Here is a 144,179-nt window from a genome sequence, read left to right as displayed (position 1 = left end):
TCTGATCGGGGGTTGACCCCCGTGATCTCCCGTAGCACCCGACATTCTAAACAAATGGCGGGTTCCTGTGGCAGTGGTTGTAACATCTCGCCCCCTTGTGACGTCACGCCACGCCCCCTTCATTCATGTCTATGGGAGGGGCATGTCGGCTGACACTCCCCCTCCCATAGACATGAATGGAGGGAGCGTGACTTGATGTCACAAGGGGGAATGGTCGTGACTTCACCATGACGGCCTCTGGCTCCGAGCATTCTGAACAAAATGTTCAAAACCCTGGAGCACCAGAGTACCCCTTTAAAGAGTACCTGTCATCAAACCATATTTTCTACACTAACTCAGATTACATTCCCTAACTACTCCTAACATCCCTCATGCCATTAAAAAATAATTTCTGAGCTTTAAAAAGCTGTGAGTTTCTGACAGGAGAAAGTGGGCGTTCCCCAGCAGGTGTGAAGTCACTGAATCCTGTGAGAGCTTTGCGTCCCCATGCCCCACACACACTTCCTGAGTTTGGTCTCCTGCCAGGCCCAGAGGAGACCACACTAACTATTTGCTCTGTGGCAGGGAACAGAACAGAGCCACCTAGTGGCCATTTTTTTTAATCACATTAAAAACATATAAAGGTTGAGGATTTTAACAGCAAGTAAATAGCAAAGTGTCTTATAATTACATAAGGGACAATATATTCAAAGTTTAGCTTGGTGACAGGTACTCTTTAACTCGTTTATAGAAAACCAATAAATTGACTAGTGTGTTTTTGAATTGTAGAAGAAGCACCTGAGGAAAACCCATCCAATCATGGAGAGACTATACAGCAGGGCTTTCCAAACTGCGTGCCACCACACATTAGTGTATCGTTGGCAGTCCCGTCCCACAGCAGTAGGCGGCGCTGGTCCACCGTTTGGAGACCTCTGTTCTAGAAGATGTCTATCTATGGTTGGATGGTGATACATCTTCCTGTCTTTAGGCCAGTGGCTGTCCAGACATGCTGGTAATTGTAGTAATGCAACATCTGGATGTCCACAGTTTGGAGACCACTGTTCTAGAGTAGGGCCATCCTTACTGTACTGTCAGATACTGGAACCTTAGTTTGACTCTAGGGGTAATAGGACCATTTGGACATTATGGTAGTGTCCAAGAGCTGAAGATCCCCTAGTAAGCTGTAATACTCCTTAAAGGGGTTATCCCACAGGATAGGGCATAACTAACTGATTGTGGGAGTCTAACCTTTGCGGCCTCCACCCATCCCAAAAACTGAGGTCAAATTTCCCCTAGAGTCAATAGAGCAGTAGTGTGCATGCTTGGCCACCGCTCCAGGCATCCTCAATGTTCAACAATGTTCGGGAGTCCCATATACGGTGCTGAGTGGTGGGTAAGCATGTGTGCTGCCTCTCAATTCAGTCCATTCTCACGATCAGGTGGGGATCCGATGGTTCGGGGAAAACTTTTAATCTTGGGGTAACCCGACTTTATACATCTTATCCCCTATCCAAGCTGCCTCCGAGACGGGGACGTGGCATCACAGCCATGCCCCCTAGTAATGTCACGTCACGCCCCCTTCCATAGACATGAATGGAGGGGGTGCGGCCGTGAGGCCACGTCCCCGTCTCTGAGGCAGTGCCTGGCACAGTACCTACCGTTATCGGCTCTGCGGGCAGATACCTTGGCTAACGCCAAGGGGGATGCCGGGAGCATTTGTGGTCCCCTGGTAGCTTCGGCGAAAAGGGACATCGAACCTGGAACCTCGCAGGTACCTTTTGGTCCGGAGGCGAAGGGTAAGGTTTGTTGGGGGGCCTCTCTCCTATCGGAGAAGGGCTTGCGATAGACCGCATCCTTTGTGCACGTTTTTTTAGTGTAACACGTTTGCACTTTTTCTTGCACTTTGGGTGATTCGAGAGCACGTTCCCCGGCTTTAAAAAAAAAAACTAGTCGTCACACCCCTCCCATAGACATGAATGGAGGGGGCTTGGCAAAACGTCCAGGCTTCTGTGTCCCCGCAGTCGCCGCCACCACGGAGATCGCGGGGGTCCCCCACGATCAGGGATCATATCCCCTATCCTTTGGATAGGGGATAAGATGTATAAAGCCGGAATACCCCTTTAATATTTAGTGTTGAACAAAAATTTGATGCTTCTAAAATGTTCTTTCCTAACGAAAGGATACTGAACCGGCCAATAATGATGAAATATTTGGTGGGAAAATGTGCTTAGTGGATGTAAAGATCTGGGTAAAGGTTATTTAATACTATGAAAGGTGCTGAGGGACAAACTCAACAAAGATGGCAATCTCTTCAAGTCACAAGAAGTCCCCGTATATCCCTGGTGTCATCTTCATTTCGTACCATGAATATTAGAAACTGCAACGTTGTCTGATCTGACCTTAGATAGTGAATGTGCTAAGGACGGCGACGTGGAAAAAAATTTCCAAGTCTATCTGAAAACTGGCACCAAACTTGTTAAGTAAAAACGCTCGTAAAGTAGATTTAATATACTATTCGCTAACTTGAAAATGTATCTGTGCTCCAGGGCCGAATGTTCACTATTGTGTCCGTTTACAGACTTCTTCACTATCTGATGCCTGAAGAACCCATTTCCTGTCAGCCATATTACCTCTCATGGGGCTTATATTCTTGTCACCCGGTCATCGTACAACAGCTCGGACCCATTGAGGCTTGGACTCCACAAGACCTCAGAATCATTCCTGTGGGATCGGGCAGCAAGTTGTGAGGTGCGGTCTCCATGAATCGGACTTGGGTTTTTTCAGCACTTTTGACAGATGATCGATCGGATTGAGATCTGGAGAATTTGGAGGACAAGTCACTGCCCTGATCTCTGTCATGTCCTTCATTCCTGAACTTGTTTTGCAGTGTGGTCAGGGGCATTATGCTGCTAAGAGGGTCCACTGCTATTAAAGCGGTGTTTCGGGTTTATACATCTTATCCCCTATCCAAAGGATGGGAGATAAGATGTATGATCGCTGGGGTCCTGCCGCTGGGGACCCCCCCCCCCCCGATTTCTGTGCAGCCCTCGGCATTCTGTGCAGGGCACTGCTTCCGAGATGGGGACGTCACGGTCACGCCCCCTAGTGATGTCATGACACGCCCCCTCCATTCATGTCTATGTAGGACAAGTCACTGCCCTGATCTCTTTGTCATGTCTTTCATTCCTGAACTTGTTTTGCAGTGTGGTCAAAGGGGGGATTATGCTGCTAAGAGAGTCCACTGCCATTAAAGGGGTATTCCGGGTTTATACATCTTATCCCCTATCCAAAGGAAGGGGGATAAGATGTATGATCACAGGGGTCCCGCAGCTGGGGACCTCCGTGATCTCGGTGCAACCCCCGGCATTCTGTGCGGGGACGTGACATCACGGTCACGCCCCCTAGTGACGGCAACCCCCCTCCATTCATGTCTATGGGAAGGGGCGTGACGTCCGTCACTCCCCCTCCCATAGACATGAATGGAGGGAGCATGACGTGATGTCACTAAGGGGCGTGACTGTGATGTCATGTCTCCGTCTCTGAAGCAGCACCCGGAAGAGAATGCTGAGGGCTACACCGAGATCACGGGGGTCCCCAGCTGCGGGACCCCTGCGATCATACATCTCATCCCCTATCCTTTGGATAGGGGATAAGATGTATAAAACTGGAATACCCCTTTAAGGGAACCTACTGACTTTGTCTATACAATGTTTAGGTAGGTGGTACCTCTTACAGTAACAGCCACATGATGCCAGGACCCATCAGAACACTGCCCCCACTGGCTTGTCTTCTCTTACCCAGGTAGGTGATGCATATGTACCCAGATGTTCACATAATGTAAAAGAAAATGTGATTGTCCAGACCAGGCCGCCTTTTTCCATTGCTCCATGGTCCAGTTCTGATGCTAAATTTCCCATTCTAATCAAAGTGCGGTGATGGCCAGGTGTCAGACTAAATATAGTATTTGGTTTGTGGCTACAAAAGAAGTTGCAAAGCCATTTGTGGTCCGACACCTTTCTGTCCTAGTTAGCAGGAACTTCCGAGTAGGTCTTCTGAAGGACATGACTGGACAGGCGAGCCGTCAGTCCCCACATACATCAGTGAGCCTAGGGGGCCCAAGACCCTGTCCCGGTTTTTCCTTCCTTGGACCACCTCTGGTATAGATATATGTTTTATCTAAGCATGCTCTACTGTTTACCATGTTAATAAGAACAGGATGGAATGCAGAACGTGGGACAGGCTTTGATAGTGCTATGTGCAGGATTGAGAAGGATCATCGGTCGTGTACCTGTAATCTGTGAGTGTGTCATCTGCTTACAGAGGATCCACGCTGTTCCTGAAAGATGTTCCTGTAAAAATGCAAGTGGTCCTTTTACTGTACGTACAAAGTGCTGCCTCCTGAATGTAATCTCTCCCTCTACCCTCTCTTTAGTTTGCAGGCTGGTCATCATCACCATGACCAGCAGCAGTTCACTGCTAAATGTAACCCCTCCTTTGCTGTTGTTTAGCATTTTTCCCCTTTCTGCTCACATAGCACCTTGCAACCATAGTGCATCAGTAACACCCTTCTTACCCCCGCATTCCATCTATAGTTGTGTGCGGTAAATCACCCCCCGGCACACTGCTAGCCTGTTTGGTGCACTTCAGCAGCACAATGTCATTGTAAAGCAATGTCCTCTTATTGGCCAGACAAGAAAGGGAGAGGAAGTCCATTTGTGAATACTGCTAGAAAACAATCAGCTCTGGTGCTGGAGAGAATGAGAAATAGCTGTGGACTAAAACCTCCTTGTCAGCAACAAAACTATGCAGATTAAAAAAATATATATTTTTTCTAAAAAAAAAATTATATAAAAAAAAGAATAAATAATTGAAAAAGCATATAAATAAAATGATGAAAAAAATCAGTAGAAAAATAAATGAATTGCATGAAACATTATGTAAACATGTAACCTGGTGTAATTGTTGGCTAAATCGTTGTTCAGCTGACATTCATCTGATCTGTGGACAACATAGAAAGCCTTGTCCTTTTCCAGTGTCCAGGGTGTCTGCCCATAGCTTTGCCTACGTGAGTCCTTGAACACATCAGTGCCTTGGATGGATTTCCCTCTCTGCACATCGGCCCTATCCTTTGTTGACCTGCTCAGAAAACCAATATTTACTTTCCAGGCTGCGGCTAAAATAAACTTCCTGGGCTGATATCCCCTTTCAAGTAAAGTATATTGTAGAGATTAACAGCCACGTATAGGGCAGATCAGCATATATCTTTTAAAGGGGTACTCCGCCCCTAGACATCTTATCCCCTAGGGGATAAGATGTCTGAACACAGGGATCCCGCCGATGGGGACCCCCACTCTCCTTAAAGGGGTACTCCGCTGCTTACCGCTTGGAACAAACTGTTCCCAACGCTGGAGTCGGTGTAGGGAGCTCGTGACGTCATAGCCCCGCCCCATCATGGTGACACGCCCCACCCCCTTAATGCAAGTCTATGGGAGGGGACGTGACCCCTTCTGATTGGTCAGTTCTTCCAGCCATTGACACGTTTTGCAGATCTGGACTGTCTGTAGCATCGTAGGTTGAGTCTGGTTTCAAGTTACAATGGTCCAGAAAAATACATTGTATGTTGAGGCCACTGTATATCATACAAGTAGGTATCCTTCAAAAATGTCCCCAAAAATTTCTATTCACATTTTGAGTTATAAAATTTGAAAATAAGAGAATAGTCAATAACTGTCCTATAAAACGATATGTTGGAGCATCATCCACTTCACATTGACTCTTTCCCCACATGACCTCTAGATAAGACCTGGTGAAGACAAGTGCGGAGATACAGCGGCGTGCGGGCAGCAAAGTGCTGACTGTGTCTTTATCTCCCTACCATCATAGATCACTAGATTCTGACTCCGCAAAAATGATTCCTTAGCTGGAAAAAAATTCACCTGTAGGTTAAAAGCGTAATGACAGAGCAAAAATAAATAAATTACTGAATAGATCCGAAATGAATGGAATAAAATAAATTAATAAATATATTCATCATAGAAATACAAATAAACATATCCTATTGTTTGATTACATTTTTTATTCAACTTTTTATTTTTATATTCAACAAATAAATATATTTGATTGACTTTAGGCTGACATTCTCTACTTTGTGGAGGTCACATTTCAGCTTGTGCTGTGTACACTAGAGCTTGGGTTAAGCAGACATCTCATTTATTTTTAGAGGGTTGTATTACAAAGTATCACAGAGCATGCCCACTATTATAAAAAGGTAGTATTAAAAAGTATCACAGAGCATGCCCACTATTATAAAAGGGTAGTATTACATATTATCACAGAGCATGCCCACTATTATAAAAGGGCAGTATTACAAAGTATCACAGCGCATGCCCACTATTATAAAAGGGTAGTATTACAAAGTATCACAGAGCATGCCCACTATTATAAAAGGGTAGTATTTCCTATTATCACAGAGCATGCCCACTATTATAAAAGGGTAGTATTACAAAGTATCACAGAGCATGCCCACTATTATAAAAGGGTAGTATTACATATTGTCACAGCGCATGCCCACTATTATAAAAGGGTAGTATTACATATTATCACAGAGCATGCCCACTATTATAAAAGGGCAGTATTACAAAGTATCACAGAGCATGCCCACTATTATAAAAAGGTAGTATTAAAAAGTATCACAGAGCATGCCCACTATTATAAAAAGGTAGTATTAAAAAGTATCACAGAGCATGCCCACTATTATAAAAAGGTAGTATTAAAAAGTATCACAGAGCATGGCCACTATTATAAAAAGGTAGTATTAAAAAGTATCACAGAGCATGGCCACTATTATAAAAGGGTAGTATTACATATTATCACAGAGCATGGCCACTATTATAAAAGGGTAGTATTACATATTATCACAGAGCATGCCCACTATTATAAAACGGTAGTATTACATATTATCACAGAGCATGGCCACTATTATAAAAGGGTAGTATTACATATTATCACAGAGCATGGCCACTATTATAAAAGGGTAGTATTACATATTATCACAGAGCATGGTGTCACGATGCCGGCTGGCAGGTAGTGGACCCTCTGTGCCAGAGAGGGATTGGCGTGGACCGTGCTAGTGGACCGGTTCTAAGCCACTACTGGTTTTCACCAGAGCCCGCCGCAAAGCGGGATGGTCTTGCTGCGGCGGTAGTGACCAGGTCGTATCCACTAGCAACGGCTCACCTCTCTGGCTGCTGAAGATAGGCGCGGTACAAGGGAGTAGGCAGAAGCAAGGTCGGACGTAGCAGAAGGTCGGGGCAGGCAGCAAGGATCGTAGTCAGGGGCAACGGCAGAAGGTCTGGAAACACAGGCAAGGAACACACAAGGAACGCTTTCACTGGCACTAAGGCAACAAGATCCGGCAAGGGAGTGCAAGGGAAGTGAGGTAATATAGGGAAGTGCACAGGTGAAAACCCTAATTGGAACCACTGCGCCAATCAGCGGCGCAGTGGCCCTTTAAATCGCAGAGACCCGGCGCGCGCGCGCCCTAGGGAGCGGGGCCGCGCGCGCCGGGACAGAACAGACGGGGAGCGAGTCAGGTAGGGGAGCCGGGGTGCGCATCGCGAGCGGGCGCTACCCGCATCGCGAATCGCATCCCGGCTGGCAGCGGGATCGCAGCGCCCCGGGTCAGAGGACGTGACCGGAGCGCTGCAGCGGAGGGAGTGAAGCGAGCGCTCCGGGGAGGAGCGGGGACCCGGAGCGCTCGGCGTAACAGTACCCCCCCCCTTGGGTCTCCCCCTCTTCTTGGAGCCTGAGAACCTGAGGAGCAGACTTTTGTCAAGGATGTTGTCCTCAGGTTCCCAGGATCTCTCTTCAGGACCACAACCCTCCCAGTCTACTAAAAAAAAATTTTTCCCTCTGACCTTTTTGGCAGCCAAAATTTCCTTGACCGAGAAGACGTCCGAGGAGCCGGAAACAGGAGTGGAAGGAACAGATTTGGGAGAAAAACGGTTGAGGATGAGTGGTTTGAGAAGAGAGACGTGAAAGGCATTAGGGATACGAAGAGAAGGAGGAAGAAGAAGTTTATAAGAGACAGGATTAATTTGACACAAAATTTTGAAAGGACCAAGATAGCGTGGTCCCAACTTGTAGCTAGGGACACGGAAGCGGACATATTTAGCGGAGAGCCATACCTTGTCTCCAGGGGAAAAAACGGGGGGAGCTCTTCTTTTCTTATCCGCGAACCTCTTCATGCGTGAAGAAGCCTGTAAGAGAGAATTTTGGGTCTCTCTCCATATAATGGAAAGGTCACGAGAAATTTCATCCACAGCGGGCAGACCAGAGGGCAAGGGGGTAGGGAGGGGGGGAAGAGGGTGACGGCCGTACACCACGAAAAATGGGGATTTGGAGGAAGATTCAGAGACCCTGAAGTTATACGAGAATTCGGCCCATGGAAGGAGATCTGCCCAGTCATCCTGGCGGGAGGAAACAAAATGTCGCAAATAATCACCCAGGATCTGGTTAATTCTTTCTACTTGTCCATTGGACTGGGGATGATATGCAGAGGAAAAATTTAATTTAATCTTGAGTTGTTTACAGAGAGCCCTCCAGAATTTAGACACGAATTGGACCCCTCTATCCGAGACAATCTGCGTAGGCAACCCGTGAAGACGAAAAATGTGTACAAAAAATTGTTTAGCCAACTGAGGCGCAGAAGGAAGACCAGGAAGAGGGATGAAATGTGCCATTTTGGAGAATCGATCAACGACCACCCAAATAACGGTGTTGCCACGGGAAGGGGGTAAATCAGTAATAAAATCCATACCAATCAGAGACCAAGGCTGTTCGGGGACAGGCAGAGGATGAAGAAAACCAGCGGGCTTCTGGCGAGGAGTCTTATCCCGGGCACAGATAGTGCAGGCTCGCACAAAGTCCCCAACATCCGTCTCCAGAGTCGGCCACCAATAGAAGCGGGAGATGAGTAGCACAGATTTCTTGATGCCCGCATGACCTGCGAGATGGGAGGAGTGACCCCATTTGAGGATTCCGAGGCGTTGGCGTGGAGAAACAAAGGTCTTTCCTGGAGGAGTCTGCCTGATGGAGGCAGGAGAAGTGGAGATCAGGCAGTCAGGTGGAATGATGTGTTGCGGAGGGAGATCAACTTCTGAGGCATCCGCGGAACGAGAGAGAGCATCGGCCCTAATGTTCTTATCGGCAGGACGAAAGTGAATCTCAAAATTAAATCGGGCAAAGAACAGAGACCACCGGGCCTGGCGAGGATTCAGCCGTTGGGCAGACTGGAGGTAGGAGAGGTTCTTGTGGTCGGTGTAGATAATAACAGGAAATCTTGATCCCTCCAGCAGATGCCTCCATTCCTCAAGTGCTAATTTAATGGCTAGAAGCTCTCGATCCCCGATGGAGTAGTTCCTCTCCGCTGGAGAGAAGGTCCTAGAGAAAAAACCACAAGTGACAGCATGCCCGGAAGAATTTTTTTGTAGAAGAACAGCTCCAGCTCCCACTGAGGAGGCATCAACCTCCAATAGGAAGGGTTTGGAAGGGTCAGGTCTGGAGAGCACGGGAGCCGAAGAAAAGGCAGACTTGAGTCGTTTAAAGGAGTCTTCTGCTTGAGGAGGCCAGGACTTGGGATCAGCATTTTTTTTTGGTTAAAGCCACGATAGGAGCCACAATGGTAGAAAAATGTGGAATAAATTGCCTGTAATAATTGGCGAACCCCAAAAAGCGTTGGATAGCACGGAGTCCGGAGGGGCGTGGCCAATCTAAGACGGCAGAGAGTTTGTCTGGATCCATCTGTAGTCCCTGGCCAGAGACCAAATATCCTAGAAAAGGAAGAGATTGGCATTCAAACAGACATTTCTCAATTTTGGCATAGAGTTGGTTGTCACGAAGTCTCTGAAGAACCATACGGACATGCTGGCGGTGTTCTTCTAGATTGGCAGAAAAAATTAGGATATCGTCCAGATATACAACAACACAGGAGTATAACAGATCACGAAAAATTTCATTGACAAAGTCTTGGAAGACGGCAGGGGCATTGCACAGTCCAAAGGGCATGACCAGATACTCAAAGTGTCCATCTCTGGTGTTAAATGCCGTTTTCCACTCGTCCCCCTCTCTGATGCGGATGAGGTTATAGGCGCCTCTTAAGTCCAATTTAGTGAAGATGTGGGCACCTTGGAGGCGATCAAAGAGTTCAGAGATGAGGGGTAAGGGGTAGCGGTTCTTAACCGTGATTTTATTAAGACCGCGGTAGTCAATGCAAGGACGTAGGGAGCCATCTTTTTTGGACACAAAGAAAAATCCGGCTCTGGCAGGAGAGGAGGATTTACGGATAAAGCCCTTTTTTAGATTCTCCTGGACGTATTCGGACATGGCAAGAGTCTCTGGGGCAGAGAGAGGATAAATTCTGCCCCGGGGTGGAGTAGTACCCGGGAGGAGGTCGATAGGGCAATCATAAGGCCTGTGAGGAGGTAGAGTCTCAGCTTGTTTTTTGCAGAAAACATCCGCGAAGTCCATATAGGCCTTAGGGAGACCGGTTACTGGAGGAACCACAGAGTTACGGCAAGGGTTACTGGGAACCGGTTTTAGACAGTTCTTGGAACAAGAGGACCCCCAACTCTTGATCTCCCCAGTGGACCAATCCAGGGTTGGGGAATGAAGTTGAAGCCAGGGAAGTCCAAGGAGAATCTCCGAGGTGCAATTGGGGAGGACCAAAAGTTCAATCCTCTCATGATGAGATCCGATGCTCATAAGAAGGGGCTCCGTGCGGAAACGTATGGTACAGTCCAATCTTTCATTATTTACACAATTGATGTAGAGGGGTCTGGCGAGACTGGTCACCGGGATGTTGAACCTGTTGACGAGAGAGGCCAAAATAAAATTTCCTGCAGATCCAGAGTCCAAGAAGGCCACTGTAGAGAAGGAGAAGGCAGAGGCAGACATCCGCACAGGCACAGTAAGACGTGGAGAAGCAGAGTAGACATCAAGGACTGTCTCACCTTTGTGCGGAGTCAGCGTACGTCTTTCCAGGCGGGGAGGACGGATAGGACAATCCCTCAGGAAGTGTTCGGTACTAGCACAGTACAGGCAGAGGTTCTCCATACGGCGTCGTGTCCTCTCTTGAGGTGTCAGGCGAGACCGGTCGACCTGCATAGCCTCCACGGCGGGAGGCACAGGAACAGATTGCAGGGGACCAGAGGAGAGAGGAGCCGAGGAGACGAAACGCCTCGTGCGAACAGAGTCCATATCTTGGCGGAGTTCCTGACGCCTTTCAGAAAAACGCATGTCAATGCGAGTGGCTAGGTGAATAAGTTCATGTAGATTAGCAGGAATTTCTCGTGCGGCCAGAACATCTTTAATGTTGCTGGATAGGCCTTTTTTGAAGGTCGCGCAGAGGGCCTCATTATTCCAGGACAATTCTGAAGCAAGTGTACGGAATTGTACGGCATACTCGCCAACGGAAGAATTACCCTGGACCAGGTTCAACAGGGCAGTCTCAGCAGAAGAGGCTCGGGCAGGTTCCTCAAAGACACTTCGGATTTCCGAGAAGAAGGAGTGTACAGAGGCAGTGACGGGGTCATTGCGGTCCCAGAGCGGTGTGGCCCATGACAGGGCTTTTCCGGACAGAAGACTGACTACGAAAGCCACCTTAGACCTTTCAGTGGGAAACAGGTCCGACATCATCTCCAGATGCAGGGAAGATTGGGAAAGAAAGCCACGGCAAAACTTAGAGTCCCCATCAAATTTATCCGGCAAGGATAAGCGTATCCCAGGAGCGGCCACTCGCTGCGGAGGAGGTGCAGGAGCTGGCGGAGGAGATGACTGCTGAAGCTGTGGTAGCAACTGTTGTAGCATAACGGTCAGTTGAGACAGCTGTTGGCCTTGTTGCGCTATCTGTTGTGACTGCTGGGCGACCACCGTGGTGAGGTCAGCGACAACTGGCAGAGGAACTTCAGCGGGATCCATGGCCGGATCTACTGTCACGATGCCGGCTGGCAGGTAGTGGACCCTCTGTGCCAGAGAGGGATTGGCGTGGACCGTGCTAGTGGACCGGTTCTAAGCCACTACTGGTTTTCACCAGAGCCCGCCGCAAAGCGGGATGGTCTTGCTGCGGCGGTAGTGACCAGGTCGTATCCACTAGCAACGGCTCACCTCTCTGGCTGCTGAAGATAGGCGCGGTACAAGGGAGTAGGCAGAAGCAAGGTCGGACGTAGCAGAAGGTCGGGGCAGGCAGCAAGGATCGTAGTCAGGGGCAACGGCAGAAGGTCTGGAAACACAGGCAAGGAACACACAAGGAACGCTTTCACTGGCACTAAGGCAACAAGATCCGGCAAGGGAGTGCAAGGGAAGTGAGGTAATATAGGGAAGTGCACAGGTGAAAACCCTAATTGGAACCACTGCGCCAATCAGCGGCGCAGTGGCCCTTTAAATCGCAGAGACCCGGCGCGCGCGCGCCCTAGGGAGCGGGGCCGCGCGCGCCGGGACAGAACAGACGGGGAGCGAGTCAGGTAGGGGAGCCGGGGTGCGCATCGCGAGCGGGCGCTACCCGCATCGCGAATCGCATCCCGGCTGGCAGCGGGATCGCAGCGCCCCGGGTCAGAGGACGTGACCGGAGCGCTGCAGCGGAGGGAGTGAAGCGAGCGCTCCGGGGAGGAGCGGGGACCCGGAGCGCTCGGCGTAACACATGGCCACTATTATAAAAGGGTAGTATTACATATTATCACAGAGCATGCCTACTATTATAAAACGGTAGTATTACATATTATCACAGAGCATGCCCACTATTATAAAAGGGTAGTATTACATATTATCACAGAGCATGCCCACTATTATAAAAGGGCAGTATTACAAAGTATCACAGCACATGCCCACTATTATAAAAGGGTAGTATTACAAAGTATCACAGAGCATGCCCACTATTATAAAAGGGTAGTATTTCATATTATCACAGAGCATGCCCACTATTATAAAAAGGTAGTATTACAAAGTATCACAGAGCATGCCCACTATTATAAAAGGAAAGTATTCAATCTACTCTTTAAAGGGATACTCCATTGCTAGACATGTTATCCCCTATCCAAAGAATAGGGGATAACATGTCTGATCGCAGAGGTCCACCCGCTGGGGACCCCCACGATCTCCGCCGTGGCACCCTAGTCACCAGGTGCACGGAGCGAACTCGGCTTTGTACTGGATGACTGGGGACCACAATCGCCACGCGATGGGAGGAGGCGTGATGCTGTGTACTAGGCATCACAACCACTTCCATAGACATAAATGGAGGGGGCGTGGCATGATGTCACGAAAAAGGAAGCCCCAGGCATCTATGTTCATGAATGTATATAAGAATGTTGTATCTTTGAGAAAGATTAACATGTGATCACCAGTTGTCATGTGAGTTGTCATGTGATTGTTACCCAGGGGGTATCAGTGATCAGGTGACTTGAGGGTGACAAATGGGACCCCACCAGAGTCTCTCCCATAAAAGCCCTGGGAGGAGTCTCTTCTCGCTCTTAGTTCCTGAGTCTTTGCTGAGGTGCAGTTGAGCCTAAGAGTCTGGAGTCATAGGAGCCTCAAGTCAAGTCTACAGCCACAAACTACAAGTCTACAAGTGAGATAAAGTCACAGCTTAGTCTGTCTCCAGTCAAGTCAAGTCCATCACTGTCATCTATTGTCAAGTCAGCGTGGCCTGCACTAAATTGTCAAAAACCACTGCAAGTCCCAGCAAGGCCTTAAGGTCTCTGAAGTCACTGGTCACCTCCATAGGCCTGGCTACACTGTATAGACTTTACCATCTGTCAGTCAGTAAAGCTACCGTTATCCGTAACTTGGCGTCGAAGTCATTATTGCCCCCGTGCCTAGCCCAGGATCCAGCGGTATACCTTTAGGTGGTATAAAGGATTAACCACGCCCTGGCGTCACGAATACAAGGGGTTAATGCCATCTGCCCCTAGGGTAATTCCATCTGCCCTGCATTACACCCTCTACCACAATGTTGTCTCTTATCCTTTGGATAGGGGATAACATATCTAGGGGAGGAGTACCCCTTTAAGGCTCCCAAGGATCTTCTGGTTCCCTGAGGCTTCTTCGAGGGTCTACTGCTTAGATAGAAGTCAATAAGTTGTTTTCAAAGGGGGTAAAGCAAATCTGGGCAATTGCCCATTGGTCAAGCCGTGGGTCATAGGTTAAGCTGGTGCTCTCTGGGAGAACATGTGACAACAAATCATGTGACTGCATAACATAACATGTGACAGACTTACACAAGTCCTTGAGACCTCCCCCAGGTCCTCTATACTACCTATACATAGGAATCCTGTCTAGGCATTAAAGTGATACACACACCTTTATAAAACCAACAGGGGGAGACCTTGCAGGGGAGCCCCCAGGTCACTGAGGGACTCAACCTGACAGGGCCTAAAGGTAGTACAGAACCATGTCCTGTACTGGGACATCACATCTGCATACATCACAGAGCATGCCCACAACATTCTTCCATAGAAGTCAATACGTTCTTTTCAGATGCCTAGGAGCCTGCTGTATAGAAAATCTCTGCACTTATATTTAGCAAAAAAAAAGCTAAAAAATAGAAGTGATGCCATAGTTATATGTGGGCCCCTTGTATACACGCCCAATGTGCATTTGATATAGGGCCATTATAACATGATTGACAAGAATAGAAATTCCATCCTGATATTAAAATAAAAGTTATTTGTGGTGCGCAAACAGTGAATTGTTGATGTTGCTGTGATCCGGCGGGGTCCTAATATAGCATTTTATCACTTTGCCGTTCACAGCCCCTTTAATGGATTGGCAGTGCCCTGCCCAGAATACTCCTAAAATTTGCTTGCACAAAACACATATTGCTGTTGTTGTTGCTAACATACAAAAAGGCCACATTGTGATTGGAAAGAGTCCAAAGGCAAGTAACCAAATTAATCGGTGGTATGTAAGCTCTCATGGGTATGCGGAGAGGAATTGCAACATTCAGAGGCTATTAATATAGCTATAGATCTTATCGCTGATGGGCGGCCTGCTGGGGAATACAGTCTTACAGATGTCCATGGAGATTCCAGAATCATTTTGAATAGTAAAGACTTTAGGAGTAGAATATTATATTGGACTAAATCCGGTAAAAGTAAAACAAAATTTCAAAAAGTTTTCGAAAACTTTTAACACAGAAAATAGGATATAAAATGGATTACATCATGAACAATGTGTATTTTTTTATACAGATTCTTCCGTGTATGTTCGGGCAAAAGGCTAAAAAAAAAAAAAACACCTTAGTTCACCCACCACCCAAAATGTTGAGTTGCACCAACATTTTATTTGCTGTTGTTTCAAATCTGTTATTGAAGAAGAAGAAGAACAACATCATCAAAACTGTGCTGACCGATCCCTTACACACCAGACTCGAGCGGCACCCAACGGATCTTATTAACTTTAAAGGACAACTGCAGCGGTATGACACTTATCCCCTATCCACAAGATAAGTGTTTGATTGCGGGGGGGGGGGGGGGGGGGGTCCAACCGCTGAGACCCCCGCGATCTCCCTAACGGGGCGCCGCCATTAGCGCTTATGGTGAGCGTCGACCTAGAGGTCAACAGTGACGCACCGTCTCCTCCCCGCCCCATAAAGTTCTATGGGGGAGACGGGGAGGCACGAACACTGCCTCCCCGCCTCTCCCATAGAGATGTATGGTAGAGGCGTGCCGGCTGCAACGTCATGCTGCGGCAGGCACGCCCCCTGCACGGGACAGCCGCTGCCCCATACAGGAGATCACAGGGGGTCCCAGCGGTCGGACCCCCCGCGATCAAACACTTATCCCCTATGCTGTGGATAGGGGATAAGTGTTAATCACGCTGCAGATGTCCTTTAACTCCTTAAAGGGGTACTTCGACCCTAGACATTCCGCCGCTGGGGACCCCCGCCATCTCTCTGCTGCACCCGGTGTTCCTTTAGAGCGTCGGGTGCAGCGTCGGAGGCTCATGACGTCATGGCCATCATGCTCCCCGCCATAGACATGCAATGAGGGGGCGAGGCCCTTACTTCACGAGCAAGGGGCGGCCGTGACGTCATCGGCGCAAAATGAAGTTTGCTCCGTGCACCAGATGTCCGGGGTGCCACAGCCGAGATCACTGGGGTCCCCAGCGGTGGGACCCCCACGATCAGACATCTTATCCCCTATCCTTTGAATAGGCGATAAGATATTTAGTGCAGTGTACCCCTTTAAAGGGGTACTCCGCCCCTAGACATCTCATACCCTATCCAAAGAATAGGGGATAAGATGTCTGATCATGGGAAGTCCCCCTGCAATATCCAGGGCCGGCATTACGGCATCGTGAATACAGAAGCTTGAAGCTTTTGTGTTTGTGACGTCACGCCTGTGGTTGCCAGTCATTTGGCATGAAACGGAGTCCGCTCTGTGCCACGGATGACTGGGGTTCTGCGCCAGAGATCGCATGGGGTTCCAGTGGCAGGACCCCTGCGATCAAACATCTTATCCCCTATCCTTTGGATAGAGTATAAGATGTTAAGGGTCAGGGTACCCCTTTAAAGGAGAACTCCAGAGCATAAAAATTGTCCCCCATAGTGCCGGCAGTAAAAAAATTAAGATGTACATACCTTCCTCCGCTCCCCCGGGGCCTCCGGGAACCGGCTCCGGCCTTCGCCGTGATCCTCTTAGTGGTTGCCGGTGGTCGGAGAGTCTAACTGCGCTCAGCCAATCACCGGCTGCAGTGAAGTCCCGACTCGGCCGGCGATAGGCTGAGCGGCGGTGTGATGTTTTCGGCCCCGGCCGCAGGTGCCGGTGTAGAGAAGAATTTTGTGTCCTGAAGCGTTTTCACACTGCCGCTCAGCCTATCGCCGGCCGAGTCGGACTTCGCTGCGGCTGGTGATTGGCTGAGCGCAGTATGATTCATCCGACCACCGGCAACCAGGAAGTGGATCGCAGCGGAGACCGGAGCCGGTTACCGGAGGCCCCGGGGGAGCGGAGGAAGGTATGTACATCTTTATTTTTTTACTGCCGGCAGTATGGGCGACAATTTTTATATTCCGGAGTTCTCCTTTAAGGATGCAGGACAAACATGTTCGTACACTCACGCCATATGAAACGTGCTCAGGAGCTGAGCGCGCCAGGATCCACTGTTAGTGCCATACATCGCTAATTGGGCTGATGTCTGCATTATTCCATTAGACGCCACAATCAAAGTTGATGGCAGTGTCTGTGGGAAACTTCATGTTGGGAGATTTATTTCTTGGACACTTTTCCAGGAGGATCATTTTAACCTCTCCTCTGGAGCTAAATATGTTAGCAGGCTACATAAGGGCCCTGTAAAGATGGCCATACACATAAGTCAGCTGTCAGCCGAATCACATTGTGGTAAGCTTGTGGGGGTGTAGGGTATATGGGGTGTAGCTGTGCAGTGACTAAAGGGTGCTGGTTTAACCCTTAACACTCGTGACGCCAGGGTGAGGACTCCTCTGTGTATACTTGTCCTATCGCCACCCGTCCCAAGAGCTATAGGGAGGGATAATACATGATTGTCCACAACCGGATGTTTCAGAAAAACTGTCAGAACTTTTACTGCAGGTTTTATGCAGAATTAAACAGGAACAGTCTTTGTACAAGAAGAGTCTATTGGGATCCTGACAGTTGGCTGGGACCTTGTGAGTTTTAAGCTCAGGAGATTTATATGCGCTGTTCCGCTGGATTTAGGGGATTGAGTTTAGGTCCAGCAGTCACGCAGACTTTAGCGGGGAGTTGTATTGTAACTCACGATTTGGTAAGTTGCAGTATTTTCAGGCTTCGGCCTGGTCTTGTCTTTGAAAGTTGCGCGGATCTCTCCTCTCTGCTAGTCCGGAACCCAAGAGAGCGAGGATTGGCTGGCAGCTCCCTTATATGGGCAGGGGAAGACCTTGAGCTCATTGGTCCATACCATCTGTCAGTCACTTTACACAAGGGATTATGGTCTAAACAGGTGACCACACACGTGACCTAGGAAGGTCCTTTAACATACCCTAAGAGAATTAACATTAGTCACATGACCAAAGGTCCTGCAACACTATATACACAATTAAATATACACAAACCCCACAAAATTAAAGAAGAAAGAGGTGACTAGGGGCTATTCCACCAGGAGGACAATACCGGAATGGAGTAACTCTGGCTTTGGGGACCACCATACAAGGTACGGTATAATATACGGTAGCGGGACACCACAACAGCTATCTCTAGTGTTTATGCTCCATTTTACTCAGAAAATCCAGAAAGGGGTGTGGTCAATGAAAAGGGGGCGTGCCCCACACATTTAAAAAAATAAAATAAAATCATAACATATTTACTAAGGTTTCCACAGAAAATGTGGTGGATTTAAGCTCTGGAAAACCCCACAGCTCAAAGCAGTAGTAAAAAAAGCAAAACATAGGGAAACATTAGTAAACACCGTGGAAAAATACTTGTAGGGAACTAAAACCTACAAAAAAACTCCACTCCACTCTTAGTAAAACAGGGCCAATGTTCTGTGTAATACACAATGGCCCTCATTTACTAACAGCATTCCGACTCTTTTTGTCGGTTTGTGCGCCAAAATCCTGTGTGAATTCTGAATGTGCAACAGAAAAAACACGACAGAATCAGAAACACTCAAGAGTGAAAAAAAAAAATATACAAAATGGGCCTGGTTTTCGGGAAAAGAGGCTTGTTCCCTAAATTTCATCCAAAATCACTCGTCTTTTCTGAAAACCACTCTAAAAATCATGTGAATTTTCTGTGAAGAAAACCCTACACTTTAAAGGGGTACTCCGACACCTAGACATCTTATCCCCTATCCAAAGAATAGGGGATAAGAAATCAGATCGCCGGGGTCCCGATGCTGGGGACCCTCGCAATATAGCAAGCAGCACCCACCTGTAACTGCTTCCGGAAGCTCTGGAGGTTCTCTGGCTAATTCCTCCCAAACACGGGACGGAAGATCGTGACGTCACGACTCCGCCCTGTGCGACATCACGTCCCGCCCCCTCAATGCAAGTCTGTGGGAGGGGGCGTGATGGCCGTCACGCCCCCACCCATAGACTTGCATTGAGGGGGCGGGGCATGATGTCACACGGGGGCGGAGTCGTGATGTCACGATCTTCCGTCCCCGAGGTCAGGAGTAATTAGCCAGAGAACCTCCAGCGCTTCTGGAAGCCGTTACAGGTGGGTGCCGCATGCTATATTGTGGGGGTCCCCAGCGTCGGGACCCCGGCGATCTGGATAGGAGATAAGATGTCTAGGGGCGGAGTACCCCTTTAAAGCATGTATAAAGTTTCCGAAAGCGGAGAAAATTAGTAAATACTATGGGGAAAAAAAGGTCAGAACAGCAAAAAACACAACAAAACCTACAGTCCACAAATAGAAAATCTGGACCATTGTGGTGCCGATGAATAATACCACATGGAGGATCAAGTGATTCTGAGCCTTTTTACGGACTTTGTATTTCTTCAGTGGTCACAGTTTGTACTTGTGTAACCATCTGCACTAAAGGAGATAAAACTAGGCCTCACTTTCATCGGCCAACGTAGACGCAGAATTTTTGTATTTTTTGGCTGTTTGTGTTGTAGTTCAAAGGACCCACCTGAATAAATAATCCAGTTTATTTTTTGGGATAAATATTTCACGGCAATCATTAATGTCTCTTGCTGCTGGGCCAAACTGACGTTAAACATTGGCCCCGTTATATCGACGACTTAATTTACATTTGCCCCACCTGTCCACTCTCTCTCCAGTACTGAAGTAAATAGAAAACCTGGGGGTCAAGAACAACATGGATTTAAAGGGGTACTCCGGTGGAAAACATTTTTTTTTTCAATGAACTGGTGCCAGAAAATTAAACAGATTTGTAAATGACTTCTATTAAAAAATCTTTACCCTTCCAGTACTTTTTAGCAGCTGTATGCTACAGATGAAATTATTATTTTTTTGAATTTCTTTTTTGTCTTGTCCACAGGGCTCTCTGCTGACACCTCTGTCCATGTCGGGAACTTTCCAGAGCAGCATAGGTTTGCAAAGGGGATTTTCTCCTGCTATGGACAGTTCCTGATATGGGCATCAGGTGTCAGCAGAGAGCACCGTGGACAAGACAAAAAAGAAATTCAAAAACAAAATAATTTCCTCTGTAGCATACAGCTGCTAAAAGGTACTGGAAGGGTGCTGGCCAGGTGGCAACCCTAATCCTATAGCTATTGACAACATATCAACAAGCACTGAAAAACACTTGATCATCCCCAAAGTCAACTTCAGGTGTTATTGTCTTCTGTTGGATCTCATTGAACGTAGTGCGACAGAGCTAAATTATCAGAATCTGCTGCCCCCTGAAGATTTCAGGTACCCTCTTATTAGTCAGTCTAACCATTTATTTATGGGATTCGATTGCCCCCCAGTGGGATCGAGCTCTTACATTATCGGATCCGACTGGCCCCCCCAGTGGGTTCAGGTTCTTACATGGTAATGGGCTTCAATGATAAATGGGCCTCAAGCAGAAGTCATCCTCTTTGGAACTGAAGATCCCAGCACTCACCAAGAAGTGTTAGACTCACGCCAGAAGGCAGGACACACACGGAGGTAGTGGATCCACTGGAGCTGTGTGGCAGATGATGCAGGCCATGCCAGGGAGCAGAGTCTAAGGTGACAGTGGTTTTCACCAGAGCCCGCCGCAACGCGGGATGGTCTTGCTGCAGCAGGCGGCACCCAGGTCGCTACCCCTGGCACGACTCGACCACACAGGCGGCTGAGGTGATGCGAGGCACAGGAGGGATTCGGCAAGATGTGCTCTGGATAGCAGGAGGTCTGGGCTGGCGGCAGAGGTGCGTGGTCAGAAAACGTAGCAGGAGGTGAATAGGCAGGCTGCAATGGAGCAGAGTCAGGACACAGCAGAGAAAACACAAAATAAGCTTTCACTATGGCACAAGGCTAACAAAGTTTTGGCAGGGGTATGGGGGAGGTGCAGGTACTTCTAACAAAAGGTGCAGGTGCAAGACATAATTACTGGGCCTTTAAATCTGAGAGCTCCGGCGCACACGCCCTAGAAAGCGGGGGCCCCCGTGCCGGCGCTGAGGGATGACAGAGAGGGCAGGAGAGAACAGAGGTGAGTGACGGGTGGGGATTCGCATGCGGGCACGTCCCGTGATGCGAATCCCAGCTCCATCAGGGAGGCGAGAGAAGGGGAGCGTTCACGGCCAGCGTGTCTCACCATAGAGCTGGATGTGACAAGAAGGATGCAAGAAGTGGTGTTTTTTCACATCTGGTCACAGAATAGGTGCAGACAGAAATGCGTTTCGGCACGGCAGGGCTTCCTAAACTGTCCGGCTAAAGGTCTGCTGTGCCGAAATGCACTAATTCTGTGACCAGATGTGAATAAACACGTTTTGACTTCTTGGTGAGTGCTGGGATCTTCTGCATACTGCATTTTTGGCTTTGATGCAACCATAGGCACCACCACCGTTGCAATTGTGCTGGAACTTCTTCCATCTCCTATTTGGAACTGACTTTGAAGTAGACCACTTGTCCCTAGGGTTTTTTTCTCTAAGGGATAAAAACCTAATAAATCTCATTTCTGATAGGCCCAGTGAACAATGGGGACAACCTGTTGATGTAGCATGATCCGTATAGATGGAGGAGACCCTCAAGATGATTTCCTATGGTGGAACAAACGAATCCCAGCCCAACACCCATTGTTTACGTCATATCTCATGTCACCTTTTGCTAAAAGTATCATTGCCAAGGACATTCTATGTTTGTTTTTTTAGGAATCGAGATGGTCTGTTAGGCATATCCCCAATAATGTAAGCATTAATGCATTCATTTACCTCACTTTTCTGAGGCTCTGTTCTTGTGGTAAGCTGGAGCTGCTGGTTTTAACCAGGGAGGATCAGCTTCTGGAGAACCCAGGATATCTTCATTTCCAAACGTTCCTCTTTTTTTTTTTTTTTTTTTTTTAAACAAGGTTTAAAAAAAAAATAGAAAAGATTTTACGATATCTCTATTGTGTGAAGGAAGCAATGGATATAGGAAGCAGGATACAGAACCAGCAATTATGGTCACAGACACTTCACCCATGTTGTAGGATGATTGTTCAATCCATGGAAACAATGAGGAGACTATGTAAAGAGGAAATGACATCATGTTGTGGGCAGTGCTTGGGACACGAGGAAGAGGAAGACACAGATATCTATAGCCCCCGTCACTAGCAGAGGTGGGCCTTGTGGTTATGTATGTGGGATAAGAACAACTTGAATGGGTGGATGTATTTTAAGAATAGAACAGGATATATTTTTCGTAATAGATTCCTGATGGACCAACAAGGTTTAGGGTTTTTTATAGGATCAGCTGATCTTGAGTCTTGTCACAGTTTGTACCATTTATCATGCACTGAAGGAGGTAAGGCTAGTTTCACGTTCATTCACTCCACTTGTATATTTGTATATTTTGGCTGTTTGTGTTCTAGTTCAAAGAAGCCACCTGAATAAATGATCAGATAGTTTTGGATAGATACTCCATGGCAATCATTAATATCTCGGTTACGTTTTTGCCAAGTGAAAGTTACATATATGGAGCATTATATTGATGACGTAATTTAAAGGGGTACTTCGGCGCTTAGACATCTTATCCCCTATCCAAAGGATAGGGGATAAGATGCCTGATCGCGGGGGTCCAGTCGCTGGGGACCCCCGTGATCTTGCACGCTGCACCCCGTTAAAATCAGTCCCCGGAGCGTGTTCGCTCCAGGTCTGATAACTGTCGATCACAGGGCCGGAGCGCTGTGACGTCAAGGCTCCACCCCGTGTGACATCACGCTCCGACCCCTCAATGCAAGCCTATGGGAGGGAGCCGGCCCGTCATCGACAGTAATCAGACCCGGAGCGAACACGCTCCGGGGACTGATTTTAACGGGGTGCGGTGGGATCCCCGCGATCAGGCATCTTATCCCCTATCCTTTGGATAGGGGATAAGATGTCTAAGCACCCGAGTACCCCTTTAATATTACATTGTGTTTGAGTTTTATTATTATTAATAATAATAAAAATAATAATTTAATAATAATAATAACAACAATAATATTAATAATAATTATTATTATTGTTATTATCATTATTATTTTTGTTATTATTATTAAAAAAAATACAATGTAATATTAAATTATTTAAATGACAATGTTATATTAAATAATTATTGAGTTTTTTTTTTTTTTTTTAAACAAACATCATGATTAATAATACTAAATAATAATAATGTCAACAGGAGAGGATTGCTCTGTAGCGCTTCCTTGCTTCTCCACTTGTAACGAATGGTCCATCCAAAATAAGACTAAAAACCTTCCATTCTTAAAGTGTATTCAATTTTGATTTCTAAGGATTCCAGGGGCACAGACCGACACGCTGAAATGAACTGGCAGAATGGTGAAAATGCATAGATGTTGGCTGAAGAAGCATTTGGGTGACAACTATCTCATGTTTATGGCCAGAGTTAAGGTGCCAATTTGTTCACTGACAGCAATCTCTGCCAATCCCTTCGTACATATGAAAGTTTGTTTGGCCAAACGTTCATGTTTTCGCATGTTGTGACTGGGGAGAGGGGAGGTAAGCTTCTGCCAGAGTTTATTTACCCAAAAACAAAATGTTCAGGTAGTTGAAATGCAATATCTCCAATCCTTCTTTTTGGGGAAAGTCATGAAGCCTCTATATACATTAGATGGTTGTCAGTCTAACCAAAAATGGTGAGTTTCACCAACTTTTTACTAATGTGTTGGGCACAGGCAACTTTACCTGTTTAAACTGTGGATTTTAGGCTTTTTTTTATTTTATTTTATTTTTTAAAGGAAAACCTTTAAGGCATACCTGTTATTTTATAAACCTTTTTTTTATTATTATTTTTAATCCTGTCTGGTTTGCTTAACTAAAGAAACAAGGTGTTTTAATGCCCTCACTGTTGTTACTGAGCCCCCAGTGTCCTCTACATTGTGTAAAGCTATTTATAATTCTCTCTATTTCATGGTGTGGGACCAGAACTTGGCAGTACTACTCATGCAGGACTTCCTTTTCCTTACTTCTCTGGCCAATCACAGCACAGTGCCCAAGTAGAAGTTTATCTCTAATTACTAATAGAGAGCCCAGGATATTTCATGTGAATCTGAGAAGCTCTCAGACCTTCTTCCATTGTCTTCAAACAAACAATTTCATGTGCACTGCTCTGCAATTCTTTTATATTCAAAAAGTTTCCATAGACAATCAGTTACAGTTTCATACAAAATAATAGTTACAGGACATCTGAGAAAGGTGAGGAATTTCCCTGAAATGGTACGGAGCATTTCTTCAAGTCTTCTATCTGTGAGAATGGACTGGACTTATGGACTCGCTTTACCATGGCATGCCGGGGTATCAGAACCATCAGCAATTGGGGTGAACATTTATATTTTGCATGAAACTGTAAGCTTCTTCCACTTTTTCCATCAAAGCATTGCAAAAGAAGTGAGAAATTGTTTATTGATATCCGTCACAGCACAGCACATACTCCTCTCTGCTGTGCCATGACATAGTGCTGGCAATGGACTAAACAGACTGCCCCTGTTCTGGGATGATAGTTTATACAGTACACTACTTTAGATGGCATGTGGGGGAGAAGGGGTTACTAATGCTTTAGGCTATGTGAGCAGAAATAAAAGAAAAAGTAACTGCACAACAAGGAAGGGGTTACACTGAGCACTGAGCTGTGGCTGAAATAAGCCTGCATACTATGGAGGAGGATTACATATACACAGTATAAATAAAGCTGCAGCACAGCAAGGGCATGGTTAAACTAAGCCCTGAACTGCTGATGCTGATATGAGAGGAAGCTTTGATTTATTTTTCCGGAACATTGCAGATCCTCTGGAAAAGAGACACAGCATGCAGGTACACAGTCTTTCTTCCTTCTCCTCTTTCCTACACATAGCACATATTAAGCCTCACTCCCACTACTTGTGTCCTGTCTTGTTGTGACTGGTACTAGAGACAGAATTGCCCTAACAACAGGCAGTGGACCACAGATTTTAAGGAAAGGACGTACTAGTGGCCAAGACTTTAGAGCTGTTTTAATGGCAAATAAAGTGATTTACAGAAATGTTAGGAATCTCATGAAGGGACGTTGTTTATACATATATAAGAATAAAGAACATAAAAACACCAACAAACACCAAAACGCAGCACAGTACATAAAAAAAGAATTTATTTCAGGATTACATGAAACATTTGTGCACAGCACATTTGTATAAAAAATAGAATCATAACCTTTTAGAAATACATGACTGGATATTTCTGCTTACCTATAAATTTACAATCTTTGTCAGAAGTCAACAATACTCCAGTATGAGGTATATATCATTGGTAAGAACATGATGAGTTTTGTGTGTGCAATAGACCTGGAATCGGAGACCATAAGCTATGAGGTAAACACTGGTGTGTTTAAGGGCCTAATAACAAAATGTACAAAATGTTTGACCCCTTATGCTTTGTTGCCCATGCACGGAGGAAGCCATTTAGTTGGCAGAGTCAGTGTTGATGATAATTCTACCTATAAGTGAGGGGTTAAGGAACCCCATCTGTCTTCTCCCTGTGCTGGGTCATATCTACGTACACGTCTATCCAGGGACAAGTGGATCCAGCATTGGATTACCTTTCTGGACCATCATAAGGGATTACCTGCGGAATTTCTGCACAGGCTTTTTCTACCATTGACTTCAATGGATCAGCAGAAAATGCTCAATAGAGGCAGACTTGCAGATCTTCCTTTGGACCCATTGAAGTCAATTGTAGTAAATCCGCTGTCGATTTTCCCCAGCAAATACGCTGTGGAAATTCCACAGATAATCTGCCCGTGTGAACGTACCCTAAAATTGGAAGGAACCTTGTAAAGTTTGACACCACTCATGCAGAGAGCCTAAGTTTAGGATCCTCTCTTCACAAGCCCCACCATAGACACTGTGGAACCTATACTCTATTACTGTAGAATCTACTTTTCTGATGCATGAGTTAAAGGGGGTTATATTAAAGGGGTACTCCGCTGCTCAGCATTTGACGGCGCCGGGAGCTCGTCATGTCGTAGCCCCGCCCCTCATGGCATCACACCCCGCCCCCTCAATGCAAGTCTGTGGGAGGGGGCGTGACGGATGTCACGCTCCCTCCCATAGACTTGCATTGAGGGGGAGGCCGTGACATCATTAGGGGCGGGGCTATTACATCACAAGCTCCCGTCGCCGGCTCTAACCATACGGCACATTTTGTTCCAAACGCTGAGCAGCGGAGTACCCCTTTAAGATTGATATATGCCCTATCCACAGGTAAAGGTTAACTAGCTGTTTAGTGTGTAACAAACTTAAGGGACCCCCCACAGATCATGAGAAAGGAGGCCAAATGTCCCCCAAATAAAGGGACTGTTAACGTGCATACATAGCCACAGCTCTATTCACTCTCTATGAGACTTCTGAATATTGTCGAGCGCTAGATTTGGAAATGTTCGGTGACTCCACAGAGAATGAATGGAGCACTGGCTGCCCAAGTGTGGTGTGTACCTTTCATTCTAGGGACAATTTTGTCCCATTCTTGGGATTGGTGGGGGTCTCAGTAGGTGGATCGCCACCAATCAATATTGTTATTCCCTATACTATTAATAGGGGATAGCAAGTTGAGATGGGAATGCCCATTTAAGAATGCGTGCACACTCAACAGAACTGAGGATGTATACATAAGGGTTCAGGAAAGATAGACAGCAGCCAAATGAGCACATTAGCTATCCTATGTGCATGGCAGGGTATCCCAACCAGGCTTGTAATATCGTGGACCAAACAATGGGGGATCCAGCTTCTCAGCAGAAAAAAAACTGTTAAAATTCAAGCTTTAATGGAGTCATTTAAAACATGGAGAATCCAAAGGTAAAAACATCCAAGCCGACGCGTTTCGGGCTTAATTCAAGCCCTTAATCATGAAATCATTGTAAAATTGTGGTATTCTTTGGAACCAGGCTGGGAGTCTCTAAAAGACATTATCACAAAGACTTGTTACTTTTACTGTAGATAATAAATCGGGTCTTTTTTAGGAGTTCCCCTATTTCAAAAAGTTTCAGAATTCCTGGTTTATATACTCCTGATTCACCTTCACACATTTTACTTATCGGACTGTTGAATCATCTCACATTAATTATTTACAAAACTAAAGAAAAACAACAATATAAAATGTAATACAATTACCTTTTTTTGTGATTGCATAATGTGAAGATTCCTAAGTCATATCCTTATGCATAGTGATAGTTGTTGCATGCCAACGCATTTCACGGTTAAAGGGGTACTCTGCTGTTCAGCGTTTGGAACAAACTGTTCTGAACGCTGGAGCTGGTGCTGGGAGCTCGTGATGTCATAGCTCTCTCCCCCCATGAAGTCACGCCCCGCCCCCTCAATGCAAGTCTATGGGAGGGGGCGTGACAGCTGTCGCGCTCCCTTCCATAGGCTTGCATCGAGGGGGCAGGGTGCGACATCATGAGGGGCGTGGCGATGATGTCACAAGCTCCCGGCGCCAGCTCCAGCGTTCGGAACAGTTTGTTCCAAATGCTGAACAGCGGAGTACCCTTTTAAGGGGCTGAGCACTGAGCAAAAATAGTGATACAAAGTGTCAGAACACAGGGGGACATTTATTATTGTAGGTATAAGTGAAGCATTTATTATTGTAGGTGTAGGTGAAGCATTTTCTTACACCTTTTTTTGTGTACTGGTAACGTGTAGTAGCACCAAATGTATTAAATGAACGCTGGGAATTTGATAAATTTTGTGCAGATACACATTTCCTGGAATTTATCCGGTTTATTCGTTGTGCAAAAATTTGGGACTTTTTAATCCTGCTGCGCAAAAATTTGCGACTTTCCTACATACACCAAAAAGCTAAGCCAAGTCTGGGCTGGTGTATTTTTGCGACTTTTTGGAAGTGTTTGCGCAAAAAATTTGCGAGTTTTCACATAAGTCGCACTTGATAAATACGTGATCACTGCATAGTGAAAAGGATAAATGGTGAACTGCAAGTCAACATTGTAAAGAATTTGAAAAGTCGCAAAAAAGTAGCAAAAAAAACTCCCACTGTGCCTAAACTGCGCCAACTATAGACAACAAAACAGCTCTAAATGCAATGATAAATGTCCCCCATAGAGTGTATTATGAGCACATGGATCCTTCACACTTTGTAATACACACTTTATTAAAGTTGTAATACAGAGAGTATCTACATGACAGCAACAGGGCAGCCTAGACAGCTCAGATAAAGTCTGTGAGGGCAACTGTATAGAGAATATATAGAAAAACACCAACCAGTAGCCTTGACTCACCTCTAGCCTGTCTGCTTCCCCCCAACACCGTTGCTAAGCATAGTACCCCCAACTCACGTACATCATCAAGCAAGTACCCCATAAAGGGGTACTCTGGTGGAAAACTTTTTTTTTTTTTTAATCAACTGGTGCCAGAAAGTTAAACAGATGTTTACATTACTTCTATTAAAAAATCTTAATCCTTCCAGTACTTATTAGCTGCTGAATACTACAGAGGAAATTATTTTCTTTTTGGAACACAGTGCTCTCTGCTGACATCATGAGCACAGTGCTCTCTGCTGACATCTCTGTCCATTTTAGGAACTGTCCAGAGCAACATATGTTTGCTATGCGGATTTTCTCCTACTCTGGACAGTTCTTAAAATGGACAGAGATGTCAGCAGAGAGCACTGTGCTCGTGATGTCAGCAGAGAGCTCTGCGTTCCAAAAAGAAAAGAATTCCCTCTGCAATATTCAGCATGCTAATAAGTACTGGAAGGATTAAGATTTTTTTTATAGAAGTAATTTACAAATCTGTTTAACTTTCTGGCGCCAGTTGACTTGAAAAAAAATAAATAAAACGTTTTCCACCGGAGTACCCCTTTAAGGCCTTGATTACATTCAAGACCACAGTTACCCACCATCACTCGTGGTGCTGTGCAGCATAGCCCTAGTCTTGGCAAATACATATCACTATACTGCAGTGATCCAAAAATCTATTACAGGAGAACTATCATGCAGAAAACTTATCAACTATCCAAAGGACAGGGGATAAGTTTTAGATTGAGGAGGGTCCCACACTCTTAAATCTCCTGCACGGGAGCCTGGCTCTCCCCAGGAGCGGAGCATGTTGACACCCACACAAAGCGGTGAGCTGGGAGAGCTGTAGATACAGCCTTCCCAGCGGTCGGACCCCTTACAATCTAAAATGTATTCCCTATCCTTTGGATAGGGGATACATTTTTTTCCCTTAAAGGGGTACTCCACCCCCTAGACATCTTATGTCACGCCCCTTCCCATAGACTTGCATTGAGGGGGCGGGTGTGACATCACACGGGGGCGGAGTCATGACGTCACGATCTTACGTCCCTGTGGTCGGGATGGTATTAGCCTGAGGGCCTCCTGTGGTTCCAGAAGCCGTTACAGGTGGGTGCCACATGGTAGAATGCGGGGGTCCCCAGCGGCGGGACCCCCGCGATCAGACATCTTATCCCCTATCCTTTGGATAGGGGATAAGATGTCTAGGGGTGGAGTACCCCTTTAATAATGGATCTTAATGTTTTCACCTTCACTACTAATTTAATCATTACATTTCAAATAAAAAAAATAAAGGGACTTTGCAATTAGCCTTAGTTAAAAATCTTCTTCCTTTTTGGGTCTACAGTTTCTATGCAGATCTATGCATCTCGATGGTTACGGACTACAAACAAACTGTGTATTCTGATCCTGCATACCTTTTACTATCCTACTGAATGTAAGGTAAAAGAGCTAGTGGACATATGGAAGGGTATATAACTGCAGGATCTGACTACACAGGGTTTGTTTGTAGTCTGTAACCATGGAGACAACTATAACCACATAGTTGTTGTCGACATACAATGGTTGGTTATTCTTAAATTGGCTTAATTTTCAATTTAGTCCCTTGTTTCTCCTGGGGTCTATGTTACATTTTGTAAAGAGAGAACCTTGACTGTGATCCCCTCCTTAAAGGGGTACACCGGCCCTAAGACATCTTATCCCCTCTCCAAAAGAGAGGGGATAAGATGTCTGATCGTGGGGGTCCCTCTGCTGGGGACCCCCGCAATCTCTCATGCAGCACCCACCTGTGTGAGCTTTACGCAGCGATGGAGGCTCCGAGTCTGAAGTGTTACGACCACGGGGCCAGAGTATCATGACCTCACGACTCCACCCCTGTGTGACATAACGCCCCACCCCCTCAATGCAAGTCAATGGGAGGGGCGTGGCGGCCATCACACCCCCTCCAATAGACTTGCATTGAGGGTGCGGGGTGTGACATCACGATACTCCGGCCCTGTGGTCTTAACACTTCAAACTCGGAGCCTCCAGCACTGTGTGGAGCTCACACAGGTGGGTGCTGCATGAGAGATTGTGGGGGTCCCCAGCAGTGGCACCCCCACAATCAGACATCTTATCCCCTATCCTTTGGATAAGGATAGGGGATAAGATGTCTTAGGGCCGGAGTACCCCTTTAAAGGGGTTGTGCGCTGCCCTGCCTTTCAGAGCTCCGCTCGCAGCGTCTGGAAATTCATTACTCCAAACGCTGTGTGCGAGCTTCCGTGTTCGCGGCCGCCCCCTCGTTCGCGCCCCCTTCCTATAGACTTTCGTTGAGGGGGCGGGCGTGACATCACGAGGGATCGGGCATGACGTCATGCTCGCCCCCTCAACCAAAGTCTATGGGAAGGGGGCGTGACAGCGGTCGTGCCCCCTTCCCATAGACTTTCGTTGAGGGGGCGGGCATGACGTCACGAGGGGCCAGGCGTGACGTCACGAGGGAGCGGCCGCGAACACGGAAGCCCGCACACAGCGTTCAGAGTAATGAACCTCCGGACGCTGCGAGTGGAGCTCCAAAAGGCAGGGCAGCGCACAACCCCTTTAAGCCATCCTTGGAGAGAACCATCATTTAATAATTTATCACCTCTACAATGAGTACATAGTAAAGGTCATACCTCATGTACCCCATTATGGTCTGGTTTAAAATATGTCTGTTGTCTGGTAAAGTCTGGTAAAAAAAAAATACCTAGAGTAGAAGTAAAGGCTGTTAAAAAGTTTCCTTAGAGGAACATGAAACACAACAGGGTTATTGGCTACGTATGACTTCAATTCCCAGAAGTCTACTTGTTAATGCAAAGCTGACCTTTACAGTGTGCCGTATATTTTTAGGAGGTCTAAAAATGGTGGACATAAATTGGGACAGGGTAGCTAGACGCATCTCTAAGGAGTCAGTTCAAGAATAGGCAGGGTAGTTCCTTTTGCACTCTATGAAGGTTAGTCATATATTGTATATAAGAAGCTATGAGTCAGAGCTGACCTATTCGAGGACAATGGACAGACTTTCAGAAGATGTAGTCACATGCAGTACGAGTGCAGATTTCCAGGGACAGATTTCCAGTTTCATCATATACTTGCATACCGGGCATCTTCTTTGAGAGGTTTAACCCTCTAGAAGACCATTTCAATGAATTTTGGGGAGTTTTTTTTTTGAAGAGGTTCAAGAAATTGTCCCACCCTATCCACATGAGAGGAGATAAGTGTACAATCATGGGGCATACAGCATTCAGCTTCTCTGGCAGTCCAATAGACAATGAATAGAGTAGTAGAAAACACATGTAACCACTACTCCAATCCAATGGCAAATTTGGAACTTCCATTCTTACTGGGAATCCCTTTGACCATAGACTTATCACCTATCCTGTCAATAGGGAACAAGTGGCATTGGTGGGACAACCCCTAAACCATTACTAGCAAGATCAAGTCTCTTACAAGAACCCACCACAAGCCACTTTCTAACCTCTTTAATCATTTAACATAATGATCCAAACCTGAACAATCTAATCTTGGGCCTTGATACAATTCTTCAAAATGGATCCATCTGAGAAATCTATCTGAGAAAGCCCTTTTACAATACCTTATTAAAGGATTAGGGAAAATCTCTATTAAGAAGCCAGAATGGAGAGTGGCCAAGTCTTCCTCTGGGAGACCTGGCTAGGCCATGCTTGACAAAAACTGTTTTATGGTGGTCCATCTACGACTAACAAAAAAAGATTGTTCAAAGTGGACAACCCCTCTAAGAAATCTTTTTTAAGATCAGAAATGATACATATAGTTACTAATAAATTACTATTTCCTTCCATTATCCCACTCTTGTACACGGCCCATGGTTTAGAATCTGCACCTGCTGTGTTGTGAGCATTCCATGGATTCCGTATGAGGAGACCACACGCAGAGACGCTACATTTTATGTCCACTGTGAGTATTTCAGGTTGTTTTCCATTAAGTGAGTGAATGCAATGGCCCAAAATGACCCTGATGTAACGCTATTGTATTGGTATGTCAGCTATTCCAAGACCTCCCTTCAATGTGTCAGTGGAAACAATGAAATAGTTTGGGATTAAGAAGCCTCGGACAAGACTGGATGGCTAATGGTCATTGTCAGAAAATAGGGCACAAAATAGACTATAATTGGTATGGTTATTATTACTCTCTCATAGGACAAAAATATTTCATGGGGAATACTTTAATTTTACATCTGTCACTAATGCACATTGGGTTGACATTATAATGTCCCTTGTGCAGGACCAGCTAAGGTCAATGCTACAAGAAGCAATTTGATCTATGTTTTTGAAGCTCTCTGTAAGTGGCATTAGGTCTGCCATATGTAAGAGCACCCAACAATTCCATAAATATGGCCATCTAGACCATTCATTGTTTAGTCTGTTGAGCTACTCTGGCTTTAATGATGTAGACAATGGAACCTAAGGAGCAAAATTGTTGGCTACCAGTTAAAAATTAGAAGGTGGTGTTAAGTGATAAAGGTTCTCTTTCACACCCCCCCCCACCCCCACCCTAAAGATATCTGCTTTTTCTCCTCATAAGACACATTATTCTGAATTTACTTTATATAGTTAATGTCCACTATTTCATAAATGATAGCTTTTATTTCCAACATTCCGAGAACACAACGTATATATTTTCTTTCCTACAATCTGAGAACAAACCAGGTCATTTAGTGATTCCAAAACCTGCAAATCTCATCTAACTTTGCATTAAGAATTCTTTCAACCTGTTAGACTGAACAGTTCACTCTACTTTTGGTCATACCAAGATCCACCAAGACTATGACTCAAAACATCGAAACACAATCTACGAATGACCTCGGTAACTTTCAAAACATTCCATACCTCCACATTTCATCTGCTATTATAATGTAAATCTCTTTCAACTTTTACGATAGTCTGTAAGCAATCCGAAAGAATAAGTCTCTTACATTGCATTGGAAGAGGTCAAGACCAAAACTGGTCTCCACAACAAACAGATTGCTATATAATGGAAACCATTGGAGGCCTAAATTAAAGGAGTACTCGGGGATGTAAAAACGGATCCCCTATACTAAGAACACGGAATAAGTGTCAGATTGCAAAGGGGTCTGATTGCTTGGAACACCGCCCCCCGCAATCTACCGGGGCCCGGCTCTCCTTTTATATGGAGCGTGCACAAAGCGACAGCTGACATGCCCCCAAAGCATTTCTAGGGGAGAGCCGGAACACTTCACTTGGGAATTTCCAGCTCTCCCATAAAGCTGCATGGAGGGGGCGTGTCGGTTGCCACTTTGTGCGGTGGTCGGCTAGTTCCATTTGGAAGGAGAGCCGAGGCCCATACAGGAGATTGTGGGGGGGTCACAGTGGTCGGACTTCCCACAATCTGACACATAGGATACAGAATAAGTGCTACTTTGATGGACTTTACCAATATAAGCTTCGAACATGTTTCCAAGCCAAATCACTGCATTATTTGGAAACATGCACCAAAAAGAAATAATACATTGTAGTAATGATCTGCCGCTTTCAACATAATATTCCGAATTACATGCTACACAACAATTTTTTGCACCGTATTCTTCCTGTAATCTTTTACCTGCACCTGTCATATAGAACATTTTGCAGCCTTGGCTGCCCATATTCATATACAATTCATCCCCATTTCATGGTAAATAGTTTTATATACTCATTCTATTTCAGTCTGTGAAACTCAATAGGGGACGATTAATGAGGCATCTATCTATGAAATGTACATAGATAGTAGTACCCTTAATATGATAGCTCAATAGTTCTCCAATGATGAGTTTTCATCATATTCTTAAAGGGGTACTCCACTGGAAAACATTTTTTTTAAATCAACTGGTGCCAGAAGGTTAAACAGATTTGTAAATTACTTCTATTAAATAATCTTAATCCTTCCAGTACTTATCAGCTGGTGTATGATCCACAAGAAGTTCTTTTCTTTTTGAATTTCCTTTCTGTCTGACCACAGTGCTCTCTGCTGACACATCTGTCCATGTCAGGAACTGTCCAGAGTAGGAGCAAATCCCCATAGAAAACCTATCCTGCTCTGGACAGTTCCTGACATGGACAGAGGTGTCAGCAGAGAGCATTATGGTCAGGCAGAAAGGAAATTCAAAAAGAAAAGAACTTCCTGTGGATCAGACAGCATCTTATAAGTACTGGAAGGATTAAGATTTTTTTAATAGAAGTAATTTACAAATATGTTTAACTTTCTGGCACCAGTTGATTTATAAAAAAAAAATGTTTTCCAGTGGAGTGCCCATTTAAGCTACACCATCTATATATAACATTGTAGTGATACAGTAGTAGGTCATATATAAAACCTACTGCAGAGATTATATAGGGATAAAGCCTATTATGATCAATCAGACACTATCTTACGTTTTCTAACCTCCATTCAAAATAACATCATGGATTTCTATGAAGAAAGAATATACAAAAGTCAGTTTTTCAACTCCAACTTGGAGTCTTGGAAAATGACTGGGAATGTATGCCAAGCCAGAGAGCTCTCTAGAAGGAAATAATACTCATCTGCAGACAGCTGTTTTGGGGTGATTGTCCCTTACAAGTACAAAGTAGGGTGCTGGCTGGCTAGTTGGAAACTTGTGGAGACTGATTGGCCATTTATGACTTGTTTAGACTTATAGACCAAAGCAACTCTCACACCATACATTCCCAGTCAGTTTCTAAGACTCCTAGTTGGAGTGAAACACTGACTTTTAAAGGAAAACACACTTTGTAAAAGAGCTGCTTTGTATATCCTTTCATTGTGGAAATCCATTACTTTATTTTGAATGGAGGTTAGAAAACATAAGAAAGTGTCTGATTGATCATCATAGGTAGAGATGAGCGAATATACAGTAAATTTGATTCGTCACGAACTTCTCAGCTCGGCAGTTGATGAATTTTCCTGCATAAATTAGTTCAGCTTTCAGGTGCTCCGGTGGGCTGGAAAAGGTGGATACAGTCCTAGGAGACTCTTTCCTAGGAATGTATCCATCTTTTCCAGCCCACCGGAGCACCTGAAGGCTGAACTAATTTACGCAGGAAAAGTCATCAACTGCCGAGCCGAGAAGTTCGTGACGAATCAAATTTACTGTAAGTTCGCTCATCTCTAATCGTAGGCTACACCCCTATATATTCTCTGCACTAGGTTTCACACATGATCTACTACTTGATTTACTAGAATGTTTTCTATTCTTAGCCTAAGAATATGATGAAAACTTGGCCTTGGAGAACTATTGGATTATTATAGAAACCATTCATATTCAGGGCACCACTGTCTAAGAGTAACTCATTAAGGCTTTGCATATCCTTTTCGCCCAAAATTTCCAGTAGAGCCTATATGGTCTTTAAGTCTCCGCACATCTTTATGACACTCTCTTTAAGGACTTCTATGAGTAACTACACATATTAGTACAAATCTCAATACAGAGCTGCCATACATTCCCTACACGCAAATTACAAGCTACCATATTCCTTCTTTAAGGCTCCTATGTAGTCCACAATGGTGAGCTGTGGGGGTTATATTAGTGGTTTCAAAGGCTTATATGCTCAGTTTACAAAATTGCCATAAAATGTAATAATTGTAGTATATAAAATTACAGCTATAAAAAAAAAGAAATACACTAGAAAAGGATTCAATGTTTAATAAACACAAAATTGGTACACTGTGTCATGCTTTGTGCAGGTTCAGTGGGGGCAGTGCCAGACAGAAGGATTCTCTCTTATTATGCATGTGCACCGCCCCCGCAGAGCCTGAAAAAGCTCCACACAGTACATATTAGCATGTTTAACCTCTGCCTGGAGTATTCCTATGGATCAAAAATAATAGGAGTATTCCTATGGATCTGCCTAGTACTGCCCAGGTTTCCTCGACAAATATTTATAGATATACTATATATTTTTTATTATTTATTTTAATTTTTTTCTTCTTTTATTTATTTTTTGATTTAAAATAATAAATATTAAAATTTTAAATATCGATATTTTCTAAATAAATTATTCCAAATCTTCATGACAGTTTTTTTTTTCTTTACTCTCCTATTTCGATTGCGAACAGTGCACAATTCCAAGGCAAAGATTCCAAACAAAAAAAAAAATCTTTCACCCCTTTTGACTATTAAGCATGAAAAAAAAAAAGAGCATTAACGCTATATACCTTAAATAGTCATTATTCTCAAACATTATTTGTACAGACATTGTCAGATTTAAAATTTCATTCTTTAAAAAAAAAAAAAAAAAAAGGTTACAGATAATAATACACATGCAAAAAACAACTGGTGCCAAAAGCTGAGTTTCGAGGTCTGGGAAGTATTTAATATACTTGGTGAAAAGACTGAAAGTATTTTTTTTCCTACCGGAAAATAAAATAGTAAAAAGTCCTTTGGAACACAAAGCTCCCAATAGCATCCTCTATCCGTCAGGGATAAATTAACTTACTGTACTAAATATAGCACATTTATCTTTATTTTATTTTTTCTTTTGTCTTTTACGGTAACTTGTGTGTTTATAGCCCGGTAAGCAGACTACACATTGGTACGGGGTGTGGTGATCCGGTAGAAATATCTCCATCCAAATATACATATATTCTGCTACTGTATAAATATTTTACCTGGGAGATTATTCACATGTGCAAAATTACAAGACACATTTGGCCTGATTCATGTCATATTCGAGGAAGAAAATGTGTGACTGTCATGGCCGGAGAAATTTTGGTTCCTCTTTTGATTCTTCCGTGTTTACTTAATCCGAGATAGGCACCTTGATACATTTTGGACTCGTAGGCATTATAGTTGTTGGATAGCAGAATTTCCTTAAACTTGCAATCGTCCTGAAAGGTTGGCTGTAAAAAAAAACAAAAAAAAGAGAGAAGAGACTTCATTGTGATATGTATAATGGTAACATCAACACCAACCCAAAATATTATTATTAATTTTTTTAAATACATATTGTAGAGTTAAAGCGCACCTGTCGTATCACAGAAAAAAAAGGCTTCTATAGGTTACTCACTAGGTCGTGCAGATTCTTTACGTCTTTTTATGTGTCTAGCTTCTGTATTTCTCTCATAAATCCTTCTTTTTTGCTGCTCACTCATTCTGACATCCATTGCACAGGAAGGGGCATATCCGTGGCAAGTAGAGATGAGCGAACTTACAGTAAATTCGATTTGTCACGAACTTCTCGGCTCGGCGGTTGCTGACTTTTCCTGCATAAATCAGTTCAGCTTTCCGGTGCTCCGGTGGGCTGGAAAAGGTGGATACAGTCCTAGGAAAGAGTCTCCTAGGAATGTATCCACCTTTTCCAGCCCACGGGAGCACCTGAAAGCTGAACTAATTTATGCAGGAAAAGTCATCAACTGCCGAGCCAAGAAGTTCGTGACGAATTGAATTTACTGTAAGTTCGCTCATCTCTAGTGGCAAGCACTGAGCCTGCCCTCATTCACCATGCATTCACTTCCTCCCTGAGTCTGCTGTGCTGTGCTGGGTCTCTTCATCCTATCACTGCAGGCTGCTCTGTAGCCTCCTCCTCTCTGTGTTCATGCTGCAGTCTGATAGGACAGGAGGGAGCACAGAGGAGTGCTAGTCCCGCCCCTTACTTATTGGACTTTGTCCCATCCTGTGCTTCAGCTGGAACAAAGATGATGCTGCAGCAAGACATGATTATGTTCTGGATGGTATGGGGACCCCTAGTGGTCTTTTTTTTTTATAAGCCATGATTTCTATTAAAGGGGTACTTTTTTTTTTTTTAATCAACTGGTGCCAGAAAGTTAAACAGATTTGTAAATGACTTCTATTAAAAAAAATCGTAATCCTTCCTGTACTTATTAGCTGCTGAATACTACAGCGGAAATTATTTTCTTTTTGAAACACAGAGCTGTCTGCTGACATCACGAGCACAGTGCTCTCTGCTGACATCTCTGTCCATTTTAGGAACTGTCCAGAACAGCATATGTTTGCTATGGGGATTTCCTTTTACTCTCGACAGTTCCTAAAATGGACAGAGATGTCAGCAGAGAGCACTGTGCTCGTGATGTCAGCAGAGAGCACTGAGCTCTGTGTTTCAAACGGAAAAAGAATTTCCACTGTAGTATTCAGCAGCTAATAAGTACAGGAAGAATTAAGATTTTTTAATAGAAGTCATTTACAAATCTGTTTAACTTTCTGGCACCAGTTGATTTAAAAAAAATAAAAATAAAAAAGTTTTTCACCGGAGTACCCCTTCAAAGTAACGTAGATACATTTTTTTTATGAAGTATATTAGAAAGGATAATGTTTTGCCAAGATGTACAACATATCAAATATTTTTCAATCGGACAGTGCCCATTAATGTAGTTTTCTTGAACCTAAATGGGTCCTGTCAACCTGAAAATGCTGCTTAATCTATGGGCATCATGGTATAAAGAATCAGGAGCTGAGCAGATTGATATTTTAGAAAATTACCTATTTTTTTTTAATCAAGTTTTTGTGTTAAAGCCCATGTTTAAATTCACTCTAAAATGATTAGAAGTAAAAAAATATATAATATATAAATATATTTTAATCTGTAATTTTAGATTCCATGCCACTTATTTAGACGTTTTAAAATTCTGAACTAGTAAATAGATGCGTGGTCTATTTCCAAATGATATGGCTGATCCGGCCAATGCCACTTAGTCGCACTTTATATAAGCCTTTTAGTCTTCTTGACTAATTGCAGAACAGGAGAAGAAGTACAGGGACAGATAGTACTACTTAGCATTAGACATGCATGTTCTTATGGTAACTTTAAGAGAGATTACCAGGAAGAGCTCTCAGTGACCGAGGCAGATTCCTAAATACATCTTATTCTAGACACTAATATAAGTCACACATCCATAAAATGAATACTACTGCTGGGGGGGTTACAGATATCCTCTTACATTCCGGGCTGAAGAGGAGCATACCCTCTAAAATCTTTTTAAATTGGGAGTTGGTCATCAGGAATATTTGACAATCCTGATCTATCTAGGAATATGGAAATGTTACTGCATAATTCTGATGAAGTTGTTAGGATATTCTAGAAATGTCAGATTCAGGGGGTTGGGGCATTTAGACCCCGACCAATACTGAGGCATCTTAGTATGAGCTCTACAGAGGGTTAGGCCGGTCTATTGTGCGCCTAATTTATCAAAAGTCACACGGCTCTTAATAAATACTGCGCAAGCACTTTGTGATCTACGTTTTAGACTGTATTGAAACCTGCTTCAGCATGGTCTGACATTTCGGCGTACTTTCGGCCGATGCGACTTTTTGCCGAAAAGTCGCTATTGATAAATTCAGCCCCAATGCATTTTTCCATCTAAAACAGACTAGAATGCATCATGTTCTAAAAATCGTCTCTAGAGAAAAAGTCATTTTTAGACTGCGACTTTCTTTGCGACAATTTTAGATGGGAAAAACCAGTCTAAATCCTTTGATAAATCTCCCCCACTGTGCGCATACAGCCAAAGCTCTATTAGGGCTTTTGAACACTGCCAAGTGCTGAGCCCCTTAGAGAAAAGAAATTGTACCCCGGCATGAGTGAGTGCATTGCTGGCTGTGCACCCACAGTCCAGCCACCCAATCCAGGATGCAATGCACTATCTACAGGATAGTGGATAACTATTTGAGATGGAAATGCCCCTTTAAGCTGGCCATAAACATTACCGGACAATTTCGGCGAGATCGAAGGGCCATCTAATGTGAATGGTGGTCTTCTGACTAGTGATGAGTAAACTGATTAGAAATTTATTGTATTGATTCTGAATTTTACAGTACATTTGGAGTTATTTACTAAAGAATTCATATAAAAAGTCTTACCCAAGAAAGTCTTAAAGGGGTATTCCCGGAAAAAACTTTTTTTTTTTTTTTTTAGATCAACTGGCTCCAGAAATTAAACAGATTTGTAAATTTCTTCTATTAAAAAATCTTAATCTTTCCAATAATTATCAGCTGCTGAAGTTGAGTTGTTGTTTTCTGTCTGGCCACAGTGCTCTCTGCTGACATCTCTGCTTGTCTCGGGAAATGCACAGAGTAGAAGAGGTTTGCTATGGGGATTTGCTTCTAAACTGGGTGGTTTCCGAGACACATGTCATCAGAGAGCACTTAGACAGAAAAGAACAACTCAATTTCAGAAGCTCATAAGTACTGAAAGGATGAAGATTTTTTTTAATAGAAGTAATTTACAAATCTGTTTAACTTTCTGGAGCCAGTTGATATATATAAAAAAAACGTTTTTTCCCTGGATAACCCCTTTAAAGGGAACCTGACATCAGATTTTACCATATATAACCTGTTTGAAAGGTGTTCCCCGACAGCCTGTAAGTAGTCCCTTGGGTGGGAGCCACCTTTTCTAGTCCTGTCTTCTGTGGCTGTAATCACGCCCCCTCAGTGTGACTGACAGCCTGTGTCACCACTCTGAGAGATGGTGCAGGCTGTCAATCACGGTGAAGGAGCCATCCCAAGCAGACGGGACTAGAAGAGGATGGATCCCGCCCAGGGGACTAATAACGGACCGGCGGGGACACCTTTCAAACTTCACATGGTTGCCAGCAGAATTTTATCTTATATAACACATGGCAAAATATATGGTAAATTTTGCTGACAGTTTCCCTTTAAACATTTCACACCATATAGAAGGAAGCGGGAAATCAAACATTTATGTGCAAAAACATATTTAGAAAGATCTTTGGATGGATTAAAGGCATATTCCACAGGATAGGGGATAAGATGTCTGATCGTGGGGGGCCCGCTGCTGAGACCCCCCTTGATCTCCCTGCAGCACCCGCATTCAATGCGGGGACTGCGTCTCTAGTTTCGGAAACCTCTGGGTTTCCGGGACTGGGGTCCTGACGTCACGCCACGCCCCCTCCATTCATGTCTATGGGAGGGGGCGTGACGGCCGTCACGCCCCCTCCCATAGACATGAATGGAGGGGGCGTGGTGTGACGTCACGTCCCCAGTCCCGGAAACTTGGAGGTTTCTGAAACTGGAGATTCAGCACCCGCATTGAATTTGGTGCTACAGGGAGATCGCGGGGGTCTCAGCAGCGGGCCCCTCGCGATCAGACACCTTATCCCCTATCCTTTGGATAGGGATACAATATTTTTGCTCGGAATACCCCTTTAAGGAACGCAATACAAATAGCTAATTTTTATTTGTGCCTCTAAACATAAATATTAGTTTATTTTTTATTTATTTTTTATTTTTTTGTGATGTTAAAATTTTTTTTTTACAAATACTCACGGCTGTTCCAGTTCTCCACACTGACAAGTAATAATAATGTCCATCTTTTCTTGTCGCACTGTGCCAAAATTGAGCGGGCACCACAATAAGTGCCAGAATACAGTAAAAACCAGCAAGTCAGGAAGGGAATTCGCCTAAGCGCGCATTTTATTTACTCTTCCTTTCGATATTTTTTAGATACATACTGGCCCTCATTTACTATTCTAAATCCGACTTGTTTTGTCAGGTTTTTTTGGCGCATCTTTGTCTGCGAATCGTGCGCCAGTCTGCGACACGATGCAACATTTTTTCCCGACGGACCCGATGTGGATTCTCCCAAACCCGAAAAAGGGGCGTAACCCGACATTTCTGAGCTTTCCCACGTATTTATAAGGGTTTCCAACCCGAATTTGTTGAATTGTTGTGGATTTTTTCCCGACAACTCAGAGGAGTTGGAAACCAAAACCAACAAAAAGCAGTCGGGTAAGAAAGCAACATAGACTTACAACCCGATTTTCTAAGTAAATGAGGGCCAATGTGCTCCTCATCCTAATACATTTCTTGTTATCCCATAATTGAAATTCCCTCTACTTCCCTTTAAGAACCGGGCACACAATGACCTCCACGGAAAAATCCAACCTGGCATTAGGTTACTGTGAGGATTACCGCAGGTTTGGTGTTTCACAGGATATGAAGTGGTCATCTTATAGTTGACTCCTCGCGGCAAACCTTAGCATAGGCCGGAGCGGCGGATGAATGTGGATAATCCTTAACACTAATAGCTAAAACAGTCTAAAATAGTGCCCTCATATCTGTGTATGAAGTCAGGCAGCACTTATAGTGCCTACCGGGATTACCGTGACGTCAGTGGTCGCGAGCGTGCTGTTGGGTGCCTCTATCCTGGGTGACCTTAGCAGCTAAGTACAGTATCCTGTGATTTGGTGCCTTTACAAGACCCCTTAGAAAGTCATTATTTGTAAAGGATAAGAGCGTGTTATGACAGACGGTGCCTGCGAGTCTACATCTAACAATAAATCTCGCTTCTCCGCTCCCAAGACGCACGGGTCAGATGCCACCTGTTCCCCTTGTGCTCTCCATTCGCTGATATACATTAGCACGTTGCTCTTTTATTCGCCTGTAATATATATTTATAGGGCAACTTATATTCGACCGCAAGCGCAGGATCTGTGACTGGAGACGAAATGCGGATTAGAAAACGTGACATTTAATCTTTTACGCTGTAAGCAAACGATGCATTTGCTGATGGCTATAATCCTGTTTCTCTAATCTTATCCTGCACTATTTAAAAGGAAAGGCTTTTATTACATTGCAGTTTCGGATAATGCTAAGACTATTTTGGGAGGAAAAGTACTTTTACTACTTCAGCTTGATGGCAATGTATTACTTCCAATAAAATGGATTTAAAGGGGTACTCCACTGGAAAACAGTTATTTTAAATCAACTGGTGCCAGAAAGTTAAAGGAGTACTCCGGCGCGCACTTTTTTCATTGTATCCCGTCCGGGCTGCAAAATAAAAGAAAACACATTTTACCTGCCAACGAGCCCCCGGAGCTCCGGTACCGGTGTTCGGTCCCCGGGCTGTATTCTTCTTACTTCCGGTTAGCCCGGAACGTCACACGGAGCTTCAGCCTGTCCCGCCTCGGGCCAGTGATAGGCTGAAGCTCCGTGTGACGTGCCGGGCTAACAGGAAGTAAGAAGAATACAGCCCGGGGACCGAACACCTGTACCGGAGCTTCGGGGGCTCGTTGGCAGGTAAGATAAAGTGTGTTTTCTTTTATTTTGCAGCCCGGACGGGATAAAATGAAAAAAGTGCGCGCCGGAGTACTCCTTTAAAGGAAAACTGTCAGCTCCACCGCCCCCCTTCCCCAGGACTAACTAGCGGTACTGGCTGGTAGTGTGGGGGGCGCAAAACAGTTTGATGCCTACCGTGCCCGGAACCGTCCCACCGTTCAGCCGAAATCTTTGATTTTCTGTATATGCTAATTAGGTGCTAACTGGCACAGGCGGGGTTACTGGCACTCTGACGTCAGCGCCGCTCGTCCGAAGCGCCACCCAGCTCATCAATATTCCTCCCTCCACCTTTCCCTTTTCATTACAGAGTGGGGAGAGGAGGGAGAGGCAGAGTGAAGGGAGGAATATTGATGAGCTGGGCAGCACTGCGGCCAGCGGAGCTGACATCAGAGTGCCAGTAACCCCGGCCTGTGCCAGTTAGCAGCTATTTAGCATATACAAAAAAATGAAGATTTCGGCCAAACGGCGGGATGGATCCGGGCACGGTAGGCATCAAACTGATCAGCATCCCCCGCACTACCAGCCAGTGCCACTGGTCAGTTTTCCTTTAAACTGATTTGTAAACTACTTCTATTAAAAAAAATCGTAATTCTTCCAGTACTGATCAGCTGCTGTATGATCCACAGGAAGTTCTTTTCTTTTTGAATTTCCTATCTGTCGGACCACAGTGCTCTCTCCTGACACCTCTGTTCATGTCAGGAACTGTCCAGAGCAGGAGCAAACCCCCATAGAAAACCTATCCTGCTCTGGACAGTTCCTAAAATGGACAGAGGTGTCAGCAGAGAGCACTGTGGTCAGACAGAAAGGAAATTCAAAAATATAAGAACTTCCTTTGGATCATACAGCAGCTGATAAGTACTGGAAGGATTAAGATTTTTTAATAGAAGTAATTTGCAAATCTGTTTAACTTTCTGGCACCAGATGAATATTTTTTTTTTCCCAGCGGAGTACCCTTTCAATATGAGGCAACGTATACTTCCAATAATATGAAGAGAAGCAGTGCATCCAGCTCACCCCCGTACAAGACGACTAGAGCACGGATCCCAGTGCAGGACAACACTAGCATATCATAGTGAAAAGGAAGAAGTGGATCCAGCTCATCAGATGCTAAATGGTAGGATTTATTCCAGCATACCAACACACATAGGAACAGGTGGACGTCAGTCCACCTATTCCTATGTGTGTTGGTATGCTGGAATAAATCCTACCATTTTAGCATCTGATGAGTTGGATCCACTTCTTCCTTTTTATTATGATATGCTAGTCTACCTGTTCCTATGTGTGTTGGTATGCTGGAATAAATCCTACCATTTTAGCATCTGATGAGCTGGATCCACTTCTTCCTTTTTATTATGATATGCTAGTCTACCTGTTCCTATGTGTGTTGGTATGCTGGAATAAATCCTACCATTTTAGCATCTGATGAGTTGGATCCACTTCTTCCTTTTTATTATGATATGCTAGTCTACCTGTTCCTATGTGTGTTGGTATGCTGGAATAAATCCTACCATTTTAGCATCTGATGAGCTGGATCCACTTCTTCCTTTTTATTATGATATGCTAGTCTACCTGTTCCTATGTGTGTTGGTATGCTGGAATAAATCCTACCATTTTAGCATCTGATGAGTTGGATCCACTTCTTCCTTTTTATTATGATATGCTAGTCTACCTGTTCCTATGTGTGTTGGTATGCTGGAATAAATCCTACCATTTTAGCATCTGATGAGCTGGATCCACTTCTTCCTTTTTATTATGATATGCTAGTCTACCTGTTCCTATGTGTGTTGGTATGCTGGAATAAATCCTACCATTTTAGCATCTGATGAGTTGGATCCACTTCTTCCTTTTTATTATGATATGCTAGTCTACCTGTTCCTATGTGTGTTGGTATGCTGGAATAAATCCTACCATTTTAGCATCTGATGAGTTGGATCCACTTCTTCCTTTTTATTATGATATGCTAGTCTACCTGTTCCTATGTGTGTTGGTATGCTGGAATAAATCCTACCATTTTAGCATCTGATGAGCTGGATCCACTTCTTCCTTTTTATTATGATATGCTAGTCTACCTGTTCCTATGTGTGTTGGTATGCTGGAATAAATCCTACCATTTTAGCATCTGATGAGCTGGATCCACTTCTTCCTTTTCATTATGATATGCTAGTCTACCTGTTCCTATGTGTGTTGGTATGCTGGAATAAATCCTGCCATTTTAGCATCTGATGAGCTGGATCCACTTCTTCCTTTTTATTATGATATGCTAGTCTACCTGTTCCTATGTGTGTTGGTATGCTGGAATAAATCCTACCATTTTAGCATCTGATGAGCTGGATCCACTTCTTCCTTTTTATTGTGATATGCTAGTCTACCTGTTCCTTGTCTGTTTGTATGCTGGAATAAATCCTACCATTTTAGCATCTGATGAGCTGGATCCACTTCTTCCTTTTTATTATGATATGCTTGTCCACCTGTTCCTATGTCTGTTGGTATGCTGGAATAAATCCTACCATTTTAGCATCTGATGAGCTGGATCCACTTCTTCCTTTTTATTATGATATGCTAGTCTACCTGTTCCTATGTCTGTTGGTATGCTGGAAAAAATCCTACCATTTTAGCATCTGATGAGCTGGATCCACTTCTTCCTTTTCATTATGATATGCTAGTCTACCTGTTCCTATGTGTGTTGGTATGCTGGAATAAATCCTGCCATTTTAGCATCTGATGAGCTGGATCCACTTCTTCCTTTTTATTATGATATGCTAGTCTACCTGTTCCTATGTGTGTTGGTATGCTGGAATAAATCCTACCATTTTAGCATCTGATGAGCTGGATCCACTTCTTCCTTTTCATTATGATATACTTGTCTACCTGTTCCTATGTCTGTTGGTATGCTGGAATAAATCCTACCATTTTAGCATCTGATGAGCTGGATCCACTTCTTCCTTTTCATTATGATATGCTTGTCTACCTGTTCCTATGTCTGTTGGTATGCTGGAATAATTCCTACCATTTTAGCATCTGATGAGCTGGATCCACTTCTTCCTTTTCATTATGATATGCTAGTCTACCTGTTCCTATGTGTGTTGGTATGCTGGAATAAATCCTACCATTTTAGCATCTGATGACCTGGATCCACTTCTTCCTTTTTATTATGATATGCTAGTCTACCTGTTCCTATGTCTGTTGGTATGCTGGAATAATTCCTACCATTTTAGCATCTGATGAGCTGGATCCACTTCTTACTGTTCACTTCCAATAATAAGGTTTTAATATGAGTCAATATATGCTTTCTATTATATGATTTTAATATGAGGTGTTAATAATGTAATTTCTTGTATTCGATTTTACATGTTTTTTATCACCAACTGGTGCCAGAAAGTGAAACAGATTTGTAAATTACTTCTATTAAAAAATCTTAATCCTTCCAGTATTTGTTAGCTTCCAGTATTTGTTAGCTTCCTACGGAGGAATTCTTTTCTTTATGGAACACAGAGCTCTCTGCTGACATCATGAGCACAGTGCTCTCTGCTGACATCTCTGATAGCAAAAGAAAGAAAAAAGGAAATCTGCCCCCAAAATTAAAGGGGTTCTCCACTGAAAAATATTTTTCTTTAAATCAACTGATGCCAGAAAGAAACAGATTTGTAAAATAATTCTATTGAAAAATGTTAATTCTTCCAGTACTTATCAGCTGCTGTATGCTCCAGAGGAAGTTCTTTTCTTTTTGAATTTCTTTTCTGTCTGACCACAGGGCTCCTTGCTGACACGTCTGTCCATGTAAGGAACTGTCCAGAGCAGGAGATGTTTGCTATGGGAATTTGCTCCTGCTCTGGACAGTTCTTAAAATGGACAGAGGTCAGCAGAGAGCACTGTGGTCAGACAGAAAGGAAATTCAAAAAGAAAAGAACTTCCTCTGTAGTATACAGCAGCTGATAAGTACTGTAAGGATTAAGATTTTTAAATAGAAGTAATTTACAAATATGTTTAACTTTCTGGCACCAGTTGATTTAAAGAAAAATGTTTTCCAGTGGAGTACCCCTCCAATGGAGCACACTGCGTGGGCATGGCCAGCACTCCATTTACTGTTTATGGGGCTTCCGAACATTGCTGAGATCCGCTCCTGTGGATAGGGGCCAAGTAGTAGTAATACCTCTTCACCATCTAGTTTCCCGTGCCCTGTCAGCTTGATATGAGTTAACGTATATATATTCGATGTGGGATCAGCTTTATCCTTACATTATAGGGGATATTTATCAAAACCTGTACAAAGGAAAAGTTGCTTAGTTGCCCATAGCAACCAATCAGATTGCTTCTTTTATTTTGCAGAGGCCTTGTTAAAAATGAAAGAAGCGATCTGATTGGTTGCTATGTGCAACTGGGCAACTTTTCCTTTGCACAGGTTTTGATAAATCTCCCCCTATATGACTGCTATATGATGTTTCGAGCAGCTAAGTGCTCTTAGTCAGGCTATGACTAAGAGCACTTAACTGCTCGAAACTCGTCGGTCTGATGCGATTTGCGATCATGATGCCATGTACAGTGGTCCCTCAAGTTACAATATTAATTGGTTCCAGGACGACCATTGTATGTTGAAACCATTGTATGTTGAGACCAGAACTCTATGGAAACCTGGTAATTGGTTCTGAAGCCACCGAAATGTCATCCAAAAATAGGAAAAAGTGAGGATTAAAGAAAAATAAGTAGATAACTAATATAGATAAAGCAAGTCCTTACATTTAAAAGTAAGAAAGATCTGCTGGGAGCTGTAATCACTGTCTAGGTCAGTGTTTCCCAACCAGGGTGCCTCAAGCTGTTGCAAAACTACAACTCTCAGCAGGCCCGGACAGCCAACGGCTGTCCGGGCCTGCTGGGAGTTGTAGTTTTGCAACAGCTGGAGGCACCATGGTTGGGAAACAATGGTTTATCTAGAGGACAGGAGCTTCTTCAGGGTCCTATACAGTACACACAGTGTCCCAAATGGAGCCGCCCTTACTTGGTGCCCAAAAGGAGCAGGTAACCCTGGCACAGGTAAGGAGTAGTACAGAACTTGTAGTTCCTCCCTGTACTGTAGGGGGCTCTACCAGACACCAGTCCGTGCATATGCTTCAGTAATAGAGGGGTTTTACCAGTGAATGCCCATTCTCATTGGTCAGTAGATGGTGGTCTGGTATACTATTTGCTTATTTCAATTTTATTCCATAAGACGTTAAGCGGCAGTATCTTTTCACAATTTTTTAACATTTCTTACCACATAAATGGCGGTGAGAAATCAAATATTAACGTGGAAGATTTCTTACCACATAAATGGCGGTGAGAAATCAAATATTATTGTCAAGCAAACCTATTTAGATTTCTCTTGCATTTTGGATGGATTAATAAAGGCAATATAAATAGCTAATTTTTTTTTTTGATTGAAATGAATAGTATTAGTAAAAAATAGTAAGGGCTGCACTGCTTCAGGTGAAACAGACACTGGTGGTCTATAGGGTAACCCTTTGTATTCACAATGGAGATGAGGAGTGATCCTGGAATGGTAATTCCCTTACTGCTCATTTCTATAAACCCTTTTATGCCATAAAATACCATACAAAGCTTTAATATGAAATATGGCGTACTCACCGAAGCGTACACTCTTCCTTTGCTGTTCATTGCTACGAAAAGGTTTGTTTTCACACCAAACAAGCTTATAACCCCTCGTTCTACTGTTGAAATTTCTAAGAGACCTAAAACAAACAAATAAACTGTTAATACATATCACCCCTATATACTGTAATAATACAATACAAGGTTTATTTAGTATTTGACAATCACTGATTCAGGGGGGACAAGGTACGTGTCTCCCCTGCATATGAGCCACTTAGAATTAGTTTATAAAGAGTGCGTACTCTAAATATCATCGTTGCCCCCGTGCTTGGTGTCTACCTGTGTTCAGATACTTACCTCCTCAGCAGAAGGGTCTCCTTTCAAAGGACATTTCTATAAGAAGTGTAGCTTGGAGGAAGAGGCTGCTGGGCACATATATTGGGTGTTATAGGGAGGAGGCCAAGGTGCCAAGGCTACGGAAGCTAACAGAATCTTTGCCTTGGGTAAAGCTTAGCTACTGCTCTACTATAAGTCACCAACCAATGGTCGGCTAGAGCTTTTCAGCACTGGCAGAACAAAGCAATCATGGACTGTCCTACACCAAGTATGGACACTTGACCTCTTCTGGTCAATAAGATGTTCTGCTCATACCAGGGGAATTAGTTTAGTCAGATACGATACCTGTTTATCGATGGTTTCAGGTGTGCATCATTTATAAAGCATTGTATTTGTAAGAGTTCCCAGCTCCAAATTAACTTGTCCCAGGTCTCTGATTGCAGTACCATCACAGATAATGTTCTCCCCCATCACAGATAATGTTCTCCCCCATCACAGATAATGTTCTCTCCCCATCACAGATAATGTTCTCCCCATCACAGATAACGTTCTCTCCCCCATCACAGATAATGTTCTCCCCCATCACAGATAATGTTCTCCCCATCACAGATAATGTTATCCCCACCACAGATAATGTTCTCCCCCATCACAGATAATGTTCTCCTCCATCACAGATAATGTTCTCTCCCCCATCACAGATAATGTTCTCCCCCCCCCATCACACATAATGTTCTCTCCCCCATCACAGATAACATTCTCTCCCCCATCACAGATAATGTTCTTTCCCCATCACAGATAATGTTCTCCTTCATCACAGATAATGTTCGCTCACATCACAGATAATGTTCTCTCCCCATCACAGATAATGTTCTCCCCATCACAGATAATGTTATCCCCACCACAGATAATGTTCTCCCCCATCACAGATAATGTTCTCCCCCATCACAGATAATGTTCTCTCCCCCATCACAGATAATGTTCTCCCCCCCATCACACATAATGTTCTCTCCCCCATCACAGATAACATTCTCTCCCCCATCACAGATAATGTTCTCTCCCCATCACAGATAATGTTCTCCTTCATCACAGATAATGTTCGCTCACATCACAGATAATGTTCTCTCCCCATCACAGATAATCTTCTCCTTCATCACTGATAAAGTTCTCTCCCATCACAGATAATGTTCTCTCCCATCACAGATAACGTTCTCCTTCATCACACATAATGTTCTCTCCCATCACAGATAATGTTCTCCCTCATCACAGATAACGTTCTCTCCCCCATAACAGATAACATTCTCCTTCATCATAGATAATGTACTTCCCCCTCACAGATAATGTTCTTTCCCATCACAGATAACGTTCTCTCCCATCACAGATAACGTTCTCTCCATCATCACAGATAATGTTCTCCCCCATCAAAGATAACGTTCTCTCCCCATCACAGATAATGTTCTTTCTCATCACAGATAATGTTCTCCCCATCACAGATAATGTTCTCCCACATCACAGATAACGCTCTCTCTCCCATCACAGATAATGTTCTCTCCCATCACAGATAACCTTCTCCTTCATCATAGATAATGTACTTCCCCCTAACAGATAATGTTCTCATCCCATCACAGATAATGTTCTCCCCATCACAGATAACGTTCTCTCCCATCACAGATAACGTTCTCTCCCATCACAGATAATGTTTTCTCCCATCACAGATAATGTTCTCCTCCATCACAGATAATGTTCTCTCCCCCATCACAAATAATGTTCTCCCCCCCCATCACACATAATGTTCTCTCCCCCATCACAGATAATGTTCTCTCCCCCATCACAGATAATGTTCTCTCCCCCATCACAGATAATGTTCTCTCCCCCATCACAGATAATGTTCTCCTTCATCACAGATAACGTTCTCTCCCATCACAGATAATGTTTTCTCCCATCACAGATAATGTTCTCTCCCCATCACAGACAATGTTCTCTCCCATCACAGATAATCTTCTCCTTCATCACAGATAACGTTCTCTCCCCCATCACAGATAATCTTCTCCTTCATCACAGATAATGTTCTCTCCCCCATCACAGATAACGTTCTCTCCCCCATCACAGATAATGTCACAGATAATGTTCTCCTTCATCACAGATAATGTTCGCTCACATCACAGATAATGTTCTCTCCCAATCACAGATAATCTTCTCCTTCATCACAGATAATGTTCTCTCCCCATCACAGATAACGTTCTCTACCCCTTCACAGATAATGTTCTCTCCCATCACAGATAATGTTCTCTCCCATCACAGATAACGTTCTCCTTCATCACACATAATGTTCTTTCCCATCACAGATAATGTTCTCCCTCATCACAGATAACTTTCTCTCCCCATCACAGATAATGTTCTCTTCCCATAACAGATAACGTTCTCCTTCATCATAGATAATGTATTTCCCCCTCACAGATAATGTTCTCTCCCCATCACAGATAATGTTCTCTCCCCATCACAGATAACGTTCTCTTCCATCACAGATAACGTTCTCTCCATCATCACAGATAATATTCTCTCCCATCACAGATAATGTTCTCTCCCATCACATATAATGTTCTCCCCATCAAAGATAACATTCTCTCCCCCATCACAGATAATGTTCTCCCCCATCACAGATAACGTTCTCTCCCCATCACAGAAAATGTTCTCTCCCATCACAGATAATGTTCTCCCCATCACAGATAATGTTCTCTCCCATCAAAGATAACGTTCTCTCCCCCATCACAGATAATGTTCTTTCTCATCACGGATAATGTTCTCCCCCCATCACAGATAATGTTCTTTCTCATCACGGATAATGTTCTCCCCCCATCACAGATAATGTTCTCTCCCCCATCACAGATAATGTCACAGATAATGTTCTCTCCCCCATCACAGATAACGTTCTCTCCCCCATCACAGATAATGTCACAGATAATGTTCTCCTTCATCACAGATAATGTTCGCTCACATCACAGATAATGTTCTCTCCCAATCACAGATAATCTTCTCCTTCATCACAGATAATGTTCTCTCCCCATCACAGATAACGTTCTCTACCCCTTCACAGATAATGTTCTCTCCCATCACAGATAATGTTCTCTCCCATCACAGATAACGTTCTCCTTCATCACACATAATGTTCTTTCCCATCACAGATAATGTTCTCCCTCATCACAGATAACTTTCTCTCCCCATCACAGATAATGTTCTCTCCCCATAACAGATAACGTTCTCCTTCATCATAGATAATGTATTTCCCCCTCACAGATAATGTTCTCTCCCCATCACAGATAACGTTCTCTCCCCATCACAGATAACGTTCTCTCCCATCACAGATAACGTTCTCTCCATCATCACAGATAATATTCTCTCCCATCACAGATAATGTTCTCTCCCATCACACATAATGTTCTCCCCATCAAAGATAACATTCTCTCCCCCATCACAGATAATGTTCTCCCCCATCACAGATAACGTTCTCTCCCCATCACAGAAAATGTTCTCTCCCATCACAGATAATGTTCTCCCCATCACAGATAATGTTCTCTCCCATCAAAGATAACGTTCTCTCCCCCATCACAGATAATGTTCTTTCTCATCACGGATAATGTTCTCCCCCCCATCACAGATAATGTTCTTTCTCATCACGGATAATGTTCTCCCCCCATCACAGATAATGTTCTCTGCCATCACAGATAATGTTCTTTCCCATCACAGATAATGTTCTTCCCCATCACAGATAATGTTCTCCCCATCACAGATAATGTTCTCTCCCCATCACAGATTATGTTCTCTCCCATCACAGATAATGTTCTCCCCCATCACAGATAACGCTCTCTCCCCATCACAGATAATGTTCTCTCCCATCACAGATAATGTTCTCCCCCATCACAGATGATGTTCTTTCCCCATCACAGATAACGCTCTCTCCCCATCACAGATAATGTTCTCTCCCCATCACAGATAATGTTCTCCCCCATCACAGATAATGTTCTCTCCCCATCACAGATAACGCTCCCTCCCCCATCACAGATAATGTTCTCCCCCATCACAGATATTGTTCTCTCCCCATCACAGATAACGATCTCTCACCATCACAGATAACGCTCTCTCACCATCACAGATAATGTTCATCTCCCCATCACAGATAATGTTCTCCCCCCATCACAGATAATGTTCTCTCCCCCATCACAGATAATATTCTCCCCCCCATCACAGATAATGTTCTTCCCCATCGCAGATAATGTTCTCCCCCATCACAGATAATGTTCTTCCCCATCGCAGATACTGTTCTCTCCCCCATCGCAGATAATATTCTCCCCCATCACAGATAATATTCTTCCCCATCACAGATAATGTTCTCTCCCCCATCACAGATAATGTTCTCTCCCCCCATCACAGATAACATTCTCCTTCATCACAGATAACGTCCCCCCCATCACAGATAATGTTCTTCCCCATCACAGATAATGTTCTCTCCCCCATCACAGATAATGTTCTCTCCCCCCATCACAGATACCATTCTCCTTCATCACAGATAACGTTCTCCCCCCCCCCCCCCCCCCCCCCCATCACAGATAACTTGTGGCTATTTTTTCAATCTGGCTGACCAATAAATTGGTTTGATTTCCTCCTCTTGGTAAAATGGTAAGACCAACATCCAGCAATAAGATGATTTTAAATGTATAAAACTACTGATAAAAATTATTCTTTTTTCCATGGCTTAAAATTTCTGGAAATATATATATATGTATATATATATATATATATATATATATATATATTTTTTTTTTTTTTTTTATATATATATATATATATTTTCCCTAAAAATTAAATATTTCCTAACTATTTGCATGCTTTTGTGTAGATCTAGAGTGGTCACCACTGTTAAATAGCAATGTACTATACAGGAGAAGGTGGATGCTGTTGGTCCGTGGGCAACAGTGTGTCTATGAAGAGTAGGACATGGGGACATCGGTCGGACATTGGTCAGACATCGGTCGGACACTGTATTAAGAGTGTTCACACCCCGACTGATTAACCAAACGAAACACGAGTTGTGCCAAAGGCTGTCCAGGCATGCTGGGAGTTGTAGTTTTGCAACAGCTGGAGGCACCCTGGTTGGGAAACACTGCTGTAGACTATAACCATATGTTATACGGCACTCTATGAATGAATATATTACCAATATTGCCAACCTATAAACAATTGCTGGTAACTGCCATGTATATCACTATACCCGTACACCCCCTCCTTCCCAAATACACACCCCGTGACCTACATCAACCATCACGTGACAAAAAGCCTTAGGTCATGTTCACACATATGGGGAGATTTATCAAAACCTGTGCAGAGGAAAAGTTGCTGAGTTGCCCATAGCAACCAATCAAATCGTTTCTTTCATTTTTGAAAAGGCATATGATTGGTTGCTATGGGCAACTCAGCAACTTTTCCTCTGGACGGGTTTTGATAAATCTCCCCCATGGTTTTTGGTAGAGGGTCCCATCTTTTCACCCTGGAAAAAAACGTACATCTAAAAACCTTTTTGTGAAGCAGTTGCCCATAGCAACCAATCAGATTCTAGCTTTCAGTTTCCAAAGGCCTTTCTAAAAATGAAAAGAGCAATCTGATGGATTGGTTGCTATAGGCAACTGCTGATAAATCTTGATAAATCTCCCGCAGCGAGTGAACTACCAGCTGTTTTTCTATTCAGTTCCATTGAACTGAAAAAGACGGCCATTTTTTGCCGTCTTTTGTACCGTAAAAATGACTAAATATGTGCCGTCTTTATTGTGACAGAAGAAGGCTGAAAAAATGATGTATGAACATAGCCCTATACTAAAAAAATATATTAAGACACCTCTCTGCTGAAAGTCAGGTCCAGGGTAGAGATCTGCAGAAAACAGCCCATTGGCTGTACCCCATATAGTGCCCACCAGTGCCCTATGTAAAGATAATGCCATGCCAGGTGTACTGTACTTACTCCTGTGTAATACTTGATGATGCCACCATATACTGTCTGATTCGAGTCCATACTGCCCAACAGTGCCCTGTGCATGTATATAATGGCATGTATTGTACTGCGTAGATTGTACTACATGGCTTATCTATAGTACATGGGAGTACATATATGCCATTTAGTAACATAGAAAAGCTAGGTAAACCAGCTTTTTTTTTCAGGCTCCAGAATGGCATATCTGCTAAGTAGAGAAACCACATGGCCACCATGACTTGCCCAGAATGTTTGTGGGATTGGACACACATGTTGCCAGAGCAGACGAGAGTGGAACACGCACGTATCGGGAGCTTGTGGTAATGGCCAGAAATGAATCCAAATAAAATAGAAAGAAATCCAATCTGCAGGTATCATGTTATAGAGCAGGAGGAGCTGAGCAGATTATATATACAATATAGTACAATCTGCAGGTATCATGTTATAGAGCAGGAGGAGCTGAGCAGATGATATATACAATACAGTACAATCTGCAGGTATCATGTTATAGAGCAGGAGGAGCTGAGCAGATTATATATACAATACAGTACAATCTGCAGGTATCATGTTATAGAGCAGGAGGAGCTGAGCAGATTATATATACAATACAGTACAATCTACAGGTATCATGTTATAGAGAAGGAGGAGATGAGCAGATGATATATACAATACAGTACAATCTACAGGTATCATGTTATAGAGCAGGTGGAGCTAGGCAGATGATATATAGAATACAGTACAATCTGCAGATATCCTGTTATAGAGCAGGAGGAGCTGAGCAGATTATATATACAATACAGTACAATCTGCAGGTATCATGTTATAGAGCAGGAGGAGCTGAGCAGATGATAATACAATACAGTACAATATGCATGTATCATGTTATAGAACAGGAGGAGCTGAGTAGATGATATCTACAATACAGTACAATCTGCAGGTATCATGTTATAGAGCAGGAGAAGCTGAGCAGATTATATATACAATACAGAACAATCTGCAGGTATCATGTTATAGAGCAGGAGGAGCTGAGCAGATGATATATACAATACAGAACAATCTGCAGGTATCATGTTAAAGAGGAGGGGGAGCTGAGCAGATGATATATACAGTACAGTACAATCTGCAGGTATCATGTTATAGAGCAGGAGGAGCTGAGCAGATGATGTATACAATATAGTTCAATCTGTAGGTATCATGTTATAGACAGGAGGAGATGAGCAGATGATATATACAATACAGTACAATCTGCAGGTATCATGTTATAGAGCAGGAGGAGCTGAACAGATTATATATACAATACAGTACAATCTGCAGGTATCCTGTTATAGAGCAGGAGGAGCTGAGCAGATTATATATACAATACAGTACAATCTACAGGTATCATGTTATAGAGAAGGAGGAGATGAGCAGATGATATATACAATACAGTACAATCTACAGGTATCATGTTATAGAGCAGGTGGAGCTAGGCAGATGATATATAGAATACAGTACAATCTGCAGATATCCTTTTATAGAGCAGGAGGAGCTGAGCATATGATATATAGAATACAGTACAATCTGCAGGTATCATGTTATAGAACAGGAGGAGCTGAGCAGATGATATCTACAATACAGTACAATCTGCAGGTATCATGTTATAGAGCAGGAGAAGCTGAGCAGATTATATATACAATACAGAACAATCTGCAGGTATCATGTTATAGAGCAGGAGGAGCTGAGCAGATGATATATACAATACAGTACAATCTGCAGGTATCATGTTATAGAGCAGGAGGAGCTGAGCAGATGATATATACAATACAGTACAATCTGCAGGTATCATGTTATAGAGCAGGAGGAGCTGAGCAGATGATATATACAATACAGTACAATCTGCAGGCATCATGTTATAGAGCAGGAGGAGCTGAGCAGATGATATACACAATACAGTACAATCTGCAGGTATCATGTTATAGAGCAGGAGGAAATGAGCATATGACATATATAATACAGTACAATCTGTAGGTGTCATGTTATAGAATAGGAGGAGCTGAGCAGATGATTTATACAATACAATCTGTAGGTGTCATGTTATAGAGCAGGAGGAGCTGAGCAGATAACATGCACAATACAGTACAATCTTCCAGTATTGTGTTATAGAGCAGGAGGAGCTGAGCAGATTGATATATAGAATACAGTGCAACCTGCAGGTAACTTTATAGAGGAGGAGGAGCTGAGCAGATGATATATACAATACAGTACAATCTGCAGGTATCATGTTATAGAGCAGGAGGAGCTGAGCAGAGGATATATACAATACAGTACAATCTGCAGGTATCATGTTATAGAGCAGGAGGAGCTAAGCAGATTGATATATAGAATACAGTGCAACCTGCAGGTAACTTTATAGAGGAGGAGGAGCTGAGCAGATGATATATACAATACAGTACAATCTGCAGGTATCATGTTATAGAGCAGGAGGAGGTGAGCAGAGGATACATACAATACAGTACAATCTGCAGGTATCATGTTATAGAGCAGGAAGAGCTGAGCAGATGATACATACAATATAGTATACCCAATCTGCAGGTATCATTTTATAGAGAAGGAGCTGAGCAGATGATATATACAATACAGTACAATCTGTTATAAAGCAGGAGGAGCTCTAAAACAGCTCCTCCTGCTCTATAACATAATGCCTGCAAATTGTACTGTGTTGTATATATCATCTGCTCATCTCCTCCTGCTCTATAATATGATACCTGCAGATTATACTCTATTGTATATATTATCTGCCCTGCTCCTCCTGCTCTATAACATGAAACCTGCTGATTTTATTCTATTGTAAATATCATCTGCTCAGCTCCTCCTGCTCTTTAACATGATACCTGCAGATTGCACTGTATTGTATATATCATATGCTCAGCTCCTCCTGCTCTATAACATGATACCAGCAGATTGTACTGTATTGTATATATCATCTGCTCAGCTCCTGCTGCTCTATAACATGATACCTGCTAATTTTACTGTATTGTATATATCATCTGCTCAGCTTCTCCTGCTCTATAACATGATACCTGCAGATTGTACTGCATTGTATATATCCTCTTCACAGCTCCTGCTGCTCTATAACATGATACATGCAGATTGTACTGTATTGTATATATCATCTGCTCAGCTCCTCCTGCTCTATAACATGACACCTGCAGATTGTACTGTATTGTATATATCATCTGCTCCGCTCCTCCTGCTCTATAACATGATACCTTCAGATTGTCCTGCATTGCATATATTCTCTTCACAGCTCCTCCTGCTCTATAACATGTTACCTGCAGATTGTACTGCATTGTATATATCATCTGCTCAGCCCTTCCTGCTCTATAACATGATACCTGCAGATTGTACTGTATTGTATATATCATCTGCTCAGCTCCTCCTGCTTTATAACATGATACCTGTAGATTGTACTGTATTGTATATATCATCTGCTCAGCTCCTTCTGCTCTATAACATGATACCTGCAGATTGTACTGTATTGTATATATTATCTGCTCAGCTCCTCCTGCTTTATAACATGATACCTGTAGATTGTACTGTATTGTATATATCATCTGCTCAGCTCCTTCTGCTCTATAACATGATACCTGCAAATTGTACTGTATTGTATATATCATCTGCTCAGCTCCTCCTGCTCTATAACATGATGCCTGCAGATTGTACTGTATTGTATATATCATCTGCTCAGCTCCTCCTGCTCTATAACATGATACCTGCAGATTGTACTATATGGCATATATCCTCTGCTCAGCTCCTCCTACTCTTTAACATGATATCTGCAGATTGTACTGTATTGTATTTATCATCTTCTCAGCTCTTCCTGCCTTATAACATGATACCTGCAGATTGTACTGTATTGTATATATCATCTGCTCAGCTCCTCCTGCTCTATAACATGATGCCTGCAGATTGTACTATATTGCATACATCCTCTGCTCAGCTCCTCCTACTCTATAACATGATGCCTGCAGATTGTACTGTATTGTATATATTATTTGCTCAGCTCCTCCTGCTCTATAACATGATACCTGCAGATTGTACTGTATTGTATATATCATCTGCTCAGCTCCTCCTGCTCTATAACATGATACCTGCAGATTGTACTGTATTGTATATATCATCTGCTCAGCTCCTCCTGCTCTATAACATGATACCTGCAGATTGTACTGTATTGTATATATCATCTGCTCAGCTCTTCCTGCTCTATAACATGATACATGCACATTGTACTGTATTGTATATATATATATATATATATATATATATATATATATATATCATCTGCTTAGCTCCTCCTGCTCTATAACATGTAATCACAGAGTTACTGTTACTTTTATGCTGAATGACTGTGGGGCATTCCTCGAAGTATAGGTACTTAACACTTAGATGCCCCTGTGGGTTCTCCCTATTGAACTATGCTGCTGTAAGTTTGGTTCAGTAGAACCATACATGATCTGGATGTTACAGTAGCATGCCGCCCAACTTTTCGGATGTTTGAAGCAGGACATTTATGGTCCATTGAATGAAAGATCAATTTTTTCAGGTATATCTAGTTTTTAATTTAAATATTTAATAAACATTTTTATAATTCAGATAACCAACAGGTAGAAGAAAGAATGCGGCAGCTCATCAAATTGCTTCGGGCTTCTTTTATTGTGTGCGGGTGAATCAGCAAGTACACATACAGAGCATTTTTATCATTCAAATTGAACCAAATGATGGAAACAATATGATTGGGTATCTAATAAATAGATAGGAATAATAAAGATAACTTCTGGGGCAGTATATTAAATTTATTATTGCATATTTATTGTTCAGATGTAAAAGAGAAACATGGAGCAAAGAGGAAAGGTGGAGACTGTACGTCCAAAAAAGGGCCACATTGGAGGTAGGCTGTATATGATAGGTACTATACACCCATATGAATGCTACCTAAACACCTAGTAAAATGCATAAATTATACCATAAACCATCAAATAAATAAACTAACTCATATAGACCCATAAATAATGTTCCCAAAATATATAAACATATAAAATGTGTGTAAATATATAAATAACAATATATGTATAGAAATATATATTGTATAAACCTATCCCAATTTTTCAACCAAACAAGTAACATATACTACGGTTATTTTATATTGATAGATTTTAGGCTAATGCAAGGTGGCATTAATAATAGCCATATGTAACCCAAATTATGTTCAACAAGTGTTTGTTAATTTTTTTTCAAAATCTTATTTTAAAATTAATTAAATTAATTAATGAATAAAAGCACCATTGTTTGTTTATTAGGATTATTTTAGTGATTATGTAAAGAATTTTGAGCAAGTAAATGAATATATGAAGAAAAAAAGAGATAATCATAATAAATATAAAAAAAAAAAGGAATTCTTAAAAAAAATATTATAATAATAGTAGTAATAATAACATAAATAATTATTAAAAATTAAAAATAATAATAATAGCAGTAATAATAACAGAAATAATTAATAATAATTGAAGTATTACTGATAACAATAATAAAATACAACAATAATAATAAAATTATAGAAGTTATTCAACAATAATCCAGAATATGATGATAATATTATTATTAATAATAATAATAATAAATTAAAAAGTAATACTAAAAATTACGATAATCATTGAAAAATCTAAAATTATGATAAAAAAATTAAATTTTAATAATATATCAGATTATTATTAATATTATTAATAATAATAAATATCTTAGTAATAATAATAATAATTATCATTATTATTAATAATAACAATAATAATAGAAATAATGATAAGAAATATTATTAATATTATTATATATAAAAAAATGTAAGCATGAATAGCAGGTCTGGAATTCCTTAACCATCCATTATATGTCTTACTGATGTAATTATTATTGAACCCACTAAAGAGCTCCATTTTACATGCATGACCTTATTTTCGCATTGAATTTCAGGCTGTAACTCACTATATGGACTTTCACTGTGTACGCCATTTATCCTTCCATCTGGGAGGACCTGCAGGTGAAACCCAATTCCGACGTTGCAGTAAAGCCTCCGTTGCCTCTTAATTCCCTGCAAATAATCGCTCTTCCACTTTGCATCCAATTTGTCGGAAGACATTCCAATTGACCTGGAGAACAACGATTCCCATGTCCTTTCCTGTAATGTTCCATTAGCCCTGTAGGGTATATAGGGTATAGGGTATGACAAAACAAAGTCTCCCACAAAACCCAGCAGAAGGAAAACAGGCAACGTCCAGTGAATTCTGTCTCCGTAGGACATAGTGATGAGTAGTCTTTGTGCAACGGCCATCCGGTTCACCTTCTGGACACGTGGTCAGAATTAATGGCCCTAAAAATACCGCCCTCCTTGTTTTTCTCTCTTCAGCATGGCGGTGGGAGCTTATTTTTGGAAGGCAGATAGGGATTGCTGACATGAAACCGAAGCCTGGGAGAAAATGAGTAGAGAATACGTAGAGGCCAGCAAACAGAAAAGTGGTGGGGACCATGTTTTGTAGCTCTCGAGTACTAGTGGGCAGCCAGATATATTTGCTCGGCCTATCTTTATACTTCAGAGGCCGTCCTATACCCATGTCATCCTGACATCAACAACATGCCAATGACAGACCAGCTCGAGACAAGGACTCTCATCACTAACCTGCGCTGATGAGACCTCGGATGGTCGTCCCATAAGAGATACCAAAGCTGGAATGAATTACATGGGACGACTTTCGGGAAAATGTTATATCTGAAGGGGAGATCCAAGGACCAAATTGGTTGAATGGTCATATGTCTGACAGGCAGTTTCCTTATTTAGAGTGCAAGAAGCTATAACCGTTCTTCACCTCATCCCTTAGCAATGATAATCCTGCGAGCACTTCCTCATCAGTATGTTCACTCAGTTAACATTAGGAAAACCCAATAGCAGAGACAAGGCATGGGAAAGCCAAGGGGGAACTGTACGCCGCCATCCCCAGCACCGGCGCAGCAATAAATTCACACTTATAATTGTTCCGGAATGAGGCGGTCACTGCGAGGGATTATTACATTTAGGCTCTCACAGCGAGCAAACGTTTTCCCGTTTGTATAATACTGACATGAACGTCCAGCAGAAGTTTTACTCCCTGGGGAAAGAAAGAAGCTTCTTGCATGTAAAGGATATTTAGAGGCTGTCACATAATATAGCAACCGAGGATCAGCTGCTTCCTACCACGTGGGGGTTACGAATTCATAATACAGATGTAACGCATGACGCCCGCAGCCGGGACGCTGCTGAAGAGGTTCGATGTTTCAATTCAAAGTTCAGCAACTCAATTCCTAACTGTTCTCAAGATATCTGCTTGCCGTCAGTGAATGGGAACATTTATGCCTTCATGTTGAAAATGCAGTCCGATCTATAGGCAGCATTTTATAGAGCGGAAGGAGCGGAGCAGATCGATATACATGTTTGTGGGAAAACATTCGGGAATAACTAGTAATATAGTCAGCTTGATTTCTGCTCATTCTGGGTTTAAAGGGGTACTCCGATGCCCCAGCATTCGGAAAGTTTAGTTCCGAACGCTGGGTGTGGGCTGCGGGGTCGTGACATCATGGCCATGCCCCCTCAATGCAAGTCTAAGGGAGGGGGCGTACGCCCCCTCCCATAGACTTGCATTGAGGGGGTGTGGCGGGATGACACACGGGGCGTGGCCGTGATGTCGCGACCCCGGAGCCCACTAGATGTTCTGAACGCTGAGGCAGTGGAGTACCCCTTTAAGAGTCCAGTGGGTGATGTTCTGAACGCTGGGGTAGTGGAGTACCCCTTTAAGAGTCCAGTGGGTGGTTCTATGAAGTGATTGACAGATTTCCCCCTATTCGACCATACACAGCCCACTGAATCAAATTAGTCTGCATGGCTGTCGTCCCAGAATGAACCCTCTTCTTAAAGGGGTATTTCAGGAAAAAAGTTTTTTTTTTTTTTTTTTTTTTTTTTAACATCAACTGGCTCCAGAAAGTTAAACAGATTTGTAAATGTAAAATCTTAATCCGTTCAATAATTATCAGCTGCTGAAGTTGAGTTGTTCTTTTCTGCCTGGCAACAGGGCTCTCTGCTGACATCTCTGCTTGTCTCGGGAACTGCACAGAGTAGAAGAGGTTTGCTATGGGGATTTGCTTCTACTCTGGACAGTTCCCGAGACAGGTGTCATCAGAGAGCACTTAGACAGAAAAGAACCATTCAGCATCAGCAGCTCATAAGTACTGAAAGGATTAAGATTTTTTAATAGATGTAATTTACAAATCTGTTTAACTATATATATATATATTTTTTTTTTCCTTCTAGATAACCCCTTTAAGATGATGCACAAGAAAGCATCGGAACAGTTTGCTGTTGACAAGCAGACTAAGGACATGCATTACTGGAACCATGTGGTCCGATGAGACCAAAATAAACGTATTTGATTCAGAAGGTGTCAAGCGTGTGCGGTGCCAACCAGGTGAGGAGTACAAAGACAAGTGTGACTTGTGCGTGGTGGTGGGAGTGTCATGGTCTGGTGCATGAGTGCTGCTGCCATTGAGGGAACCATGAATGCCAACATGTACTGTGATATACTGAGGCAGGACATGATCCCCTCCCTTGGTAGACTGGGCCAAAGGGCAATATTCCTACATTATAATGACCCCAAACACCTCCAAGATGACCACTGCCTTGCTAGAGAAGCTGAGGGTAAAGGTGATGGACTGGCCAAGCATGTCTCCAGACCCAAACCCTATGGAGCATCATCCTCAAAAAGAATGTGGTGGAGCACAAGGTCTCTAACATTCACCAGCTCCATGATGTCGTCATGTCATGGAGGAGTGGGAGAGGACTCCAGTGACAACCTGTGAAGCTCTGGTACCTCCATACCCAAAAGGCTTAAATGGGCACTGTCACCAACTTTATTTTTTGATATGTTGTGGTACTTATGTACTACAACATATCTCTAATATACTTTTATTATTATTTTTTTAATTAAAATAGTTTAATTTACATTTGAAAACCGGCCACTAGGGGGTCTCCCTCCTAGTGGCCGGCTGCAGCCTGGCGTGACGTCACGCCTGAAAAAGGACTGATGCGGCCGGGCGTCGGTCCTTTTTCATTCAGCCTGCGCTCGCTCCCTGCCTGTCAATAAGACAGGCAGGGAGCGAGCGCATTGGCTCCCCGGCCACTCCTCCCGCACATCGCCGCCGCCTCGTCGCCGCCGCTGTCCCTGCACGCCTGCTGCCGGACTCTGCAGTAAGTGTAATGGGGGGGGGGGGGGGTGTTGTGATGGAGGGAACGGGGTATGGCGCAGGGGGGGGGTGAGGGAGACGGGCTAGCGCCGCATGTAACTAATAGTTTCTCTACACAGGGTGCCTCCAGCTGTTTCAATACTACAACTCCCAGCATGCCCTGACAGCCAATAGATGTCAGGGCAAGCTGGGAGTTGTAGTGATGAAACAGCTGGAGGCAGCCTGTGTAGATGAACTAAGGGCGGAAGTGTCGGCCCCAACAGGCATCAGTGACGTGGTGCCTGCTGGGGAAGTCTGCCTGGTAGTGAGCACACTGCCAGGCAGACAAAAGGCATTTTTAATATAGTAAAAATAAAAATTAAAAGCAGGGAGGGGGTTAGGGATAGATTGGCAATAGGCAGGGACAGAAAAAAAAATAGGATGGTGGGAGCTACCCTTTAAAGAGGTACTCCGCTGCTCAGTGTTTGGAGCAAACTGTTCCGAACGCCGGCGCCGGGAGCTCGTGATGTCATAGACCCGCCCCCTCATGATGTATTGCCCTGCCCCCTCAATGCAAGTCTATGGGAGGGGGCGTGACTTGCTGAAAGGTTTCTCAACGGATTTCAACTGATCAGACTTTCTCTGATACAATTTTTTTTTAGGAACTCTTCTCATAAAAGGGTTTCCCAAATAAACCATTTTGAAGGGTCTCTAAGGCTTCTTTCACATTACAAAATTACTCTGTCTTAAAGATCCGTACAAAGTTCCGTCTGAAAATCAGCTGAAAATGGTAGTTACAAAATCCTATACGGCCGCTGGAAAATCCCATTATACTCTATGTGATTTTTCTAATAGCCGTTTTAACCTGTTAAAGTCCGTTATTAATAACGGCCGATAGTAACGGGAGAAATAGTGAATTTTTGGAACACAGTGCTCTCTGCTGACATCATGACGACCACAGTGCTCTCTGCTGACATCTCTGTCCATTTTAGGAACTGTCCAGAGCAGCATATGTTTGCTATGGGGATTTTTGTTTTCTCCTACTCTGGACAATTCCTAAAATGGACAGAGATGTCAGCAGAGAGCACTGTGTTCCAAAAAGAAAATAATTTCCTCTGTAGTACAGTGGTCCCTCAACATACAATGGTAATCCGTTCTAAATGAACCATCGTTTGTTGAAACCATCGTATGTTGAGGGACCTGTGCAAAGTAAAGTATAGGGCAGTGGTCTACAACCTGCGGACCTCCAGATGTTGCAAAACTACAACACCCAGCATGCCCGGACAGCCAACGGCTGTCCGGGCATGCTGGGAGTTGTAGTTTTGCAACATCTGGAGGTCCACAGGTTGAAGACCACTGTTAGAGGAAGTTGTACTCACCTGTCCCCGCCGCTCCGGACCGTCACCGCTCGTCACCGCTGCCCTGGATGTCGCCGTCCATCGCGTCCCCAACGCTCCGGCAAGGCCTCTGCCTCCCCGGCATCCTCGCTCTCCGTCGCCGCCATCACGTCGCTACGCACGCCGCTCCTATTGGATGACGGGACAGCGTGCGCAGCGACGTGATGGAGAGCGCCGACGATGCAGGGGATCCCAAAGAGGACGCGCCGGAGCCCCGAGGACAGGTAAGTGATCGTCAGCGGACCACACGGGGCACCGTAAACGGCTATCCGGTGGCAGCTGAAGCAGTCTACGCTGCCGGATAGCCGTTTATGCGATGGCCCCGACATACAAAAGCATCGTATGTTGATGCTGCCTCTGAGAGGCCATCGTATGTTGAAATGATCGTATGTCGGGGCCATCGTAGGTCGAGGGGTCACTGTATTCAGCAGCTAAGAAGTACTGGAAGGATTAAGATTTTTTTTATAGAAGTCATTTACAAATCTGTTTTACTTTCTGGCACCAGTTGATTAAAAAAAAAAAAAAAAAAAAAAGTTTTCCACGGAATACCCCTTTAAGGTCAAGGAAAGAGCAATCAGCAATAGGAATGCTTCAGATGTCAGGGCTGATGACTTACTTTGGGCTTAGGCCCCTCAATGTTCGGAGATGAGTCGATGATACAGGTGAAACGGGAGCATCTCTTGGCACAACGCCACTTCTTCATGTAGCCAGAACCTTAAATCACATGTATGTAATGAAGTGGCCTGGAAGCATGTGAGCGCCTCCGTCCGGGATGATGGGTTCTGATTGATAGACATGGAAAGTATTCCTTTGATGTTGCGCGGCCTGAGACAAAATCATGTATCTGCCACAGTGTAAATACCTCCCATCACTGCTGTAAAATTAGAACAGAAAGGCCACTTATCCCAAGGACCATCAGAAAAACAGAAGTTACGTGCGCGGCCGGTCCCCATTGATATTCTTTGTGGCCTGAAAAACAGCTGTGCCCCCTACCATTAATTATACACTATACATTACAGGGGTCTCGGGTGTAACCGGATACTCAGCATTGGGACCAGATATTGGAGAATAAGATCAATGGGAATATCCAAGTAACTAATACAAAGGAAAAACCTATAAAAACATAAACATGCATTCATATACACAATCTAAAGAAAAGGTTGAGTATTTTTGTGAATATTTTGCTTTACTTTTTCGTGCACTGATTCCCAGTGATATCTGATTCTTTTTGTCCAGTCTTTCCTGTACTCGTCCAGCGTAGAGCTAGATCTCTAGATTCTCCCAAAATGAGTATTCGTGTATTTTCAATACAGATAGACTCCTCTGGAAGCAGATAAAAAAGGGTACTAAAAAAATTTAAAAAAAAGCAACTGGTGCTAGAAAGTTATACAGATTTGGAAATTACTTCTGTTTAAATATTGTAATCCTTCCAGTACTTATCAGCTGCTGTATGCTCCAGAGGAAGTTGTATAGTTCTTTCTAGTCTGACCACAGTGCCACCTCTGTCCATGTCAGGAACTGTCCTTAGAATGAGCAAATCCCCATAGTAAACCTTTCCGAACAGTTCCTGACACAGACAGAGGTGGCAGCAGAGAGCACTGTGGTCATATTTGAAAGAACTACACAACTTCCTCAGGAGCATACAGCATCTGATAAGGACTAGAAGGATTAAAGGGGTACTCCGCCGCTAGACATCTTATCCCCTATCCAAAGGATAGGGGATAAGATGTCTGATCGCGGGGGGTCCCGCTGCTGCTGCACCCGACATTCATTTAGAGCGTCAGGTGCAGCGCCGAAGCACTAGTCATGACCACGCCCACTCAATGCAAGTCTATGGGAGGGAGTGTGACGGCTGTCATGCCCCCTCCCGTAGACTTGCATTGAGGGGGCATGACCTTGACGTCACGAGCCTCCGCCCTGCATTGCCAGTCATCCAGCACAGAGCAAAGTTCACTCTGTGCACCGGATGTCTGGGGTGCCCGCAGCCGAGATTGCAGGGGTCCCCAGCGGATGGAACCCCTCGATCAGACATCTTATCCCCTATCCTTTGGATAGGGGATAAGATATCAAGGAGTGAAGTACCCCTTTAAGATTTCTAAACAGAAGAAATTTAGAAATCCTTATAACTTTGTGGCACCAGTTGATAAGAATTTTTTTTCCCTCTGGAGTACCCCTTTAATACTTATAGAAACAAAGATTGGAGCTTAATGAAATCTCACACCACCCCCACCCCTACCCCACACACCCCTGACCATATGTATACTGTAGAGAAGCCACCAGCCAGTGTTCAATTTCCCAGCAGCACGTCCAGAGGAGAAATGAGGCTTTAGGCAATTTTCCATCAAATAAATTGTCTGTCATGTGACGTGTAGATCTGCTGGGACCATCATAGAACAATAGGGTTAGCTTAAGTAGGAGGTCATCAATGAGTGTTCAAATTCCTGCAGTGCCTCCAGAGGGGAAATAAGGTATTACACAGTTTTCAATTCATGGGCTGGGATGTGATGTATGGACCTGCTGGCACCATCAGTGTGCAATCTGGAGATGCCTATACACATTCAGATTTGACTGAAACTGGTGGGATCCATTGCCATTAATCTGATGTAGGTATTTAGTTGTCTGACTAGACTCAAAATCTGCATCAGGGCCCTCCACCTTCCATATACCATTTATAACAGTGGTCCTATGGTTCAAGAGATTTTCTTCCATTGGAAATTGGGCTTGTACCTGTTATGACAACATACCACAATCCTTTTACCCACTGGCTCTATGTAGCCATGTACAGTATGCAAATGAGTATTGTTGTGCTGGTGCAAGGACCGCTAGGACCACTTAGTGGACGTCAGTTCTCTCTGCAGAGTTTAGAATCAGAATTTCCACAGCAATTGTGCAACAATGGGAGTCTGCAGCAACGGAGTTTCCAAGCTGAATTTTTCCATCAGATTCCGCTCAAAAATTCTGCCATGTGATTGGGTCTGTTGAGTTGTCCAAATTAAAATTCAATATATTCTCAGTTTTTTCCCTGAAAATGACCAATACTGGTGTCACTAGAATTGAGCGAATCTTCACTAAGAGCACAATCTATCAATAAATTGACTGTTGAATCATTCAGCCTTGTAAAATATTTTGATTCTCCAAAGAAGTCTCACTTTCAGTAAGACGTTTACAAGACTAAATTCATTTAATTCATTAGATTCGGGTTCGGAAAATCTTTCTGTCAATTTTTTCAACTCTAGTGGTCACCCAACCTTCCGAGACTCAAGAAGACAAGAATAAGTTCTGCTCACTACTGGTAGTAGGGATGTATCACTGCCAAATTAGGTCGATTTGCTATGAAAAACCCCTTAAAAAATGAGATTCAACCTCTATAGTAGATGAAATTGTAACGGTCATGGATGTGGATCCTCTAACCTGTGTGGTAGATGACATGGGCCGTATGGAGAGCGGAGTCTAAGGTGCCGTTGGTCTTCACCAGAGCCCGCCGCTACCCCCGATACGACTTGACCACACATATAGCTAGGCAAAGATGAGGTACAGAAGGGTAAGGCAGAGGCATGGTCAGACTTAGCAGAAGGTCAAGGCAGGCGACAAAGGTGCGTAGTCCAAAAATGTAGCGGAAGGGTCAATAAATTCAGGCAAGGCAACAGACAATAGGGAACGCTTAATCTCAGGCTAGGGGCACTGAAGATCCGGGAGGAGCTGCTTTATATAACATAGCAGTGGGACCAGGCATCAATCAGTGGTGCACGGGCCCTTTAAAATTCAGGCAGCTGGCGCGCGCACCCTAGGAGGTGGGGGCATGCGCTTCAGGAACCAGAGGGCCAAGTGGAGGCAGGTGAGAAGTGGGTCGCGATTCGCATGCAGACGCGTCCCGCATTGCGTATGGGGAGCGGAGTCTAAAGTGCCGTTGGTCTTCACCAGAGCCCACCGCAAGGCAAGATGGGCTTGCTGCGGCAGGCGACACCCAGGTCGCTACCCCCGATACGACTTTACCACACAGGTAGCTAGGCAAAGACGAGGTACAGAAGGGTAAGGCAGAGGCGTGGTCAGACTTAGCAGAAGGTCAAGGCAGGCAGCAAAGGTGCGTAGTCCAAAAATGTAGCGGAAGGGTCAATAAATACAGGCAAGGCAACAGACAATAGGGAACGCTTAATCTCAGGCTAGGGGCACTGAAGAACCCGCAGGGAGGAAAGGGAGGAGCTGCTTTATATAACATAGCAGTGGGACCAGGCACCAATCAATGGTGCACTGGCCCTTTAAAATCCAGGCAGCTGGCGCGCGCACCCTAGGAGGTGGGGGCATGCGCTTCGGGAACCAGAGGGCCAAGTGGAGGCAGGTGAGAAGCGGGTCGTGATTCGCATGCAGGCGCGTCCCGCGTTGCGAATCGCAGCCCGGACAGAAGAGCAGGGAGGTTAGCGCTCACGGTGAGGGAGCCGGACCAGAACGCTCATCGTAACAGAAATGGTGGTCATATGAGTTGTCATTCAACATCTGTAGGAAGTAGGAAAAAAAAGTTTACCAAAGAGCCAGACTCAGGAACTTATTTATCATCATTTTTTTCTGATTATTGTATTTTACATCAGATCTCAGATTGAAAGGATCTGATGACATTGAATTGGTGGCTGCATTTGAATGGAACTAATATCTTTATACGTAAACACGTCTATTTCAAGTCAGAGAAATCGTAAATAGAACAACTATTTTCAAAACATCTGCTGCTTGAATTAAGGCGTAGAAACCTTAGACCCGGATACTTTTAGCACAGGCTTCACGAGCTACTAGCTGGAAAGAAAATGTGGGTACCCACAGGAATTTATCAGAAAGGAAAGTGAAATGTTTTGGGGGCTTCCACACACCCACCACTTGTCGTTACTCTAAAATAGATGTCAACATGAATGTAGCCCGTAGAGGTAAATAGCAAAACACCTCAATCACACAACTCAGCAAGAGATTCCTTCCTAACACAGTCACAAGACGTCTTGAATTACAGTCAGCATCCTTCATGACAAAAGGATTATACAAAGTGGATGGTAGTTGTAAGGAGAAGGCTGGTACAACTGGGAAGTCCTTAAAGGGGTACTCCACCTCTAGAAATCTTAGCCCCTATCCTTATCGCCTCCCTGCTGCACCAGGTGTTCCTTTAGAGCTTCGGGTGCAGCGCCAGAGGCTTGTGACATCACAGCCACACCCCCTAAATGCTAATCTATGGGAGGAGGCGTGACGGCCATCACGCCCCCTCCCATAGACTTGCATTGAGGGGGCGTGGCCATGATGTCACGAGCAGCGTATGACCGTGACGTTACGAGCCTCAGCCCCGCATCGCCAGTCATCCGGCACGAAGCAAAGTTCGCTCCGTGCACCAGATATCTGGGGTGCCGCAGCCGAGATCATGGGGCTCCCCAGTGACAGAACCCCCGCAATCAAACATCTTATCCCCTATCCTTTGGATAGGGGATAAGATGTCTAGGGGCGGAGTACCCCTATAAGACAATTGTCTTTGGCCAAAAGTTCCTCCAAGACTGATATCTAGTTGTTTAATAGCGGGGATCATCACCAGTGACATACATCGAAGTGCGGGAACCCCATGGCAAAGAGTAAAATAAGCTCCCATTATGATGCCAAGTTTATCACCCAGGATAGAAGGGATTGTTGTTTGTTCCCTTCTTCACCTCCTTTCGTAAACTTTTGCCAATTCCTCACCTGGGTAACAATGTAGTTACTCTGGAATGAGAAGTCCTCAACAAGTTCTTGCCACCCAATAGTAAAGGTGATAGAACTAACTAGGTTTAAACAACCTCTTTTCAATAGTGGCTGCGTGGTCAGCTTCTCTGGTATATACTCCCTTGATCCTCACAAGGCCTTCAATATAGTCACTGGCCTAACTGTATCCATTGACAGAGCGGAGGAGCTTGAATCCATGGCCCAAAGGGTTCATTCGTCCAGTTGTGCATTTTTCCTTCCTATAAGGGTTGTAGAAGTGGGAACTCCATCTCTAACCCTAAAAAATGCACCAATTACAACTCAATAGGTACACTCAAAAGCATAACAATTATGGATGGAGATCATCCTAGCTGATCACAAGGATATACATACCATAGTGGCAGGCCATGCTGCTGCTATGGGGCCCTTGAAGAGGGGGGCAAAGCCCCAGCTGGTCGGGGTCCTTTTTTTTTTCTAAAAAAAATATGCATAACTCCTCTATCTAGTTATCTGCATTGTCAGGAATTTACCAGTGGGCCATGTAACGCAAATGGACACAAAAAACAGACCTTTCTGTCCTGGGGGCAAAATTAGACAACGTAGTAAGGGACCAGTTTCTACCTTATCTGTTGACCCCCTTCTATCTGGATAAATAAAGATACCACTGTACCCTAAAATGTATGGTATAACAGTATGAAGGAGGGTTGAACCCAATGGGTTGTACAGAATATTGGTTGATAGTTGACCATATTTTGCACATTTTCGAGCAATTTATAGTTTTCTTCGCCATCAGTATGGTGGACTACAATGAGCTGTGAGCATTGACAATGCCTCAAACCAAAATGACCCAATAGAACTAAGTTCTAAAACATTTACAAGACTTAAAGCAGGATAAAGTAATGAAATGCAGCACACGTAACATCATAGAACTGGTTTGAACTCTCCTCGAAACCCTGGAAAGTTTCATTTCACCAATGCCATAAATAAAGATTAAATAAGACAAGACGACAAGACTGCACCACAAATTGCATATGTTAGAAAGGAACAGGCATGGGTGTTTGGCATATGGCAATATGGCATTTGGCAACATGATACCTATCAGTTGGAAAACAACAGCCCAATGTTTTTGGAAACAGGTTGACCACAAAAGGAAGAAATCAAGTGTCCAGCTGGTTGTGTAATTTTATTGCAAAATCATTGTTGCCTAACTACTTAGGAGAAACCATGATGGGCCACCACCCACTCTATGGGTGTTGGTGGAATATAAATTATGTGGCAGAAATGGCAATTATAATGTCATTCTTTAAAAAGAAATTGAGTATTCCCGTCCACGAGAGTTACAGTAGCCAAAAAGTTTCGTCAATTTTCAAGTAATATCCTAAATAGATCAAATTCCCTAGAAACTGAAAAAAGACACAAGAAATTGGAGCCCCCTTTGATCTAATGTCCTATATGAATCTCTTTATCTAACAAAGGAAGAATGTTCATATACATACCAGATATATATACCGTATTTTTCGCCGTATAAGACGCACTTTTTCTTCCCCAAAACTGGGGGGGAAAAGTCGGTGCATCTTATACGGCGAATACACCCCTATCGCGGCGGTCCCTGCGGCCATCAACGGCCGGGACCCGCGGCTAATACAGGACATCACCGATCGCGGTGATGCCCTGTATTAACCCTTCAGATGCGGCGATCAAAGCTGACCGCCGCGTCTGAAGGGAAAGTGACACTAACCCGGCTGTTCAGTCGGGCTGTTCGGGACTGCGGCGATCTCACCGCGGCGGTCCCGAACAGCCCGACTGAATAGCCGGGTTAGTGCTTACAGGACACCGGGAGGGACCTTACCTACCTCCTTGGTGTCTTCTCCGTTCAGGGATCCCCTGTATGGCCGGCGCTCTCCTTCCTCGTCATCACGTCGCGTACGTGTGTCGGTGTGCGTAACAACGTGATGGCGGCGATGGAAAGCGAGGATACCCGGCCGGCAGCAGAGACGTTCTGGAGCAACGGGGACACGGCGACAGCGATGGAGCGACATCCAGGGCAGCGGTGACGGGTCCGGAGCGGCGGGGACACGGGAGTATTACCTCCTATGCAGTGGTCTTCAATCTGCGGACCGTTGGCTGTCCGGGCATGCTGGGAGTTGTAGTTTTGCAACATCTGGAGGTCCGCAGGTTGAAGACCACTATTGGCTTCAAAATCTTTATTTTTTTAGATTTTGCACCTATAAATTGGGTGCGTCTTATACGCCGGTGCGTCCTATAGGGCGAAAAATACACTACCAAAAATCATCGCATAGGACATAGAATATGACTCATCGTCGCTTTATATAAAAGTCTTCATGAAACAATCTCTGAAAATAATGTTACTGTCGCATTCCTTACATTTTTACACTGCTAGACATAGAATATGAGTAACACTTCACAATAGTCCCTATGAAAGGGCGGAGGTGGCAATGAGTTTTGTAAAAGAAACGATTAGGGCTTGGTCCTGTTAGTAGCAAAGTATTTTCTGGATCTCTAGTGTACCATGTAAAATTGGAGAAGGGACTGTGAAAAATATAGTCCTAAAGAGTGATTGCATTGTGAGCAGTGGGGTACTCCATAAAAAAAGGATTTAAATGAGCCCTCATTATATTGCTGCCCCAACAGAATTTTTTAGGGCCTGCTTTCTTTTCTATGACCCAAGGGACGACCAATCAGGGCTTGATTCCTCTAGGCCTCTAGCAGTTCCAGAGCTCTCAATAAATTGCCTACCCTCTAATAATAATAAAAATGAGATGGCTCCGCTCATTCCATACAAGTCTACACAGTAAAGCTAAAAATTAGCTATAGAAAGCAGGAAGTATTAGCCTATTGTGACTGCTCTGGTGGCCAATGTAAAAACAGCGACTTAGGTTATTCAGTTTCCAAAATTATTTGACTCCTTCTGTGTCATTGAATTGCCTGCCCCCTAATAAGAATGAGCTGACTTTGCTCATTCTGTCCCAGTCTACACAGTAAAAAAAAAAAAAAAAGCAGCTCTAGAAGCAAATATAAAAACTGTGATATTTCATGATTTTCTTTTTTTGTGCACATAGTAATAGGGTATTTTTTCATGATACATTCCTTTTTACACTACAATGCATATTTGGTTAGTGTCTTCATAAACATGTATTAACAAGGTTAAACACTTTTGCACTTTTGAAAAGAGAGAGGAGGGGGGGTTACAGAGCAGCCTGCAGTGATTGGGCGAAGAGACCCAGCACAGCACAGCAGACTCAGGGAGGAGTGAATGCATGGTGAATGAGGACGAGCAGTGGGTGTCATAATCATTGAGCAGCAGAAGAGAGGGATTTGTGAGCCAAATACAGAAACTAGACATATAAAGCATTTGCGTGGCCTAGTTAGTACCACATAAAAAGCATGATTTTTTTTCTGTGATATGACAGGTACACTTTAAAAGACTATGGACACCTTCAAATGAATTTAGGTATTATTGAATTGTACTTAATTTGGTGTAAAAGAAAGCAATTTTTCTTATAGCATTTCATAAAAAGAATTTCCTCTGCTTTGCAGGCAGCTCCTTCCCGTCCACAGTAAAACATGTCATAGTCTGTAGTCCACTTTCTCCTCTCCTGAACTATCATCTCAGATGAGTAAGGGACTCCTATATGCAGCGTCCCACTAGAATCACTGTGTGGTTGGGTGCCATCTGACTGGTGCCATGTTATGGATAAGTTGTCATGAACGGATGGGCAGGGAGACGTGAGCCCTAAATGACGGATAGTCAACTTGGAGCCGATCCCTTCCTTGCACTAAAGTGCATTGGCGTTAAAGTCAACTAAACAAACAGAACTGTACATATCGGGGACAAGTCAGGAACATAACGGAACCAACAAACAGATATGTAAATGCAAACAAGGCAGGATATAGCATACTAACATACAGTTCAGAAACCGGGATAAAGATTAAGGGCAGATATGAATAATATGAACAAGACTAGATATGAAGATAAGTTTACAGCGGGCAAAACCAGGAGATACAGGGGATGAACAGGTTAAATGAATGTCAGAACACTAAATGGGTCAGAAAATCAAGAGCACTGTTCACACCTGACTCAGAACAAGGAACACACTGGACACCTCACTCCAAGCATGGAGGGACATCAATACCAAAGCCAAATAGGCTCCTAGTTAGCGGGAACACTCCCCAGTGTGAACAGGATACTAGCCTAGGAGGAAACAAAAATCCTAAATACAAGCAAACACGGGTACAGATACGAGACTCCCTCACTCCTAGATAGACAGATTAGCACAAGGCTCAGAACAGGATTCTATCCTTGGAGATCCAGGATCAAACAAGGTCAAAACAGGACTGACAAAACGCAGTGTGAATACAGACTAAGGCAACACAAAGCAAACGCAGAACAAACATACAAGAAAACTAAAACCTGACAAATGTACTAAAACAAAGAAGGATTAAATCTATACATCTAACAGGACAGATAACCATGGTTAAAACTCAGGATATGTGCACAGAAAGAAATAGTGAACATAATGCAAACATGGTCAGAATACAGGTCTATTTAACAACCTAGAACAACAACTGAAGAGGTCTTATATATCCTCCCAGTGCTGAAGTCAAGAAGGTTAACACTTCCCATTCCAGGGAAAATTAACACATATATAGGTATGTTAGCAGGAAGAAGATATTATTTCACTGAAAGAGTAATAGAAGCTTTAAACAAAATACCAGCAGATATGGTTGGTAAGTCCTCAGTAAGTGAATGTAATAAATGAATACCTATACAGTGACCCCTCGACCTACGATGGCCCCGACATACGATCATTTCAACATACAATGACCTCTCAGAGGCCATCGCATGTTGAAGGCAGCATCAACATACGATGCTTTTGTATATCAGGGCCATCGCATAAATGGCTATCCGGCAGCGCAGACTGCTTCAGCTGCCATCAGATAGCCGTTTACGGTGCCCCGTGTGGTCCGCTGACGATCACTTACCTGTCCTCGGGGCTCCGGCGCGTCCTCTTCAGGATCCCCTGCATCACCGGCGCTCTCCATCATCGTCATCACGTCGCTGCGCACGCCGTCCCGTCATCCAATAGGAACGGCGTGCGTAGCGACGTGATGGCGGCGACGGAGAGCGAGGATGCCGGGGATGCAGAGGCCTTGCCGGAGCGTCGGGGACACCCCGGGCACGTTGGCGACAGCGATGGAAGGCGACATCCCGGGCAGCGGTGACGGTCCGGATCGGCGGGGACAGGTGAGTACAACTTCCTCTAACAGTGGTCTACAACCATGCGGACCTCCAGATGTTGCAAAACTACAACACCCAGCATGCCCGGACAGCCAACGGCTGTCCGGGCATGCTGGGTGTTGTAGTTTTGCAACATCTGGAGGTCCGCAGGTTGTAGACCACTGTCCTATACTTTACATTGCACGGATCCCTCAACATACGATGGTTTCAACAAACGATGGTCCGTTTGGAACGGATTACCATCATATGTTGAGGGACCACTGTACTATGATATTAGGAAAAAATACACGACTAGATGAACAAGAGGTTTTTTCTGTTTCCTCTAGGTCCCTGATGAGATGCTGACCCCAAGGACCCAGAAATTCAGTGTATTTTGGGAGAAAAACTGTGAGCAAGTGCTGGATTTCCCATCCCGGTCTGTAAGGGGCTCTGGCTTCATGTTTCATACTAAATATGATTCTTTTGTAAGCATTACCCTTCTTTAACCAGTTGGCACTGCAGCTATTTGGGGCTTTAAAATGATGTACTGCCTGGACTTCTTTTATTGATTAGAGTCAGATACTAAAAGTTCTTATTTTATCATTGTCATTTCTGTAAAGGAGATATCTTATGGATAAAAACTTATCCCCACTTCTCATATATCTCTATGGGAGAGCCGTTCGACTATTTTCGGCTATCCCATAGAGATATATGGAGGGGGGGTGGCGGCCCCTGCTTCTGACAGGAGTCGTGGCGTGCTGCTCCCGGGAAGTGCGGGGGCTCCATACAGGAGATCTCGGGGGGCCCCCTGAAATCTAAAACGTATTCCCTACCCGCAGGACTACATTTTCTGTACACTATTATGAGGGCAGCCATCTTGCCTGAGCTGTTTTTAACAGAATTTAGAGATATGCTTTAAAGCAGGCTACATGGACATAGGGAACAATAGACAGTAGCTGTACCATTATCATAAATGAGGTTTCTGGTCATGCTCTGTGACCTTTAAAAAGGTCACTCCACAGGGAGGGGGAGACTGAGCTGTGAGCTTTATCTATAGTCTTCTCTATCTACTGGAGTCACCTTTCATCACAGACAGAACAGAAAGTCCCAGCTTTTTACGCTCATTAGTCAGGATAAAAGCTGTAAAATGATTATTTTAAAATATAGATAGTAAAAAATCAGCAATTTAATTATTTATTTATTTTAAATGCGGTTAACATTAAAACATGGCTTGTTTTCAGCAGCTATATTTTTATTGATAGCATTTTAGGGTGACTTTTAAATAAAATAAGTTTGCTTGGTAGGTCTGCATGTTTGTCCACAATATTGAAATCTCACAGAATATACACTGCTCAAAAAAATAAAGGGAACACTAAGATAACACATCCTAGATCTAAATGAATGAACTAATCGTATGAAATACTTTCGTCTTTACATAGATGAATGCGCTGACAACCAAATCACACAAAAATTATCAATGGAAATCAAATGTATCAACCCATGGAGGTCTGGATATGGAGTCACACTCAAAATCACAGTGGAAAACCACACTACAGGCTGATCCAACTTTATGTAATGTCCTTAAAACAAGTCACAATGAGGCTCAGTAGTGTGTGTGGCCTCCACGTGCCCGTAAGACCTCCCTACAATGCCTGGGCATGCTCCTGATGAGGTGGAGGATGGTCTCCTGAGGGATGTCCTCCCAGACCTGGACTAAAGCATCCGCCAACTCCTGGACAGTCTGTAGTGGATGGAGCGAGACATGATGTCCCAGATGTGCTCAATCGGATTCAGGTCTGGGGAACGGTCGGGCCAGTCCATAGCATCAATGCCTTCCTCTTGCAGGAACTGCTGACACACTCCAGGCACATGAGGTCTAGCATTGACTTCCATTATGAGGAGCCCAGGGCCAACCACACCAGCATAAAGGGGTCTGAGGATCTCATCTCAGTACCTAATGGCAGTCAGGCTACCTCTGGCAAGCACATGGAGGGCTGCGTGCCCCCCCCCCCCCCAAAGAAATCCCACCCCACACCATTACTGACCCACCGCCAAATCGGTCATGCTGGAGGATGTTGCAGGCAGCAGAACGTTCTCCACGGCATCTCCAGACTCACATCTGTCACATGTGCTCAGTGTGAACCTGCTTTCATCTATGAAGAGCACAGGGCGCCAGTGGCGAATTTGCCAATCTTGATGTTCTCTGGCAAATGCCAAACGTCCTGCACAGTGTTGGGCTGTAAGCACAACCCTCACCTGTGGATGTCGGGCCCTCATACCACCCTCATGGAGTCTGTTTCTGACCATTTGAGTGGACACATGCACATTTGTGGCCTGCTGGAGGTCATTTTGCAGGGCTCTGGCAGTGCTCCTCCTGCTCCTCCTTGCACAAAAGCAGAGGTAGCGGTCCTGCTGCTGGGTTGTTGCCCTCCTACAGCCTCCTCCACGTCTCCTGATGTACTGGCCTGTCTCCTGGCAGTGCCTCCTCCACGTCTCCTGATGTACTGGCCTGTCTCCTGGTAGCGCCTCCCTGCTCTGGACACTACGCTGACAGACACAGCAAACCTTCTTGCCACAGCTCGCATTGATGTGCCCTCCTGGATGAGCTGCACTACCTGAGTCAATTGTGTGGGTTGTAGACTCCGTCTCATGCTACCACTAGAGTGAAAGCACCGCCAGCATTCAAAAGTGACCAAAACATCAGCCAGGAAGCATAGGAACTGAGAAGTGGTTTGTGGTCACCACCTGCAGAACCACTCCTTTATTGGGGGGTGTCTTGCTAATTGCCTATAATTTCTACCTGTTGTCTGTTCCATTTGCACAACAGCATGTGAAATTGATTGTCAATCAGTGTTGCTTCCTGAGTGGACAGTGGGATTTCACAGAAGTGTCATTGACTTGGAGTTACATTGTGTTGTTTTTTTATTTAACTGTTTATTTATCGTTTTATCAAGACAATTTTCAATTCAGTAAAATAGAAAAATAAAAATAACAAAGAAAGAAAAATCTTGCAGCAGCCAGAATAGAGTTCATTGTCAAAGCGTATTTGCAATATTGTAACATGAACCCTACAACTAGGTAGCTTGAAGCAATTGCCATGTTTCTATAGGAATTGAGTTGCAGATTTATAGATTGTCTACAATACATTCAAATCCGTGAGTTAGGTAGGAACATAGCAATCTATATTATTTTGGTTACATTGTGTTGTTTAGATGTTCCCTTTATTTTTTTGAGCAGTGTGTTAAACTAATATGTAAAAACTGAGGTGCTTGTAATACTATTATTATTACAAGATATTTTTTACTGCCCCTCAAGGAGCAGTTTTTTTTAGCAAGGGGGGGGGGGGGGGGTGAGGAGCAATTCTGCAATTTTTTTGGCTTTCTGTTTTTTTGGGTTCAGTGACATTAAGTGACATGAACTTTATTCGGTAGGTCACTATGGTAGTGGCAATACCTTTAATGTCCTTTTTTTTATATATGATTTGCTGTTTTTGCACAGTAAATTATTGTTTTATTCTTTATCTTTGTGTCATCATACTCTGTCCCCAAAAAACTTTTTTTTCCCTATAAGCGGAGCTTGTTTTTTTTTTTTTACAATGCATGCTGTAGTTTTTATTAGTGCTTTGACTGAACATATAGGGGGGAGATTTATCAAAACCTGTCCAGAGGAAAAGTTGCCCAGTTGCCCATAGCAACCAATCAGATCGCTTCTTTCATTTTTAACAAGGCCTCTGCAAAATGAAAGAAGCGAGCTGATTGGTTGCTATGGGCAACTGGGCAACTTTTCCTTTGCACTGGTTTTGATAAATCTCCCCACTAGTCTGTCTATGTAAGGCTGGGTTCACACAGTGTAAAACTTTTTTTAATGCATATGCAATCAGTGTATATGTGGCTACATTTTCTGGGGAATGGGCGCATAAACTTAAAGGGGTAAAAACATTTGATCCCCTATTCAAAGGATAGGGGATAAGATGTCTGATCGCGGGGGGGGGGGGGGGGGGGCGCTGCTGAGACCCCCCGCGATCTCCCTGAAGCACCCGCATTCTATGCGGGTGCTGAATCTCCAGTTTCGGAAACCTCCGGGTTTCCGGGACTGGGGACATCACGCCACACCACGCCCCTTCATTCATGTCTATGGGAGGGGGCATGACACCCCCTCCATTCATGTCTATGGGAGAGGGCATGACACCCCCTCCATTCATGTCTATGGGAGGGGGCATGACACCCCCTCCATTCATGTCTATAGTAGGGGGCATGACACCTCCTCCATTCATGTCTATGAGAGGGGGCATGACACCCCTCCATTCATGTCTATGGGAGAGGGAGTGACACCCCCTCCATTCATGTCTATGGGAGGGGGCATGACACCCCCTCCATTCCTGTTCATGGTAGGTGGCATGACACCCCCTCCATTCATGTCTATGAGAGGGGGCATGACACCCCCTCCATTCATGTCTAAGGGACGGGGCATGACACCCCTCCATTCATGTCTATGGGAGAGGGAGTGACACCCCCTCCATTCATGTCAATGGGAGGGGGCATGACACCCCCTCCATTCATGTCTATGGGAGAGGGCATGACACCCCCTCCATTCATGTCTATGGGAGAGGGCATGACACCTCCTCCATTCATGTCTATGGGAGGGGGCATGACACCCCCTCCATTCATGTCTATGGGAGAGGGCATGACACCCCCTCCATTCATGTCTATGGGAGGGGGCATGACACCCCCTCCATTCATGTCTATGGGAGGGGGTGTGACAGCCGCCACGCCCCCTCCCATAGACATGAATGGAGGGGGCGTGGCGTGACATCACGTCCCCAGCCCCGGAAACCCGGAGGTTTCCATAACTGGAGATTCAGCACTTGCATAGAATGCGGGTGCTGCAGGGAGATGGCGGGGGGTCTCAGCAGCAGGCTCCCTGCGATCAGACACCTTATCCCCTATCCAAAGGAATAACCCTTTAAATATGCACCAAAAATGTTACATTCTGTGCACCCAGCCTAACACATGGACATGTTGGGTCCTCCAGGGCAGGAGATTCTCTTTGCAGCCACTTTCCATTCTGACCAATAGATGAGGATGCTGATCAGGGAACATTGCTGTACTATTCCCGAATTCTCTCATTTGAAATGGATTTTCTAAACCAATAAGTCTCCCTAAAGAAAAGTTCTCTATATGTTTTAATCCAAGACGTTCCCAATGAGGACATACCCGTCCTATGTCTTACAATGCGAAAATAAATGTGCTCTTTCAGTCCTAAATCAGAAACGTGTGCATTTGATATCCTTTTAATACAGTGATTCTCATATCTAATAATACCCTGCCATGATGGGCGCACATTCCATGAAGTATATTTAGATTCCTATGGTTGCACATGCCGGCGCCATACGTCTTTAAGATCACAAATAATAGAAAAACTGGAGACCCCATTCAGCTATGAAAATAATCCGTCTCTTTGTAGACCGAAGGAGGATATTGGAGAAGATGATTCCTTGTTGGGTTCACATGTTCTGTGGATAATACTGTGTATAGTGAGAAATGCTTTACTATAATTGTTATACGGTACTGTTATTATCTTCAGAGCTGAAGTTAGGTACAGATGCGTAAGCTTTCTTTTACGTGTGGCAAACACTCAGTTTTCTGCCCCATCCCGGTGTCTAAATAACCTGACCAGAACAAAATGACTTGTTGGTGCCCCTTTGCCACCAGCCTCATGGTTACACCCAGCACCAAGGGCCCAGTAGCCCCCGCTACCACCTTAAAGCTAATCATTTTTAGGAGCATTCAAGTAAAGTTCCCTAGAAGTCAACATATCAGCCAACTTTGTATGCAATTGTAACATCACCCGGACATTTTTGGGTCAAGATCGACTATTCGTCCACCATGATGGGTCCTGCTTCTCTCCAATCTTCATTCTTGACTCTCTCGGGGAACAGACCAGGCCGGGCTTGGACTTTTACTCTGAGGGTGGTTTATATCAAAGATCAAACTGGACCTCCTATTATGAAGCCAAGTTTTGCCCCAAATTGGTCTCGAAAGTGATGTTTTTGATACACCAAGTACAACATTGTATTTTCTGAGATGAAGGAGCCTGAGGGGATTTATCGAATAATAGTAATTTATACTAGCTGGTCTTACTATTCAGAATTAGGACCCCTCCTATTTCCCCCTTTTCGTTTAGGGAATTTAGTTTACATTGACCCATTTAAATTATTATTTTGACATAGCAATAGCCAGAACACAACATAATAGGAAACAATAAAAGCCTCAGAGGAATAATTTATTGAAATTAGCTTTATGACAACATGTATACATCATATTTACATGATAACTGCGTCAAAACTACAAAAACAATCCTAATGTATAAATTACTTCTGTCATTACAACAGTAACAAAAAATTCCCCTTAAATATAGCACTTTCTTTTAAAAGAAATTAAAAATACAAACAAACATGAAGTACAGGCACTTAGGAAAAACATTGTTATAAGGCTTAAGATTCCAACGCACGTCGTCAATACTAATAATGCGCCAAAATGTTCTCAGCAGATGAACAAAACATTTCTGAAAAGTTGTGAAATAGTTAAGTTGAGATGCTGCACATATCAACCAATCCCATTACCACTTTTTTTTTTGTCTGAACTATACAGACGCAATCTTATAGTAGCGGTGATGCCACTTTTAAAACGGCCGGAGTCCATATTGTTTGTAAATAGAAGCAGCAATCTGACTGATTCATATGGGTCTAGTCTCAACCTTGTGGAAAGCAAGAGGACAACCAATGTGGAGACGATCCCCGATGTACCACTTCTGGTAAGTGAACCGGCATAGCCCCATAGCTTTCCCAATGCTTTAAAGTTGTACCTGTCGTCAACAAAAACTTTTTAGATAATGTAGATAATTCCATTAGATGTATATTTGTAATATACATTGGTTACAAAATTTGTATATATGTGTCCCAGCAGCTCTTGTTTATGTGTCTCTATGAGGAGTCCAAATACAGGAAGTGATGGTGGACAAGCAGGGCTCTGTGCAGTGATGCTCTATGACACGCCCCTTGGATCACACAGCAGGATGATTGACAAGCCAGGAGCCTGCACAGAGCCCTGCTTGTCCTGCCCTCACTTCCTGTTTTTGGACTCCTTATAGAGACACACAGACAATAGCTGCAGGGACAGCATTTTTTCACCCAAAAATATACACATTTTTTAATCAATTTATATTACAAATATACATATAATGGTCTTATCTACATTATATAAAAAGTTTTTGTTTGCGACAGGTACACTTTAAGGGAGATAGCTGTGTCTTATCTCTGTGGCATATCCATTGGCCACCCCAAGTAGGAATGGTTCAGCCCTCATGAAGCAGTGACAATTTAGGACATGCACCAGCAACATGGCTCACCCAATCAAGCGAGGGGAAACCTATATGGCCACGGCGGCTCACTCCTTAAAGGTTGAGTATCGGGGAATGGAAATGGACAACCATTTTAAGGAAAGTTTTAAAAGGGTACTCCAGCGGAAAACAATTATATATATTTTTTTTTAAATCAACTGGTGCTAGAAAGTCAAAGATTTGTGAATTACTTCTATAAAAAATCTTAATCCTTCCAATACTTTACAGCTGCTGTATGAGAAAGTTGAGTTGTTTTTTTCTCCCTGACCACAGTGCTGACACCTCTGTCCATGTCAGGAACAGTCCGGAGCAGGAGAGGTTTTCTATGGGGATTTGCTTCTACTCTGAACAGTTCCTGACACGGACAGAGGTGTCAGCAGAGAGCACTGTGGTCTGACTGGAAAGAACTACACAACTTCCTCTGGAGCATACAGCAGCTGATAAGTACTGGAAGGATTTATATTTTTTTTATAAAATTTATTTACAAATCTGTTCAAATCTGTCCAAAACTTTCTGGAGCCAGTTGATATGAAAAAAATTATTTTCCACTGGAGTAGCCCTTTAAGACATATTGGTTGTCACCCAAGCTTTCCCAGATACTGTATAGCAGCTTGAAGTTTTTAAGGACAAAAAAAAAAAAAAAAAGTTTTCTCAAAGAGGGTTTCATCATTTTTGTTCCCCTGATCATTAGCTGCTGGAGCAATAAAATAACCACATACAAGAGGTCTTAGTTTTGCCAGATATGTTAGATAAAAGTCAGGTTGCTTTGGTGGGATTGGGCAACTAACGTGTATCGGGGCCTCCTGACTCTACCACGACAGCATAGGGGAGTGAACGATCAAGCGTGTTGGACTTTCCATATGTCCAATTCTTTGTTCCCAAGGGAGATAAGGCATTGTCATAGAGGTCTGGTAGTAGCTTATTTCCTGTTCCTTACGAAAACTCGGCTGAGAGGTTGGCTTATCTCAGCAAGAACAAAAAGACCGGGTTGCTGGGGGAGAGTTGGGAGACCACCATACAGAGTAGATGGTTGGACAATCCGTACAAAATCATTGGGTTATAGGGGTACTCCGCTGCTCTGCATTTGGAACAAACTGCCCCGAACACTGGAGCCGGCCCTGGGAGCTCGTGACATCATAGCCCCGCCCCTCACGACGCCCCGCCCCCTCAATGCAAGTCTATGGGAGGGGGCGTGACGGCTGTCACGCCCCCTCCCATAGACTTGCATTGAGGGGACGGGCGTGACTTCATGAGGGGGCAGGGCTATGACGTCACGAGCTTCCAGCATCGGCTCCAGTGTTCGGAACAGTTTGTTCCAAACGCTGAGCAGTGGAGTACCCCTTTAAGTTGGCACGTCTTATGTGTATAGCCAGTTTAGGCTGAATCACAGATCTTGGGTCTGTCAATGAAAGTTGTTTTCAAAAATGGTGTCCTTTTCAATGTAAGGTGTAAGATGAACTAGTACCTCTGGAGACTTTAGGCCAGCCTAAAAGAGGTTCTTCAATACATTGACATCCAACCACATACCATATTAAACTAATGTAGGACTAGCCCTATGCAAGTACCTACAGGGGACTTTTAGATTTCCCCTATGCAGGTGTGGACGAATATGCATTGGACTAATCCAAGGTGAGCCAAAATTGAAGTCGGAAGCTGTAATAAAAAAAGAACCGCTTCAAGACCCTTAATTTACCTAGGAACAGACCTTATCCATATATTAAGTTTATCTACATACCAGTAACTTTTTCACTATGAAAGTATCATCATATGCAAAAAACAAATACAAAAATTCCCATAGTAAAGTAAAAAACATATAAAGCTAGCAGCTTTTTTCTCAATTTACATTGTAGTAAAAGATCTAAAAAGGCTGATTCAGTAACAGTAGTTAATATTCTTTACAAGTCGTTATACAGTACATTTAGTAAATACTTAAAATAAATCAGAAAAAAATAAATTATTCGCCTATATAACATTTTTCTTTTTCGATTACAATATTTTAAAAAATTTCCGTGTGGGATTTCGGCCTGTCGATTGTATTTATTTTTTATTTTTTTTTACATTCCTGCAGTTAAATCTGAATTTCAGAGATTGTGCTTTGTTTTAAAGTGATAAAGCAGAGAAGAAGTGTGCAGTATTTTGGGAGAAATACTAGAAATTATGAGACTTTAAAGGGGTACTCCACCACTAGACAAAGGATAGGGGATATCATGTCTGATTGCGGGGATCCGGCCAGTGGGGACCCCCACGATCTCTGCCGCGGCACCCCAGTCACCTGGTGCACGGAGTGAACTCCGCTCTGGGCCGGAAGACTGGCGACCACAGCCACATCCCCTCCATTCATGTCTATGGGAGAAGGCATGATGGCTGTGTACTAGCCGTCATGTCCCCTCCCATAGACATGAATGGAAGGGGCGTGGCGTGACGTCCTAGGCTTCCGTGTTCATGAACACCCCAGCACCGGAGTGCGCATGGGGACGCATTTAATGCTTAGTAAAACAAATTGGTCTGGTCTCCTTTACATATATAGCAGTGGGGGGAGGTTCCTGCTGCAGCAAGAATCCTCTAAGAGTGGAGAAATTAAAAGGAATTTGAGACAAGCTAAATCCTGGGGTGCATTTTTTTTTTTAGGACATGAACTGGAACATTACACAAAACAGGAATTAAATTAATTCTGTAATATAAAAAATATTTTATAAATATGTATATTTTTATAATTCAGAATTAATTTAATTAATTCTGGAATTAGGAGAGTTAAAAAGTTTGGGTACAAAGATCTGACAATTCTAAAACCAAATCTAGATAAAGATTTTTTTTTTTAAAGAAATGTTATTCTGTAGGTCTCACGGGATGTCACTTGGTCCAAAAAGAAGTTCCTCTGAATCCTTAGTTGGTTCTAGTCTTAAATATTTCAGCTCATATACCCAATAGCTTATAACTTTCTGAACTGGTCAATTCTTAGGGAATTATTCTCTTTGCTAATAAGAATAAGGTAGGTCAGTTATGTTGTTTCAGCATTTCAAATGTTTTACGGCATTCATAAAAAGATTATATTCCCTTTAATCATCTTCGTGTGTTTGGAATGGAAAACAGGAAAATGAGGGGGGGGGGGGGACTAGAAGAAAAAGGCAAAAAAAATAATGGGAAAAAGAAAAAAGTTGGGACAAGAGAAAAGTAATAATAAAAAATAGGGATGTGAAAGGGAAAGGAGAAAAAGAAGGGAAGAAAAGAGGGGAAAATGAAAAAAAAAAAAAGAATAAGGCTTGAGGCTGGGTTCACATTCCGGAATATTCTGTCCAGAGCTGACTTGTCTGTGTCGGTGCTGGGACCGTGCGGACATTGCCGATTTTATCAGATGGCAATGTAGTCTGTGCAGTATGAATTCATTCTTTTAGCGGATAAATTTCAGTGATGAGAAGTCCAGCCCAGAAATTCAGTGGTATGCGCTGTGCAGCGGAATCCCATTTACAGTAGAATTTCAAAGCGGAATTCTGCTCGTAAATCCCATAGTGTGAACCCAAACTAAATGAAAAGGATATTGAACAAGGTAGGAAAAGAAGAAAATGAGAGAGGAGGGCAAGAAATTGGAGAAAACATACAAAGATACACCTATGGCTGTAAACGTGAACACTGTAAACAAGGTTTTCGTTGTCTCCTTTCCCACTGGCGATATTTGACATATTTTTTTATGTTCGCAAGTCTTTTTGGTCAAAAACAACACGGTTGGCTAAATATATGGCAAATACTCCAAAGACAACCGACGAAGCAATGTAGACCGTCACGTTCTCCATCATTTGGACAAAGATCCCCATGAAAAGGGACGGAAAGACCTGAGAAAGGAGAAACGCGCTATCAAGGGTCGCAAAGTCAAGGCCGATCCCTCTCTTCGCGTAAACGTCTTTAAGAGATTTATCGTCCCTGTGGGCCGTCTGGTTATTGTTGTCTGTGGGGTAGTAGTGGTGGTCGTCGGGTGGAGGGGAGGTATCCGGTTCTTGAGTAATATATATACTTTCTTCCTCGTTGTGTCCTTTGTGCTTACAATTTCCATTTTGGTGGCTGGTTGGTATATTGGGTGAAAAGTACACGGCTTCTTTGGTGAGAATCTTCTCAGTCCGGATGTTCGGCAACACGGGCCTTGGCATGAATACCTACAGAGATTATGACATCCTAATTATAGATGCTAATTGTAATACATAGCCACATTTTTTAGACAGTCTTGCAGATTAAAGGAGTTATCTGGCCAAAAAAAAACTTCTCCCCTATCCACAGGCTCTTCCAGCTGCATGGAGCAGGCTTTGGCTCTTCCAGCTGCATGGAGCAGTAGACAGCAAGTGCCATCTTCCACTCCATGCATTGTTTATATGAGAGCCGGAGATGCCCTATTTCCACTTACCCTCAACAATCATATACTTATCCCCTCATCCTGTGGATAGATGACAGGTTTTTATTTTTTTAGGGTGGATATTTTATGCTCGGAAACATTGATGCTCAAATTGTCCATGTTAAGGTTTGGAATGTTGGATTTTTTTTCCATCTGGTCCCTGTTGTCTTCTGGAGGGAAAGCCATCTGGTGGCTTTCTCTTAAAGGGGTACTCAGGCAAAAACACATCTTATCCCCTATCCAAAGGACTCCCGCAATCACGCCCCCTCCCATAGACATGAATTGAGGGGGACTCCCGCAATCTCCGGGCCGGCAACAACGGCGTCCGGAACACTGAAGCTTGGAGCTCCCGTGTTCATGACGTCACATCGCCAGTCATCCGGCACGGAGCGAAGTTAACTCCGTGCACTGATGACCGGGGTCCCGATCCGGAGATTGCAGGATTCCCCAGTGGCAGGACCCCTGCGATCAGACATCTTAAGATGTTTTTCACCAGAGTACCCCTTTAAGGCAACCAATAGGGATTAGATGGGAAAAAAAATCCAATACAGCCATTTGATCAGTTGTTGGTGGTAACAATTTATATACCAATTTTGGTCTGTCTTGCTGAAATTTGGAGATCAGTCAATAGGCATATAATATGGATAAGTTTGGTAGGGCTCAATCAGTGGTCTCTAAAGTGTGGACCTCTAGATGTTGCAAAAACAACAGCTACGAGCATGCCCGGACAGCCAACAGTAGTTTTGCAACATCTAGAGGTCCTCACTTTGGAGACCACTGAGCTGACCCCTTGCTTTTGAAGGTTTACACCCTAACCCTCTTCCCAGAACAGGAGGGCCCAGAGTTCGTAACCACCAGAGCCCCTTACCATCCATTGCTGGTGGGTAGAGTGGCATGACTATGAGTTATGCCAATTTTTTATGGGAATGTCATTATTGAAAGTCTATGTTTCTATTGATCTTTCTCATATTTCCTTCATCTACTCCCATAGCTTGACTGATATCGACAGAAATCTAAAGCTGGCAATTCAACAGTAGCTGATGAGCGTTCATATATTTTACATTGCTTATCGGATGCTTCCATGATACAAGTATCTTTTCAGTCAATGGTAAGATAAACACTACAGACGTACCATTAAAGGAATACTCCGCCCCTAACATCTTATCGCGGGGGTCCAACTGCTGGGAACTCCGCAATCTCTCCTGCAGCACCCTGTCATCTTCTGTAAGGAGCGAACTCCGCTATGTGCCTGATGACGGCCCCTCGTGATGTTATGGCCCGCCCCCTCAATGCAAGTCTATAAGAGGGGGTGTGGTGACCGTCACACCCACTCCCATAGACTTGTATTGAGGGGGAGGAACGTCACATCATGAGGGGGGTGGGACCCCGGCGATAAGACATCTTATCCAAAGGATAATGAATGACTTTAGATCAATTGAGGTTACCCCACAATTTTTTTATTTTTTTTTACAAAATTCAATTAGTGTCTAAAGCATCTATGGAGGCCTATATGTTTCCATGGCAGCAGACTACAAATAAATCCTGTGTAGTCGGATCCTGGAGACATGTTCTCTTCCATATGCTGGATGGCAGTTGGACTGAAAGATCAGACTACACAGGAATTTTGGGTGTAGTCTGTTACCATGGAGACACATTAGCTGTAAACCTGAAGGAGATTTTATAAAATTAAGTTGCTTTATTTTTATTTAAATAAATGCATAAAATTGGTTCAAACCGGCTTCCTTCATTGTTCCAGGGCTCATAGAAGACTCAACCATCATTCCAATTTGTTACATAATGGACTCTCAATATGGGGTTTGGTCTTCGAAGAATTAACGAATGATAAACGCATTTGACTTACTTCTTTCTCCTTGTGATAGAGACATATTAAGGTGTACGGGAGTGTCTGTAGGGTAGCATAGGCAAATCCGGTTAAGGAGGACATGATGGTGACTATGACGATATTCTGGGACAGACATATCACTAGGGCAGAAGAGGTGAAGGTGATCAAACTGGACAAGTACACTTTCCGAGACCCATACTGCTTGGCCAGTTTGTTGATGATCATGGAGAAGAAGGTGGATGTCGCACATTGGAGAAAGAGGCCAAGGCTCCCCATGCGGATTCCTGCAATACAGTGACTAGTTAGTTGGAACAAGAACAAAACATATTACAAAAATTCTCTTCTTTTATTATTATAACCTCTATATTTTGGTGTCATTTAAAATGTGAACATTTTGGACTTGAGGTCTACACTTCATGTTGGTGGACATGGTAAAGAACTGCACAGTGCAACGTTTTTTAGATCAGAAGATTGCTTGTGAGCAGTACAAGGGCAGCAGTCTCCAAACTGAAGACGTTGATGCTCAAATTGTCCATTTTAAAGGGGTACACCGGTGGAAAACATTTTTTTTTCAATCAACTGGTGCCAGAAAGTTAAACAGATTTGTAAATTACTTCTATTAAAAAAAATGTTTTACCCTTCCAGTACTTATTAGCAGCTGTATGCCACAGAGAAAATTATTTTCTTTTTGAATTTCTTTTTTGTCTTGTCCACAGTGCTCTGTGCTGACACCTCTGTCCATGTCAGGAACTGTCTAGAGCAGCATAGGTTTGCTATGGGGATTTTCTCCTGGGCAGTTCCTGACACGGATAGAGGTGTCAGCAGAGAGCACTGTGGACAAGACAAAAAAGAAATTCAAAAAGAAAAGAAGTTCCTCTGTGGCATACAGCTGCTAATAAGTACTGGAAGGGTAAATATTTTATAAAAGAAGTCATTTACAAATCTGTTTAACTTTCTGGCAACAGTTCATTAAAAAAAAAAAAAGTTTTCCACCGGAGTACCCCTTTAAGGATTGGCATGTTAGAGTTATTTTTTCATCTGATCCCTAATGTTTTTTGGAGGGAAAGCCATGTGGTGGCTTTCCCTCAAGGCAAACCAATAGGGATCAGCCATTGGATTTTGGAGAATTTGGAGATCAGTCAAAAGGTATATGATACATATAACTTTGCTAAAGCTAAATCAATGGACCTTCAGATGCTGCACAGAGTTGTAGTTTTGCAATATCGGAAGGTCCAAACTGACCCCTTGCTTTTGAAGGTTTACACCCTTGCACGTTGGTGCTATAAAAAAAATATGAATATTTTGGACTTAAATGGGCACTGTCAGATACAAAAACTTTTGATATGTGGTAAAGCATGTATAACCAATAGGTTTTGCAATTGCTTTCATTAGAAAATTTTCAGCATTTCATACTGAAAAAGCCAGTCAGACAACTGCCTCCCCCCCCCGCCTGCTTGGACACATACTAGTCCTGCTGTGTCCATGCGTCATCACCTATGTCATGGACACTTCCTTGATTGACAGCTGTGAGCTCAGGGCTCAGAGCTGGAGGAAAAATCCTCCCACTGTCAGCTTGTGTCTGGCTACTGTCAGTGAGGACAAGCTGGGAGTTGTAGTTTTGCTAATGCTAAGGGAGATGTGAGCAGATAGCATACTGTGGGAGGGGGCGGAGACCTGCACAGTGAGGCCACGCCCCCTCCCTTTGAGAGGAATTCAGACTAGTGAGCTAAATTAAAAGTGTAATAAAAAAATAAATAAAGGTGCTAGACACATAAAAAGTAGATGTACATGGTCAGGATTAGGTACTAAGTGATATATTAAAAAAATGTTTGTTTTTTTTTGGTGGATCTGATGGGTACTCCACTGGCTTTCATGCTGCGGGGGTCAGCCACGCCCCCTCATGATGTCAATGTCACGCCCCCTGAATGCAAGTCTATGGGAGGGGGCATGACAGCTGTCACGCCCCCTCCCATAGACTTGCATTCCGGGGTCGTGGCTGTGACATCACGAGGGGCGTGGCCGACTCCCTCAGCGCGAAAACAGCGTTCGGAACATTTAGTTCCACGCTGGCCAGTAGAGTACCCCTTTAAGGTCCACAGTTCCTGTTGGTGGACATGGTTAAGAATTGCACAGAAATTACCTAGATGAAACATTCTTTTAGACCAGAAGATTGCAGAGAACAGAGAACAATTGTTCAAATTCAACAGCTAACGCAGATATTCTTTAGATTTGGTTTCTAAATCAAACATTCTCAGTACTTCTAATCTTGTAGTTAAAGGGGTATTCCAGGAAAATGTATGCATATATATATATATATATATATATATATATATACTGGCTCCAGAAAGTTAAACAGATTTGTAAATTACTTCTATTAAAAAATCTTAATCCTTCCAATAATTATCAGCTGCTGAAGTTGAGTTGTTCTTTTCTGTCTGGCAACAGTGCTCTCTGCTGACACCTCTGCTTGTCTCGGGAACTACACAGAGTAGAAGAGGTTTGCTATGGGGATTTGCTTCTACTCTGGACAGTTCCCGAGACAGGTGTCATCAGAGAGCACTTAGACAGAAAAGAACAACTCAACTTCAGCAGCTCATAAGTAATGAAAGGATTAAGATTTTTTTTTAAATAGAAGTAATTTACAAATCTGTTTAACTTTCTGGAGCTAGTTGATATATATACATAGATAGATATATATAAGTTTTTTTCCTTGATAACCCCTTTAACTATGATTAACTGAGCATGGGTGGGACTTGTATTTTCCTGGTCTAAGCCACATTTCAGTCCTGGGTCCTGTCATCATGGGGCTAGTAGCAGAAGATTTCCAAGAGGATACTGTCAACTTGCAGATTTCAAAAGTGGACACTGTCAGCAAGCAGGGTCACCTATCGGCAGAAACTTTTGAGTTTGTGCCTAGGCCTACAAGGTAGTGAGACAGACAGTTCAGATAGATCACCTTGTATGAATGGTCTTGCACAGACCATTCACAGGGTCTTCTTGTTAGAACAGGAATCTAACAGAAATAGTTTATAGAGCAGTGGTCTCCAACCTGCGGACCTCCAGATGTTGCAAAACTACAAGTTGCAGTAGTTGCAGTTTTGAAACATCTGGAGGTCCGCAGGTTGGAGACCACTGTTATAGAGGATAAAAATGGTATTTATTTATTTAATGGTATCCTTTGGCTGTCAGGGCATGCTGGGTGTTGTAGTTTTGCAACAGCTGGAGGCACCCTAGTTCATTGGGAAATCGAAACACTTGGTTTAAGAAAAGAAAAACAGAAATAGGTTAGCGCAGTGTTTCCCAACTAAACAGGGTGCATCCAGCTGTAGCAAAACTACAATTCCCAGCATGCCCGGACAGTCTTTGGCTGGATGCACCCTGGTTGGGAATCACCGGGTTAGCGGAGCATGCGGCCCCTGCAAAGCCTGTGCCAAAAGGAGCCCTACTACCTAAAAGGATAAATGATGGATTTGGTGTTTTTTTTACCAGGCCCAGGAGCTTAAAGGGGTACTCCGGTGGAAAATATATTTTTTTAAATCAACTGGTGCCAGAAAGTTAAACAGATTTGTAAATGACTTCTATAAAAAAATCTTTACCCTTCCAGTACTTTTTAGCAGCTGTATGCTACAGAGGAAGTTCTTTTCTTTTTGAATGTCTTTTTTGTCTTGTCCACAGTGCTCTCTGCTGACACCTCTGTCCATGTCAGGAACTGTCCAGAGCAGTATAGGTTTGCTATGAGGATTTTCTCCTGCTCTGGACAGTTCCCGATACGGGCATGAGGTGTCAGCAGAGAGCACTGTGGACAAGACAAAAAAGAAATTCCAAAAGAAAAGAATTTCCTCTGTAGCATACAGCTGCTAAAAAGTACTGGAAGGGTAAAGATTTTTTTAATAGAAGTGATTTACAAATCTTTTTAACTTTCTGGCACCAGTTGATTTAAAAAAAAAAAAAATGTTTTCCACCGGAGTACCCCTTTAAGGTTTTGTCTCTGCAAACTATCACCGGGAGGAGAGATTGTAACATAACTGTAAACCTTCCAAGAGTCATGCACTTTAGTGGGACTGTGTCATTAAAAGGGTTACAAGGAAACTGGGCTTAAGAAGTTCTACATATAAGGGAATTCCTTGCCTGTTTTTTTTTTGTTATGGTATCCATTGGGCAGTCCAATCAGTCACTGACATCTTATCCGTATGAATGCGCATATAGAGATAACTGTCAAATGCTGATTGAACCGCCCACTGGACTCCTGAGCAAAATTAGCAGAGTTTTAAGTTAGTAAATAAGTTTTACTGATTCTCCCCCCCCATTAATGTGTAACTCAAATAGCTCAGCTCCTACTGTTTTCAAAGGGAATGTGTCACCCAGATTTTTTTTACTGATCAGTGCTGATTGTATATATATTTTTATTCACTATATTATTATGGTGGTGTTGTTTTTAACAGCATTTAGCCCCTTAAAGGGGTACACCGCCCCTAAACATCTTAAAGGGGTACTCCGCTGCTCAGCATTTGAAACAAACTGTTCCGAACACTGGAGCCGGGAGCTTGTGATGTCATAGCCCCACCCCCTCATGATGTCACACTCCGCCCCCTCAATGCAAGTCTATGGGAGGGGGCGTGATAATGGTCCCCTGCTTCTAAATAAAAAAAAGTTTTATTTTGTTATCAAAAAAATAAAACTAATTTCTCACAACTCCCTACAGCATCTTTCTTTTTCGTGGTACCCCGGCACGAAAAAGAACAAAACGAAGTAATGAAACAAAACTAAGTTGAACAAAAATGTATATGATACTCCGAATACTAAATGTATCCGAAAAAAAAAAAAAAATAACTAAATTTACCATAAAATGTACGGCGCAACCCAAAAAAATCTATATTATTTTGTGGAGGAATTAGGTGCAAATCAAAAAATGTTTCAGTATCTTGTAATACCTTTTTTTTTTTTTTGGACTAACAGAGACAAGATTTCGGGATTCCTCCCTTTATCAAGTCCAAAGCAAATCTAAGCTCACAAGCAGAAGATACAGGTTACATCTCACAAATATGCAGGAGTTAAGACAATAGATGTGGAGAATTCACACTAAGATAGGCCATAAAGTGTCCAGCTATAGGAACATATTTAATTTACTACATTGTGGAGGAATTAGAAAGAAAACCTCAACTTTACAACTTTTTGAGGGTTTGGTTTTAAAGGGGTATTCCAGGAAAAAACTTTTTTTTAAATATCGACTGGCTCCAGAAAGTTAAACAGATTTGTAAATTACTTCTATTAAAAAATCTTAATCCTTTCAGTACTTATGAGCTTCTGAAGTTTAGGTTGTTCTTTTCTGTCTAAGTAATCTCTGATGACACTTGTCTCGGGAACCGCCCAGTTTAGAAGAGGTTTGCTATGGGGATTTGCTTCTAAACTGGGCGTTTCCCGAGACACGTGTCATCAGAGATTACTCAGACAGAAAAGAACAACCTTAACTTCAGAAACTCATAAGTACTGAAAGGATTAAGATTTTTTAATAGAAAAAATTTACAAATCTGTTTAACTTTCTGGAGCCAGTTGATATATAAAAAAAAGTTTGTGACAGAACAGGTAGTCTCACCTTAAAGGGTTACTCCGCTCCCCAGCATCCGGAACACTGAGTTCCTGAACGCTGTGTGCGGGCTTCCGCCCCCTCATGACGTCACACCCTGTCAAGTGAGGTTGTGTCCCGCCCCCTCAATGCAAGTCTTCCCATAGACTTTCGTTGAGGGGGGCAGGCCTTGACATCCTGAGGGGGCGGGCATGAACACGGAAGCCAGCACACAACGTTCAGGAACTCAATGTTCCGGACGCAGGGGAGCGGAGTAACCCTTTAATACTAGGCCTAGTGGCCTGATTACTTTATAATACAGACAGTAAAGTGAATTTTTTTTTTTTAAATATAACCAGAAATTCTTTAAAAATTATAATTTTTTTTTTAAATATGCTGGCCACAGACTGGTCTGGCTTTTCAGTGTGTTGGGTTCCCTTTAAATATTCCGTTTTTTGGATTAAGACACTGCAAGATATAAATATGACTGAGGAAATAACCTGAAATCAATTTATTGGAAAAGCAATAGTAAAACTACATTGGCTGTACCTTCATCGTAGCGAATTCTTGACTCAGTTCCAGGCGCTGCACTTGGAATACCTTTGTATAGTCCTTCACCTACAAAATCTGTATAGAACAGCATAAAAGACATAACAGCCATCCAGCTACATAACTGAGCAGCACACAGCTGTTTCATAACTTTGGGGATGCGGCAGTAACTGTGATAAATCCTGGGGGTAATAGACCAGCAAAGGCTCAACAAGCAAAAAATCGGGTTACATTTCCAAGAACGTAGCTTCCATTTTGGTATACAACATCCCCTGGTGAAGGACATAGAGGTCACAGAAGGTTTGCGGTCCAGAGCTTGTTGGCCATGGCCATGTTCTTCTGCCGTCTTCATTGTTACAAGGACACTTATTACAAATATAACGGTCAATAATAAAAACAGGCACTCATCTTGTCCACCGAGGTAAAGTGACACGTACGTATAATTCCAGTTGACGGAGGTCAGTAGATAACCAATACAACCACCAACGCTGATCATCAGCGAGAACATGGCGAAGGCTTGACCACAGCTTTCGTCGTCATGATAGAGGTCAGAGAGGAGAGCTTCCAATGGGGTGAAGCAGACCTGTACACAACAGTCTAGTAGCCCCACTCCAAAAATCAGGAAGAAAATGTGGACACGGTTCCCACCGTAGGAGAAGTAGGAAGCCAAAGAGTCTGCATGAGGAATGATGAAGAGTGACAGAAGGACACCAAGAGATAGTAGCCAGATGAATGGTCGCCTCCCACCATAGTTACTTTGGCAATTGTCACTAGCTGATCCAATCAATGGTACAAAGATTAGTCCAAGGACGGGTCCAATACCTTGAAGAGAAAGGGATGAAAAAGTTGGCAATAAGACATTAGGAAAACATGACAAATATCATCTGGTGATCTGTTGCTTTCTGTTTGAAGTCAGGCTGAAGTGTCTTAAATGGGTACAAACTGTTCCGAACGCTGGAGCCGGGAGCTTGTGACGTCATAGCCCCGCCCCCATGACGTCACGCCTCGCCACCTCAATGCAAATCTATTGGAGGGGGCGTGAAAAACGTTGAAAAACACTTAAAGAGAAACTGACAGCTGTTTACCTGCACTAAATCCAAAGCCATGCTCCCCTGCCTCTCCCTCCCCCCTGCCTCCCTCATATACTCAATAATATGCTAATGGATGCCAGGAATGAGCGCTCTGCTCTCTGTACATCCACCGGCAGCATTCATTTGTATATCAATAAAGGGGGCGGGCCGGACAGAGAATAAGGAGGAGGCAGGGGGCTAGGTGAGCCGGCTCCCCGTCTCTATTGCGCAGAGCTGCGCAATGCAGCTGAAGCTTAAGAAGCCATAACTCTGCGACTACTCATCTGATTCATGTAAGTGACCCCTTTTTTTTTTTAAAGCTGTTCCCCTGCACTATATCCCAATGTATTAAACTTTTTTCAATGAGACTCCCGCTTCAGTGTGCAAGGAGACGATCGGCCGCTATTCGGATTTACAGACATGTCTGGGTAAGAGGTGATCAGCACCAACCAAGCATCTAATATTTGCAAAGCAAATCTATCATTTGCAATCCAGTATTATTATGTAAGAACCGTTGCCTTGCTAGTTGGATACTTTATATACACTGACAGCAACTACTTGGAATGTAGCTATGTTGAACAGTAATTATTGTGATTATTGAGAGTCAATGTATACGGTTTTCAATACGGTTCCGTACGGTTTTCAAATTGAAAACATATACGGGAACTGTATTACAAAAACGAGGTGTAAACCCAGCCTAAGCTATATGTTTACAAGTCTATATTGAATTTTGCACAACTATGGCATAGACGACTGTATGTAAATGGGAAACCAAAGAAGGGGAACCATTGTTTTATTTTGAGTACTTTGGATAATTACTTGCAGCACTACTTGAGGTGGGTGACAAGGCTCTTTGGCTCACTTTTGGTTTAAACATATTTATCTTTCCTATTTTTTTATTTAATATTGCTTTAAATAAATGGTCTTTGGAAGAGGTCTTTAGAAGAGGTATCACTAGTCTACTTTTAAGGGTGGAATGAGTGGCCTTGGACCCTTTCAACACTAAAAACATCATTACCCAATGGCGAATCCTACTAGAAATTGCTTTATTTTGAGCTGTTTCAAGTCCGAGCTGGGAGCCTTCTGAGGGTAACCCTAACCTAGGAGTCTCACATTAGACAAAGACTGTACAGAGCGGAGCCGATTAGTCTCATCAAATGGTTGATATGACCAAAGAGATACTTGGCCTTTTATGCAAAATTTACCTCCACCCCCCAAACAAAAAGAACCAAGAAATGTTACACTTCAATCCCTGTAATCATGTCCAGGCTGGTTTATTGGAAGATAAAGCTCTGTGCATCCACTTCTTATGTGCCCTTCAAGGCATCTCTTAAATGAATGTAACAGACACCACAAACCACAAGAATGAGACAAAAAGAGGGTGTTCTGATACACCAAAGTGATATGGCCCGAAGCAAATCCACAACGACCCTAGTAAAGTTTAGACCTCAAGTCCATCGAAAACATGAGAGCACCCAGTATGAATGTCATAACAATATTGTTGGGGGGGCTTTACTGGAAGCTATATGGATTCTAAGTTTTGCCAGAAATAATATTAAAAAAAATATACACTATACAGTACATAAAATAACATGGTTAATAATTTAAAGGGGTACTCCAATGGAAAACATTTTTTTTTATATCAACTGGTGCCAGTAAAACAGATTTGTAAATTACTTCTATTAAAAAATCTTTATCCTTCCAGTACTTATTAGCGGCTGTATATTACAGAGAAAGTGCTTTTTTTTTGGAATTTTTTTCTTCTGTTCACAGTTCTCTCTGCTGACACCTCTGTCTGTATCAGGAACTGTCCAGAACAGCATAGGTTTGCTATGGGGATTTGCTCCTGTTCTGGACAGTTCCTGATACGGGCATCAGGTGTCAGCAGAGAGCACTGTGGTCAGAAAAAGAAAAAAGAAATCCAAAAAGAAAAGAACTTTCTCTGTAGTATATAGCAGCTAATAAGTAGTGGAATGATAAAAATGTTTTAATAGAAATAGTCATTTACAAATCTGTTTAACTTTCTGGCACCAATTGATTTAAATTATTTTTTTTTTAAAAAAGGTCTTTTCCACCGGAGTACCCCTTTAAGCAACAATGGTAACAACTTACCCAAAACCATGGTCATGTACCGCTCTTCCACTCCAGCCTCCAACAGTAATGGGGGGACGTACGTTATCCCAGCTGCCACACAAATTTCGAGACCACACGTCATGAAGTTTAGCAGGACGAGGTGCCACTGCAATCTGCAGGGCGTCATCTTCAAGTACCTTCTCTCTCCAGTGTCTACAGTCGAATGGTTAAAATCTCATGTGACTTCGCATGAGACAGAAAGTTCTCAAGAGGGGTCTTTGAAGACGACTCCCTTTGATCTTCTTGGACCCCATACTCAATGAAACTTGCTAAAAAGGAAGAAGAGAAACAAAGATTATACTCAGGGTGGTAAAGTACGGTATTGGCTTCTTGTTTAAATTCTCACTAGTGATAAATATAAAACTATCGCTAGACTTTTCAACTGGGGTAACAATTCCGTTTGTTGCCCTAGTAATTACACAGTAACATACCGTATATACTCGAGTATAAGCCGACCCAAATATAAGCCGAGGCCCCTAATTTCACCCCAAAAACCCTGTAAAAGGTATTGACTCGACTATAAGCCTAGGGTGGGAAATGCATCATCCCCCCCCTGTCATCATCCAGACCCCCGTCATCATCCCCCCCCCCCCGTCAATCCAGTGGTCTTCAACCTGCGGCCCTCCAGATGTTTCAAAACTACAGCTCCCAGCATGCCCGGACAGCCGATGGCTGTCCGGGCATGCTGAGAGTTGTAGTTTTTCAACATCTGGAGGTCTGCAGGTTGAAGACCACTGAGAAGGGATTGACAGGCAGAGAGTTCACTCGAGTATAAGCCGAGGGGGGCGTTTTCAGTACGAAAAATCGTGCTGAAAAACTCGGCTTATACTCGAGTATATACGGTAGTTCATAAGGTTCAAAAAAGACCAGAGTCCATCAAGTTCAACCTATAGCCCTAATGAGTCCCTACTGAGTTGATCCAGAGGAAGGAAAAAAAAAAAAAAACTCATACTAGAGGTAAAAATTCCTTCCCGACTCCAAATATGGCCTAAGAATAAATCCCTGGATCAACGTTCTGTCCCTATAAATCTAGTATCCATAACCAGCGATGTTATTGATAAATGAGGAGGACAAATGGGGATAACTCCCTGGTTCTCAATTATAAGTCAATAGAGCAGAGAGACAAAGTTCGCTACTGCTCGCTCATCCCCATTCGTCCTCCTCATTGTTGGGGGTTTCAGAGTGGCGACCCCAACCAATCAACACTTTTCACATGTCGCATTTAAGCAAACAGAAAAAAACAAAAAAAACTTTCCTGGTAGACATTCCCTTTAAGGCACATTTTTCATACCGCTGATACAACAAATCCCTTATGTGTCCTTAACTAGCACCATCACATATGAAGTCAGAAAAGGTCCTTGTCCGTGTTAATGTTAGTTTTATGTGGTTGGTTGTGAGTAAGCGCATGAGTCGGTCCTTGGGTATGAGCCAAAGTTCTGAAGCCATTGACTGTTACAGGACATCACTGTGTTCCTTGACTCCTTCCAGCCGGGGAGGCCCTACTAATGTATCTTGTGAACATGGAGCAATGGACTGGAGAAGTGTAAGGCGGACAGGGGAAGGTGGGGACACAAATACCCGGTCACCCGATGTTCCTATTCTAAAAATTGGATTAATAAGGCAGCTGGAGCAGTGGTTCTGTAATACTAAATGTATCTCTCCCCAATCTCCAGCAAGTGGCAACTCGGCTGAGGCCTAGTTACTCAGCTCAGGCCTCAGTAAATTGCTACTGACTAGTTGCTATGGACATTTAGCCTAGCAACCAAATATTAAAAAAAAAAAAAAAAAAAAAAAAAAAGAGTATCTCTTAGGCAGTGTATCCCTGGCAACCAGTCCAACTCACAGACTGGACATTCAGCCCCCTCCCCTACCAACCCAGGGGACCACCCAGGAATACCCACATTTGGTTGGGACGTGCATAAAAGTCACCTCTTTTGTGACCGTGCTCCCAGGATTGACCCAACAAATCCAGGACTATTTGCGAGTATGCACAGACTTTGAATGCGAGTGCGAAGATTTGACTCTCACTTCATTCAGAATTCTGAGCTTTTGTAGCGCGAATGTACGGGGGGCTTGGGACCCCTGTTCAAGTAATTGTTTAGGGCTCCAGTGTTCTCACATTTATCACCTATACCATATATATATATATATATATATATATATATATATATATATATATTAACCAAAGAGAGAAATTTCAGGTAATGTTCCCTGGTATCAGCTTAGCTCTTGTTAAGGAATATAAAAAGCTGATCGGGATTTTATGCCAAGCCAGACTACTCCCCAAAAGGGAACTTCCCTTTTGGGGAGTAATCTGGCTTGGCATAAAATCCCGATCAGCTTTTTATATTCCTTAACAGGAGCTAAACTGATACCAGGGAACATTACCTGAAAAGGTGATGTAATGAGCTGCTTTGCATATTCCCCTACCCAGAATGCCCGCGGAGTGCTTAATGGCCTTCTGAAGCTCCGTTACACCAGGAATGGTGGCCTCGCCCTGAGGTAAATACTCACCCCCTTTATATATATATATATATATGCTCGTGATTACAACAATGAATACATACCTGTATGCAAAAACATAAACTTAACAAAGCGGTCAGATTTGTGCCCATAACCGCCTTTAGAGGGCATGCAATGAAGGAATTGAAAAAAAGGTGGGTTGGGAGGAGTCCGCAAAATGTCACGTACGCCTTGCCAGTAGGTGCAGGGGTGTTATATACCCCCGCCCCCTACACACAACTCCTAAAATCCGCCTAGAAGTACAGGGGGTGGAGAATACTCCCGCCCCTCGCACAAATACAGCCTGATAGGCTTAACGCATATATGTAAACTTTTGTACAACCCCAACCTTTAAAGCCCCCCACCCCCCACCCCCCACCCCCCTATACAGCAGATTGCTGTTGACCGATCCCACAATTTATTAAAGAAGACCAGCGCCACGGCTGATCAGCAGTACGACACATCGACCACCAGCAACCAGGATGAAGATGGCACCTGAGGAAAGGATCGGCGATACAGGGGCACCGAGGGAGCAGTGGCGGGGGAGTTTGTTGTTTTACATGGTGGCAGCCCCGGGATAATAGCAAAAAAAAAAAAAAAACTGGGAGTACTCCTTTATATATCAATTGACTCCAGAAAGTTAAACAGATTTGTAAATGACTTCTATTAAAAAATCTTAATCCTTCCAATAATTATCAGCTGCTGAAGTTGAGTTGTTCTTTTCTGCCTGACAACAGTGCTCTCTGCTGACACCTCTGTCTGTCTCGGGAACTGAACAGAGCAGAATAGGCTTGCTATGGGGATTTGCTTCTACTCTGGACAGTTCCCGAGACAGGTGTCATCAGAGAGCACTTAGACAGAAAAGAACAACTCAACTTCAGCAGCTCATAAGTACTGAAAGGATTAAGATTTTTTTTAATAGAAGTAATTTACAAATCTGTTTAACTTTCTGTAGCCAGTTGATATAGAAAAAAATTAATAAAAAAGCTTTTTCCTGGATAACCCCTTTAACATAATTCCAACACCATAAGCAATGCCTTTTTTGGTGGCAATTCAGCAATGGTTGTAACACGTCTCCCTAATATTTTAAGCAAATATATTTACTTATGCCTTATATTACTTATATTTACGTATATCCTATTCAAGACATATACTGTAAAACTCTTTGACATCCGGTAATTCAGAAAAACCGTAATGATAATACTACAATTATCTTCTGCACAGAATTCCATTTTAGGCAGCATAGATACAGTTCCTCTATATTTCTGTTAATAAAGGGGTACTCCGGTGCAAACCTTTTTTTTTTTTTTGTTTTGTTTTTAAATGAACTGGTGCCAGAAAGTTAAACAGATTTGTAAATGACTTCTATTAAAAAAAATCTTAATCCTTTCAGTACTACTTAGCAGCTGTATGCTACAGAGGAGATTTTATTCTATTTGAATGTCTTTTTTTGTCTTGTCCACACAGTGCTCTCTGCTGGAACCTCTGTCCGTGTCAGGAACTGTCCAGAGCAGCATAGGTTTGCTATGGGGATTTTCTCCTGCTCTGGACAGTTCCTGATACGGGCATCAGGTGTCAGCAGAGAGCACTGTGGACAAGACAAAAAAAAAGAAATAAAAAAAGAATAGAATTTCCTCTGTAGCATATAGCTGCTAATAAGTTCTGGAAGGGTAAAGATTTTTTAATAGTAGAAGTCATTTACAAATCAGTTTAACTTTCTGGCACCAGTTGATTTAAAAAAATTTAAAAAAATGTTTTTCATCGGAGTACCCCTTTAAGATCTTACTTTCTGGATTTCATCCCCAAAGCATTTAACTCAGTGTTTGCCAACAAGTATGCCTCCAGCTGTTGCAAAACTACAACTCCCAGCATGCCCGGACAGCCAAAGGCTGTCCGGGCATTCTGGGGGTTGTAGTTTTGCAACAGCTGGAGGCACACTATTTTGGAAAACACTGACACACAGTAAGTATACGATTCTTATACGAATTCTATACTTTGCTTTACCTACCTGGCTAATTCACTGCAAAGTCCCCATAGGAATAAAGAAGCCATGTCTGCAGGGAGCCCCCATATGAATTCTGCCGTTCCTGCACTGACCCCGCACTATTCCCAGTTTTTCATGCATCATAGTAATTTCCCATTGCACCAACCTCTCACCGGCTGCTAAGAAGAAACAGACAATGTCTCATTGTATCCTCCAGGCCGGCCCCGAACTTACATCACTAGCAGTCAGCCAGGATTGGGAACGTATTGGAAATACATAGAGGCTTATTTCCATGGGCAGCTTCCCTTCCTGAACAAGAAGGGTTAAAACTGCATGACCGCCCTGTAATAAAATCCAGGTAGAAGGCAAGGAGAGGGGGCTCTGTATCTGTCTTATGAGGACTACTTCATGCCATGACTCTGGACAGAAGGAGGGTCCATTGACCCGTCTATCGTTTGGTAAAGGGGGTAATTCTAATATTAAAGGGGTATTCCGGGATTTTTTTTTATTTGACTATGCTACAGGGGCTGTAAAGTTAGTGTAGTTCCTACTATAGTGTCTGTACCTGTGTGTGATGGTTTTCTCACAATTCTTATGTGATTTTCATCCCACTATTTATATTTATCAGCATACAAAATGACTGTTGTCTCAGATTTTTCCCAGCTTGCAATGCGGCCGAGACCTGACTCACTAGTCAGCTGATGACAGGGAGCCTGTCTGCTTCAATGGGTGGAGTGAGCAATCTGCAAGTAATGCAACAGCTGTAGGCACCCTGATTGAAAACCACAGGTCTGCAGCTCATTTATGTTTCAATGGGTGGGGTGGCTGATGTGTGGGAAGGAGGAAAATGGAATCATGGGATTTGTAGGCAAACAAGAAAACTGAAAACAGGAAATACAAGTTCAGAGAAAGCTAGTCACAGTGTTATGGTAATCTCACAACATAGCCATTTAGCACAAGACGCGCAGATCCTTCCTAAGCATGTCCATTACTGCCTGCCAAGTACGTACTAAAATCACTTTATGGTAGAGAACCCCTTTAAAAGTAAACCCAATCCAGAGGACCGGGATAAGTAGCTGATCAGTAAGGGTCCAACCACTGTACCCACACCAATCACAAGAACGGAGGGGAATTATCCTCCCAGGTGAATGGAGCAACAGGGCCCATGCCGGACCATTATTCTCTTTGTTCTTAGTGGGGCTTATGGACATTGTCAAGTACTGAACTCCCATAGACCGTGAATAGAGCAGTAGCCCATTTACGGGGGACGATCGACCTCCGTAACCCCCTCTGTCTGCCAGCACATGTTCATATCACAACTCTGGACAGGACAGGACAGGAGGGTCCATTGACCATTCTATGGTTTGTTATAGGGGTTATTCTAAGATTAAAAGTTAACCCCTATTCAAGGGACAGGAGATAAGAAGCTGATCAGTAAGGCTCCAACCATTGGTACCCCCACCAATCAGATGAATGGAGGTCCATTTCCCCCCCCCCTGGTGAACGGAGTGGCAGCGCCCATGCTTGACCACTATTCTCTTTGTTCTTAATGGAGCTTATGGACATTGCCAAGTGCTGAACACCTATAGACATTCGTTTTATAGAACAGAGCAGTAGCCGATTATGCACGCTGCTTCTCCAATCACTCAGGGGACAACTGACCTCCATTCTTGTGATCAGTGGGGTCTGAGTGTTTGTAACTCATCCAAACTCTTCTTATATCTCTTGGACCAATGCTTTACCTTGTTAGCAAACAATGCAGTTCCTTTCAGGAGGATAGTCCTGTCCAAGTTGATGTCACACAATAGCAAAGAGGAGGGGACCAATCAAGAGTTGACACCATTCTATCTAATGGGCCTATAGAAGCCAGGTGGGCTGCAACCAGGGCTCAAGTCCTGCAGGAAAGCATGGGAACTGAGTTCCTGCACTTTTTTCACAGCAGGAACACAGTTCCCATTAGAAGGAGTCCTGCAGAACCAGCCCTTGAGTGGAAATATTGAGTGAGTTCCTGCACAATTTTACCCAGGATTTGACCCCTGGCTGCAACTAGGATACATATATCCGAAAGGTGCTTAAAGGGGTACTCCGGCCCCAAGACATCTAATCCCATATCCAAAAGATAGGGGATAAGATGTCTGATCGTGGGGCACTGGAGGAAGCGCTGGAGGCTCTCAGTGTTATGCCTCCCGACCACGGGGACGGAGTATCGTGATGTCACGACCCCGCCCCCATGTGATGTCGTGCCCCTCCCCTCAATGTAAGTCTATGGGAGGGGGCGTGACAGGACCCCCGCGATCAGACATCTTATCCCCTATCCTTTGGATAGGGGATCAGATGTCTTGGGGCCGGAGTAACCCTTTAAGGCTCATGGTCTGGACCTTATTTGTTTAAGTGACAAGTGACCTGTTGGACAGATGGAGCCCTGGGTGGGTTCACCAATGTAGAAGGCTGAAGGATAGCTGCGTTGGCCATGCACACGAGATATGTGGTGGAGGAACCCGATGATTTTAGTGGAAACGACAGATAATTTATAGTATACGGGGCCTCCTAACCCTCCCCTAATGGCAGATGTCAGAAAAGAGAAGAGTGTGTTGGATTTCAGCTGTGTGATCCTTTTGTTTTCTTTCTTCTCCCTTGTTATTCTGGATACGTACATGCTCGACTCAGCCGAGTGTGAATGTGTATGGGAAGATCAGGAAAGATAGCCAGCCACACGAGTGTTCATCCAAAAGCTATGAGTTTGGCCAGTGCAGGAAAGCCTAGCTACCCCCGTGGAAGAATCAAGATGACAGATCCCTCCAAGGACAGCACAGGATAGAGCTGGCGCACAAGACTTGAAAGCTAGTTGCCTGATGAAGCTGGTTATCCAGCGAAACGCGTTGCATGCCGGGTAAAATAAATCAGTTTTTACCTTTCAAGTCTTGTGCGCCAGCTCTATCCTGTGCTGTCCTTGGAGGGATCTGTCTTTGCTTCACTTTGTGTTGCCAGGAGCGGCTGCCGCGTCTTGCCCGTTCAAGGTTTTATGCCTATACCATAGTTGTACTTGGTCGTAGTACAACCATCATCGGTGAGCAATATTGCTTTTAGCTTTTCTTTATTTATTAACGGTACCACACTAGGAGCGCCGTCTCCCTTTGTTTATAGTTGTATCTGGAATAGGGCCTTTTTGTTATAATATGATGCATGCTATATCTGGAATACTAAATACCTTAATAGCACTGTCTCTTTAAAGGGGTACTCCACTGGAAAACATTATTTTTTTTTTTTTACATCAACTGGTGCCAGAAAGTTAAACAGATTTGTAAATTACTTCTATTTAAAAATCTTAACCCTTCCAGTACTTATCAGCTGCTATATGCTCCACAGGAAGTTCTTTTCTTTTTGAATTTCCTTTCTGTCTGACCACAGTGCTCTCTGCTGACAACTCTGACCATTTTAGGAACTGTCCAGAGTAGGAGCAAATCCCCATAGAAAATCTCTCCTGCTCCAGACAGTTCCTAAAATGGACAGAGGTGTCAGCATAGAGCACTGTGGTCAGACAAATCTGTTTAACTTTCTGGCACCAGTTGATTAAAAAAAAATGTTTTCCAGGGGAGTACCCCTTTAAAGGGGTATTCCAGGCAAAACTTTTTTTTAATATATATATATATATATATATATATATATATATATATATATATATATATATATATATATATATCTCAACTGGCTCCGGAAAGTTAAACAGATTTGTAAATGACTTCTATTAAAAAATCTTAATCCTTCCAATAGTTATTAGCTTCTGAAGTATTCTGTCTAACTGCTCAATGATGATGTCACGTCCCGGGAGCTGTGCATGATGGGAGAATAACCCCATAGGAACTGCACAGCTCCCGGGACGTGAGTCATCAGAGAGCAGTTAGACAGAAAACAACAACTCAACTTCAGAAGCTAATAACTATCGGAAGGATTAAGATTTTTTAATAGAAGTAATTTACAAATCTGTTTAACTTTCCGGAGCCAGTTGATATATATATAAAAAAAAGTTTTGGCCTGGAATACCCCTTTAAGGACCTATTGATGATATAAAGTATGTCTATACTACAGTATAGCGATAATATTTCACCATCTGTCAAATAAAGCACAAAAAACAATCAATGAGTGAACACCGGAGCGAAGCTATCTAGTGAGGCAATAATACTGTACCTTCATATACCCCGAACTTGCCGCGGCGAAGGCATGACAAGGCAGGAATCTCCGCGCTATTATGTCTACAGCGTCTGACCTCATTCCATCTTCATTGGGCTTATTCCATACAGCTGTGTTTACACTGAGACCCAAAACTAAAATTACACCCCCCCCCCCAGTACAGAGGAATCCAAGAACCAGCTGCAACCAAATGTCTATCACTGTATAGAACATATGTCTGACAAGTACAGATGTAGCAGTGCTGAACGTCTCCTTTCATTTCATTGTGGCTTTAAATTAGATACCTGCAGTCCTATGTAAATTACAACAAAATCTCCGCCAAGAGAAAGAAAAATGTAAAATTACATAAATAGGATTACATAAAGCCTATGTAAATTACAACAAGAGCTGTGCCAAATGACAAACTAAGCTCTGCAGCACTATAGATACAGTTAAAGGGGTACTCCAGTGGACATTAAGTTAAACAGATTTTTAAATTACTTCGATTTAAAAATCTTAATCCTTCCAGTACTTATTGGCTGCTGTATGCTACAGAGGAAGTTGTTTTCTTTTTGAATTTCTTTTCTGTCTGACCACAGTGCTCTCTGGTGACATCTCTGTCCATGTCAGGAACTGTCCAGAGTAGGAGCAAATCCCCATAACAAACCTCTCCTGTTCTGAACAGTTCCTGGTCATGGACATAGGTGGCAGCAGAGAGCACTGTGGTCAGACAGAAAAGAAATTAAAATTTAAGTAATTTAGAAATCTGTTTAACTTACTGGCACCAAATGATTTAAAAAAAAAAAAAAATGTTTTCCAGTGGAGTACTTCTTTAAAGGGAATGGGTCCTGTAGATTTGTTTTTGCTATTAAGAGCAAAATACTGGAAGGTTTTATTTTTTCTACTCTGTTTCTATTTTTTATAGTTTTTTTTATTTTTTTATTTTACTTTTGGGGCAGCCATCTTACCTGATCTGTTAACAGCATTTAGAGATATGCTTTATAGCAGGGCCCCATGGACATAGGCAACCACAGACTAAATAATGACTGTGACATGAAGGGAGATGAGGGGACAGTAATGACTGACACATGGGGGGAGATGAGGCGACACTAATGACTGACACAGGTGGGGGTGTGGGGACACTAATGACTGACACACAGGGATATGAGGGGACAGTAATGATTGACACACAGGGGAGATGAGGGAACATTAATGATTGACACACAGGGGAGATGAGAGAACATTAATTACTGACACACAGGAGGAGATGAGGGGACACTAATGACTGACACACGGGGAGATGAGGGGACAGTAATGATTGACACACAGGGGAGATGAGGGAACATTAATGATTGACACACAGGGGAGATGAGGGAACATTAATGATTGACACACAGGAGGAGATGAGGGAACATTAATGATTGACACACAGGAGGAGATGAGGGGACATTAATGATTGACACACAGGGGAGATGAGGGAACATTAATGATTGACACACAGGTGAGATGAGAGAACATTAATTACTGACACACAGGAGGAGATGAGGGGACACTAATGACTGACACACGGGGAGATGAGGGGACAGTAATGATTGACACACAGGGGAGATGAGGGAACATTAATGATTGACACACAGGGGAGATGAGGGGACAGTAATGACTGACACACAGGGGAGATGAGAGAACATTAATTACTGACACACGGGGAGATGAGGGGACAGTAATGATTGACACACAGGGGAGATGAGGGAACATTAATGATTGACACACAGGAGGAGATGAGGGAACATTAATGATTGACACACAGGAGGAGATGAGGGGACACTAATGACTGACACACGGGGAGATGAGGGGACAGTAATGATTGACACACGGGGGGATGAAGGAACATTAATTACTGACACACAGGAGGAGATGAGGGGACACTAATGACTGACACACGGGGGGAGATGGGGGGACACTAATGACTGCCACACGGGGGGGGGGGGGAGATGAGGGGACACTAATGACTCATGGCACAATTTTTCATGTTCCACCAATCTGCTTTAAACAACAGGCACCCAGTAAGGTGATAGGATGACCGATCACCTACCCACCGACATTGGGGTACTCCAACATTAACCAGTCATCACCAACTGTGCCCGTTCCTGCAGCATCCTGGTACTGTGCATACAATTCCGACATGTTTCACATGCCACACCAGGTAGCACTAAGTGAGTGATCCAGCGACGTACCATAATTTACATTCTGCAGGATTCACAGGAGAGCATATGACAAGTCCCCGCAATGAGTGAGGTAAAGGTCACAGCTTTATACAAGACTATTTAAAGGCACAGGCCTTAGGAAAGAGCTAGCTATACAGAATGTGAGAGTGACTGCGTGCGGCTCATACTTCACAGGTATCCACTAATAATTCACGCTAAACCCTTGGCCTCGTCCGCACATTCAGATAGACAGAATATAGGCGCCACTTCCTCACATTGGGCCCCCTCTTGCTGTACAGCCCAAATGTGACTTTACCCTCTAGACCAGTGTTTTTCATTCAAGGTACCTTTGGCTGTTACTAAAGTACAACTCCCAGCATACCCGGACAGCGAGCGCTTATAGCAGCCGGGACCTGCCATGCATAAAGCGAGCACTGCTCCGGTGCTCGTGTCATCTTCAGGACGACCCAACACATCAGGCCGTACATTTAGGTCCGTTGCCCTTAAGGGGTTAAAGAGATAATTCTGCAGGGAGGGGAAGGCTGAGCTCTGAGCTTCATCTATTGTCTTCTTTATCTAATTGCGTCACCTTTCATTGTAATGCTGTACAGATCACTTTCCAATTGCCTTTTATCAGCACAGACAGAACAGGAAGTCTTAGCTTAGTTTTGAGCCTAGTGATCAGAATGGAAAGTGCAAGATTTCAGGATAGTGATATACAAAAAAAAATAGTTTGGAGATATTTTTTACCTAAAAACTCGATTTAGGCCATTTTCGGATGACACATCCCATTTGAAGAGATACTTAAATGGGTACTCCGTTGCTCAGCGTTTGGAACAAACTGTTCTGAACACTGGAGGCGGAGTCAGGAGTTCGTGATGTCATAGCCCCACCCCTTCATGATGCCATGCCCCGCCCCCTCAATGCAAGTCTATGGGAGGGGGCGTGACAGCTGTCACGCCCCCTCCCATAGACTTGCATTGAGCGGGTGGGACGTGACGTAATGAGGCAGCAGGGCTATGACATCACGAGCTCCCGGCGCCGGCTCCAGTGTTCAGAACAGTTTGTTCCAAACGCTGAGCAGCGGAGTATTCCTTCAATCGTGCTGATTCTGGGACCATCACATCTGCAAAAGATAATATCCCATGTACAGTTCACACCTGCATAATGAATCGAACGCAGGCAGGAGAGTAGAATTCTATTTTTTTGTACAAAGAGCATGTCGGCCATGTAGTGTTACACGAACGGCCCAAAACTTTTTAGTGAGAGTGTAATGCTCCATTTCTCCTGTAGGAGTGCTGTAGGGAAATGGAACACTAGCTGGCAGATTCTCCTGCAGATTGCAGCTGATTACTGGGGCACAGGCTGCACTGGGGGACTCGAACAGGAGTTGTCAAAACTATACCAAACCTAAAAAGCTCAAAAGGGTCATACTATTCAGTGTCAGTAATATCAGGACTACTTCCCATACTTTTAACTAAACTCTGAGCCTGTCAATATAATCTTCATAAAGGACATGAAAAAGCACTTGGAAACTGGAGAACTTCTTTAAAGGGGAACTCCACTGCTCAGTGTTTGGAACAAACTGTTCGGAAGAATGGAGTCAGCGCCGGGAGCTTGTGTAATAGCCCCACCCCCTCATTAAACCAGGTTGCCACGCCCCCTGCCATAGACTTGCATTGAGGGGGCGGGGTGTCACGAGGGGCGTGGCTATGATTTCACAAACTCCCGGCGCTGGCTCCAGCATTCGGACCAGTTTGTTCTAAACGCTGAGCAGCAGAGTACCCCTTTAAGGGCCCAACTGGGAAAAATGCATAGTCATAGTATACAAAGGATATGCATTGTGCATTGTTGATCTGTTCATGGAGAGGGACAGTTTGTGCCGTGTAACAAAGACGGACATTGGCAACAGAAGCGGAGTCTAGTAACGTGATCCTCCCAGCACCGAGATCTGTTGACTAACATCTCACATTCTTAGAGTAACAAGAAACTTTGCCTTCAAATCGGGATCAAACAGGGATCGTAAAATTATTTTTGCTTTCTAATTGATCTGGTTTTAGTAGGAAATAGTTATATATAGGATGTCGGTACCATCGCCATAAAGATGAAAATCTCATACTATGGTGCTGGATTTTGCCTCAATAAGGACTTGGTGTCTTATAAACACAGGTTCCTGGTAGCTGAGAAGGTTGGACAATCTAGAGCTGGACCTCCTCTCTCCATGAGCCTTATACTTGGTCTCACCCATCTTAAGGAGTTAAAGGGGTACTCCGCCCCTACATATCTCCTATCCAAAGGATAGGGGATAAGATGTCTGATCGCAGGGGTCCCTCCGCTGGGGACCCCCACGATATCCCCACTGCACCCAGCGTTCGATTCGATCGGGTGCAGCGTCGGAGGCTTTCAACGTCACGGCTGCGCCCCGCTCTTGACATTACGGCCACGCCCCCTCAATGTAATTGCATTGAGGGGGCATGACCATGACTACACGAGCTGGACGTGACTGGGCCATCACAAGACCTTTATCGCCAGTGATCTGGCACAGAGCGAACTTCACTCCGTGCACCAGATGTCTGGGGTGCTGTAGCCGAGATCGTGGGGGTCCCCAGCGGCGGTACATCTTATCCCCTATCCTTTGTATAGGGGATAAGATGTCTAGGGGTGGAGTACCTTTTATATCCCCCCAAAAAACAACAAAATATTTTATGTGTGACTCCGTACATAATCCTGATTATGCGTGTATAATTTTTATGTGTCTAGCACCTATTTTTCTCTAACAAATCTCTCTGTTGCTCTCTTAGTTGTCATTGTGTGCTTTGGAGGGGGGATGTCCCTCCCTCTACACGAATAATATCTCTCCCCGAGTCTGCTGTGCTGTGCTGGGTCTCTTCATCCAATCACTGCAGGCTGCTCTGTAACCCCCTCCTCTCTGTTTTCATGCTGCAGTCTGATAGGACAGGAGTGAGTACAGAGGAGTGCTAGTCCCGCTCCTCACTTACTGAACTTTGTCACAGCCCGTGCTTCAGCCGGATAGCATTATGTTCTGGATGGTATATGGACCCCTAGTGGCCATTGTTTATAAGCCATAGTTTCTATAAAAAGGTGATTAAAAAATGTATTTTAAGTATATTAGAAAGGTTAAGGTTTTGCCAAGATGTGCAACACATAAAATGTTTTTGAATCTGACAGTGCCCATTTAAAGGAGGAGTCCAGTCCTGAAAAACGTATCCCCTATCCTAAGGACAGGGGATCAGTTTCAGATTGCGGGGGATCCGACCGCTGGAGTCCCCGCAATCTCCTGTATGGGGCCCCGGCAGCCCGTGGGAAGGGGCAGAGCCGGAGATTGCCGAAGGCAGCACTCCAGCTCTGCCATAGAGTTGTATTGAGGGGGCGTGTCAGCCGCCACTTCATGCGGTGGTCAACACGCCCCCTTCCCACGGGCTGCCGGGGCCCTGTACAGGAGATCACAGGGGGCCCCAGCGGTCGGACCCCCCGCGATCTAAAACTTATCCCCTATCTTTAGGATAGGGGTTAAGTTTTTCCGGACTTGACTACTCCTTTTGGGTGGCCATACACATTAGATAAAAGTAGAAAACAGAATGAAGAAACGGAAAGAAGTCACCTGGAGACAGGAACAAAATTAAATAATGTCATCAATTTAACAAAAGTTGACTTATCGGAGGATTGTATCACATTACTTTCAAAAGGACTTAATTTTGGACTTTGTGATCCATTTAACTATACTCAATTTGAAATTGATTTATATAAATCTATCCGTAAGATGAATCTCACAATTTTTTTTTCCAAAAAAATCAAATAATAAAACATTGATGGAGCAGAAAGAAGGAGAAACTCCAGTTAGTTGGGATTCCGCATTGTAAGCACATTTTCAGCGGAAGAACATGCCCTCGTTCACACATTAACCACTTCTTTTCAGGATTTACCTGATAAAATTCACTCTGAAAAGGAGGCAGAGAATCCCTTCACAGGCGGGAAGCAATCTAGGTTCTCCCCTCCCATAACACCAGGCCGGTCATTAGACCTGTTCAGGGAAGCGGACTGTAGGGAGGTAAAATCCCTAATATCACTAGAAGTAATCTCACCCCTAGAGAAGAAACGGCACTTAAATGGCTTACAGGGTAGCTCCCACCATCCTATTTTTTTTTTTTTGCTAGCCCGTTAAACCCCCCCCCCACCCGCTACGGCACTAGCCCGTTCCCTCCTTACCCCCCCCCCCCCTGCCCCGCATACCCCGTTCCCTCATTACACTTGCAATCACTGCAGAGTCCGGCAGCGGGCGTGCAGGGTCAGCGGCGGCAACGAGGTGGCGATGTGCGGGAGGAGTGGCCTCCCAGCCAGTGGCCGGGGAGCCAATGCGCTCGCTCCCGCCTGTCTGATTGACAGACAGGGAGCGAGTGCAGCCTAACTGAAAAAGGACCGATTGCCACTCCAAAATCAGTCCTTTTTCAGTGGCCGGTTTTTAAATGTAAATTAAACCTTTTTAATGAAAAAAAAAAAAAAATAAAAGTATATTAGAGATATGTTGTAGTACATAAGTACTACAACATATAAAAAAAGAAAGTTGGTGACAGTGCCCATTTAACACACGAAGAGATCTTAAAATATGTGGGGCCGATAAAGGTGGCAGCGTGGTAGTGTTATATACAGATTACTATCATTTTGAAGCAGCTAGAAAACTACAGAACAAAGAGGTATATACTCATTTATCTAGTAATCCCACACATAACACGGTCAAAAAACTTAGGTCCCTTCTTAGATCCCATACAGACAAAGGCATACTCTCCACAAAAACCGCAGAACGACTCAACATTGAACATCCAAAATACCCCAAATGGTACTTTCTCCTGAAAATCCATAAGTCGCAGAGCCGATCCCCTGGTCGCCCCATTGTTGCGGGGATCGGCTCTGCGACTGAACTCCTTTCCCAATACCTTGAGTATCTCCTTAAACCATGGTTAACATCCATGCCCACCTATGTGAAGGATACGTCCGATCAGCTCAGTGATTTCACTTGGAGTGATGATTATCATCTCGCATCTATTGATGTCCAGAGTCTGTATACCCGCATCCCTAGGGATGCGGGTGTACAGGCTATCCATGAGCTCCTGTGAGAAGCTGGTAGATCGGATCATTTTATATCCTTCATATGTGAATCCCTATCTTTCGTTCTCTCACATAATGAATTTCAGTTTGAAGGAGATTGGTATAGGCAGGAGACCGGCAAGGCGATGGGCCCGCCAGTCTCCTGCACATATGCCAATCTCTTCTTAACTATTTTTTAGAGGACGTGTGTATGTCTGTGTGATTGGTTGTCTGTCTGTGTTGAGCCTCTTCTCGGGGTTGCCGATGATCCTTTTGGTATGCCTTATCTCCTTCCTATTGCTTACTGAGGCTCACTGGGACCTCCGGGGAGTGTTGTTCTCTCTTGTTTTTTTTATGTTTTGTTTTTACGTTGGCGATGGCGATTTGTTATCTTTATTTGCAAAAAACTTAAAAAATAAATAAATAAACGAATGCGAAATCATGCTGATTGCAGCACCTGAAGTGGCAAACTGATATTCTCTGTCTCCACGCTCACATACAGCTTTAGTGAAGTGCCAGACATCACCCTCTATTTTGTATCTGATTTTTTTTATATATATATACACATACAGTGGTCCCTCAAGTTACAATATTAATTGGTTCCAGGACGACCATTGTATGTTGAAACCATTGTATGTTGAGACCAGAACTCTATGGAAACCTGGTAATTGGTTCTGAAGCCCCAAAATGTCATCCAAAAATAGGAAAAAGTGAGGATTAAAGAAAAATAAGTAGATAACTAATATAGATAAAGCAAATCCTTACATATAAAAGTAATAATGATCTGCTGGGAGCTGTAATCACTGTCTATGTCAGCGTTTCCCAACCAGGGTGCCTCCAGCTGTTGCAAAACTACAACTCCCAGCATGCCCGGACAGCCAAAGGCTGTCCGGGCATGCTGGGAGTTGTAGTTTTGCAAGAGCTGGAGGCACCCTGGTTGGGAAATGCTGGTCTAGGTAGAGGACAGGAGCTTCTTCAGGGTCCTGTATAGTGCACGCAGGGTCCTCAAAATTTAAAATGGAGCCGCCCTCACCTGGTGTCCAAAGGAGAAGCTAACCCTGAAACAGGTAAAGAGTACAGAACATGTAATACCTTCCTGTACTGTAGGGGGCGCTACCAGACATCAGTCAGTGCATACACTTCAGTAATACAGGTAAAGAGTACAGAACATGTAATACCTCCCTGTACTGTAGGGGGCGCTACCAGACACCAGTCAGTGCATACACTTCAGTAATACAGGTAAAGAGTACAGAACATGTAATACCTTCTTGTACTGTAGGGGGTGCTACCAGACGCCAGTCAGTGCATACACTTCAGTAATACAGGTAAAGAGTACAGAACATGTAATACCTTCCTGTACTGTAGGGGGCGCTACCAGACACCAGTCAGTGCATACACTTCAGTAATACAGGTAAAGAGTACAGAACATGTAATACCTCCCTGTACTGTAGGGGGCGCTACCAGACACCAGTCAGTGCATACACTTCAGTAATACAGGTAAAGAGTACAGAACATGTAATACCTCCCTGTACTGTAGGGGGGGCTACCAGACACCAGTCAGTGCATACACTTCAGTAATACAGGTAAAGAGTACAGAACATGTAATACCTCCCTGTACTGTAGGGGGCGCTACCAGACACCAGTCAGTGCATACACTTCAGTAATACAGGTAAAGAGTACAGAACATGTAATACCTCCCTGTACTGTAGGGGGCGCTACCAGACACCAGTCAGTGCATACACTTCAGTAATACAGAGGTTTTACCAGTGAATGCCCATTCTGATTGGTCGGTTCTTTCAGCCATTGACACGTTTCACAGATCTGGACTGTCCGTACATTGTATGTTGAGTCTGGTTTCAACTTACAATGGTCCAGAATAGACCATTGTATGTTGAAACTATCGTATGTTGAGGCCATTGTAAGTTGAGGGATCACTGTGTATATATATATATATATATATATATATATATATATATATATATATACACACATATATATATATATATATATATATATTTAATCCATGTAGTAAAGGATGACGGCTCTCAGGTCTAGATGCCCCAATGAAATGAATCTGTTCTATTGATTGAGATATGGACGGAGGAACACGACACAATACAATTAGGCAGATTGTGAATTATTTGTGGAATGTTAAACATCTCCGGTGTCTGACTGAGGGCGGCTTGTTCTCTGGGAACGAAAAGGCTTATCCCGCATTTAATGGCTCGAAATCTGATCTCATTTTCAATAGATGAAGCTGAATAGGAACAATGACAACACCATTAGCACAGGAACAAATATATGTCTATATATATATATATATATATATATATATAGTGGTAAAACTGTGGAAAACATATGCATCATGGGTAGGGTTGCCATCATTTTTGCAAAAAAAAATAATAAATACCGGCCATGCTAATTTGCATAATGAATTATATATGCGTGACATCACAGGATACACTTATGCGGGGGAAATTTTGTCTTATTGTGACCCCTATAACTTTTTTATTTCTCCTTATACGGGGCCTGTATGAGAGCTCATTTTTTGCGCCCCGATCTGTAGTTTTTAATGCTTCCATTTTTGTTTTGATTTTACTTTTTGATCACTTTTTTAAATTAAATTCGGGATTTGCAGTTAGTTACTAACAACAACTCCCAGCATGCCCCGATACAGCAAAAACAAAACCTACAACTCCCAGCATTCCCCGATACAGCAAAAACGAAAACTACAACTCCCAGCATGCCCTGATACAGCCTGTGGCTCAGCAGCTGCCCCAAACGAAGACTACAACTCCCAGCAAGTTGGACTATATAGTATAGGTCAGTGTTTCCCAACCAGGGGTGCCTCCAGCTGTTGCAAAACTACAACTCCCAGCATGTTGGACTATATAGTAGCATATAGTATAGGTCAGTTTTTTCCAACCAGGGGTGCCTCCAGCTGTTGCAAAACTACAACTCCCAGCATGTTGGACTATATAGTAGTATATAGTATAGGTCAGTGTTTCTATACCAGGGATGCCTCCAACTGTTGCAAAACTACAACTCCCAGCATGTTGGTCTATATAGTAGTATATAGTATAGGTCAGTTTTTTCCAACCAGGGGTGCCTCCAGCTGTTGCAAAACTACAACTCCCAGCATGTTGGTCTATATAGTAGTATATAGTATAGGTCAGTTTTTCCAACCAGGGGTGCCTCCAGCTGTTGCAAAACTACAACTCCCAGCATGTTGGTCTATATAGTAGTATATAGTATAGGTCAGTTTTTCCAACCAGGGGTGCCTCCAGCTGTTGCAAAACTACAACTCCCAGCATGTTGGACTATATAGTAGCATATAGTATAGGTCAGTTTTTTTCAACCAGGGGTGCTTTCAGCTGATGCAAAACTACAACTCCCAGCATGCCCGGACAGCCGTTGGCTGTCCGGGCATGCTGGGAGTTGTAGTTTTGCAACAGCTGGAGGCACTCTGGTTGGGAAACACTGGTATAGGTTATAGTGCAACATTCTAGGAGTTGGAGGATTGGGTGGATAAATACCAGCCATTGCATTGCCGGTATTTTTAACATATAAATACCATTTGCTGTGCCAGTAAAATACCAGGCAGGTGGCAACCCTAATCATGGGGCAAATGGTCCTCCTCTTCTGCTACCCCGCAAATGGTGAAGAGTAGGTGAAAACTGCAGGTGACAACCTTGATGACTTCTGGGATTTTCGATTGGACGTGCCATATGTGAGTGGTTTGGTCATAGAGGGTCCCTAGCGTCACATTGCCATCAACCTTGAGACCTAGGATGGCAGAGAGATGGCCAAGACCACCGATTTATGTCGGACCGGCAAGCGTGTGAGGAGGCAGCTCAACAGTACCAATACATTTTGGAGAAGAAAAGCATCTAGGCCACCTGGATTCCAGCAGAGGTGACATTTACGTGCATATTTAGGGTATGTAGCACAAAATACAACACATTCATGTCTATGGGAGGGGCCATGACAGCCAACACACCTCCTCCCATAGACATGAATGGATGGAGGGGGCATGGTTTGACGTCCTGGCGGGGGGGGGGGGGGGGGAGGGGGTAGGCTTGGTTGTGATGTCACGATGATGCCCCTCCATTCATGTCTATGGGAGGGGCCATGACAGCCGACACGCCTCCTCCCATAGACATGAATGGATGGAGGGGGCATGGTTGTGATGTCATGATCACGCCCCCTCCATTCAAGTCTATGGGAGGGGCCATGACAGCCAACACGCCTCCTCCCATAGACATGAATGGATGGAGGGGGCATGGTGCGACGTCCTGGCGGGGGGGGGGGGGTTGGGGTTTGGTTGTGATGTCACGATCACGCCCCCTCCATTCATGTCTATGGGAGGGGCCATGACAGCCAACACACCTTCTCCCATAGACATGAATGGATGGAGGGGGCATGGTGTGACGTCCTGGCAGGGGGGGGGGGTAGGCTTAGTTGTGATGTCACGATCATGCCCCTCCATTCATGTCTATGGGAGGGACCATGACAGCCGACACGCCTCCTCCCATAGACATGAGTGGATGGAGGGGGCATGATGTGACGTCCCGGCGGGGGTTGGTTGTGATGTCACGATCACGGCCATCCGCTCCAAACGTTCTGAACAAAAAGTTCACAACACAAAATACACTGCAGAATTTACAAGTGGCGTAGCCATTTTTACTACTTCGGACACAGGTCAGCTTATGTGGAGTAGCAGAAGAGCTTTGGCCCAATGATACTTTTTTCCTATTTTTTAATATATATATATATATATATATATATATGTTCCTGTGCTAATGACATTGTATTTGTTCCTATTCAGTTTCATCTATTGAAATTCAGATCAGATTTCGAGCCTTATAGGGAAATGGGAGAAGATGACCTTCAACCAACAAACATCTAGGCCCCGTAATAAGCTTACTATAAGAATAAGGTTTTATTCGGCAGATCCCACATATTTGATCCTCCATATATACAGGGGGCTCCTGACGCTCCCTAGATGGCGTATTTAGGGCACAGAAGGATTGGGTACGTTGGATGTATGTGACCGATCTAATGCATTATGCCACTTTTTAAAGGGGTATTCCAACGTCAGGAAAATAAAAATGCTGCAGAATCATATAGCCTTCTTTACCTACTTGCCCCAGTTCTGAAATCACCACAAATTAATTTGTTTTGTGGGTATGTAATCTGTAATCCTCCTACCATGTCCTACCATGGAGGAGCAGTTGGTAAGTACTACGATTCCCAGAATGCACTGCTTTCCCTGAGCTTTTTATCACAGCACTCCAACAGCACTCCTGCCGGTTCCCTGCCTAGAACTGCTACAGCACATCTCATTTCACTGGAGACTAAAAGCACAATCAGTGAGGTTGCAGCACCTGCTGTATTCATTCCCTGCCTCCTTCCCTACTCAGCACAAGGCAGCATGCTGATAACACACCTCATTCTTCCCTAATGTCCCAAATATATATATATATATATATATATATATATATATATAGCTCTCTCTCATATATATATATATATATATATATATAATTTAATCTATATCTCTAATCTATAGCTCTCTCGCTCATATATATATATATATATATATATATATATATATATATATATATATATACACACACATAATCTATATCTATCTATAGATAGATAGATAAAAGTCTATCTATCCATATAGGAGATTAAAAAAAAGCCAGTGGGAGACCGGTGAAATGTTGTATCACCATCTTATGGGAAAATAAAACCACTATTTGAACCATTTCTTGGAGTGCTGCAGAACCTCTTTGCAAGTATCTGACAGACAGACCGTGACCTGGACTGTGCTGACGGCACACACTGTATTGCTCCATTATCGGGTTGTGCTGCTTACATTTTTTTGGGAGTATCTATATATGTATTTAACAGGGAGATGGTAATGTAGGCTGTAGGGGCTGATCAGAAGTGATGACATCACTCAGGGGGCGGGGCTTAAGCTCAGAGAGAAGATCTAGCCAAGCCTCCTGAAACAGCAGAGGATGATGTATTGTCTCAGGAAAGGGGAGGAGGAGTTTGAGAACTGCTGAGACAACACCACACTGACAATAGAAGGACTACACAACTTCCTGTCAGGAATTAATTCAGGATTTTTTTATTTTTCTTTAAAGCAGTACAATTAGTGATAACACTATATTAGCTATTTCAATGAGGGTTTTGCTAGAAGGGTGCGGTTATCCTGCCGTATACAGAGCTGTAAGAGAGTTTACAGAGTTTATCATTTACTTGTCCCAAGAGGACATGAAGTCATCTCTTAGAATATGTTGGCCACAGAATCGGCCCCACCATGCACCACTTACCAGGCAAACAATCAGGACCTGGTATTTGTCCTTACATTGCCAGAGGATGAACCGGGACCTTTGATCAGACCCTTTGATCAGTGAAACCTCAGTTTAAGAGTTGAAAGATCTAAGGAATAGAAACATGAAAAGATAAAGAAGGACAGACCTGTCTCCCACGTTAACCTGCCACCTGGACCTAATGCAGTATAGCTTGCTACATATGACTCTTGCCTTTGACAGTCCATCATTCACTCATTGCAGCCAAGAGAAGACAGGACATGACTTGGAGTCCACATTTTAGGACTAGTTTTATGGCCTCGACACCTGTTTCTAGGGTGAGCTAAATTAAAGGGGTTCTCCAGCATAAGGTGATTTTAGTACGTACCTGGCAGGCAGTAATGGACATGCTTAGGAAGGATCTGTGCTTGTCTTGGGGCTAAATGGCTATGTTGTGAGATTACCATAACACTGTGACTAGCTTTTTGTGAGCTGGTATTTCCTGTTTTCAGTTTTCTTGTTTGCCTACAAATCCCATGATACCATTTTCCTCCTTCCCACACATCAGCCACCCCACCCATTGAAACATAATTGAGCTGCAGACCTGTGGTTTTCAATCAGGGTGCATACAGCTGTTGCATTAGTTGCAGATTGATCCCTCCACCCATTGAAGCAGACAGGCTCCCTGTCATCAGCTGACTAGTGAGTCAGGTCTCGACTGTATTGCAAGCTGGGAAAAATCTGAGACAGCAGTCATTTTGTATGCTGTTAAAAATAAATATTGGGGTGAAAATCACAAAATCACAGAAGAATTGTGAGAAAACCGTCACACACAGGTACAGACACTATAATATGAACTACACTAACTTTACAGCCCCTGTAGCATAGTCAAATAAAAAAATTCCCGGAATACCCCTTTAAGTTCAAGCAACTGTGGAGGGTCCAGTTGTTGCCAACAGGTTAGATTCAATCCAATTGCTTCCCAACCAGGGTGCCTCGAGCTGTTGCAAAACTACAACTCTCAGCAGGCCGGACAGCCTTCGACTGGTCTATTCCCATGTTGCAATTTTGTTGCGGTCATTTATTCCACTGTCTTTTTATCTAAGACTGAGATGACTGGAATGGAATTTTTGAAAGTTCTGAAAGGGGGTATCCAGCATTTTGCCAAAAAAAGCAAAAAAAAAAACATTCCTGAGGAAGAAAAAGCTGAAAAAAATAAAAAAATATATACTTATCTAGCCCTGGTCCCCCACTGCTCAACTCTCTCTTCTGGGAGGAGCAGGACCTGCCCGTTCAGCCAATCACTGGCTGAGATGGGACACCGTAGCATCAGCAGCTCCGAGAGAAGATCAAGCGAGAAGATCAAGAGCTGAACACGAGTTGCAGGGAAACAGTGGGGGGGAGCAAGACTAGGTAAGTATAAGGTTTGCTTTTAATATTCATATTTTTTACCCCTTTAAAGGTGTTATCCAGCCTTATAAAATGGAAAGCCTATGCTCAGGATCCTGCAGGATTGATGATTAGATGGGTGGAGGTCTGACTTCCCCGCACGTCAGTTGACTGAAGAGGCGGCAGCACTTGTGCGAGTATCCAACTGAGGCCTCATTCACCTTAAAGGGGTACTCCGCCGCTAGACATTTTTATCCCCTATCCAAAGGATAGGGGATAAGATGTCCGACTGCGGAGGTCCCGCCGCTAGGGTCCCCGAGATCTCCGGCATTCTAATAAAAACGCGGGTTTCCGGCAGCAGTGGTCGTGATGTCACAGCCACGCCCCCTCCATTTATGTCTATGGGAGAGGGCATGACAGCCGACACGCCTGCTCCCATAGACATGAATGGAGGGGGCTTGGTGTGACTTGGTGTACCGGGGGAGGGGGTCATGATGTCATGATCATGGCCGCCCGCTCCAAGCGATCTGCTGGGGCACGGGAGTACCCCTTTAAGGAAATTCCGCCTAGAATTTCCAATTTCCAAAATGTTCTTTCCATGAAATTTGCTATAGTATTCCACTTCCCCGACGCTTGTTTCCACAGATATATTTTGCGTGAAATAAGCGCAGATTCCCGAGTGTAGAAACTGATTTCCATTCAGAAAAACTCTGAGCAGAATTTCCGCAGTGTGAACGGGGCTTAAAGTGGTACTCCGGAAGGGAAAAACAAAATTCTAATCAACTGGTGCCAGAAAGTTATACAATTTTATAAATGATTTCTAGTTAAAAATCTTAATCCTTCCAGTACTGATCAGCTGCTGTATGCTCCATAGGAAGTTGTGCAGTTCATTCCTTTCTGACCACAGTGCTCTCTGCTGCCACCTCTGCCCTTGTCAGGAACTGTCTATAGCAGGAGAGGTTTGCTATGGGGCATTGTTCATGCTCTAGTCTAGACAGTTCCTGACACTGACAAAGGTGTCAGCAGAGAGCACCGTGGCCAGACTGGAAAGAACTACACAACTTCCTGTGGAGAATACAGCAGCTGATAAGTGCTGAAAGGGTTAAGATTTTTAAATAGAAGTAATTTACAAATCTGTTTAACTTTCCGGAGCCAGATGATTTGAAAACATTTTTTTTCCCTTCAGAGTACCCCTTTAAGTCTGTTCATACTTGCCATTTAATTTTTACGGCACAGTAAGGTTCAGCAGCGCGGTGCTGTTTACTTGAATGGGATCAATTAAGCAAGATATATAGGTCTCCAATTCCCAAATGTGGTTACAACCCCCCTCTCTCTTTTTAATACAGTCCCGTCTACTGAATCCATGATGCTACGGAGAAAGCCCATATATTACAGGATGATGTTACATGTGGCTTCATAATGTTTCTCTCTGCTCAACAGGGAGGAAAGAACAAGGCAGAAATACATTTGTCATTACAGGGGGGTAAAATAGAAAATTAAAGCATGACCCCGGCACAGGTGGCCGCCATATGCTTCTTGTGGACACGCAATCTCAGCCATTACAGTAAGTCTCTAGGAGCACGACAAGACTATGGTCGGAGTGAACAAGGTTTGTATTGGGGAGTATGATGTGATACATGGTACATGTTCCTAGATACAACACATAACCCTAAATGGCCTCTTTATATAAAGGGAAACATTTGACGTAACTCCAGAAAAGTCATCCCGGCCCATAGGGCACAATACTTAAAGGGGCATTCCAGGAAAAAACTTTTTTATATATATATATCAACTGGCTCCAGAAAGTTAAAGAGATTTGTAAATTACTTCTATTAAAAAAAAAATCTTAATCCTTTCAGTACTTATGAGCTGCTGAAGTTGAGTTGTTCTTTCCTGTCTAAGTCCTCTCTGATGACACCTGTCTCGGGAAACGCCCAGTTTAGAAGCAAATCCCCATAGCAAACCTCTTCTAAACTGGGCGTTTCCCGAGACAGGTGTCATCAGAGAGGATATAGACAGAAAAGAACAACCTTAACTTCAGAAGCTCATAAGTACTGGAAGGATTAAGATTTTTTTAATAGAAGTCATTTACAAATCTGAAACTTTCTGGAGCCAGTTGATATATATAAAAAACGTTTTTTCCTGGAATACCCCTTTAGGGGTTATCCAGAAAAAAAATGTATTTATTTATTTATTTATTTTTATATCAACTGGCTCCAGAAAGTTAAACAGATTTGTAAATTACTTCTATTTAAAAATGTTAATGCTTTCAGTACTTATGAGCTGCTGAAGTTGAGTTGTTCTTTTCTGTCTAAGTGCTCTCTGATGACACGTGTCTCGGGAACTGTCCAGAGTAGAAGCAAATCCCCATAGCAAACCTCTTCTACTCTGTACAGTACCCGAGACAAGCAGAGATGTCAGCAGAGAGCACAGAAGCTAATAACTATTGGAAGGATTAAGATTTTTTAATAGAAGTAATTTACAAATCTGTTTAACTTTCCGGAGCCAATTGATATATAAAAAAGTTTTTGCCTGGAATACCCCTTTAACCCCTTCCCGCAGAATGTCATATATAAACGCCGGGTTGTGCAGTGCGTTCGCGCATCCCGGCGTTTATAAATGACATGCAGTTAACCCGGGTTAACTGGCAGAAGTCCCGCTGTTTCCAGCAGGGGACAACTTCTGCTTCACCCCCAGGACCATCAATTGATGGTCCTGGTCAGCGATCACTGTGATTGGTCCCTGTGGACCAATCACAGTGATCTGGGGTGAAAGTTCAGATCCCCCGCACTGCCCGCCCCTGGAAGTCGGGCAGAACGGGGGACGAAGGCTGCAGGGGCTTGCGGGGACCTGCGGCACACGGGGGGAACACGTGGGGACCGGCGGACTTACCTGGAGCAGCGGCAGGACCGAGGAGCAGCGGCAGGACCGGCCACGTGGAGGAGCAGCGACGGGACCAGCAGGTAAGTATGTAGTCCTCAGAGGCAGCAGTGAAGATCTTCACTGCTGCTTCTAGGAGTCTGAAAACTACAACTCCCAGCATGCCTAGACAGCCTTTGGCGTGGGCATGCTGGGAGTTGTAGTTTTGCAACATCTGGAGGGCCCCAGTTTGGAGACCATTGTATAATGGTCTCCAATCTGTGCTCTTCCAGCTGTTGCAAAACTACAACTCCCAGTATGCACTGACTGTCCAGGCATGCTGGGAGTTTTAGTTCAGCAACATCTGGCCCTTCAGATGTTGCCGAACTACAACTCCCAGCATGCCCTTCAGCTGTCTGGGCATGCTGGGAGTTGTAGTTTTGCAACAACTGGAGACACACTGGTTGGGAAACATTGTCTGTTTCTAACTCAGTGTTTCCTAACCTGTGTGCCTCCAGCTGTTGCAAAACTATGACTCCCAGCATGCACTAACAGACCATGCATGCTGGGAGTTGTGGTTTTGCAACAGCTGATGCAAGCCCCCCCCGCCCCGCCACCCCCTTGAATGTACAGGGTACATTCACATGGGCGAGGCTTTTACAGTGGGTTTCTCGCATCTTGAGATGCAGCAAATTTTGCGCTGGGAAACTCGCTGTAATCCCCCGCCCATGTGACTGTACCCTAAAAACACTACACTACACTAACACAAAATAAAATAAAAAGTTAAAAACACTACATATACACATACCCTTACACAGCCCCCCTCCCCCAATAAGAACGTCCGGTACACCACTGTTTCCAAAGCAGAGCCTCCAGCTGTTGAAAAACAACAACTCCCAGTATTGTCGGACAGCCGTTGACTGTCCAGGCATGCTGGGAGTTTTGCAACAGCTGGAGGCACCCTGTTTGGGAATCACTGGCGTAGAATACCCCTATGTCCACCCCTATGCAAATCCCTAATTTAGGCCTCAAATGCACATGGCGCTCTCACTTTGGAGCCCTGTCGTATTTCAGGGCAACAGTTTAGGGTCACATATGGGGTATCGCTGTACTCGGGAGAAATTGCGTTACAAGGTTTGGGGGGCTTTTTCTTCTTTAATCCTTCATGAAAAGGAAATGTTGGGTCTACACCAGAATGTTAGTGTAAAAATTTTTTATTTTTTACACTAACATGCTGATGTTGCCCTATACTTTACATTTTCACAAGAGGTAAAACGGAAAAAAGCCCCCCAAAATTTGTAACGCAATTTCTCCCGACTACAGAGATACCCCATATGTGAGCGCAAAGTGCTCTGGGGGCGCACAACAAGGCCCAGAAGGGAGAGCGCACCATGTACATTTGAGGTGATTTGCACAGGGGTGGCTGATTGTTACAGCGGTTTTGACAAACGCAAAAAAAAAAACCCCACATGTGACCCCATTTCGGAAACGACACCCCTCACGGAATGTAATGAGGGGTGCAGTGAGAATTTACCCCCCACAGGTGTCTGACGGATCTTTGGAACAGTGGTCCATGAAAATGAAAACTTGTACAGCCCACTGTTCCAAAGATCTGTCAGACACCAGTGGGGGGCAAATGCTCACTGTACCCCTTGTTACATTCCTCAAGGGGTCTAGTTTCCAAAATGGTATGCCATGTGTGTTTTTTGCTGTTCTGACACCTTAGGGGCTTCCTAAATGCGACATGCTCCCCGAGCAAAATTTGCTCTCAAAAAGCCAAATATGACTCCTTCTCTTCTGAGCATTGTAGTTCGCCCATAGTGCACTTTAGGTCAACTTATGGGGTACCTCCATACTCAGAAGAGATGGGGTTACAAATTTTGGGGGGTATTTTCTGCTATTAACCCTTGCAAAAAGGTGAAATTAGGGGGGAAACACACATTTTAGTGGAATTTTTTTTTTTTTTTTTTTACATATGCAAAAGTCGTGAAACACCTGTGGGGTAATAAGGCTCACTTTATTCCTTATTACATTCCTCAAGGGGTCTAGTTTCCAAAATGGTATGCCATGTGGGTATTTTTTGCTGTTCTGGCACCATAGGGGCTTCCTAAATGCGACATGCCCCCCGAGCAAAATTTGCTCTCAAAAAGCCAAATATGACTCCTTCTCTTCTGAGCATTGTAGTTCGCCCATAGTGCACTTCAGGTCAACTTATGGGGTACCTCCATACTCAGAAGAGAAGGGGTTACAAATATTGGGGGGTATTTCCTGCTATTAACCCTTGGAAAAATGTGAAATTTGGGGGGAAACACACATTTTAGTGAAAAAAAAATTTTTTTTTACATATGCAAAAGTCGTGAAACACCTGTGGGGTATTAAGGCTCACTTTATTCCTTGTTATGTTCCTCAAGGGGTCTAGTTTCCAAAATGGTATGCCATGTGAGGGTTTTTTGCTGTTCTGGCACCATAGGGGCTTCCTAAATGCAACATGCCCCCCAAAAACCATTTCAGAAAAACGTACTCTCCAAAATCCCCTTATCGCTCTTTCCCTTCTGAGCCCTCTACTGCGCCCGCCGAACACTTAACATAGACATATGAGGTATGTGCTTACTCGAGAGAAATCAGGCTACAAATATAATTATGCATTTTCTCCTTTTACCCCTTGTAAAAATTTAAAAATTGGGTCTACAAGAACATGCGAGCGTAAAAAATGAAGATTGTGAATTTTCTCCTTCACTTTGCTTCTATTCCTGTGAAACACCTAAAGGGTTAAAATGATGACTGAATGTCATTTTGAATACTTTGGGGGGTGCAGTTTTTATAATGGGGTCTTTTGTGGGGTGTTTCTAATAAGAAGACCCTTCAAATCCACTTCAAACCTGAACTGGTCCCTGAAAAATAGTGAGTTTGAAAATTTTGTGAAAAATTGGAAAATTGCTGCTGAACTTTGAAGCCCTCTGGTGTCTTCCAAAAGTAAAAACTCGTCACTTTTATGATGCAAACATAAAGTAGACATATTGTATATGTGAATAAAAAATTTTTTTATTTGTAATATACATTTTCCTTACAAGCAGAGAGCTTCAAAGTTAGAAAAATGCAAAATTTTCAAATTTTTCAGCAAATTTTAGGATTTTTCACAAGGAAAGGATGCAAGTTACCACAAAAATTTACCACCATGTTAAAGTAGAATATGTCACGAAAAAACAATCTCGGAATCAGAATGATAACTAAAAGCATTCCAGAGTTATTAATGTTTAAAGTGACAGTGGTCAGATGTGCAAAAAACGCTCTGGTCCTTAAGGCCAAAATGGGCTTGGTCCTGAAGGGGTTAATAGAGAGGACACCCTACACAGGACCCCCATCTATCAGCCAGAAAAGCCACTTGATATGGAGAACCTCTAAGATTAATGCATTTTATATACAGTATAAATACTGTAACTCAATTTCTCTGGGAACTGTATTATTTCACTTGACCTGCAGGGGTGCTGTAGAGAAATTGAACACTTGGTTCCATCACAGATCAGGCTGATCACTAAGGGTCTTAAAGGGGTACTCCCGTGGAAAACTTTTTTTATTATTTTTTATTTTTTTAAATAACTGGTGCCAGAAAGTTAAACAGATTTGTAAATTACTTCTATTTAAAAAAAAATCTTAATCCTTCCAGTACTTTTTAGGGGCTGTATACTAAACAGAAATCCAAAAAAAAAAGAAATGCATTTCCTCTGATGTCATGACCACAGTGCTCTCTGCTGACCTCTGCTGTCCATTTTAGGAACTGTCCAGAGCAGCATATGTTTGCTATGGGGATTTTTTTCCTGCTCTGGACAGTTCGTAAAATGGACAGCAGAGGTCAGCAGAGAGCACTGTGGTCATGACATCAGAGGAAATTTCTTTTTTTTTTTGGATTTCTCTTTAGTATGCAGCCCCTAAAAAGTACTGGAAGGATTAAGATTTTTTTAATAGAAGTCATTTACAAATCTGTTTAACTTTCTGGCACCAGTTGATTTAAATAAAAAATAAATTGTTTTCCATGATAGTACCCCTTTAAGGTCTGACGCAGGGTATCCCAACCATTGCGCCTCCAGCTGTTGCAAAACTACAACTCCCAGCATGCCCGGACAGCCAAAGGCTGTCCGGGCATGCTGGGAGTTGTAGTTTTGCAACAGCTGGAGGCACACTGGTTGGGAAACACTGGTCTAGGGTCCATAAATGTGGATAATGCATCAGTCCTATAGTATCGTCCATTGTTTATGAATGCCGGAGGGGGGGGGGGAACGCAGCAAGATGCGTTCCCCTGTCCGGTGCCGGTCCGGCGTGTCCAAACCAAGGCACCGGATGAATGTGAACTGTCCCATTCAAATAATTGGGAACAGTTCTATCATCGGTTTTCCTGCAGCGCTCTAGAAAATGCAAAATGCAAATTCATCCGGAAAAGGTGCGGGACGTCGGACATATGTAAAGGGGGGGGGGGGGGGGGTTACAATTACTTGAGAGGGATTCACCTATTCAGAATGAAGAACAACAATACAGAGTCACCGAAAACGAATACGTATGCAAATGCTATGTAAACGGATTGTATTCATTTACTTGACAATTGTTGACAACTGTTTAGAAACAAAAGTAAACAAAACATAAAAGAAAACAAAAACAAACAGAACAAATTCTCTAATCTCATTGCGGCCCCTTAAGTGAGTTATCAGTCTGGAATTTTACATTGGAAAAGTTACTTATGTAAAAGGGATTTGTCCCCGAGGCCACTGGCAAATTCTACATTCCCGAATCCTGACAAATCTAATTTCCCTTCCAATTTAATTAAGAGGCCGTCGATCCCCAGCCAATGTTTACAATGTGTCCGCCTGGGGACAACATTAATATTGGGACATTGACAAACATGGAGTTAATTGTCAAAACAAATGGGCTCTGGATTAGAAATGTCTGATCAATCATTTTTTTTATTTTTCTATTTTTTTTTTGGGGGGGGGGGGGGCGGTGCAGATAATTTTTTTTCATTATTTGGTCAGACAATCCCTTTAAAATGAATGGAAACTCACCCAAGGTCAATAGGGGTGGTTGACCCTAAGCCGCCCTCCCCCCCCCCCCCCCCCCCCCCGTCTTCAAAAGGTCAACTAAAGTGCAAGGTGAGACCGTAAGATGTAATTAAATGTTTTGCCAGATAGGCTATTGTATGGCGGCCGGCAATGTGAGATCTTTCAATGGGGCCCCAGGGTCGTCCTATGGTTCAAAGGTGAAGGTTGCCATCTTGGTTTTCAGTGTCCTGGTGAAGAGGTTGTACCCCAACAATCAAAGTCCCTTCTTAAAGGGGTTATCCAGGAAACCACAAATATATATATATATATATATATATATATATATATATATCTCAACTGGCTCCAGAAAGTTAAACAGATTTGTAAATTACTGCTATTAAAAAAAAAATCTTAATCCTTTCAGTACTTATGAGCTGCTGAAATTGAGTTGTTCTTTTCTGTCTAAGTGCTCTCTGATGACACCTGTCTCGGGAACTGTCCAGAGTAGAAGCAAATCCCCATAGCAAACCTCTTCTACTCTGTGCAGTTCCCAAGACAAGCAGAGATGTCAGCAAAGAGCACTGTTGTCAGACAGAAAAGAACAACTCAACTTCAGCAGCTGATAGTTATTGGAAGGATTAAGAGTTTTAAATAGAAGTAAATCACTAATTTGTTTAACTTTCTGGAGCCAGTTGAGATTATTAGAGAAAAGCGAACTTACAGTAAATTCGATCCGTCCCAAACTTCTCGGCAGTTGATGACTTATCCTGCATAAATTAGTTCAGCTTTCCGGTGCTCCGGTGGGCTGGAAAAGGTGGATACAGTCCTAGGAGACTCTTTCCTAGGACTGTATCCACCTTTTCCAGCCCACGGGAGCACCTGAAAGCTGAACTAATTTATGCAGGATAAGTCATCAACTGCCGAGCCGAGAAGTTCGTGATGAATCGAATTTACTGTAAGTTCGCTCATCTCTAGAAATATATATATATATATATATATATATATATATATATATATATATATATATATATGTGTTTTTTCCTGGGGAATAGCCCTTTAATAATACAAGTCCGATCTATATATCATGCTCCATTACTATGGGACCACCCAAGATCCCAGCAGGTGGACCTTCACTGATCACTTACTGATCACCATATCAGGATAACTGTAGGATAACTGCTTTAGGGTGCGTTCACACGCTCTTTGTTTTTGCGGGTTTTCTGCTGCGTATTTGAAAGGGGCGGGCTCTTCTCGGCTGTCCATAGCAGATTGTCTACGGCGGAATTTACGCTGCGGAAAATCCGCCGCAGTCCCTACTGACTTCAATGGGGCTTGCGGTGGATTTTCCACAGCATAAATTCCTCCGTGGAAAATCTGTTGCGGATAGCCGAGAAGAGCCCGCCCCCTTTCAAATACGCAGCGCAAAACCCGCAAAAACAGAGCGTGTGATCGCACCCTTAACATCCTAAAACCGGGGTACTACCATTTCTTTTGTCCCCCCCTAAACAGGATTTTATCTCAAGACCAAAGACCCAATGCCAACTCCTCAAACCTTGGGAACATCATGCTGCTACAACAATAGTAGAGTCCCAAAGGAAACCCGAAAAACCCTATGAAAGTCAATGGGGTCTGTCCAGATTCACTGGTATCTCCATGGCTCCATTATAAGCAGAAGCGCGGACGCTCAATGTGAACACAGCCTTACGGAGCTTGTGCACCTTCAATGATAAACCGCAGTAAAGAGGGGTCAGCTCACTGCTGCGTCCACAGCTATTTCTCAGGGCAGTGTTTCCTAATCAGGGTGTCTCCAGGTGTTGCCAAACGCACACACAAACATACGATTAATAAAAATAATAATAATAATTGTAATAGACATGTATAGAAGAAAAGAAACACCACACACCAGGCAAAGTTCACACAATATAAAAAGTACTGACGTATTTTACATCCTTTTTTGTCCATAATCAGCAAAAAATGGCCTTATGCAGCCTTTTTTTTTTTGGTTGTCTACGGACAAACATATGTGCATCAGTAAATTTTACAATGTCTAAATATCTTTTAGTCTAAGGCGGACATCATTGTTTTTGTAAACAAACAAACAAAAAAAGCCCCCCCCCCCCCCAATAAAAATACCTTTTTTGATGGCCAAAAACCATGTGGCCAGACTTAAAAAAAAAAAAAAAAAAAAAATGTATCCTCTAGTGGTGAATTTAGGCTTAGTGGCAGTTTTACAAAATCGCTGCACACTCTGGGTCTGTTTTTTATTTTAAAGGAAAACGCCAAAGGTGAATAAAAAATAAAAAGTGCAAAAGGAAAAAAAAAAGTGCAAAAACTGAAGTTTGGAATTTCGAAAACCTCTCTATACTTGAAGCTAACATCTGGCCGCTGAGTTTCTTCACCCCAAAAAATAACGCTGTGTGTTATTTATTTATTCTAAAGCTATTTATACGAGAGAAGAAAAAAAACTAGCGTTACCAACATTTTTTGGGATAGCAAAAGCCACAAAAACTGGTGAAAAAAAAAAAATAAAAAAAAAAAAAAAATTATAATAAATGAAAATTTAAATAAAAAACAAGAGAAAATGAAAAACATGGAAAACTTTACAGAGGAGAAAAAAAAAACAATGTTTCTTTCTGGCCAAAAATAAGATAAATAAATAACGCAATTGAAACATAAGGGAAGATTTATCAAAACCTGTGCAAAGGAAAAATTGCCCAGTTGCCCATAGCAACCAATCAGATCACTACTTTCATTTTCCACAGGCCCTTTTGAAAATGAAAGAAGCGATCTGATTGGTTGCTATGGGCAACTGGGCAACTTTTCCTCTGCACAGGTTTTGATAAATCTCCCCCATTGTGTGTGTTCTTTGCCTAAACCCTCGATGACTCGGGGGGGCACTGCCCTTATAAAGTTATAAAAACTTTAAAACAAACTTTTCTCCCGGCCTCCATATACAGCCTCATATAGGGGGCAGTGTATTTTGTACAGGAAGAAGTTTTGGTAAAGTTCGGAAATTCTGCCCCGGTAGGTTCGGGTAACAGCGGCGGGTGTGCTCCAATGTATCAGCGCAGGAGGACACGTGACGCGCTGTGATACAATGTATCAGTCCGGACATTCGAATTCTCTTACCTCATCCTTCCGGTGAGCGCGCGGCGGCGGCGGCGGCGGTAGGGGCGTCTGGCTGGGGCGGCTCTCCCGGCACCGGGGGCATGGACTAGGTGTTCGGAAGTTCCAGACTCCGGGAATGGGAGGCAGGAAACGGAAACTACAGAGAGAGAGAGAGAGAGAGAGAGAGAGAGACGGGAGTGTGAGGAGATAGAGGGGGGAGACCTGAGTCACTGACACATCAATAGGATAGAGAGCTGGAAAGTCTGACAGGAGACCTGAGAGGGGCTGGAGGGGGGTGGGCTGCCCGGGAGGATCATCACCATCATCCTCAATCATCATCACCATCATCACACTCCATAATGGGCAAAGTTTTATTGGATGAATTAGGATTTGGAATATATAGTGTATCCTAATCCTCAAAGATAAAAAGAGAAGAAAATTGGTGCCTATTGCCTATGTTTCCCAACCAGGGTGCCTCCAGCTGTTGCAAAACTACAACTCCCAGCATGCCCGGACAGCCCCTGCTTGGGGAAACGCTGATCTTGCCTAAGGCTGCCTGCACACCACGTTTTTTGCAATACAGTTCCCGTACCAGGTTTTTGATGAAAAACGGATTCCTCAAAACCGGGCGCTGATTGAAGTTAAAGGGGTAGTCCAGTGGTGAAAAACGTATCCCCTAGCCTAAGGATAAGGGATAAGTTTGAGATCGCGGGGGGTCCGACCCCTGCGATCTCTCTGTACGGGGGCCAGGCTCTCCGGCCAGATAGCGGGTGTCGACCTCCGCACGAAGCGGCGCCCGACACCCCGCCTCAATACATCTCTATGGGAGAGCCGGAGATTGCCGAAGGCAGCGCTTTGGCTCTGCCATAGAGTTGTATTGAGGGGGTCGACGCGCCCCCTTCCCGCGGGCTGTCGGGGCTCCGTACAGGAGATCGCAGGGGGCCCCAGCGGTCGGACCCCCCACGATCTCAAACTTATCCCCTATCCTTAGGTTCGGGGATAAGTTGTTCACCACTGGACTACTCCTTTAAGGTCTGACGCAGGGTATCCCAACCATTGTGCCTCCAGCTGTTGCAAAACTACAACTCCCAGCATGCCCGGACAGCCTTTGGCTGTCCGGGCATGCTGGGAGTTGTAGTTTTGCAACAGCTGGAGGCACACTGGTTGGGAAACACTGGTCTAGGGTCCATAAACGCGGATAATGCATCAGTCGTATAGCATCATCAATTGTTTCTTAATGCCGGGGGGGGGGGGGGGACGTTTTGGTTCACATCACGTTTTCAGCCATACGGGACCGCATACGGCTGGGGGGACCGTTTCACTCCATTCGGCTCATTGAAATGAATTACATACGGGCAGCATACGGCAGGGATGCAGGATCACAAGGTTTTAGCTTCCCCCCCCCCCCCCCCCCCCCCCCCCCACCAGCTGTATGCGGTCCCGTATTTGTAAAAACGTGATGTGAACCCGGCCTGAACTGTATCAAAACGTGTGTACAAATTTCAACCCGTTTACGGTTTGAAAAATGATGTCCGGTTGCAACAGTTTGTTAAGAAAAAAAAAAAACGTATACGTTTTTAACTTTTCACTCCATTACGAATAAAGTTTCACTTGTTTGATTGAAATTCCAAGAAAAAAAAACTGTGCAAAGTCAAAAAGCGTATGATGAAAACCGAGTGGAACCGGACCAAAAAACATGGTAGTCTACAGTTTTGGGTATGGGTAAAAAAAAACGGACAAAACTGTGTAAGGCTGGGTTCACACCACGTTTTTGCAATACAGTTCCCGTATCAGGTTTTTGATTAAAAACGGATTCCTCAAAACCGGACTAAACTGTATCAAAACGTGTGTACACATTTTAATCTGTATACGGTTGAAAAATGATGTCCGGTTACATCCGTTTTTTACGTTTTGAACTTTTCACTCACTCATTATGAATAAAGTTTCACTTGTTTGATTGAAATTCCAAGAAAAAAAAAACTGTGCAAAGTCAAAAACCGTATGGTGAAAACCGGATGGAACCGTACGCACATACAGTTCTGTACGGTTCCCATTGACTCCCATGTTTAAAAAAAAAAAAAACGTATACGGTTTAATACAGTTTTTCACCCGGACCAAAAACCGTGGTAGGCCACGGATTTCTGTCCAGCAAAAAAAAAAAAGTAAAAAACCGCATGGTTTGAAAAACAGAGACAACCGTAAACATTATGGTGCATACGGTTTTGAATGGGAAGTCTATGGGCGCGGTTTTCTGTGCGGTTGCATACGTTTTTTGTTATGAAACCGTATAGCAAAATCGTGGTGTGAACCCACCCTAAGACGCAAAATGGACTAAACCATATGATGCGTATGACGTACTGTTTACAATGTTAAGTCAATGCATACGGTTTGCTATACGTTTCTGTGCGGTTTTTAACTTGAAACCTTATATGGAACTGTATAGTAAAAACGTGGTGTCCGTGCACCCTAACCCAGAAAGCCAAAAGCTAAAAATTGCTTTGCACTTCCTCCATTTCCAGGCTATGTACAGACGGCGGAATTTCTGCCCGGAGTTCCACGGAAGAATTCCGCTGAAATTTAGTGTACATTCACTTTGATGGGATTCCGCCATCGCTCCCTGTCTAGAACGGCCGTCAAAGTCTATTTTTTTTTTCTGACTTTAAAGGGGTACTCCGCCCCTGGCAGCTTATCCCCTATCCAAAGGATAGGGGATAAGATGTTAGATCGCCGCGGTGCCGCTGCTGGGGACCCCGGGGATCGCCGATGCGGCACCCCGCCATCATTACTGCACAGAGCGAGTTCGCTCTGTGCGTAATGACGGGCGATACAGGGGACGGAGCAGCGTGACGTCATGGCTCCGCCCCTTATGACATCACGGCCCGTTCCCTTAATGCAAGTCTATGGCAGGGGGGCGTGACGACCGCCACGCCCCCTTCCCATAGACTTGTATTGACGGGGGCGGACCGTGATGTCACGAGGGGCGGAGCCGTGACGTAACGATGCTCCGGCCCCTGTATTGCCCGTCATTACGTGCAGAGCGATCTCACTCTGCGCAGTAATGATAGCGGGGTGCCGCAGCAGCGATCCCCGGGGTCCCCAGCAGCGGAACCGCGGCGATCTAACATCTTATCCCCTATCCTTTGGATAGGGGATAAGATGTCTAGAGGTGGAGTACCCCTTTAACGGCCGTTCTCATAACGGGCAACAACGGGTCCCGGCGGCTCCCATTTCCTATTATGGGGGGGGGGGGCGTTATGAATAGCGGGAGAAAAAAACATCTAAGGATGCGTTCACATGCTATTTGTTTTTGCGGGTTTTCCGCTGCGTAGTTGAAAGGGGGCGGGCTCTTCGCAGATTTTCCACGGAGGAATTTATGCTGCGGAAAATCTGCCGTAAGCCCCATTGAAGTCAGTAGGGACTGCGGCGGATTTTCCACAGCGTAAATTCTGCCGCGGAAAACCTTCTACGGGCAGCCGAGAAGAGCCCGCCCACTTTCAAATACGCAAGAACAAATTAGCGTGTGAACGCATCCTCAAGCAGTAATTTTTCTCCAGCTATTCTGGCCGTCACACTACTGTGTGAAAGAAGTCTTATTCACATATTCTGCAAAAATGTAAAACCAGTCTTATATTTAAAGGGGTACTCCACTGGAATACATTATTATTTTATATATATATATATATATATATATATATATATATATATATATATATATATATATATCTCAACTGGTGCCAGAAACTTAAACAGATTTGTAAATGACTTCTATTAAAAAATCTTAATCCTTCCAGTACTTATCAGCTGCTGTATGTTCCACGGGAAATTCTTTTCTTTTTTTTTTTTATTTCCTTTCTGTCTGGCCACAGTGCTCTCTGCTGACACCTCTGCCCATTTTAGGAACTGTCCAGAGTAGGAGCAAATCCCCATAGCAAACTTATCCTGCTCTGCACAGTTCCTGACATGGACAGAGGTGTCAGCAGAGAGCACTGTGGCCAAGACAAAAAAAAAAGAAATTCAAAAAGCAAAGAATTTCCTCTGTAGCATACAGCTGCTAAAAAGTACTGGAAGGATTAAGATTTTTTTTTTTTTATAGAAGTCATTTACAAATCTGTTTAACTTTCTGGCACCAGTTGATTTAAAAAAAATGTAATGTTTTCCACCGGAGTACCCCTTTTAAGTCTGCGTTTCCCACCTGACATTTAGGGCAATCTGCATCCTTTCTGGGGGTTGTAGTTTTGCAAAAGCTGAAGGCACCCTGGTTGGGAAACACTGAGATAGGGCAAAATCGTGATGGCGTTATAGAGCATTGTTGTTAGGCTGGGTTCACATATATCTGGCTCAGTGAACCCTGACCTTTGTCATGGTTGGCTGTCCGGGCATGCTGGGAGTTGTAGTCTTTGGCTGTCAGGGCATGTTGGAAGTTGTAGTTTTGCAGCAGCTGGAGGCACCCTGTTTGGGACGATGATCTGATCCTCTTGCGCTTGTTGACCGCACTGGTTATTATGTGAAGCTTATGTTTCAGTAGGATGCTGTGGATCTGTATGGAAACTATGGGACGTGTACGGGAAAGTAGTTTGTTTCCCACAAATAGAGAAGATGATAACATGATCATCATGATAACCTATGGCGACACGGATGGTTGGGGTCACCATGATCAAAGAGCCCATTGTGTCCTTCTCTTTTGTTTTCCAAAGAAAGATCTTTTTGTCCAATAAAGTTACGTTCCACAAGCGCAAAATCTGATACGGGGCCCCGTGTCTACTATGTGCCATTTATAATACTGGCATCATATGAAGCAAGGGGTGACATGGGGGCCCTCTCAGGCACCAGGACTACCTTTTCTGCACCCCCTATAGCAGTGTTCCCCAACCAGGGTGCCTCCAGCTGTGGCAAAATTACAACTCCCAGCATGCCCGGACAGCCGAAGGCTGTCCGGGCATGCTGGGAGTTGTAGTTTTGCCACAGCTGGAGGCACCCTGGTTGGGAAACACTGCCCTATAGTTATGTCTTTAAAGGGGTACTCCGGTGGAAAACTTTTTTTTTTATTTTTATGAACTGTGCTAGAAAGAACATTAAACAGATTTGTAAATGACTTCTATTAAAAAATATTTACCCTTCCTGCACTTATTAGCAGCTGTATGCTACAGAGGAAATTCTGTTCTTTTTGATTCTCTGCAGCTGATAGGTATTGAAAGGATTAAGATTTTTTTTAATAGAAGTAATTTACAAATCTGTTTAACTTTCTGGAGCCAGTTGATATAAATTTTTTATTTTTTTTTCCTGGAATACCCCTTTAAAGTTGTCTTCAAGTGGACGTGTCTATCGTGTCTACCCGCCCCATCAATGAGGTTACAATAATAGACCCTCCATAGGCTCCGGATAGGCTGCGCCTCTAATTAAGAACTTAATTGACTTGTTACAATGAGAGCACAAAGCGAACTATGCAAATGCCTTTAATCTCTGCTCCGCCCATCCTTTATTTTGTCAGTTTCCAGACCACCCCAAGGCTTGTTGAAATAATCCTTTGTCTTTAACTTTGTCATCCCAGACAAGAGTCATGGACAGGGTTAAATACGACTATAGGCAATCATAGAGTTGTCAGCCATGACCCTGGACTCCTGTGTCCCCTATTAAAGAAGAAAAAAAAATCTACATACACAAGGACCTGAAGGGACCCACAAAACCCCTTCTTTAAATCCCTAACCCATTAAAATAACTTTTGTTAAATCCAGATTAAAAAGATTAAAAGGAGAAATCATTTGTGAATTTAAAGGGGTTATCCAGGAAAAAACTTTTTATATATATATCAACCGACTCCAGAAAGTTAAACAGATTTGTACATTTCTTCTATTAAAAAATCTTAATTCTTTCAGTACTTCTGAGCTGCTGAAGTTGAGTTGTTCTTTTCTGTCTAAGTGCTCTCTGATGACATCGGTCTTGGGAACTTTCCAGAGTAGAAGCAAATCCCCATAGCAAACCTCTTCTACTCTGTGCAGTTCCCGAGACAGACAGAGATGTCAGCAGAGAGCACTGTTGCCAGACAGAAAAGAACAACTCAACTTCAGCAGCTGATAATTATTGGAAGGATTAAGATTTTTTTTAATAGAAGTAATTTACAAATCTGTTTTACTTTCTGGAGCCAATTGATAAATAAAATACATTTTTTTTTCCTGGAATACCCCTTTAGAATATACACAGGTTACCAAAGTACTTCATGAAATATCAGTGGACTGTCTACTTATGGCTAACCTGTAGCCTATTATTGTTGGAAAAACCTGTGTACATTAGACATCCACTATCTGAATAAAAAATGTCACCATCTGTGACATCAGACCCCCTGACATGTTTCACCATGTAGAGCTTCATCAGTGTTCTAGGGCTAATGGTTCATTGTTTTTGGAAGAAACCAGCTCAGTCTTTCTATTCCAGGATAACCCTTTTATGAGGGGGAGTCTGAGGAATAAGGGTCTGATCTGTGGACAGAGGAATTCTGGGGTCTAGTCTGGGGTCTGAATAATTAAGGGTGCAATGGATAGGGGAATTAAAGGTCTGGTCTGGGGGGTCTGAGGAGTAAGGGGCCTGGTCTGGGGTCTAAGGAACTTTGGGATCTAGTCTGGGATGTGAACAATTAAGGGGATACTCTTTTTTTCATATGAATCGGTTCAAGAAAGTTAAACAGATTTGTAAATTACTTTTATAAAAAAAAAATAAAAAAAAATCCAGTACTTATCAGCTGCTGTATGCTCCACAGGAAGTTCATTTATTTTTGAATTTATTTTCTGTCTGACCACAGTGCTCTCTGCTTACACCTCTGTCCATGTCAGGAACTGTGCAGAGCAGGAGCAAATCCTCATAGAAAACCTATCCTGCTCTGGACAGTTCCTGACATGGACAGAGGTGTCAGCAGAGAGCACTGTGGTCAGACAGAAAATAAATTCAAAAAGAAAAGAACTTCCTGTGGAGAATATAGCAGCTGATAAGTACTGTAAGTATTAATATTTTTTAATAGAAGTAATTTACAAATCTGTTTAACTTTCTGGAGCCATTTGATATGAAAAAAAAAAAGGTTTCCACCGGAGTACCCCTTTAAGGTTAAAGTTTGGGTTTAATAAATATAGTGGTCTAGCCTGCAGTCTGAAGAATTAAAGGAAAGTTAAGAGAAATTTGGGTCCTGATCTGGGGTCTAAGGAAGTCGAGTTCTCTGTAGACAGAGAAATTAGGGGTCAAGTCTGGGGTCTGAAGAATTAAGGGCGTAATCCGGGATCTGATCTGTGTATGAAGAAAGTTCAGGTCTAGCCTGGGGTATGAGGATTCAGAGGTCTGGTCTATGGGCAAAGAAATTAGGGGTCTAGTCTGGGGTCTGACGATTTAAGAGTGTGATCTGGGGTGTGAGGAATTAAAGGTCTGGTCTGTGGACTGAGGAACTCTGAGGTTTGGTATATAATCTGAGGTGGATGAATTAAGAGTGTTGTCTGGGGTCTGGTCTGTGGACTGAGGAATTTATTGTTATAGTCTGGGATCTGAAGAATTAAAGGGGTACTCCGCTCCAAGACATCTTATCCCCTATCCTTTGGATAGGGGATAGGCTGTGGTTGCCTGTCATCCGTTACGTAGCAAAGTTCACTTCATGCATCGGATGACTGGGGTGCTGCGTCGGAGATCGTGGGGGTGGGGTCGCTGCTAGGACCTTTGGATGGGGAATAAGATGTCTCGGTGCGGAGTGCCCCTTTAAGGGTGTGTAATCTGGGGTCTGAGGATTACGAAGTTTGATTAAGAGTCACAGCCATTTGACAAGGGGAATGGTAACAGCCTCTTGTCAATTTATTCATGAATTTCCAGGCGGAATGGCAGAGCGGAAAGAGAAAGATGTTCCAGAATGGGAATCATATTGGGGAATTGTCATGTGAGCAATGCCCTAGTACAGGGTTTCCCAATCAGGGTGCCTCCAGCTGTTGCAAAACTACAACTCCCACATGTGCAGCCTTTACTCCATTCATTCTCTATGGAGCTTCTGGACATTGCCAAGCGCTGCTCTTAGCAATGCTTGGAAGCCCCATAGAGAATAGTCACAATATGTTTTACCTGGGTTCAGTACATATTTAGGGTACGTTCCCACGTGCCATATTTTGCTGCTGCGTATTTTCCTACCCGTTGAAGTCAATGGGAAGCAAAATCAGCTGCATAATTTGCTACCGACTGACTTCAATGGGAAAGCAAAATACGCAGCAGCAAAATACGGCACGTGGAAAGGTACCCTTAAAGGGGTACTCCGCCCCTAGACATCTTATCCCCTATCCAAAGGATAGGGGATAAGATGTCAGATCTACGGGGTCCCGCTGCTGGGGATCCCGGGGATCACCGCTGCGGCACCGCGCTATCATTACTGCGCAGAGCGAGATCGCTCTGCACGTAATGACGGGCAATACAGGGGCCGGAGCATCGTTACGTCACGGCTCCGCCCCTCGTGACGTCATGGCCCGCCCCCATCAATACAAGTCTATGGGAGGGGGCGTGGCGGTCGTCACGCCCCCTGCCATAGACTTGCATTTAGGAGTACAGGCCGTGATGTCATGAGGGGCGGAGCCATGACATCATGCTGCTCCTCCGCTGTATCGCCCGTCATTACGCACAGAGCGAACTCGTTCTGTGCAGTAATGATAGCGGGGTGCCGCAGCGGCGATCCCCGGGGGCCCCAGCAGCAGGACCACGGCGATCTAACATCTAACAAAGGATAGGGGATAAGATGCCAGGGGTGGAGTACCCCTTTAATCAGTATTTTTGTGCAAAACTACAAGTTCCAGCATGCCCGGACAGCCTTTGGCTGTCCGGGCATGCTGGGAGTTGTAGTTTTGCAACAGCTGGAGGCACCCTGGTTGGGAAACACTGCCCTAGGACATAAGCATAGATTCACACAGCCTAGTTGCTAATACCTTTTATTAACCCTCGATGAACCTGCCCGTTATTCAGGTTATTAGCTTCTCAGCGCACGTCGGAGGTCGAGTAAATACATTTTCCATCAGACGGTTTGAAGGGATTTAATTATTTTTTTTTTCCCTTCCTTCTGTCAATATCCATTAAAATCAGTCGTCTTGATTAAAAGTTGGCCGAGAAGAAACGCAGGCGGAAGATCTCTCCCGGGAAATGAGTCTTAAAACAAGTGTAAACAATGAGAATAGATTGTGACACTAAGAGGAAGGCGCGATGGGGAAACGGATTTATTGTCTATTCAGACTCTGCGGAGTCACAACAAACACTGGCGGGTGTTAGGACGTGTAGGTTCAGAATCAGTAATGAGCTATTAAGTCTGTAAACTGCGATTAGATTATCCTGGGTCTCGTTATGGAAATGGCGCATTAGGAAAATGTATTTATTGTGTGTAGACGGCAACCGTAGAGTCACATTCATCATTGGAATTAAAGGAGTATCAGCCTCTGCGTTGATCACCTGATTGGCACCGAGATCCAAGATAAACAACTGATTTTCTGTGCAGCGGCTACTACAGGCGAAATGTGGTATTACAAGTGGCTCACAGTGTATAGACAGACTCGACCCTCAAGGGCGGGAGCCACTTCCT

The 144,179-nt window shown here is 43.6% G+C and overlaps 2 protein-coding genes and 1 long non-coding RNA gene across 7 annotated transcripts; 1 reads left to right on the top strand and 2 right to left on the bottom strand.

The window, feature by feature from the left end:
• Positions 1-35,660: 35,660 nt before the first annotated feature.
• On the bottom strand, positions 35,661-61,751 carry FGF6 (fibroblast growth factor 6). Its single transcript, XM_056517244.1, has 3 exons — positions 61,406-61,751; positions 49,078-49,181; positions 35,661-37,268 (listed from the first exon to the last, which is right to left on the bottom strand). Exons 1-3 carry the CDS (start codon positions 61,749-61,751, stop codon positions 37,092-37,094), a joined length of 627 nt encoding a protein of 208 aa, XP_056373219.1. The 3' UTR covers positions 35,661-37,091.
• LOC130267432 (uncharacterized) lies at positions 60,249-90,671 on the top strand. 2 transcript variants are annotated; one of them, XR_008843190.1, is made up of 5 exons: positions 60,249-60,320; positions 63,759-63,912; positions 77,350-77,487; positions 89,770-89,886; positions 90,535-90,671. It is a non-coding gene; the product is annotated as an uncharacterized LOC130267432 (long non-coding RNA). The 2 variants fall into 2 exon arrangements; XR_008843189.1 differs by lacking the exons at positions 89,770-89,886; positions 90,535-90,671 and having other exon boundaries at positions 77,350-78,200.
• Positions 85,708-134,751, bottom strand: LOC130267430 (solute carrier family 45 member 3-like). 4 transcript variants are annotated; one of them, XM_056517240.1, is made up of 5 exons: positions 134,627-134,751; positions 99,916-100,205; positions 96,734-97,555; positions 90,640-90,905; positions 85,708-88,545 (listed from the first exon to the last, which is right to left on the bottom strand). In XM_056517240.1, the coding sequence occupies exons 2-5, from the start codon at positions 100,061-100,063 to the stop codon at positions 88,084-88,086; spliced, it is 1,698 nt and encodes a 565-aa protein (XP_056373215.1). In that variant the 5' UTR covers positions 100,064-100,205; positions 134,627-134,751; the 3' UTR covers positions 85,708-88,083. The 4 variants fall into 4 exon arrangements, with proteins under 4 accessions (XP_056373215.1, XP_056373217.1, XP_056373216.1 ...); XM_056517242.1 differs by lacking the exon at positions 134,627-134,751 and adding an exon at positions 104,657-104,791; XM_056517241.1 differs by lacking the exon at positions 134,627-134,751 and adding an exon at positions 104,447-104,616.
• Between the last annotated feature and the right edge of the window lie 9,428 nt (positions 134,752-144,179).

Source organism: Hyla sarda, chromosome 4, assembly GCF_029499605.1.
Source record: "Hyla sarda isolate aHylSar1 chromosome 4, aHylSar1.hap1, whole genome shotgun sequence".
Classification (NCBI taxonomy): domain Eukaryota; kingdom Metazoa; phylum Chordata; class Amphibia; order Anura; family Hylidae; genus Hyla; species Hyla sarda.
The sequence above is the reverse complement of the archived record's forward strand: the minus strand, read 5'-3'. Positions and strand labels throughout refer to the sequence as shown.

Excerpts from the sequence above, each read along its gene's own strand:
- FGF6 (XM_056517244.1), bottom strand. The coding sequence starts at position 61,751 with ATGGCCGTTGCACAAAGACTACTCATCACTATGTCCTACGGAGACAGA. Across the intron at positions 49,182-61,405 it reads ACACAGTGAAAGTCCATATA|GTCTCTTAGAAATTTCAACA; the intron begins GTGAGTTACAGC and ends TGTTTGTTTTAG. Across the intron at positions 37,269-49,077 it reads AAGGAAGAGTGTACGCTTCG|CCAACCTTTCAGGACGATTG; the intron begins GTGAGTACGCCA and ends TTTTTTTTACAG.
- LOC130267430 (XM_056517240.1), bottom strand. The coding sequence starts at position 100,063 with ATGACGCCCTGCAGATTGCAGTGGCACCTCGTCCTGCTAAACTTCATG. Across the intron at positions 90,906-96,733 it reads AAGAATTCGCTACGATGAAG|GAATCCGCATGGGGAGCCTT; the intron begins GTACAGCCAATG and ends ACTGTATTGCAG. Across the intron at positions 88,546-90,639 it reads TCTATCACAAGGAGAAAGAA|GTATTCATGCCAAGGCCCGT; the intron begins GTAAGTCAAATG and ends TAATCTCTGTAG.